This window comes from Malus sylvestris, chromosome 6 (assembly GCF_916048215.2).
Source record: "Malus sylvestris chromosome 6, drMalSylv7.2, whole genome shotgun sequence".
Lineage (NCBI taxonomy): Eukaryota > Viridiplantae > Streptophyta > Magnoliopsida > Rosales > Rosaceae > Malus > Malus sylvestris.
Genome location: NC_062265.1, coordinates 18,212,153 through 18,356,331, shown reverse-complemented (window position 1 = coordinate 18,356,331; position 144,179 = coordinate 18,212,153). Strand labels below are relative to the sequence as shown.

Here is a 144,179-nt window from a genome sequence, read left to right as displayed (position 1 = left end):
TTATAATTATAATAATTTTTGTTTCGTTTATAATTATAGGTATTTGCAAACGTTGAAGCGCTATGTTCGTAATAAGGGTCGTCCTAAAGGTTCTATTGCTGAAGCATATTTGGCGGATGAGTGCTTGTCCTTTTGTTCCATGTATCTTAGAGATGTTGAGTCTCGTCGGACTCGTAGAGGCTGAAATGAAGATGGTATTGGACGTGGAGTGTCTGGTGGGTTATCAATTTTTGACTCCAAAGGATGTTATATGGGTTCAGGAGAAAAGGTGGAGCTCGATCTAAATGTTATTGATCAGTGTCATAGATATATTCTAAATAATTGTGATGAAGTTAACCCATTTAGAAGGTAAGAACGTTTAATCATATGTCTTCATGTTTTATTGGTTTGCTTAACTTTGAAAAATTAATTATCTAAATTTGGACATAAATGCCCAGGCAGCATGAGGAATTCTTGAAAACTAAACATCATCGAGAAAGGTTAACTATGCGACAAATCAAAGAGCTAAGCAAGAAAGAATTTCCAGAATGGTTCAAGCAACATGTGAGTTGATACAATAGTGACATTATTTATTTATATTTTTATAATTTAATTATTACATGTTTATAGTTAGCATGTCAACTTTTATCTTCATTTTTATTACAGATGAATTCAAGATGTCATCCTAATGACACATTGATATCTCAAGACTTGCATTGGCTAGCTAATTATCCTAGTAGGGTTGTGAGTATATATAAAAGTTACATTGTTCATGGGTTCAGATTTCGTATAAAATCTGTGGATGATAAGCATAAGAATCAAAATTGTGGTGTCCTTGTACCTGCAAATGTTCCTGGTGTAATTGGGCAAGTGAATTGTTATGGCAGATTTGTAGATATGTTTGAGGTTAAATATTGTGGTCATGCTGAGGCGGGAGATAGTGGTCGAGCTGTGATGTTATTTAAGTGCGAATGGGTTAATAGTGAAAGTCCCTGAGGAATGAAGACTGATCAATATGGATTTACAATGGTGAACTTCAATCGATTAGGATTTAAAGAGGATCCTTTCATATTAGCATCCCAAGCATTACAAGCATTTTACGTCGAGGACATAATTGAAAAAGATTGGCACGTAGTTGTTCGAACGCAGCCAAGGGATTTGTTTGACGTATTAGAGGATAATGATGCAATTGATGATTATGCCATACCAAATTTGGATGATCAGATACTTGACCATGAAAATTTCCATATAAGGGTTGGCTTAGAAGAGACTCATTTTCATGAATTATTACTGTTGATGCACAAAATCAGTGAGAACTTTGGTACAACAGAAAGTGTCAAGTTTGTGACCTTCACTAGGTTGCTCCGGTCACTAGTGCAGATATGTAAATGGATAGAGACAGGGAAGCAAACACAAGATGTACGTGGTTCAACCAGATTGGCTACGTCCACGGAGTAGAGGAGTTCTCATTAATTGTGAAGGGTTTACACAAGTACATATGTTCAAGCTCTCCTTTAGTGAGTACTAGTGAATAATTTAGTACAAATGACATTAGGAAATATTGTGAGAGAATGATCTCTATTTATAGAAGAGAGTTTCTAGTTTCATTCTGACATTGACACGTGTCGTGTTGTGATTGGCTTCTGATGTTGACACGTGTCGCGCTATGATTGGCTTTTGATGTCGACACGTGTCGCGGTGTGATTGGCCTCCTGGTTGGAGGGAAACTCTTCTGGGTCCTTGACGGTATAACGTTGATCAGTGCTCAGTAGTTTCGGGATTGGTCAAGTATGGTATAAACAATGCTCCCCTAAGTTCCCGAGTGAGGGAAGCTCCTCGGTTAGGGACTTGCAAGATCCAAGCCATTGAGTAATCACGAAACTTCTAAGTACTGAAGTGTGGTATCATTTTCACTTGCCTTATCTATCTCATATGTAGATGTGGCATCTTCTCTGGAAGTACTTTTCCTCCATCCAGGGGGTATCTTTAACCGATGAAGATGCACAAGGTAATGTATCAATTTCACTTGAAGCTTACTTGTAGTTTCGGGCTTGGTCAAGTGCGATACAAACTCTATAGTTGGCGTCCCCAAAGTCGCTGAGCTAGGAGATTTGCCGAAGGAGGTAACAGACAAGGTAAGCAATCAGACTTCCAAGCATGCAACTGGGATCGGAGGTTCGACTTCGGCTTCTGGTTGATTATTCTCCTTCTCATTGTGTCGTAAACAGCAACAAGGATAAGGAGAAGCAAATGAAGAAGAGATGATATGAGATACTTTTGCTTTTGAAAAAGTAACTTTCCACAGGCTTATTCTTGAATTGGGCTGGAGGGTTTTCTGGTTTCCTCCAGAGTATAAGGCCGACTCAAGAATTTTAGGGTCAAAACAAGTCCATCAAATCTATAGTACATTCGACCCTAATGATATGGGATACTTTTGCTGTTGACAAAGTAGTGGATGTATCGGCAGGTGTTCTGTTACGCTTGTCTCCACATACTTCCTTGTATCCTTCTCACTTGCCCTATCTGTTCCTCAGGCAGATGTGGTATCTTCTCTGGAAGCATAAGATGTTGAAGATGAGTACTCGAGAGTAATGCTAGGTAAGTAATCAGGTAAAGGGTTCCAGGCAATCAGTTCCTGACTAGAAGCTTGGTTCCAAGTGCTGATTGATTGCTCTCTTTCTCCTTGTCTTGCAAGTAAGAACAAGGCCAAAGGAAAAGACAGGGAAAAAGCATGATATATGATACTCTTGCTTTTAACCCTGATGATATAAGATACTATTGCTCTGGTGTGGCTTGCTTGCAGAGGTATTATCGGGAGGAAAGGAAGCTGAGTATTTCGAGAAACTCTACTAGGAGTGCCCTCTCGGATGTGAAGAAAAGTTGAGAATTTTTTTCGTTTGCAGGTCTGCCTAGTTGTGGAGGATGGAGGTTAACACATATAGGAGTCTCCATAACAACAAGTAGTAGTACTATTCCTTTACCCTTATTGATCATAGCAATGTAGTGGGAACTGCAAGCTTCACGTGTTTTAACTTTATCAGAGCACTTTGAAAAAGTGGTATGTGGTATCTGGAAAGCTGATGTTGCATGTGAAGATTGCAAACAATCTTTATCCAAGGAAATCTGGCTCTCGAAGTTTGGAGAGCGGTACCTTTTCGATTTTCAAACAAGCAATCTTGTCGGGGATCTGGCTCTCGAGATTCAAAGAACGGTGCCTCTTCGATTTTTGAGAAAGCAATCCTGTTGGGAGTCTGAATCTTGAGATTCGGAGAGCAGTGTCTCTTCGATTTTGAGAAAGTAATCCTGTTGGGAGTCTGGCTCTCGAGATTCGGAGGGCGGTGCCTCTTCGATTTTTGAGCACGTAATCCTGTTGGGAGTCTGCCTCTTGAGATTCGGAAAGCGGTGCCTTTTTTATTTTTGAGAAAGCAATCATGTTGGGAGTCTTACTCTTGAGATTCGGAGAGCAGTGTCTCTTCGATGAAAGTAATCCTGTTGGGAGTCTAGCTCTCGAGATTCGAAGGGCAGTGCCTCTTTGATTTTTGAGCATGTAATCTTGTTAGGAGTCTGGCTCTCGAGATTCAGAGAGCGGTGCCTCTTCAATTTTTGAGCAAGCAATGTTGTTAGGAGTGTTTTCTCGAATGTGAGTAAATGTTGGGCATTTTTGCCAATCTGCCTTGCCACGGAGCACGGAGGTTGACACACATTGGGACTTTCTAGTTATTAAGCAGTGGTGCTGTTCCTTTACCCTTGTGGGTAATAGTAGGGTAGCTGGACCTTTAAATTTATGTGTCTAAACTTTGTCAGAGATCTTGGGCAAAGTTATCTGTTATACCCAAGGAGCTAATGTTGCGTGTGGAAAGTGGTGCCTCTTTGGAATCCGGAGAGTGGTGCCTCTTCGATTTTTGAACCAACGACACTGTTGCCCTTTCTTTTATAAGGGCACCAATTGTGTGCAAGAAATACATTCATAGAGTTATTGCTTGTAGGAATTTTCCCCTTACTTCAGAGATTTATTGCACCTCATTTCTCCTTCATCATTTTTGAGAATGTTTGGCCCATCCGATCGTCGTTTTGACTTGAACTTTGGTGAAGAGGCAGCCATGCCTTCTCAAGATAACAAATGGTGCCCATCCTTCTTATCCCCTACTGGTCATCTTATCGTTGGGGACTCTGTGATAAAGAATGATATGACCGCTGTGGTGGTGGCCAGGAACCTTCTCACTCCCAAAGATAATAGACTACTTTCCAAATAGTCTAATGAGTTGGCTGTTAAGGATTCTCTGGCTCTCAGTGTTCAGTGTGCAGGTTTTGTGTCTAATATGGCCCAACGCCTATTTGCTCGAACCCACCAAGTTGAATCATTGGCGGCTGAAGTGATAAGACTCAAACAGGAGATCAGAGGGCTCAAGTATAAGAATAAATAGTTGCACAGGCTCGCACATGACTATGCTACAAACATGAAGAGAAAGCTCGACCAGCTGCAGGAATCTGATGGTCAGATTTTACTTGATCATTAGAGGTTTGTGGGTTTGTTCCAAAGGCATTTATTGTCTTCGTCTTCTGGGGTTGTACCGCGTAACGAAGCTCTAAATGATCAACCTTCAGTGCCTCCTCCTTCTGGGGTTCTGCCTAGTACTGAGGCTTCGAATAATCATCCTTTGGGGCCTCCTCTTTCTCGGGCTCTGCCGACTGCTGAAATTTCTCCTGAGTAACCTTTGTGAAGGCTCCCTTTTGTTTGTTTATTTTGATTCATGTATATGTACATATTTGTAACTTATCAAAAATATCAATAAACAAGCTTTGCTTCATTTCAACGTATTGTGTTAAATACACCAAGGCCTTCTTCACTAAGTTCTTTGAATTTTTTCTTTTGTTGAAGCTTGTATGTTGAAGTTTTGTGAGTGAAGCATATAGGTTGAGGTAGTACTCCCTTAATTTCCCGAGTGAGGAAAACTTCTCGTTTGGAGACTTGAAAAATCCAAGTCACTAAATGGTCGTGAGACTTTCGAGTATCAAGGTGCAGTAACATATGGTAGGAGTCCCCTAAGTCTCCGGTCGAGAGAGTTGACGAATGAGGCATTTCTTTTCGAAGTGATAGCCCAAAACTCCTTCTTCATATATATTTGTTATGAAAGGTTTTAGGCCCAAAAAAGAGGAGGCCTAGCAATTTTTTTCGAATTTTCAAATTTTCGAAGTTTCAAATTTCAAAATTTATGAATTTTCGAATTTCCGAATTTTTGAATTTTTGAATTTCCGAAATATATATATATATTTTTTAAAGCTTTGTAGGTGAAGCTTTGGTATTGAAACTTTATAGGTGAAGCTTTGAGGTTGAAGCTTTGTTGGGTACCATGAATTGATTTTGCTTCACACTATCTTGATCAAGATAGTGTGAAGCTTTTGTAGGTGAAGCTTTTGTGGTGAGGGAAGCTTTTGTGGGTGAAGCTTTGTGGTAGGGAAGCTTTTGTGGGTGAAACTTTTGTGGTGGGGGAAGCTTTTGTGGGTGAAACTGTTGGAAATATGCCCTGAAAGTCAATCTTTGGAAGAAACCTTTCAGGACAAATGAATCGATGTATGGATGACTCTTATACATCAAATGGCAAAGACACGAATTAGGACTATCTCAATAAACGATATATGTCCTAAATAGTGTATCCATGGACAATGGATCGATTGAAGAAGTAATCTAATGATGTTAGACTAAAGAGACCTTCTTCACATAACCATTATGTCCAAAAGGTTCCTAGTCATTGGATTGTCGGAGGGAAACTGACAATGCTTAGACCGGTACATACTGTGTCCGCTTCAAATGGAAGGATGGAAAGTCTCATCCCATTCGTGTTGTGACACTAAGACAAGTATGTAGGTGCTCATTAAGGGAATGAGTTCACTGAACACAATCGAACGAGAGTACTTGCATGGAGGTCTACTCACATGTCAAGCAAGTAACTCTAATGGTTGGAATAATGTAAGTAGTCCTTTGACCTGAGGCATCGTCGTTGTCTTGTGGCTAAGTACTTAGTCTTTGATTATGTCAAAGTCACCCCATTCGCGGATGTCCACGGCATAATTGAGGTTAAGCCACTTAGTCATGAAGGCAAGTGAATGCGCAACAAGGAATCTCTAATCCTCGACTAGAGAGGAAGAATACTCTAAGATATGATTCGGGAATCTTCGGTCGAAGTATCGAGCATAATAAAGGAAAGCGTTCCTATACGACTCAATATAATCATATAAGAAGGAATAATCACATTAGGGGTTTGACATAATATATCCATACCCTAGTAATGTGATTGAGAGTATTGTTTTAGAGAAGGATCGAATTACATTGTAATTCCAACTGAATAGGTTCTCCGAACAACTTCTACATTAGCTTGGGTAGCTATGACATATGGTTAGATGTCACTCATAGCTTGTGAGTTCTTCTAGATGATTACATGTAGTCATCAAAGAAGAAAGGTGAATTAAAATGAAGTTTTAATTCACTAAGTGATTGGATTAAATATAATCAATTGGATTGATGTCAATCACCTCACTGCCTTGCTAATTAGAACCTAAAATGATTGTACACCGATACACTCTTGTAGTGAGTAATTAATGGATGATGGAAATAATTAATTGGATTAATTAAGTGTTGTGATTAATTTAGAAAGTCTAAAGAAATCATAAAAGCGATAAAAGATCGTTTTGGGCTTAAAGAAACGTTCGGGTTTAATTGGGCCCATTGGGCCTAAACCCATTGGACTTTTATTCAAGCATTGGATGACTAGAAATATATGAAAGCCCAAAGCCCAAACCAACACAAAGGGGCCGGCCCTTGCAAGTGGAGAGGGAGAGATATTTAGTCAAGTTGTTGACTAGGTTTCTTTTTGTCTATATAAGGAACTTTATAGAAATTTAATCCTTAGGGTTTTTGTGTGTTTTTGAACAACAAAGAGGCAAAAGAATATAGCTCTCTAAAACCACAAAGGCCGGCCACCTAGAGGGTGTTTTAGCTAACAATCTTTCACCCTTTTGGTTATTCCTCCATCTATCTCACTACACTAGTGGGTGTGGATATTTAGAGGTCTTCTCCTTTGGAGACTAAAGGAGAACCTTGGAGCACTCTTACTAACAAAGTGGAGGAGGCAAGGAGGGAGGCTAGGCTCAAGGACTTCAAGGAACAAAAGGCTTGGAGGTGGTCCATCCTTGGTCTCAAGTCTAGATCAAGAGGTATAAGACTAAACCTACACTTTGTTCTTTACTAAAATGTTTTGATGCATTATATATAAACCTATGAACCTTGAAGGGGATTTGCATGACTATAGCTTTGATATTATTTGATAAATTGCTTCCGTTGCTCATGTATATAAATTTTGAATTGTATATGCATGCTAGTCATTTAGAAATCCCATGTGTTAAGCTCATAATTTTCCCTTCAGAAACTTTTTTTGGTGAAGCTTTTATGGGTAAAGCTTTTGTGGTGGGTGAAGCTTGTTGTGGTGGGTGAAGCTTTTGTTGGTGAAGCTTTTATGGGTGAAACTTTTGTAGGTGAAGCTTTGGAGGTAAAGCTTTGTAGGTGAAGCTTTGGAGTTGAAGCTTTGTAGGTGAAGCTTTGGAGTTGAAGCTTTGTAGGTGAAGCTTTGGAGTTGAAACTTTTGTTGGGTACCATGAATTGATTTTGCTTCACACTATCTTCATCAAGATAGTGTGAAGCTTTTGAGAATTTGTCGTTGTCCTCCATTGATGAAGCTTTTGTTGGGTACCACGAATTGATTTTGCTTCACACTATCTTGGCAACCACGAAGCTTTGTTGGTGAAGCTTTGAAGTTGAAGCTTTTGTTGGTGAAGCTTTTATGGGTGAGGCTTTTGTTGGGTACCATGAATTGATTTTGCTTCACACTATCTTGATCAAGATAGTGTGAAGCTTTTAAGAATTGTGGTTGAACTCCTTTGATGAAGCTTTTGTTGGCAACATATATTGGTTTTGCTTTACACTGTCTTGATCAAGAGTGTGTGAAGCTTTTCAGAATTGTTGTTGCCTTCCATTGATGAAGCTCTTGTTGGCACCATAAATTGGTTTTGCTTCACACTGTCTTGATCAAGAGTGTGTGAAGCTTTTGAGAATTGTGGTTGAACTCCTTTGATGAAGCTCTTGAGAAATGTGGTTGAACTCCTTTGATGAAGCTCTTGTTGGCACCATAAATTGGTTTTGCTTCACACTGTCTTGATCAAGAGTGTGTGAAGCTTTTGAGAATTGTGGTTGCCCTCCATTGATAAAGCTCTTGTTGGCACCATAAATTGGTTTTGCTTCACACTGTCTTGATCAAGAGTGTGTGAAGCTTTTGAGAATTGTGATTGCCCTCCATTGATGAAGCTCTTATTGGCACCATAAATTGGTTTTGCTTCAGACTGTCTTGATCAAGAGTGTGTGAAACATTTGAGAATTGTGGCTGAACTCCTTTGATGAAGCTTTTGTTGGTACCATAAATTGGTTTTGCTTCACACTGTCTTGATCAAGAGTGTGTGAAGCTTTTGAGAATTGTGGTTGCCCTCCATTGATGAAGCTCTTGTTGGCACCATAAATTGGTTTTGCTTCACACTATCTTGATCAAGAGTGTGTGAAGCTTTTGAGAGTTATGGTTGAACTCCTTTGATGAAGCTTTTGTTGGCACCATAAATTGGTTTTGCTTCACACTGTCTTGATTAAGAGTGCGTGAAGCTTTTGAGAATTATGGTTGCCCTCCATTGATGAAGCTCTTGTTGGCACCATAAATTGGTTTTGCTTTACATTGTCTTGATCAAGAGTGTGTGAAGCTTTCTACGAGTTGTAGTGTTTGCATTGTTACAGAGGGGAAATGTTTGAAGCAGATGCAAGAGGGCTGAAGAGCTTGATCTTAAATATGCCATGCACTGAAGTTGTTGTTGGCTTGCAATAAGACTTTGTTGGTGACTATAACTCTTGTTGGGCATAAGTGCTCCCCTATTTGAGTTGTCAAGCTTGAGGGTTTTTGATTATTTGTGAATGCTAGGAGTTCACATTTACAAGTTGTACCACTCGTCTTCTGGTAAGTGGAATGCATGGTGAGTTGCTTTCATCACTTGGTTGGTGGTACGAAGGTAAGTTCCTTCATCACCTTCCATCACATTTCATCACCTAGTTGGTGGCACGAGGATGAGTTCCTTCTTCCCTTGGTTGGTGGCATGAATGGCAAGTTGCCAAATGATATTAAAGTACGGGTTGTACATTTCATCACCTGGTTGGTGGCATAAAGGAGAGTACGGGTTGTACATTTCATCACCTGGTTGGTGGCATGAATGGCAAGTTGCCAAATGATATTAGAGTACGGGTTGTACATTTCATCACCTGGTTGGTGGCATGAAGGAAAGTACGAGTTGTACATTTCATCACTTGGTGGGTGGCATGAAGATAAGTTCCTTCTTCACCTAGTTGGTGGCATGAGTGGCAAGTTGCCAAATGATATTAGGGTACGGGTTGTACATTTCATCACCTGGTTGGTGGCATGAAGGAGAGTACGGGTTGTACATTTCATCACTTGGTTGGTGGCATGAAGATGAGTTCCTTCTTCACATTTCATCACCTGGTTGGTGAGAATAAGGGCAAGGTGTCTAGGCACATTGTAGCAAGTGTCGAATGACACAAAGTATGCTGAACCCTTTCAAAGCACAATTGGCTTATGTATGAATGTGTTGGAATGTATGATTGAACGAATATACTGTGAAGCTATTCGTTTATTTGTATAGTCTTGTTAACATATACTTAGACTTTGTTTCATGTTAAAAGCATTGAACCCAAGTGTTTCATTGCTAGGAATGTAAGAGGATTAGGACCGAGTTGTCTAAATCGCCTCTTTATTGAATTCATGCCAAATAGTCTTCGTTACATAGGATGCCGAATAGCTGAAGCTTAACATTTGTACAATGTGAGTTTACTTGTAATAGTACTTCAAGTGATCAGCATTCCATGGATGGCCAAGGGTCTTGCCATCGGAACTTCTAAGCTTGTAGGAGCCAGGGCGACTGATGCCAACAATTTCAAACGGTCCATCCCAGTTTGGACTAAGTGTTCCTTCACTTGGGACTCTATCGCAGAGTAATATTTTCTTCAATACCCAGTCCCTCACTTTGAAAGAACGAGGTTTGACCCTTGAGTCATAGTAGTTGGAAATGCGCTGCTTGTAGGCAACATTCCTTAAGTGAGCCTGGTTTCTGTGTTCCTCGACTAGATCTAAGTTGAGGGTAAGTTGTTTGTCATTTTCGCTTTACACGTAGTTCTGGACTCGAAACGTTGCTTGCTTAAGCTCAACTGGGACAACTGCCTCTGTATGAAAGGCAAGTGAGAATGGAGTTTCTCCTGTTGATGTCTGATACGAAGTACGGTATGACCAAAGTACTTGGGGCACAAATTCTGGCCAACAACCTTTAGCCTTGTCTAAGCTGGTTTTCAAAGTTCGCTTGATTATTTTGTTGATGGCTTCAACTTGTCCATTAGACTAGGGATGAGATGGGGAGGCAAAACATAAGTTGATGTTGAACTTAGAGCAGAACATCCTGAACTTATTATTGTCGAACTGTCGCCCGTTGTCAGTGATTATCGCATTGGGTATGCCGAATCTGCGAAGGATGTTCTTCCATACAAAATCTTCTATTTTTGCCTCAGTAATGGTTGCTAAGGGTTCTACTTCGACCCATTTTGTGAAGTAGTCAACTGCAACGATTCCATAGCAGACCTTGCCCTTCTCTACAGGCATTGGGCCGATCAAATCAAGTCCCTATTGGGCCAAGGGCCAAGGGCTGATCATAGGAGTGAACGGCTCAGAAGGGGAGTGAGGAATAGTTGCATAGCGTTGACACTTATCACATGAGCAGGATATTCTGATGGCATCTTGGTGGAGTGTTGGCCAGTAATATTCTTGGCGAAAAGCCTTGTGTGCTAGGGATCGAGATCTAGCATGATCTCCGCAGACTCCTTCATGTATTTCCCGAATGACAGTTTCCACCTCTGCGGGCGTAAGGCATCTTAGGTATGGTAGGTTAAAACCCCGTTTGTAGAGTTGGTCATTAATGGTCAAGTAACGGGTAGCCTTGTATCGAATCTGCTTAGCTTGGACTTTGTCATTTGAAAGGGTGCCATGAGCAAGGAATCTATAAATCAGGGTAATATAACTATTTCCATGTTGTAAGTTGCACACTTCCGCAACCATGGTGCTTGGTGCTGCTAGCAATTCAACCTGAATTTTTCTCCCAATCTTGTCTTCCACCGCTGAGGCGAGGCCAGCCAAAGCATCTGCATGACTGTTTGCCGCTCGAGGAATTTGGGTGATCTGGTAGTGGAAGTGCTGGAGCAACAATTGTGTTTGTGCCAGATATTCTGCCATAGAGCTATCCTTAGCGTAAAAGTTGTTGGTGACTTGGTTAACCACCAATTGGGAGTCACTGAAGAGATATCAATTCGTTTAACCCCAAGGTGTTTGGCCAAACGTAAGCCTACTAGGAGGGCTTCATATTCGCCCTCATTGTTCGACACCTTGAATTTGAAACAAAAAGCATACTTCATCGCCATTTTGTAAGGGGTCGTAAGGACTAGTCTTGCTCCACAACCCGGTTGGTTGGACGAGCCATCAACATATAAACTCCATGCTGGGGCTGTTGGTTCTATTTTTTAAGCTTCTGAGGGTAATGAAACCACTTCTTTAGGCGTATAAACAATGTCAGCAAGATATTTGAAGTCGGCGATGAAGTCTGCCACTGCTTGGCCCTTCTCAGCTGGCTTTGGTTGGTAGGAGATGTCAAACTCACCAAATGCTATCACCCAATTGATCATTCGCCCGGAAGTGTTAGGACTTTGAAGTATCTGTCGAAGAGGATGATTGGTAAGTGATAGGAGCATATTTATACGACTTAGTTAGCTTGTTTTCTTGCTTTTAATTAGCTAAACTATGATAATTATAGTGTTTAAAGTTATTTTCGTGCAATTTCAGGTTTTAGTGTCAAAGTATGCAAAAAGAAGCAATTTGGAACATTCTAGAACATTTTTGGGCCAAGATTGGATTGTGCAAGCATGGAGGCATGAGGATGGACGAATTTGAAGACAAAAGAGGCTATGAACATGCTAAAAATCTGGTGAAACAAATACAAGTTGCAAGAAGGGATAAATTTCTAGAAGGATTGACCAAAACTTCACTCAAAACCAAGAAATTCTTCAATGCCGTGGGCATTGATTTACTTTCACCAGAAATTTGAGTGATGATGCAATGCTTAAATCACCATGACATGTGAGTGGATGATGCAATGCTTAACTCACCATGACATGTGAATGGATGACTCAATACCTAACCCACCAACAATTCCCACTCTTTGCCGTGCTCACCTACTCAATTCCACCAGAATTTTGTGTTAAACAAGTCCATCCTTTTCCTATAAATACCATGGCAGCAACCTCATTCAAATCATCCAGAAATTAACCATTCTCCAAGCCTTCCCTTGCCTCTCCCTACATATCTAAATCTTCCCCATCCATTCCTCCATATAACCAACCATTCAACCACCATAACCACCTTGTGCCGCCACCATTGAAGGAGAGGAGGAGTAGTGCCGTGCTTATGCAATCTGCAACTATTAGAGTGTTTGGAATTCTTTCTTCTTTTAATTCTATGTTCATGTTTAATTTAACTTGTTGTTCAATTATGTTAAACATGTGGAACTAATTTCTTTTTAGTTAGAGGCAAATTTGAAGCCATGGACATATGTTGGTTATGATTTGTTTTACTCCAGTTATGAATTCATGAACTTTAGATGTGGTTTACTTTTCTGTTTTGATTAAGAACTTGTTTATGTATGTGGGTTGAGGGTCGACACTTAATTTGCATGCCTAAACTTGATGCTAGGATATAAGGGAATTTCACCTAATCGTTATGAACTTATATTCATGAGTAGTAAAGATCGCTAGTCACGATTGTGTTTAAGTAAACCCTAGGCTGGATTAACATGCGTATTCTATAGTTATGAATGCCTAGTCAATGTTTATGATTTCCGTTGAACTTAATGATCTTTGTTGAATGTCTCTATCATGCGTATTCCATAGTTAGGGACTTTGATGAGGAATAATTTGGTTGTAATGCGTATTCCATTCAATCCAATGAATCTAGGGAAATCTAAGAGTTAATTTAAGCGGACCTAATTAACTTGGAACATTGTCATTCATCGTTTGTTGAAGTCATAACTGGGAATCAAATTATATGCATATGTTCATGTGTGGATAAGGAACCCTCTAACTAGTTTCTCATCATTCTATTTCATCACAATCTATTTTGTTTTAAGTTTATTTTCAAAGTTTAAAGTTTTAAAGTTCAATTTTCGTCAAAACAAAACCCCTTGCTTTTAAGTCTTGCTTTTAGAGTCAAAACTTGTTTCCTTTAAATCTTTTGAGTCTTTTAAAGTTATATTTTCGTCCAAATCACTTGTTAGGTCTAGAATTGAATCTTTTTTATTGTTATTTTGAGTGTTTTAAGTTAGTTTTGAGTTTATAGAGTCTAGTTTAGTGTTTTTGAGTCTTATATTTGTTGATTAGCATCCCTAGTTAATCCCCGGTCTAAAACGATCCCTACTTACATCATTACTACAATTGTCATCAATAGGGTTTAATTTGTGTGTCAAGTAATTTTCACATCAAATTTTGGCGCCGTTGCCGGGGATTGGCAAAAATTGCTAATCCCTTGTGTTTTTGCCGTGTGTTTTTAAGTGTAATTTACCTAGTTTTCTTATTTTGTTTTGTTTTCTTGGTTTAGGTACTAATGCATGACGCGGAGTTCTCAAACTGTGCATATCTTGGACTTTAACGACGATTTTGAACGTGATTTGAGAATAAAGAGGAGGCATCCCGAACCTAGTGAACCTAGTTCAAGTTCAGAGGCCGAATATGAGTTTGAAGAAGTGAAAGAAGAAGTTATGGCAACAGACAATCGGACCATTAAAGAGCTTTCGGCCTCGGGGTTGACCAATGCCGCACCATTATGCATTCAATACCCCGCGGCTGCCCAAGGCAAGACCGATGAATTCGAGTTGAAGTCAAGCTTGTTGCACCACATTCCGAAATACCATGGGCTTTCCATGGAAGAGCCCAACAAGCATCTCAAGGAATTCGAGGTTGTTTGTTCGAGCATGACACCCATAAATGTCGACGGGAACATTCTGATGATGAAGGCTTTTCCATTCTCACTTTTGGAAAAGGCGAAGGATTGGCTTTACGAGTTAGCACCCGGAACGGTTACATCTTGGGATAGTATGAAAAGAGCTTTCTTGGAGAAGTTTTTCCCAACTTCAAGAGTCATTCTCTTGAGGAAACGGATTAGTGGCATCCAACAAGATGAAGGTGAATCGTTTCCTTCTTATTATGAACGTTTTAAATCACTTGTTGCTTCTTGTCCACAGCATCAAATGAAGGAGGAGCTGCTCATTCAATACTTCTATGAAGGACTCCTTCCCATGGAACACCAAATGCTTGATGCCTCGGCGGGAGGTGCGTTGGTGGAAAAAACTCCGGGGGCTGCAAAAGTTCTAATTGCCAACCGAGCACATAATGCACAACAATACGAATGTGTTGGACAAAGAGACCCCCCACGGCCACAAGTGAATGAGGTAAGTTCTATGCCCGAAATTCAATCCCAATTAGCTAACCTTACTTCTATTGTTTCTCAGTTGGCCGAGGGAATGAAGATTCATGGACCGAGTGTGTGTGGCGTGTGCTCTATGCAAGGACATGCCAATGATCAATGCCCTCAATTGATTGAGAATGGGGGTTGGGAATCTGCCAATGTCGTGGGTTTTGGGAACCAAAATCAACCACGCCATGATCCATACTCTAATACCTACAATCCGGGGTGGAGGGACCATCCAAATTTCAAATGGCGGGATCCTCAACAACCCCAACAACAAGGAGGATTTAGGCAGCAACCACCGGGCTTTTATACAAAGCCATTCGTCCCCAATCAAAACCAAGTGCAATCTGCCCTAACAACCTCAGGTATGTCTTTGGATAATGATCAAGTTGTTAAGTTACTTACTACTTTGACGCAGGAAGTACAAACTCAAAATAAGGAGAGACAAATCCAAGACAAACGGGTGGACAATTTGGAGAAGCAAATGGGTCAAATTGCCGAATTTATGGGGCAAATTAGAGAACAAGGCAGATTGCCTAGTTCAACCGTTATGAACCCGAAGGGAGGATTTGAAACCGCTAAGGCCATCATGTTAAAAAGTGGTAAATAGGTTGGAACGGACTCAAATACATCCAAATCAAGTCAAGACGAGGAGGACAAGTTGCTGCAAGAAGAAGCATAGGGAGCAAAGCCCAAGGCCAAGGATGACCAAACCTTGCCGAATTCATCTAGTCCTCCTAAACCGTCCCAAACCACCAAGGTAAGTCCCAATTCAACTTTTTCTAGTTCTATTCCACTAAATGTGCCCTTTCCTGGCAGGTTTAAGCAATCAAAGAAGGAAGAAGCCGAGAAGGACATTCTAGAGACCTTTCGGAAAGTTCAAGTCAATATCCCGCTCCTTGATGCGATTAAGCAAGTCCCGAGGTATGCTAAGTTTTTAAAAGAACTTTGTACAACAAGGAGAAGGATTTCGAACAAAGAGGTGGTTCAAGTAAGTGAAAATGTCTCTGCTGTGTTACAAAGGAAATTACCCCCTAAATGCAAAGATCCGGGTAGTTTTACAATTCCGTGCGTTATTGGTAATACTAAGTTTGAACAATGCATGTTAGACTTAGGGGCTTCAATTAATGTTATGCCATACTCTATTTATGCATCTATGAACTTAGGTGAGCTTAAAAATTATGGTGTGATAATTCAATTAGCCGATCGTTCTAATGCATATCCAAATGGTGTTTTGGAAGATCTTTTGGTGCAGGTTGGTAACTTGATTTTTCCAGTGGATTTCTACGTGCTTGACACAGAAGATTCACCCCATTCCACCCCATTGCCGATTCTATTAGGGAGGCCCTTCATGAAAACAGCCCGCACCAAGATAGATGTGTTTAAAGGAACCCTAACGATGGAATTTGATGGGGAAGTCATTGATTTCAATCTTTCTGAAAGTATTAAATTTCCTAAGAACGATCATTCTTGCTTTTCTATTGATATAATTGATGATTTGGCGCAGGATTTTCTCGATTGTTTGGAGAGGGATACACTTGAAACAACAATTGCACAAGGAATTGGGCAAAAATCTGGTTTTGCCGTGCCTAGAAGTGTGGAGGAGGCCGAGATAGTGGCTGCCCTTGAGTCACTACCTCAATATCATGGTAAGCCTTCTAACCCAATTTCAATTTCAGTCTCCACTAATAAGTTGTTACCCTCAGTAACTCAGGCACCCGTACTTGAGCTTAAACCGTTGCCCGATAATTTAAAGTACGTCTTTCTGGGAGATAACGAGACATTGCCGGTCATTGTCTCCTCATCACTCACGGCCATAGAGGAGGAGAAGTTGATCCGAGTGTTGAAAGAGCACAAGACGGCCATTGGGTGGACTTTGGCCGATATTAGGGGAATTAGCCCGACTACGTGCATGCATCACATACTTCTAGAGGAGGGGGCTAAACCAACTCGAGAGGCTCAGCGCCGTCTCAACCCTCCAATGATGGAAGTTGTGAAAAAATGAGATTATCAAACTTCTTGATTGTGGAGTGATTTATCCGATCTCTGATAGTCGTTGGGTATCACCGGTGCAATGTGTTCCAAAGAAGTCCGGAGTGACAGTGGTGAAAAATGCCGAGAATGAGCTTGTGCCAACCCGTATCCAAACAGGTTGGAGAGTGTGCATTGATTATAGGAAGCTCAACGCCACCACAAGGAAGGACCACTTCCCTTTGCCGTTCATTGATCAAATGCTTGAAAGGTTAGCCGGTCATTCTTTTTATTGTTTCCTTGATGGTTATTCTGGATATAATCAGATTGTCATAGCGCCGGATGACCAAGAAAAGACAACTTTCACATGCCCCTTTGGTACTTTTGCTTATCGTCGCATGCCTTTTGGTTTATGGAATGCTCCGGCCACGTTTCAAAGGTGTATGGTAAGTATCTTTTCAGATTTTGTGGAAAAAATTATTGAGGTATTTATGGATGATTTCAGTGTGTTTGGTGATTCATTTGATGGTTGTTTGGAAAATCTCACAATAATTTTGAAACGATGTGTAGAAACTAACCTTGTGCTTAATTGGGAAAAATGTCACTTTATGGTTAGACAAGGCATAGTTCTAGGGCATATTGTTTCAGAAAGAGGAATTGAAGTGGATAAATCGAAAATAGATCTTATACGCTACTTACCCTCTCCTACTTCGGTTCGAGAGATTCGTTCATTTCTTGGTCATGCAGGATTTTATAGGCGATTTATCAAGGACTTCTCCAAGATCTCAAACCCTCTTTGCCGTCTCCTCCAGAAAGATGTGGCGTTTGACTTCAACGAGGAGTGTGAGAAGGCGTTCAATCACCTCAAAGAAATGCTAACTTCGGCCCCTATCATAGTTCCACCGGATTGGAGCTTTCCTTTTGAGCTTATGTGTGATGCTTCCGATTATGCATTAGGAGCTGTTTTGGGGCAAAGGAAGGAAAAGAGGCCGCATGTTATCTATTATGCCTCTCGGACTTTAAATGATGCACAATTGAATTATTCTACCACTGAAAAAGAACTTCTTGCTGTTGTATTTGCTTTAGATAAATTCCGTTCTTATTTGCTTGGTACTAAAGTTATTATTTATACTGACCATGCAGCATTGAAGTATTTGTTCACCAAGAAGGAAGCCAAACCACGACTCATTCGTTGGATGCTTCTTCTCCAAGAGTTCGATATCGAAATCCGGGATAAGAAGGGAAGTGAAAACGTGGTGGCTGACCACTTGAGCCGTATGGTGCATGAGGAGGATGCCGTGCCTATCATAGAGACATTCCCAGATGAGCAACTGATGTCCGTCAAGGTAAGTGAACCGTGGTATGCTGATTTGGTGAATTATTTGGTGTCTAAACATATTCCTAGTGAATTACTTAAACACCAATGTGATAAATTAAAGAAAGAGGCACGGTTTTATGTGTGGGATGACCCGTATTTATGGAAATATTGCCCTGACCAAGTTATACGTAGGTGTGTGCACGATTCTGAGTTTAATGTTATTCTAACCTTTTGTCACACTTATGCTTGTGGGGGACACTTTGGCACTCAAAGAACAGCACTTAAGGTGTTAGAATGTGGTTTCTATTGGCCTACCATCTTTAGGGATGCTAGAACATTTTGCATGTCTTGTGATAGATGCCAAAGAACGGGCAATATTGGTCCTAAACAACAAATGCCGCAAACCCCCATTTTTAGTGTTGAAATCTTTGATGTTTGGGGTATTGATTTTATGGGTCCCTTTCCTTCGTCACAAGGGTCTCTTTATATATTGCTTGCTGTGGACTATGTGTCGAAATGGGTGGAAGCAAAAGCCACCCGAACTAATGATTCTCGAGTGGTTGCAGATTTTGTGAAAACTAACATTTTTGCAAGGTTTGGAATGCCACGAGTGCTAATCAGTGATGGAGGTTCCCATTTTTGTAATCGAACCATCGAGGCGTTGCTCAAGAAATACAATGTCACGCATAAGGTGGCCACACCTTATCATCCTCAAACGAGCGGGCAAGCCGAGGTTTCAAATAGGGAAATCAAGCAGATTCTTGAGAAGACCGTGGGGCCTACAAGGAAGGATTGGAATTTGCGCTTAAACGATGCATTGTGGGCGTATCGCACTGCCTACAAAACCCCCATTGGGATGTCACCTTTTCGACTCATCTATGGGAAGCCATGCCATCTTCCTGTCGAGTTAGAGCATCGTGCACATTGGGCCGTCAAAACGTTCAATTTGGACCTTAATGCCACAGGTTTACATAGAAAGCTTCAATTGTGTGAACTTGATGAAATCCGAAATGAAGCATATGAGATGCCCGGATTTACAAGGAGAAAACGAAGGCATTCCATGACAAGATGATTCATGCCAAGACGTTCTCTATTGGGCAGAAAGTGTTGTTGTTCAATTCTCGCCTTCGGTTGTTTCCGGGTAAGTTGCGTTCCAAATGGGTTGGTCCTTTTATTGTCACTAATGTTTTCCCTCATGGTGCAGTGCAAATCAAAAGTTCAAGGACGCAGCAAGAATTCAAAGTGAATGGGCATCGATTGAAGCCCTATTACGAGATGTTTGAGGAGCATGTCGTGGAGGAGGTACCCCTCCATGCCGTGGAACCTAGTCAAGCTTAAACGGAGGTACTGTCCGGCTGAAAGACGTTAAAGCAAGCGCTTCTTGGGAGGCAACCCATGTGTTGAAACACGAGAAGAAGGAACTTTCACTCCAAACCCAGATTTGCGTCCCTAACCTATCTCTTTATTGCTATTACTTTGCCATTTGTGTTATGTTTGCTAGTTGTGTTAGTTGATTGTTTTTGTGTTAATCTATGTTTAAAACATTGAGGACAATGTTTGGTTTAAGTGTGGGGGGGTAAACAAGCTATTTTTGCATGAAATTCGTGGGATTTTATCACCTATCACTTCACATGTTGTTTCTCACTGTTTTAAAGTGTTTTTAGTGTTTTGATGTGTTTTAGTGTTATATAACAGAAAACCCTAGAAAAATTGGAAAAAGTTTGAAAAATACCAAAAAGAGTCGTTTTTGAGTCATTTTTGTGTTTTAGGGTACCTTCCAATGATGAGGATTTGGTTTTTAATTGCATAACTGTTGAAGTAAGTTACAATCATGGATGAAAGTTTGATATGCTCTTTGATTTATGCTTAGTTGTAATTCATGAATTCACATGTAATCAAAAGAAAAATTAGTTTTTGTAACATGCTTGAAGGAAGAAACTCAAACTAACGCTACAACCCTGAGAGACTTGAGCTTTTAACGTTCTTTGGAGAGTTAATAATCTGTGCATTTGTTGTCTTCTAAAGTCGTTGCATGATCTCATTATTCTTTGCTTGGTTACTACTTAGAAGGCGTTTCATCATTTAGTTCCAAATACTAGAACTCATGCCCGTTTCATTCAAAGCATAAAATTGATTCGCATAACACATAACAAGATGAAGTTGTTAGTAAACCAAGAACCAAATAGCCGCACCCCATGTTCATTTGTTTTGTAGGTTTAAGCCCCGTTGAGCCTTGTTTAGCCTATGTTCTTTGTTAACCCACGTTATCCTTACCTAGCCTAGAATAGGACCATCCATGCCTTTGTTCTTAAAGCATAGTGAACATGACTTAGAATGAATTCCTTTTGATTATTCTTGTGCAGAAAAACAAGTGTGGGGGAAGGAATTTATGTGTGGGAATTTGTGCCAAAAGCAAGAATTGGGTACGAAAAAAAAAAATAAATAAATAAATTATGGCAAAGAGGTCAAAATAAGAAAGAACTCACAAGTGTTGGTTGTTGAAGAAAGGGTCCAAAAAGTTAAATTAGACCCTAAATATTGTGTATTTCACCTCCTTGTGTGTCTAAGTGATTTTCTGCACGCAAAAGTGAATTCTAAGTGTCAAATTCATTACTTGTTTGCTATCGCTTTAAGAACTTTTGTTTATCCTTAACCTTTCTTTGTTAGCCAATACCCCTTAGCCCCGTTACAATCCTTAACTTCTATCTTGAGTGTTATGTATTTCAATATGTGGAGTTTGGGATTGGTTTGAGCATATGGTGTCCCTGGTTCTCGCATCTAAGTAGTAGCGTTCCATTCATGAGATCATATCTATAAATGCTTAATCATTCCAGAAAAGTGCTTCTTTTATAACATGTGTGAGTGTTCGTTTCCATGTTTACATCAATCTTCTCACATATACTTAGTATAGGGAGTGTAGTTAGAAAATCTGTGTGAAAATAAGAGTGTATCCAGTAAGGAATTGAGTGGATTCTCTAAGGCATGTTACTACGTCCATAATGTTGTTTTAAACGATTAAATGTGAGCTAGTGAATGGTAACTATGATTAAGTATATGCTCAAGAGTAGGGATGACTAAAATCTGTGGGAATAATGATCTTTGGCATGTTATGTATCGTTGGAAATCCCTGTAGCAAATGTTGGAAGGTTAGGTTATGTTTTGTTTGTTTTATTTTGCTCGAGGACTAGCAAAAGCTAAGTGTGGGGGAAATTGATAGGAGCATATTTATACGACTTAGTTAGCTTGTTTTCTTGCTTTTAATTAACTAAACTATGATAATTATAGTGTTTAAAGTTATTTTCGTGCAATTTCAGGTTTTAGTGTCAAAGTATGCAAAAAGAAGCAATTTGGAACATTCTAGAGCATTTTTGGGCCAAGATTGGATTGTGCACGCATGGAGGCATGAGGATGGACGAATTTGAAGACAAAAGAGGCTATGAACATGCTAAAAATCTGGTGAAACAAATACAAGTTGCAAGAAGGGATAAATTTCTAGAAGGATTGACCAAAACTTCACTCAAAACCAAGAAATTCTTCAATGCCGTGGGCATTGATTCACTTTCACCAGAAATTTGAGTGATGATGCAATGCTTAAATCACCATGACATGTGAGTGGATGATGCAATGCTTAACTCACCATGACATGTGAATGGATGACTCAATACCTAACCCACCAACAATTCCCACTATTTGCCGTGCTCACCTACTCAATTCCACCAGAATTTTGTGTTAAACAAGTCCATCCTTTTCCTATAAATACCATGGCAGCAACCTCATTCAAATCATCCAGAAATTAACCATTCTCCAAGCCTTCCCTTGCCTCTCCCTACATATCTAAACCTTCCCCATCCATTCCTCCATATAACCAACCATTCAACCACCATAACCACCTTGTGCCGCCACCATTGAAGGAGAGGAGGAGGAGAGGAGGAGTAGTGCCGTGCTTATGCAATCTGCAACTATTAGAGTGTTTGGAATTCTTTCTTCTTTTAATTCTATGTTCATGTTTAATTTAACTTGCTGTTCAATTATGTTAAACATGTGGAACTAATTTCTTTTTAGTTAGAGGCAAATTTGAAGCCATGGACATATGTTGGTTATGATTTGTTTTACTCCAGTTATGAATTCATGAACTTTAGATGTGGTTTACTTTTCTGTTTTGATTAAGAACTTGTTTATGTATGTGGGTTGAGGGTCGACACTTAATTTGCATGCCTAAACTTGATGCTAGGATATAAGGGAATTTCACCTAATCGTTATGAACTTATATTCATAAGTAGTAAAGATCGCTAGTCACGATTGTGTTTAAGTAAACCTTAGGCTGGATTAACATGCGTATTCCATAGTTATGAATGCCTAGTCAATGTTTATGATTTCCGTTGAACTTAATGATCTTTGTTGAATGTCTCTATCATGCGTATTCCATTGTTAAGGACTTTGATGAGGAATAATTTGGTTGTAATGCGTATTCCATTCAATCCAATGAATCTAGGGAAATCTAAGAGTTAATTTAAGCGGACCTAATTAACTTGGAACATTGTCATTCATCATTTGTTGAAGTCATAACTGGGAATCAAATTATATGCATATGTTCATGTGTGGATAAGGAACCCTCTAACTAGTTTCTCATCATTCTATTTCATCACAATCTATTTTGTTTTAAGTTTATTTTCAAAGTTTAAAGTTTTAAAGTTCAATTTTCGTCAAAACAAAACCCCTTGCTTTTAAGTCTTGCTTTTAGAGTCAAAACTTGTTTCCTTTAAATCTTTTGAGTCTTTTAAAGTTATATTTTCGTCCAAATCACTTGTTAGGTCTAGAATTGAACCTTTTTTATTGTTATTTTGAGTGTTTTAAGTTAGTTTTGAGTTTATAAAGTCTAGTTTAGTGTTTTTGAGTCTTATATTTGTTGATTAGCATCCCTAGTTAATCCCCTGTCTAGAACGATCCCTACTTACATCATTACTACAATTGTCATCAATAGGGTTTAATTTGTGTGTCAAGTAATTTTCACATCAGTAAGCACGATGATGAAGTGTGCTTGGAAGTAAGGGCGAAGTTTTCGAGCAGACATGACCAATGCTAGAGCCAATTTCTCAATGTTGGAGTATCGTGTCTCTGTATCTTGTAAGGCCTTGCTAGCGTAGTAGACAGGTTGTTCGACATTACCATCATTTCGAATGAGAACGAAACTTATTGCTGAAGCCGATACCGACAGATAGATAATGAGAGTGTCACCAACCTCAAGTTTAGAAAGCAGATGGGCTTTACTTATGTAGTCTTTGAGGTTCTTGAATGCCCCAGCACATTCATTAGTCCATGTAATGTACTTCTTACTTCCCTTAAGTGCTTTGAAGAAAAGAGCACATCTGTCTATGGCCTTAGAGATGAACTAGTTAAGGCTGCCACCTTGCCAGTAAGGCTTTGGATGTCTTTTGAAGTTACCGGTTCCTTCATGTCAAGGATTGCTTTGATCTTCTCGGGATTAGCCTCAATGCCTTGTTAGTTTATCATAAAGCCTAAGAATTTGCTAGAGCCTACGTCGAAGGCACATTTGTTGGGGTTCAACCTCATTCGATACCTCTTCATAATGGTGAAAGTTTCAGATAGGTTGGTGATGTGTTGGTCAGCATGTTTGCTCTTGACTAGCATATCATCAACGTAAACTTCCATGCTTTTCCCAATCTGTTCGGTGAACATTGAATTAACCAGTCTCTGATAAGTTGCTTCTGCATTCTTTAGGCCGAAGGGAATGACTTTATAGCAATATAGTCCCCTGTCAGTAGTGAAGGCCGTGTGTTCTTAGTCTGGAGGGTTCATGAGGTTTTGGTTGTATCCTAAGTAAGCATCCATGAAGTTCAGAAGTTCACACCTTGCCGTAAAATCTATATGTCTGTCTATGAGAGGAAGAGGAAAGCTATCATTCGGGCATCCTTTGTTTAGGTCAGTGTAATTGACACACATTCTCCACAAGACCTTTTGGAGCTGGAGACTTTCCTTGGTCGGATTCTTCTTAACAAGGACAACATTTGCTACCCACGTTGGATAATTGATTTCACGGACGAAGCTTATGCCTTTGAGTTTTTCAACTTCTGCCTTCGTTGCCTCGTACCATTCAGCGTCATAAGATCTTTGCTTCTGTCTCACCGGATTGGTCTTGGGGTCAATATTTAAGCGATGACAGATGATATCGGGAGAGATGCCTGGCATGTCCTTGTATGACCAAGCGAAGACCTTAATGTTCTCTTGCAAAAAAGAGATCAATGTCAATTGAATGGGTGGTGACAAGGTGCTGCCAATCTTCACCATGCGATCCGGATAATCTTTTGAGATAGAGACATTCTCCAAATCTTCAGCGGGTTGTGCTTGCTGGGTGAAAGAGTCATCTCAAGGATCGTCGGGTTAACTGTTGCCACCATGAAGATCCAAGTTAGCTTCGTCTGGGTTGGTCTTTATGACTTGGTCATGTATAGAAAGGGTTTCCTTGGGCACAGGCAGGTGCTGTTGCTTGACCGAAGTGTTGTAACATGATTGTGCACTAAGTTGATTTCCTCTAATGTAACCATTGCCATAGGGGGTTGTAAATTTCATCAACAACATATGTGTGGATACCATGGCCTTGAGATCGTTGATGCCTGTGAGTCTGAATATGACATTGTATGTCGTTGGGCAATCAACCACCAGGAAGTTAGTGGTAATGGTAGCTGTGTAAGGGCCTGTACCAATGGTGAAAGGTAAGTGTATGCTCCCCAAAGGTTGCACGATATCACCGGAGAAGCTTATCAAATGGGAAATCGAGCGATCGAGCAAATGTTTAGCTACATTAAGTGCCCTGAAAGCTTCAGCAAACATGATATTGATCGAGCAAGTGTTTAGCTACATTAAGTGCCCTCATGTCTACCAGGATTCATCGTACTTCAAAGTTGGCTATGTGAGCTTCCACGATCAGTGGGTCGTTGTGAGGGTAGATGATACCCCTTTCTTCCTCAGGGTAGAAACATATTGGATCCCAGTTAGGGTTTTGATACTTAACTCCCCTGATGTCTTTCACGTGAAACACTTGGTGGCCAGACCTTAAAGCTCGTTCGCTATTTTTCATGGCCCTATTGGATGATTTAGATATGGGTGTGCCACCACTTATGGAATATATCACATTCACTTGGCGTTGGTTACGGTTACCCCTTGGAGGGTGAAGGAGGAATTGATCAATTTTTCCTTCCCGTGCCAAAACTTCAATATGATCACGAAGGGTGATACACTTCTTGCCGTCATAGCCGTTATGCTCGTGGTAGCAGCAAAACATTCCCGTGTTCTTCGTGGGCTTGTAATCTGGGTGCCTCAGCTTTGGCTGCGGTATTAGGTGTGCTTGTTGCAAATGTGCCCTAAAGCCAATCATATGATGATACTTTACGGACATTTTACATGTTAAACTAATCTAGTTTAACTATAAAGGGCAAAGATTATTGTTTGAGCCGTCTCATATAAATGTTATATGCTTAAACGATAAAGTCCAAGGAATATGTGATTGGAAGAATGTAATCTAATGAAGTTAGATTCATGAGACCATTCTTTCGTAGACACATCCTAAATGTTCCTGATCATAGGATTGCCAATTGGGCATTGACAGTCCGTCAAGATCGGTACGTGCTATGTCTTCTCTAAGGGAGAGTGACTAGTCTCGAGTCATTGGTGTGTGTGACATCAAGACAAGTACGTAGGTGCTCAGTAGAGAATGAGTTCACTGAACGCGATCAACGAAGAGTTCTCATACTCATGTCACATGAGAACTCATGTTTGGGATAATGCAAATTAGTTCTTTGACCTGAGGCATCACAGTTGTCTTGTGGTTAAGTCCTTGATCTTTGATTATGTCAAAGTCACCCCATCGGGGTGTCCACGGCATCGTTGGGGTTAAGCCACTTAGTCATGGAGGCAAGTGAATGCGCAACAAGGGATCTCTAACCTTCAAACCGTTTGAGGGAGAATACTCTATGATATGATTTAGAATCTCTAGCCAGAGTATGAATGAGATTTAGAAAGTTCGTTCTAAATCACATTCAAGGAAATCATATAAGCACACGAATCACATTGGATAGTAGACATGAATAAATAAACTATCAAACCAAACAATGTGGTCAGGAGTATTAGATTAGAGAAAGACCGTATTGCATTTGTAATCCCAAACTGAATAGGTTTTCTCTACCTCTTCTGATTAGCTTGGGTAACCATGATATGCTGCAAGGTGTCACTCATGGTTTGTGGAAGCCCTAAACGTGTGTAATCACTAAAGGGAGAATTGAAATTAAGTTTCAATTCACAATCGATGTAAAATGGTTTTAATCGTTCACTGCCTCGCTAAAAGGAACCTAATGGATCGCACACCGTGTAAGGAGGAGATTGAAGAAACAATGGAGATGAGTAAGAATGATTAAATGGTTTAATCATTTATTTATGGCAAGGATTAATTAATATGTTAATTAATCAAACGAATAAGTTCGTTAAAGCCCTCGGGATAGTTTTGGACCTTAAGGCCCAATGGGCTTCGAACGTCAAGCCCATTAACTTAAGTTGTATGACAACTTAATGAATAATGATTCACAAAGGCACAATTAGTTCAAAATATCCTAATGGCCGGCCATATTGTTTAGGGTAGTGAACTTGGACTTATTTACAAGTTTGCCACTCAAATGAATAAAGGTATAAATATGACTTTATAGCCAAAATTCATTAAGGGTTTTTCTTTTGGAGAAAATTGGTGAGAACTTGTCTCTCCATTTTCTCTCTAAAGAGGCCGGCCACCTTGGGGGGTGCATCTTGCAATCCCACTACTCCAAGGTCACTCATTTCTTCTCCAATCTCTCCTTGGTGAAGAGACTTAGAGGTTCTCAATTTTGGGAACTTGGAGAAACCTATTCTTCCATCCAAATCCATAGATTTAAGATGCAAGGAATGAAGGCCCTCTCTTTGGGTGATTAGCCTTTGCTTATGCAAAGAGGAATCTACAAAGGTATAAATTTCAACTCACTATGTTTTGAGTTGAGTTTTGGTTCACCAATCTACTAGGCTTTGAATTTCATGGTTAATGTTTTGTTTTTAAGTGCATGCAAGCATGATTCCGCCTTTAATTGTTAATTGCATGCTTATTGATGTTGCTTAAATGAACATGTTTTCACAAAATAATCCTTCAAGTGGTATCAGAGCCTAGGTCTAGTAGTTGGTGAATCCTTTTGGGTTTTGTAGTTCATAGTTTGTGATTTAAAAGTTGTAATATGTTACAAGCTTTATTCTTGTTTCTTTGAATGTAAATTTTGTTAGAAAATTTGCCATCTCAAATTTTGTAAATGTAGTTCATATGAGCATGAATATTTGAGCTAAAATTTGGTGCCATGACTTTGGGGATTTTCGGCCAAATCCAAAGGGTGGATTTTTGGGTTCTTGTTTGACTTGTTAAAACTCCGCCTATGTCTTACATGGCCGGTCCCAAGACCGGATAAAGGAGGAGGGGGAGGGCGTCAGGTAGTCGACAGCCGGCACTCCATGATCACGTCGAATCCTTATGAAAATGAATCCAGAACAAAATCGCGCTAAAGCTAGGGCGTCACCCGTAAGTGGCGCGCTGTGTGGCCCGAGCACAGTGATAAGTGAGCAAGGGTCGCTGTATCTCCATCGGCACCCGGATGCAGTGTTAAATGAGCAAGGGGGCCATAGAAACTTCTTTTCGAACGACTCCACTCAAAGTTGTTTGGGAGCATATGCTCCTATCAACTTTACCCGGGACACACAAAAGAAGTACTTTGATCCTATTAGACGGGGGAGGGTGAAGAAGCTAGGACAGAATGGTAGAGTTCAAGAGAGCAAAATGCGTTTAGGAACGTGGAATATAGGAACTTTAACAGGAAAATCTATGGAAGTAGTGGAAGTTATGGTGAGGAGAAGGATAAATATTATGTGCCTACAAGAAACTAAGTGGGTTGGTAGTAAGGCAAAGGATCTAGAAAACTCAGGGTTTAAACTTTGGTATTCGGGCACAAATAGAACGAGAAACGGTGTTGGCATCATCGTGGACAAGACCTTGGTACAAGATGTTGTAGATGTCAAGAGGGTAGGAGATAGAATCATGGCAATCAAGATTGTAATAGGACAAGAACTTATCAATGTGATTAGTGCGTACGCACCTCAAGTAGGGTTGGATACGAGTTCGAAGGAGAAATTTTGGGAAGATCTTGGAGACTTGGTGCAAGGAATTGCTCAGATGGAGAAGTTATTTATAGGAGGAGATTTAAATGGACACGTGGGCAGGGAGACAGGCAACTATGGAGGTTTTCATGGTGGCCATGGTTTTGGGGAGAGAAACGAGGATGGGGAAGCTATCTTGGATTTTGCAATGGCATATGATCTCTTCTTAGCCAACACCTTCTTTAAGAAGAGAGAAGAACATGTGATCACCTACAAGAGTGGGTCGTCAAAAACACAAATAGATTTTCTTCTAATGAGGAAAGGGGATCGTATAACTTGTAAGGATTGCAAAGTTATACCAGGAGAGAGCGTGGCTAATCAACATCGCTTGTTGGTGATGGATGTACATATCAAAAGAGTAAGACAAAAGAACAAGACTTGGAAGTGCCCAAGGACTAGATGGTGGAATCTAAAAGAAGAAAAACAAGCCATTTTCAAAGAGAAGGTAATCACCCAATGTGTGTGGGATAGAGAGGGGGATGCTAGCCAAATGTGGGATTCCATGGCTAGTTGTATCCGAAAAGTAGCAAAAGAGGTATTAGGAGAGTCCAAGGGCTTTGCCCCACACCAAAAGGAATCTTGGTGGTGGAATGAGGAGGTACAAACAAAGGTGAAGGCTAAGAAGGAATGTTGTAAAGCCTTATACAAGGAGAGGACCGATGAAAATGGTGAAAGGTATAGAAAAGCGAAGCAAGAGGCGAAGAAAGCTGTCAGAGAATCTAAGTTAGCGGCTTACGACGATATGTATAAACGACTAGATACCAAAGAAGGAGAGTTGGATATCTATAAACTATCTAGAGCAAGGGAAAAGAAGACAAGGGAACTAAACCAAGTGAGGTGCATCAAGGATGAGGATGGAAAGGTTCTTGCTACAGAGAACGCGGTTAAAGACAGATGGAGAGGTTATTTTCATAATCTTTTCAATGAAGGACATGAAATGAGTGCTTCTTTAGGGGAGTTGAGTAACTCAGAAGAGTGTAGAAACTACTCTTTTTATCGTCGAATCCGGAAGGAAGAAGTGGTTGTAGCTTTGAAGAAGATGAAGCATAAAAAAGCAATAGGCCCAGACGATATACCAATCGAAGTGTGGAAACTTTTGGGAGAGACAGGTATAACATGGCTCACTGACCTTTTCAATAGGATTTTGAAAACGAAGAAGATGCCAAATGAGTGGCGAACGAGCACTTTGGTGCCTATCTACAAGAATAAGGGCGACGTACAAAATTGCATGAACTATAGGGGTATTAAGCTAATGAGTCATACAATGAAGCTCTGGGAGAGAGTCATTGAGCATAGATTGAGGCAAGAGACACGGGTTTCGGACAACCAATTCGGGTTCATGCCAGGGCGCTCAACCATGGAGGCAATCTATCTCTTACGAAGATTGATGGAAAGATATAGAGATGGGAAAAAGGATTTACACATGGTCTTTATAGATTTGGAAAAAGCGTATGATAGGGTCCCAAGAGACATTCTTTGGAGGATTTTAGAGAAGAAAGGAGTACGAGTAGCATATATCCAAGCTATAAAGGATATGTATGAAGGAGCAAAGACTGCCGTAAGAACTCATGAAGGACAAACCGAAAGCTTTCCCATAACTGTAGGATTACATCAAGGCTCATCCTTAAGTCCTTAACTTTTTGCGTTGGTAATGGATGAGTTAACAGGACATATTCAAGATGATATTCCTTGGTGTATGCTTTTCGCAGACGATATAGTGTTGATAGATGAAACTCAGGAAGGGGTAAATGCAAAGCTTAACCTTTGGAGAGAAGTGTTGGAATCTAAAGGTCTTCGCCTAAGCCGATCAAAGACAGAATATATGGAGTGCAAGTTCAGTGCAAATGGAGGCCAAAACGAGTTAGGGGTGAGGATGGGAGATCAAGAAATACCAAAGAGTGACCGTTTTCGTTACCTAGGATCTATCTTGCAAAAGAACGGAGAATTAGATGGAGATCTCAACCATAGAATACAAGCTGGATGGATGAAGTGGAAGAGTGCATCCGGCGTGTTATGTGACCGCCGTATGCCACTGAAGCTCAAGGGAAAATTTTATAGGACGGCAATAAGGCCGGCGATTCTGTATGGCACAGAATGTTGGGCGGTGAAACATCAACACGTACACAAAATGGGTGTAGCGGAGATGAGGATGCTTCGTTGGATGTGTGGGCACACGAGAAAGGATAAGATTAGGAATGAGGATATCCGGGGTAAAGTAGGAGTAGCCGAAATTGAAGGAAAAATGAGAGAAAATCGGTTACGGTGGTTTGGACATGTGCAAAGAAGGCCTACTTACGCTCCGATTAGAAGATGCGACTATGGGACAGAGGTTCAAGGCCGAAGGGGTAGAGGAAGACCTAGGAAAACTTTGGAAGAGACTCTAAGAAAAGACTTAGAGTACTTGGATCTAACGAAGGACATGACACAGGATCGAGCACAATGGCGTTCTAAGATCCATATAGCCGATCCCACTCAGTGACTTGGATTTTCCAAGTCTCCAACCGAGAAGTTTTCCTCACTCGGAAAATTAAGGGAACACTACCCCAACCTACATGCTCCACTCAGAAAGCTTCAACATACAAGCTTCAACAAAAGAAAATTCAAAGAACTTAGCGAAGAAGGCTTTGGTGTATTTAACACAATACGTTGAAATGAAGGAAAGCTTATTTATTGATATCCCCGATAAGCTACAAATATGTACATATACATGAGTCAAAATAAACACACAAGAGGGAGCCTTCACAAAGGTTGCTTAGGAGAAGTCTCAGCAGTCGGTAGAGCCCTAGAAAGAGAAGGCACCGGAGGGGGATCATTTGGAGCCTCAGTACTGGACAGAACCCTAGAAGGAGGAGGCATCAGAGGTTGATCATTTGGAGCTTCATTACGCGGTACAGTCCCAGAAGACGAAGGCAATAAATGCCTTTGGAACAAACCCACAAATCTCTGATGATCAAGTAAAACTTGACCATCAGTTTCCTTCATCTGGTCAAGCTTCCTCTTCATGTTTGTAGCATAGTCATGTGCGAGCCGGTGCAACTGTTTATTCTCATGCTTGAGCCCTCTAATCTCCTGTTTGAGACTCATCACTTCAGCCGCCAATGATTCAACTTGGCGGGTTCGAGCAAATAGGCGTTGGGCCATATTAGACACAGAACCTGCACACTGAACACTGAGAGCCAGCGAATCCTTAACAGCTAACTCATCAGACCGTTTGGAAAGTAGTCTGTTATCTTTGGGAGTGAGAAGGTTCCTGGCCACCACCGCAGCGGTCATATCATTCTTCATCACGGAATCCCCAACGGTAAGAGGACCAGTAGGGGAGACGAAGGATGGGCGCCATATGTTGTCTGGAGAAGGCGGGGCTGCCTCTTCAACAAGGTTCAAGTCAAAACGACGGTCGGAGGGGCCAGACATTTTCAAAGGTGTTGAAGAGAGAAGAGGTCGGACAAATCAAGATCTTAGAAGTGCAAGAATGAAGCTTCTACTGGTGGAGATTCAAGTGTGCTTTGGAACTTAATGCCAGCCCTTATAAAAATCTGCACTCGACGGAGCCTCAGAAATCGAAGAGGCGCCTGCTCAGAAATCGAAGAGGCGTTTGCTTTCTCAAAAGCTGGGCTGCTTAGAGATCACGAGGGTTGATCTCAGAAATCGAAGAGGCGTTTGCTTTCTCAAAAGTTGGGCTGCTCAAAGACCACGAAGGCTGATCTCAGAAATCGAAGAGGCGCTCGCTTTCTCAAAAGCTGGGCTCCCCAGAGACCACGAGGGCCGATCTCAGAAATCGAAGAGGCACCTACTTTTCCAGCCTTGTCAGCACCTGTCACACGCACACTCAGCTTTGCGGAAATTATGGGCATTTTGTCGAAGACTTCTGGGGAAGTAGAAAACACATGAATCTTACTGTTCAATCACCCACTTCCCACACGCAACAATAGCTCATGGGTACCACAGAAAACTTTGCCAAAGTTCTCTGCCAAAGTTGAGCACGTGAATCTTGCAGCTCCCATTACATCGCTCTGACCAAGAAGGGTAAAAGAATAGCAAAGAAACAACATTAACAAAGTTTAGACCCATAAATTTTGAAGGTCTAGCTACCATATTATTACCCACAAGGGTAAAGGAACAGTACCACTGCTGGATAATTGGAAAGTCCCTGTGTGTCAACCTCTGTGCTTCGTGGCAAGGTAGACTAGCAAACATGCCCAACCTTTACTCACATTCGAGAAAACACTCCCAATAAGATTGCTTGCTCCAAAATCGAAGAGGCACCGTCCTTCGAATCTCGAGAGCCAGACTCCCAACATGACTACTTTCTTAAAAATCGAAGAGAGGGTAAAGGAACAGTACCATTGCTGGATAATTGGAAAGTCCCTGTGTGTCAACTTCTGTGCTTCATGGCAAGGTAGACTAGCAAACATGCCCAACCTTTACTCACACTCGATAAAACACTCCCAACAAGATTGCTTGCTCCAAAATCGAAGAGGCACCGCCCTCCGAATCTTGAGAGCCAAACTCCCAATATGATTACTTTCTCAAAAATCGAAGAGACACTGCTCCCCGAATCTTCGAGAGCCAGACCCCCAGCATGATTGCTTTCTCAAAAATCGATGAGGCATCATTCTCCGAATCAATCGAAGAGGCGCTCGCTTTCTCAAAAGCTGGGCTGCTCAGAGACCACGAGGGCCGATCTCAGAAATCGAAGAGGCACCTACTTTTCTAGCCTTGTCAGCACCTGTCACACGCACACTCAGCTTTGCAGAAATTATGGGCATTCTGTCGAAGACTTCTGGTGAAGTAGAAAGCACATGAATCTTACTGTTCAATCACCCACTTCCCACACGCAACAATAGCTCATGGGTACCACAGATAACTTTGCCAAAGTTCTCTGCCAAAGTTGAGCACGTGAAGCTTGCAGCTCCCACTACATCGCTCTGACCAAGAAAGGTAAAAGAATAGCAAAGAAACAGCACTAACAAAGTTTAGACACATAAATTTTGAAGGTATAGCTACCATATTATTACCCACAAGGGTAAAGGAACAGTACCACTGCTGGATAATTGAAAAGTCCCTGTGTGTCAACCTCTGTGCTTCGTGGCAAGGTAGACTAGCAAACATGCCCAACCTTTACTCACATTCGAGAAAACACTCCCAACAAGATTGCTTGCTCCAAAATCGAAGAGGCACCGTCCTCCGAATCTCGAGAGCCAGACTCCCAACATGACTACTTTCTCAAAATCGAAGAGAGGGTAAAGGAACAGTACCATTGCTGGATAATTGGAAAGTCCCTGTGTGTCAACCTTTGTGCTTCGTGGCAAGGTAGACTAGCAAACATGCCCAACCTTTACTCACATTCGAGACAACACTCCCAACAAGATTGCTTGCTCCAAAATCGAAGAGGCACCGCCCTCCGAATCTCGAGAGCCAGACTCCCAACATGATTACTTCCTCAAAATCGAAGAGACACTGCTCTCTGAATCTCGAGAGCCAGACCCCCAGCATGATTGCTTTCTCAAAAATCGAAGAGGCATCGTTCTCCGAATCTCGAGAGCCAGATACCACAGACCACTTTTTCAAAGTGCTCTGACATAGTTAAAACATGTGAAACTGGCAGCTCCCACTACTGTGCTATGACCAAGCAGGGTAAAGGAATAGCATTACTACTTGTTAGGGAGATTCCTATATATGTCGACCTCCATCCCCAACGGACAGGCAGACCTGCAAAAATGCTCAACCCTTCATCATATCTGAGAGGGCACTCCCAACGAAGCCTTTCGAAATATTCAGCTTTCTTTCCCCCCGATAATACCTCTGCAAACAAGCTATACTAGAGCAAGAATATCTCATATCATCAGGGTTAAAAGCAAGAGTATCCCATATCATGCTTTTTCCCTGTCTTTTCCTTTGGCCTTGTTCTTACCTGCAAGACAAGGAGAAAGAGAGCAATCAGTCAGCACTTGGAATCAAGCTTCCAGCCAGGAACTGACTGCCTGGAACCCCTTACCTGATTACTTACCTGGCATTGCTCTCGAGTACTCATCTTCAACATCTTATGTTTCCAGGGAAGATTCCGCATTTGCTTGAGGAACAGATAGGGCAAGTGCGAAGGATACAAGGAAGCATGTGGAGACAAGCGTAACAGCACACGTGCCGATACATCCATTACTCTGTCAAAAGCAAAGTATCCCATATCAGCAGGGTGGAACGTACTCTAGATTTGATGGACTTGTTTTGACCCTCAAATTCTTCAGTCGGCCTTATACTCTGGAGGAAACCAGAAAACCCTCCAGCTCAGTTCAAGAATAAGCCTGTGGAAAGTTACTTCTTCAAAAGCAAAAGTATCTCATATCATCTCTTCTCATTTTTCTTCTCTTTATCCTTCATGCTGCTGCAAGATGGGGAGAAGGTGAACAATCAGTCGGAGCTCTGATTGCTTACCTTGTCTGTCACCTTTTTCAGCAGACCCCCTAGCTCGGCGACTTGGGGGACTCCTACTACATGGTTTGTATCGCGCTTGACCAAGCCTGAAACTACAAGTAAGCTTTAAGTGAAATTGATACATTACCTTGTGCATCTCCACCAGTTAAAGATACCACCCCTGGATGGAGGAAGAGTACTTCCAGAGAAGATGCCACATCTACCTATGAGACAGATAAGGCAAGTCAAGACGACTCCACACTCCGATACTTAGAAGTTTCGTGATTACGAGATCATTCTCCCACAATATTTCCTAATGTCATTTGTACTAAATCATTCACTTGTACTCACTAAAGGAGAGCTTGAACCTATGTACTTGTGTAAACCCTTCATAATTAATGAGAACTCTTCTATTCCGTGGACGTAGCCAATATGGGTGAACCACGTACATCTTGTGTTTGCTTTCCTATCTCTATCCATTTATATACTTATCCACACTAATGACCGGAGCAATCTAGCGAAGATCACAAAAAGCGACCGTTTTCGCTACCTAGAATCTATCTTGCAAGAGAACGGAGAATTAGATGGAGATCTCAACCATAGAATACGAGTTGGATGGATGAAGTGTAAGAATGCATCCGGCATGTTGTGTGACCGTCGTAGGCCACTGAAGCTCAAGGGAAAATTTTATAGGACGGCAATAAGGCCAGCGATGTTGTATGGCACAGAATGTTGGGCAGTGAAGCATCAACACGTACACAAAATGGGTGTAGCGGAGATGAGGATGCTTCGTGGGATGTGTGGGCACACGAGAAAGGATAAGATTGGGAATGAGGATATCCGAGGTAAAGTAGGAGTAGCCGAAATTGTAGGAAAGATGAGAGAAAATCGGCTCCGGTGATTTGGACATGTGCAAAGAAGGCCGAATGACGCTCCGGTTCGAAGATGTGACTACGGGACAGAGGTTCAGGGCCGAAGGGGTAGAGGAAGACCTAGGAAAACTTTGGAAGAGACTCTAAGAAAAGACTTAGAGTACTTGGATCTAACGGAGGACATGACACAAAACCGAGCGTAATGGCGTTCTAGGATTCATATAGCCGACCCCACTTAGTGGGAAAAGGCTTTGTTGTTGTTGTTGTTGTTTGACTTGTTAAAAGTGTTTTCAAGTGACTTTTGGAACCCCTATGTACCCTAGTTTGGTTAGATGTTATTTCCCTAAAGTTTGAATGGTTTTGGAATGTTTTTGGGTGAAAAATGTTCATGGAAAAATTTTGGGTTTTTCATGAGTGTTCTTCATTGTTCTTGACATTTTAGCCAAGAACAAAAAGGTTTGTGTTTTGATTCAAAGTTTTGATTTATTTCATAAAGTTTATGTTTTATGTTTTTCAAATGATTTATTGCATAAGATATTTATTTGAATGGTGATGGAAATGGTGATGGGTGTGTAAGGATTAATTCCCTTTCACACACACCACTTGCACCACTTGTTGCTTTATGTCTAAAACTCACAAATCAACACACACATCACTCTATCCTCTTCCAAAACCGGCCATCCCCTAGTGGGGGTACTTTTAGGGCCTTTTATGCAATTACATAAAGTTTTGATACTTTTGTGTATTTGCACTTTGGCCCAAAAGTTTACATTTTTACGTTTAGGTCCAAAAACGCTAAAGGACAAATTGTTTTGCTCCTTTAATGAAGTTTTTGCATTGATTAAATTTTGGGTTCTAGTGTAATTACATGAAGTAGTGGACTTTTGTGTCTTTACAAAGTGACCCCAAAAGTTTTGCAATATAGCCCAAAAGTTGAGGTTAATTGCTTTATGGCCCAAAAGTTGTGGTTATTGCATATTGGCCCAAATTAAGTAGAGAACAAAATTGTTTTGTCTCTTTAAATGAGAATTGGATTTTCATTTTGTTTAGCTCCATTTAAATCAATTCTATGGATACAAAAACCAATGAAAATGTTGCATTCAATTTAATTAGTTAAAATGTTAATTAATTAAAGGGTGATTATGAACCTAAGCCTAATATAATTGAGCTATGTGAAATGCTGTTTCAAATTTGTTTGAACCATAGGAATGTGTAGATTAGATTTTGGTTGTAATTTGATTTGATCAAATGTTGTAAAAGGGCTTAAGCTCTTCTTTACTTTAAAGTAATTTGTTTTATGCAAATGTTGTAATGAGCATAAGCTCACCTTTACTTTGAAGTACTTCTTTCTTACTTTGAAGTAGTTGGGTCCAACGCCCCTAAGACAACACGCCTTAATGTGATTAAACGCGTAACTAAAATCAATCACCATCCCTAGACCAAGATTCAACACAAGGCTCGTGTTGAATCTAAACAAAGGTTCATAGTCATCCTAAGGCCCTAAGGCAACTATATAGTCCATCAAATGAATGCAAAGTTTATGTTAGTAGTATCATATACTCTTGCTTTAAAAACCGTTTTATAAGCATAGTGGGAGTATTATATACAACTAAAAACAATCAAATGGACCAATAGTTGTAATAGGACCAAAATTGTTTTAATATAGATTAAAATGTATGTTTATATGTGATGAGACCTAAAACCCTCAACCAAACCATTATTAAGTTGATAAGCGTGAGAGTGCTTAGAACACTCTTTCGTAGGCCTTCCACCGTGGTGGGATCTAATCGTTTATGACTTGTACACCGGCTTCACCCTATCATGGGGGAGTACAAAGTGCATGCTTATACTCAGGAGGAATCCATATACATATAATGAGGTGAGTGTAGGCAACGAGGATGGCCGACATCGTATCATCGTGAGGCTATTCTTGAACCCCTTCACGAACTAAGCATGGTGGGAATGACTTAACTAAGTGCAATGGAGCCAACATCATATCATTGTGAGGTTACATTCTCTAGAGGCCAAATAAGATGGGTACTTGCATTAGTTGCAAATGAGTAAGCGTACTCTCTCATTATTATTAATGCTAGCCAACATCATATCAATGTGAGGTGGACTTGGTAATAGTGAGCCTCCCATAACCTACTAGGAGTTTCATCCAAAACTCTCGAATTCCAATGAGGGATATGGAATTTGCCAAAAATAGTGGGTGGTGCTATTTGATTTAAAGACCCGAATCAAATGGCTTAAAATCAATCAATTTATATTCGTTATGTATTTGTTTACCAATATATTTGCAAACGCTATCCAACACTTGACAAATAAAAGCCGAAAGTTTAGTTTCCGGACTTAGTACTACAAAACCATAGATTGTCTTTAATGGCTTGTAAATGTACCTAAGTAGTCTCATCCTCACAATCTTCCTATTGATAATGTATCATTAGAAGAATATGTTAGAAAAGTCTATCATAAAGAGGACAACAATTTTAAATGTCATAATTCTTCAATTACAAATTGTTGTATGAAGAAATAGGAGTTGCTTTGAACAACTCTTAGTCAATGCAAACACTTAGTGCTTGTTTCTTTGTTACATGAACAAGGAACTTGAGAAGAAAGCACAAAGGCATGGACACTTTATGTGCCATGATTCTTCACTTACAAATTGTTGTATGAAGAAATGAGAGTTGCCTTGTACAACTCTTGAAAGTTTGTAATTATGTTTAGAACATAATGGTTGGTTGACAAAAATAGTCCATTAACATGGACTTATGATGATTTTGAATCATTGAGTGTTGAAGTGATAAACCACTTAGCGAGACGGAAACTAGGCAAGGACTTCACCTTTGTTTCCCTACACTAATGGTTCACTAAGTTTATTGTAAACTATGTAGTGAACAATAACCACATGCTCTCCAAAATGTTTGATGTGTACAACATAATTGAAATAAGTTTCAAGAGAGATAGTGGGAGTTTAGGGACCATGACTAATGTAGTCAAAGGTGAAAGTCAAATGAAGAAGATAAGAATTAACTCCAAGGGAACAAACTTTCTTTATGAAAGGATGGACATTGGAAAGGGTATTTGCAAGAAATGTCTTGCAAGTGTCAAGAACACGCCTTTCGAAGGTGTTCTAAATTGTTCTTGAATAGTTCAAAACAGTTGGTTCTTCTACTTGAATGCTTGATTCCGTATTAGTAACTATGTTTTACAAATCGTTGTAAAAGTGTGACTAATAAGAAGTAGAAGATATATGAGAGAGAGAAAAAGGTGCTTCACATTCGGAACGTGAATAAAATAAAGATCTCTGCGAAAGCAGATAGTACTTACTTCCTCATATGAACTACCAAAGAAATTGGAAAAACATAGATTGTCCTTATATTCCAATTTTAAGGAACTAAATTCCGTCACTATGTGAAATGGATAAATGTTTTGTTTGACAAAACATTGTTCTTTATTAATGAATGATTAGATTATTGTAATCTAATCAATTATCTCTATAGTAGAGATAATATGGTAGTGTTAACTGTTTAGAATATAATGATGCTTAAAACCCAAAAAGGTTGCAAGGTAGTGACTAATCCCAACTAAGTTGTGATTCCTCTAAAAACATAAGTTATGAGTTGGTGAAAGATGGATGCTTTGGATTGTTAGATCCGGATCCAATACCTTCTTGTTAAAATTGTATAGAGGCGAAATGTTCGAATCTTTATTCTTTTGGAAAGAAGAAAGAATCACAAAGTTGTTGAGGTTAATTCACTTAGATGTTAGTGGCACTTATCCACAACATAATACTACTCATGTTGGATGACATTCACCGAAGATCACTCTCGGTTGGACTATAGTTTATTTTGAATAAACACAAGTCCGAATACTTTGCAAAAAGTTTCAAAGAATTCAAGAAATGTAAGTTGATGAGTAAGACATCTAAAGTATTTACCTCCTTAGATTTGATCCAAGGAAAAGTAACACTTTAGATGAGTTTCCTTGAAAGATATCAAGGAAAATAGCATCATAAGATAATGAATTTCTCCTTTAGGAGAAGAACGAACTCGAATAAGATTTAGTTCGTTAGATGTTATCTATTACCCATATATAGGATATATACTTCTAAAACAATATGATTGTAAATTAGAAGATCTTCCAATATTTTCATGACTCCATAAGATGTAGTTGGAAAGAAAGACAAATCTTAAAACATGTTAAGATTTGGGGTTGTGTGCTAATAAGCAATATTTGTTTGATAACAATCTTGTGGGATATCCTTAAATTAACTTTTGGATATCGCTTCTATAAACCAATTAACAAATGTTGTTTTGTTGGGTAGTTCATTGTAATCATACAATGTGATTTGCCTAAAAGCAAATAAACGAGAGATAGAACTCAAAGAATGGGTTCTTTGAGAGACAAGAAAGTAATCAACAAATATAAACAACCTAGTTCCTATACCAAAAGCTCCAAGGTAGTCGATAAGGATTTATAAACCGTCTCAGTTGAATGGTTTGAACTTTATGACTATGTCATAGAGTTGCACCTCTTAATTCGAAAGAAATAAGAATGAAAATCCTTATGACTACATTGAGTGTATATATGATATATACTCAAGGAAATGGTAAAGTACCATTTGACCCGAAATAATGAAACCTTCATAAGCTAATTGGTAGCTTAAGGTAACTACAATCAAAAGGATGGTTGACTTTGAAGAAACCATTTTTGACGTAGTCTTGGTTTCAATTAATTCGAAGATAGCTAGCTACAACTAAATGGTGATTCAATGTTTGGACATAATATGGGTTTCCGAAACCATTATTAAGATAGTCTTAATAATATATGTCTAAAACTATGAATCACAAGACATGTAAGTTGTAGAGATCCATCCATCATGGATCTTAGCAAGCTAGTGGGAGCTATAAGCGTCTTATGAGAGAAAGGTCAAATCGTTTGATTTCTCATAAAGATGTAAATGAATCTTTTGTTTACTAGGTTTACAAAAGATTAGTGGGAGTTAATCATATTCCTAAATTTGTATATATATATATATATATATATATATATATATATATATAAATATATATGTGATATATATATATGAATGTATATATGATATATTAATTTTGGAAATAAAAAGAATACTTCTTCGTTAAAGTTATGACTTTAAACATTCTATGATGATAGAATGTATATGGGAGACATAGTCTATATACATGGGATAGAAATCTATAATGATAGATTTTTTAGGATATAATTGAATTATATCAATTCCTAATAATAGACAAAAGATGCTAGGAAGTTTCTCATATGATGATAAACTTCAAATAGAAGGATGACTCTAGTGTGACTAGCAAGTTGCCCTTCTCAAAGGGAACGTGCCCTTTTAACTCCCAAAGAAATTATGCGTAAATAGAATCCTTTATGCATACGCACAAAGGTGATTTATGTATTTCATATTGTATGAAAAACATTGATATGAGTTGTACCTAGAACGGTACAAGATGATATCAGTGCAAGCCCAGGATCAGAACCATGGCAACTGTCAAGTGAGTCCTTAAGTATTTAAGAAATACTAAAGGATAAATTCCTCAAAGATCGAGGAAGAATTAGAGTAACGTAATGGAAGCGTAAATGTATTAGATTATGAATCTAATCCATCATTGGATGTTTCTTCATTATGAATGAAGAGATAAACAGATATCTCTTTATTATGACTAAAGAGATATTTGGATGGAAACATTAAAGTAATGACTTTAGTGTGTTCCATTATGAATGCAAAATATATTGCCATATAGAAGTTTGCAACAATATTGTTTGGATGGGAAAGTTCATTTAGTGAACTCTCTATTCGGTTCCAACCAGAAAGTGTATCTAGTGTACTGACACTATGACACTAATGGGGCGATAGCTCAAGCCTGGGAATCAAGGTCTCATCAAGATCCGAACTCATATGAGAGACTGAACCACATGATTGAGAATCATGTATAATGGTGACGTCGTTATTCTCAAGGTTGCTTCTATGGATAACATATAGATATCCATTGCCTAGGCCTACTATTCAGCCATTTATGAAATGACTACAGAAGAGGTATCATCACTGATGACTAAGCTGATTGGCTCTAGTGCAAGTGGGAGATTGTTGGAAATGTGCCCTAAAGCCAATCATATGATGATACTTTACGGACATTTTACATGTTAAACTAATCTAGTTTAACTATAAAGGGCAAAGATTATTGTTTGAGCCGTCTCATATAAATGTTATATGCTTAAACGATAAAGTCCAAGGAATATGTGATTGGAAGAATGTAATCTAATGAAGTTAGATTCATGAGACCATTCTTTCGTAGACACATCCTAAATGTTCCTGATCATAGGATTGCCAATTGGGCATTGACAGTCCGTCAAGATCGGTACGTGCTATGTCTTCTCTCAGGGAGAGTGACTAGTCTCGAGTCATTGGTGTGTGTGACATCAAAACAAGTACGTAGGTGCTCAGTAGAGAATGAGTTCACTGAACGCGATCAACGAAGAGTTCTCATACTCATGTCACATGAGAACTCATGTTTGGGATAATGCAAATTGGTCCTTTGACCTGAGGCATCACAGTTGTCTTGTGGTTAAGTCCTTGATCTTTGATTATGTCAAAGTCACCCCATCGGGGTGTCCACGGCATCGTTGGGGTTAAGCCATTTAGTCATAGAGGCAAGTGAATGCGCAACAAGGGATCTCTAACCTTCAAACCATTTGAGGGACTCTATGATATGATTTAGAATCTCTGGCCAGAGTATGAATGAGATTTAGAAAAGTCGTTCTAAATCACATTCAAGGAAATCATATAAGCACATGAATCACATTGGATAGTAGACATGAATAAATAAACTATCAAACCAAACAATGTGGTCAGGAGTATTAGATTAGAGAAAGACCGTATTGCATTTGTAATCCCAAACTGAATAGGTTTTCTCTACCTCTTCTGATTAGCTTGGGTAACCATGATATGCTGCAAGGTGTCACTCATGGTTTGTGGAAGCCCTAAACGTGTGTAATCACTAAAGGGAGAATTGAAATTAAGTTTCAATTCACAATCGATGTAAAATGGTTTTAATCGCCCACTGCCTCGCTAAAAGGAACCTAATGGATCGCACACCGTGTAAGGAGGAGATTGAAGAAACAATGGAGATGAGTAAGAATGATTAAATGGTTTAATCATTTATTTATGGCAAGGATTAATTAATATGTTAATTAATCAAACGAATAAGTTCGTTAAAGCCCTCGGGATAGTTTTGGACCTTAAGGCCCAATGGGCTTCGAACATCAAGCCCATTAACTTAAGTTGTATGACAACTTAATGAATAATGATTCACAAAGGCCCAATTAGTCCAAAATATCCTAATGGCCGGCCATATTGTTTAGGGTAGTGAACTTGGACTTATTTACAAGTTTGCCACTCAAATGAATAAAGGTATAAATATGACTTTATAGCCAAAATTCATTAAGGGTTTTTCTTTTGGAGAAAATTGGTGAGAACTTGTCTCTCCATTTTCTCTCTAAAGAGGCCGGCCACCTTGGGGGGTGCATCTTGCAATCCCACTACTCTAAGGTCACTCATTTCTTCTCCAATCTCTCCTTGGTGAAGAGACTTAGAGGTTCTCAATTTTGGGAACTTGGAGAAACCTATTCTTCCATCCAAATCCATAGATTTAAGATGCAAGGAATGAAGGCCCTCTCTTTGGGTGATTAGCCTTTGCTTATGCAAAGAGGAATCTACAAAGGTATAAATTTCAACTCACTATGTTTTGAGTTGAGTTTTGGTTCACCAATCTACTAGGCTTTGAATTTCATGGTTAATGTTTTGTTTTTAAGTGCATGCAAGCATGATTCCGCCTTTAATTGTTAATTGCATGCTTATTGATGTTGCTTAAATGAACATGTTTTCACAAAATAATCCTTCAGTGCTATGTTGGGGTAAATGGCCACGCATGTGGCATTCAAAGGTGTGTATGCCTCATACCTCGGGGTATGGGTTGTCCTAACACGTGCTTAACCTACTATGTTGATTGCCTGGGGCCGGGAATTATCATGGTGATACCCTTGGTTATCGCGGTAGTGTCCCTTACTCCTTTTACTAAAATGAGACTAGTGAGGATGGAAATCTTTCCTTTTGCCCTGAGATTGATATGTCTGTTGACTTGGCAAAGTATTAAGTAAGGTAGAGGGAGGCACCGCTGCCGTTTGGAAGGTCAAGGTTTTCTCATTTGGTTAGATCTGGCTTCCACTCCTTACTTGCTGATAAGGGGTGGCTGTGGGGGGTTTCCCTTGATATTTCCTTGCCTCAGCGGAGGCATGGTTGTAAGCCTGTGCCATCACCTCAAAGTAAGTCTTCCAAGTGTTGGCATTGATCATGTACTTAAAAAAACAGTCACGTAGCCCTGCCATGAAGGCTTTGAGGGCAGTCTTGTCGTCTGCCTCAACACAATGAGAATACTCATAGCTGAAACGACTGGCATACTCTCGTAGTGACTCGTCCGGCTTCTAGTTAATAGTGTACAAGTCATCTATATAATGCAAGCGATCGGTCTGGAAGATGTGTTGAGAGACAAACAGTTTCCTCAATTCCTCAAATGAGTCTACTGTCTCAGGTGGAAGACGACTATACCATTTTAGAGCTTCGCTAGAGAGGGTGGAGGGGAAGATAAGACATCGCCCTTCGTCAGTGTGTATCTGATATGCCATGGTGGACTCAAAGAGATTAAGGTGTTCAATTGGGTTCTCCCTTCCAGTATAGAGTTGTAAACCAAGCTTTTGTTTTGTCTTCGCTTGAAGAGGGGTGTGGATGATCCTCCTTGTGAGAGGGCTAGGCCTGGGTTGGTTCCAATCAGGTATCCCGGCCTGACGTTCTGCCTTCAACTTGTTTACTTCCTCAAGGAGCTGTAAGATAAGGGGGTCCTGAGTGGAGTCATGTACCACTGGGATTTTCTTTCATAAGTTTCCATCGCCTCTTGGAAGTAGGAAAGTTTGAGCAAGGGCGTGTGATTTTTCCTTAGACTCACCATACTGACTTATAGGGTGAGTCTGTTGAAATACCTCAGAGTCTCATGTACCTTCATGTTCTTCTGGAAGTTGTCGTTCCTTCCCTAGATTGGCAGCTAGCCTGGGTCGTGGAAGGGGACCAAGTCTTTCAGAAACCCTTAGGTCATTGATCTTCGAGCATATGTGGAAGGGATTCTCTCGACGTTGCTTTAGGAAGTCTCGGCAGTCACGATAAACAACTTTCGATCCTTCCAACCCCTTCTGCAAGGAGGTGTCTTCCTCCACTTCTCCTGCTTCGGGTCGAAGCAGCTGGGTTGAGAGAGGTCTCATGTTGATTAATGTTTTGATGATTAGCTCGCTCGTCATCAGGGATACCCATGTCGAAGGAAGGTGACCCTCCGTGTTGGGGGGCACCCAGATGATGGTTAATGTCCATAGGGGCAACGAGCTCGCGTGTTTGAGTACACCTAGTTTCGTTGAGCGTCTCAAAGAGCTTCTCATACTGCTCTTGGAGGGCCTCATTCTTCATTGATATCTTGTTGTTCTAAGCTTCTAGCTCATCAACTTTAGCTTGAAGAGCAACCCTCTTTCCTTCCTTCTTTCGTTGCTTCGCACTAGGTGCAAGAGAGGTGTCATTCTGTGTGTTGTGGCTTCCTTTGTTCCCCATGTTGGAGAGGGATGCCTGGTTAAAAGAGAGTGTACGAATGGTGGAAACCAGCTTGACAAAGCTAAAGAGAGTGAGAATAAGTGTCGTTCCCACAGACGGTGCCAAATGTTGACGCACAAAATCAGTGAGGACTTTGGTACAACAGAAAGTGTCAAGTTTGTGACCTTCGCTAGGTTGCTCCGGTCACTAGTGCAGATAAGTATGTAAATGGATAGACACAGGGAAGCAAACACAAGATGTACGTACTTCACCCAGATTGGCTACGTCCACGGAGTAGAGAAGTTCTCATTAATTGTGAAGGGTTTATGTTGCGAAATTTAAACTAACCGAAATTAGTCCAACTTAGTTCCAAATTTTATGCTCGCAAGTGTACGAATCGTTTGATAGTATAGAAAGCAAGCACTTAATATCGTCCCTTAGAAAATGATTTAATTCTTATCAACTAACTTAAATCCAATTGCAACGAAGTGAAACTAGCAAAGACTGATGAAAGATGGTTTTGAGAAGTGAAACTAATAGTAAAAACAAATAAAAACAAGAAAGTTTGATCACAATGCAAAAAGTGGCAGCCAAGAACACAAATTGTAATTCAGTCGAGCAAAACGCTAGAGCATCCGACTCACCATAACCAATTCAACTTATTTTCTGCAGTGAATTATTAACATAATGCAACTCATTACGATCAATGGAAATTTATATAAAGACTACACAAATCCTAGAGTATGGCATCTACTACTAGGCAATTCATGGTATCTATTTGCAAAAAGCTATCACTCAAGTTGAAAACATGGCATCTGCACAACTTGCATCAAATTTACCAAGTAAAAGTCAAGATGGTAGCTAATCACCAAGACTAAAACCAAGAATATAAACACAACAAACGATACTTAATGAAATTGAAAACTTGAAATAATTCACTTCAGAAATTAAGCATTCATATTCATGGCTACATCGTAGCCCTAGCTAAGGAAAATTAGTTCCGAAACATAACTGGAAATATGATTGAATACATAATAAAATTAAAAGAAAAAAAAAACTAAGTTTAGAAAAGCCTGAAATCCTCGTGCTTTGCCACTGCTTTCTCTTTTTTTTTTTTGTCCCTGCTTCTCCTTTTCTTCTTAATGATCTGCTTAATATTGCCAAATTAATGCCCAACAACCGCTCATTTTTCTTCCTTTCTCTTCCTTTCTCAGATTCATTTACTTCCCGTAACCGACAAATACTTAATCACTGATTTATTACCTTGTGCCTAATCGCTGCAGACATAGCCTTCATATTGCCCTCTTCGATTCCCTGATTGTTTTAAAACGGTAATCGTATTTTCCCAAATGGATATCCTCTAATTCTGAGAGTGATCAAATACCCACACCAACTGGAAAGACTCAGCATCCAAATTCTCATATTTATACTATTGGTGAAGACCCCTGACTCGAAGATGAAATTAAGAGATTGATTATCCATCTTCCTTTCTTTGATCCTTGCTTGATTAAAATCTCTTCCTCTGCTGCTAGAGTGTCGGCGACTGGAGCTCCAGAAAAGTTGGATTGAAGATGGACTTGCATTGCCTTTCTTCTGTCGGTTTGAATGAAAAGTAGATCAGCCCTTGCTTGTGCTAGTCACATGCTGATGAAAAAAATAAGGAAGAATCCTATGTGAGACAAATGATCTACCTTTCTCTTAATTTTTCATACTACATAACATTATTATGATAAAAACATATCACACATGGACAATACGCCAGCCAACATATGTGACAAACAAGAAAGGAAAATAATAGGATCTTTTTCATCTCCTTAATTTGGCCAGCAAAACAAAAAACCATGAAATTTCTTTCATTTAAGTTTAAGCATAACACAAGAAAATGTAGCTTACATACCTTAATACCCGTCAAGGGTACTTCCATCATTTCACGTCCCTGATATAGAATCCTGGAACGGGCTGTGACAATCTCCCCTCATTATAGAATTTCATCCCCGAAATTCATATGACCAACCAATCCGCTTAGTACCCATAAAATAACCTTGGATACATCTCTCTTATTCGATCTTCGGTTTCCCAAGTAGCTTCTTCTACTGAATGGTTCTTCCACAATACTTTCACCAAGCTCACTGTCTTATTCCTTAGAACCTTGTCTTTCCAATCCAAGATAGTCACTGGTTCCTCATCATACGTCAAATCCGGATTAATCTCTAAAGGTTGAGGAGGAATCACATGTGAAGGATCAAAGACATAATGTCGAAGCATCGAGACATGAAACACATTATGTACCTTAGATAACTCCGGAGGCAACTCCAACCTGTAAGCAACTTCATCGACCCTTTCAATGATCTCATAAGGTCCTATGTACCTAGGACTTAATTTTCCTTTCTTTCCAAATCTCACTACACCTCTCCAAGGTGACAATTTCAAGAATACCAAATTACCCACATCATAAACTCGATCAGTAGCATGTCTATCTGCTAAACTCTTTTGTCGATCCTGGGCTGCTTTCAGGTTAGACTTAATCACCTGAATATTTTGAGTAGTCTCATCCACAATCTCTGGGCCTTCTAACACTCTTTCGCCAACCTCTGAAACACAATGGCGTACGACAAGCTCTACCATAAAGCGCCTCAAATGGTGACATACCAATGCTCGAATGAAAACTATTATTGTAGGCAAATTCCATCAGGTCTAGGCAGTCATGCCAAGAATCACCAAACTGTAACACTGAAGATCTCAACATATCCTCCAACGTCTGAATAGTCCTTTCTGATTGTCCATCGGTTTGAGGATGATAAGCAGTGCTGTAAAGCAATTTCGTACCAAGAGCTTCTTGAAAAGCTACCCAAAACTTAGAAGTAAATCTTGGATCTCGATCAGAAATAATATTCACTGGAACTCCATGATACTTCACAATCTTCGTGATGAACAACTTAGCCAATTTATTCAGATGATACTTTGCCCCCACTGGAATGAAGTGCGCTGACTTGGTAAGTCAATCTACAATCACCCAAACACCATCAAATCCATTTCGTGTACGAGGGAGCTTATGTTGGAAGTATGCCCACAAAGCCACTCATTTGATGTAATAGCTTTTGGAATACTTAATGTATGAAACTTTTATATGTTTAATGAAGGGCAAAGCTTATTGTTAATCACTATTTATTGTATCTTGTGTTTAAGCAATAAGGGAATCCAAGGAATGTATTTGATCTAAGAGATAAGTGATTTAAGTAAATTAGATTAACGAGACCTTTCTCTTATGTTCATTCCTAAAATGTTCCTAGCCATAGGATTGCCAATTGGGCATTGACAATCCGCTAAGGTTAGTATGTGTTATGTCGACTCAAGCGCGAGTATGACAAGTCTCAAGTCATTTAGTGTTGGACACTAAGACAAACACATAGGTGCTCGAAAGAGTAATCGAGTACACTGAACAACGATCAAAAGAGAGTTCAAACATACATGTCATGTAAGAACTCGATAGTTGCAATATGCAAAGTAGTCCTTTGACCTGAGGCATTATAGATGTCTAATGGTTAGGTCCTTGATCTTTGATCATGTTAAATGGCATTCCATTGGAGTGTCCACGGCATTGTTGGGATCAAGCTATCTAGTCATGTAGGCATATGAATGTACAACAAGGGATCTCCAACCTTCCATGGTGGAAGGAGAATACTTTAAGATATGATTCGGGAGTCTTTGGCCAAAGCATATGAATATGACTTAGGAAGTTTGTTCCAAATCATGTTCAATTGAATCATATAGAGAAGTATCACATTGGATAGTAGACATGAAACAAACTATCACTTAAACAATGTGATTAAGAGTATTGTATTAGAGAATGACCGTATTGCATTGTAGTTGTAACTGGATAGGTTCTCCAACCAATTCTACTTAGCTTGGGTAACCATGACATACTGCTAGGTGTCACTCATGGTTTATGGAAGCCCTAATGATTAGCAAACACTAATTTTAAGGGAGAATTGAAATGTGGTTTCAATTCACAATCGATCGTTAAGAGTAACAATCGCCCACTACCTCGCTGAATGGAACCTAATGGATCGTACACCGAGTAAGGATGATAGTGAAGAAATAAATAAGATGGATATGCAATTAAATTGTTTAATTGAAAAATGGTCAAGATTAATTAATTAGTTAATTAATTATACGAAATGTTCGTATTAGGCTTTTAAGTTGGTTTTGGGCTTCGGGGCCCAAAAGCGTTTTGGTCCACAAGGCCCATTATGTTTAAGTTGTATGACAACTAAAACAAAATGGGCAAATTAGCCCAATAACAAGGTAAGGCCGAGGGTGAGGGGTTGCAAATTTGGATTAATTACAAGTTTGCCACTCACTTGAAATGAAGTATACAATCAACTTTATAGCTTTATTTCTTATCAGGGTTTTTTTTGGTGAAAATGAGGTGAAACACTTTCTCTCATTTTCTCTAAAGAGGCCGGCCACTTAGAGGGGATTTAGCTAGCAATCTTTTCTTCTCTAAGTCATCCATTTTCATCTTCACACTTCATCCTTGGTGTGGATACTTAGAGACATCAAGCTTTTGATGTTTTGGAGAACTAATCCTCAAATCCTCAAAGAAGAAAAGGAGCACTAAAAGGAGGAAAATCACAAGGAAGATCCAAGGAGCATGGAGGTGACTTGAAGGCCCTCCACTTGGGTGAATCCCTTGTGTAAACAAGGTTGAGCTTCAAGGGTAAAGAATCTCTAAATTCTTAATTCTCTTTAATGTTGTTAAAGAGTCTTTTGGTTCACCATATACTAGGCTTTGAAAGTCATGGGTTTTATGAATTGTTTTTTAATGCATGCCTACTTTAATGTGTTAATAGTTTGCATATGTATTTAAATGTTCTTGCTTGTTCTTAGCTAAGACAAAATTTTTCCTTCAGCTTATACACGAAATCCATAGTTATATTTTCCCATTTCCACTGAGGAACAGGAAGTGGTTGCATTCGCCCAAAAGGCTTCTTTCTTTCAGCTTTAACTTGCTGACAAACAATACACCTACTTACATATTCAGCAATTTCTCTCTTCATACCCGGCTAATAATAAAATAGTCGAATGGTATGGTACATCTTAGTTCCTCCTGGGTGCATCGCATAAGCTGAACAATGTGCTTCGTCCAAAATTTCTTTCTTTAATGCCTCATTATTCGGCACATACATTCTGTTCTCCTGCATAAGCATGCCATCTGATTCTCGAATCCTAAGGTCTTTCTTTTTCCCTTCATTTCTCAATTGAATCATTTCTTGAATTTCTTCATCAACCATCTGAGCTTCAAATACACGATCAACCAAAACTAGCCTGACTTGGAAACTAGCAAGAAAAGCTTATCTTCGATCTTCTAACTCCAACTTTACTCCAGTTTCTTTCAGTTCTGCAAGAAGAGGAACACGGCAAGCATACAAAGCATTGAGGCGACCATGAGATTTTCTACTCAGTGCATCAGCTACCACTTTAGCATGACCCGGATGATACTCAATAGTGCAGTCATAATCACTTAGCAATTCCATCCACCTTCGTTGACGAAGGTTAAGATCATGCTGAGTAAATAGATACTGAAGACTCTTATGATCTATGAAGATCTTACACTTCTCACCATAGAGATAATGCCTCCAAATCCTCAAAGCAAAGACAATGGCTGCCAATTCAAGATCGTGAGTAGGATAATTCCTTTCATGAATCTTCAACTGTCGAGAAGCATAGGCGATCACTCTATTATGCTGCATCAAAACACATCCCAAACCATTCAAAGAGGCATCACTGTAAATCTCAAAGTTACCACTATCATCAGGAAGTACCAATACTGGAGCATGAGTGAGACAATATTTCAGTTGCTGGAAACTTTGCTCACAATTCTCATCCCACTCGAACTTAACATCCTTCCTGGTTAACTTCGTTAATGGCAAAGCAATCATAGAAAAATCTTGAACAAACCGTCGATAATAACCTTCTAGACCAAGAAAACTCGGTACCTCAGTGACGGTTCGCGGTTGTTCCCAATTTTCCACTGCTGCTATCTTTTGAGGATCTACTTGAATTCCTTGTGCCGATACTGCATGCCCCAAAAATGCCACTTCATTCAACCAAAACTGACATTTACTGAACTTGGCATACAACCGATGCTCCCTCAATTTCTTTAATACCAAGTTAAGATGTCGAATATGATCTGCTTTAGACTTAGAGTATACCAGAATATCATCGATTAAAACAATAACAAATTTATCTAGATATTGCTGGAATACCTCATTCATTAACCTCATGAAAGTTGCAGGTGCATTAGTCAATCCAAATGGCATCACCAGAAATTCATAATGTCCATAACGGGTCCTGAAAGCCGTCTTAGGTACATCTTCGTCTTTAATCTTCAACTGATAATAACCAGATCTCAAATCAATCTTAGAGAACACACACGCACCTTTCAGCTGATCAAACAAATCATCGATGTGAGGCAATGGATAACGATTTTTAATCGTTACCCGATTCAATTGCCTATAATCAATACATAATTTCAGAGTTCCATCTTTCTTTCTCACAAATAATACCGGAGCTCCCCAAGGTGAAGTACTAGGTTGAATGAAACCTTTATCAATTAATTCTTGTAACTGAATTTTCAACTCTCTCAATTCAGCTGAAGCCATTCTGTATGGAGTTAAAGATATAGGATATGTACCTGGAAGCAAATCAATAGAAAATTCCACATCTCTGTCTGGCGGAAATCCAGGGAAATTGTCTGGAAATACATCAGGATAGTGCCTGACTACTCCAACTTCCTCTACACTGCTAGGAACAACATCATTTAACACCACATGGGCTATGTATCCTTGACAACCCTTCGATAATAACTTCTTTGCTCTCATGGTAGAAATAACTCCATGTCTCACCCCGCTTCTTTCACCTACAAAAGTAACCTCTGGTAATCCAGAATGATAAAAGGTAACAGATTTCCCGTAACAATCTATATGGGCACGATTATAATGCAACCAATCTGCCCTTAGAATCACATCAAAATCCACAATATCTAACGGGATAAGATTAGCTGGCATAACTACACCTTCTACCATCACTGGACACCCAGGATAAACATTGTCAACATAACATTTGTCCCCCCTAGGCATGGCAAACTCTAAATCAAATCCTAGAGGTGAAGGGTGAGGTTGAGTCATTTAAGCAAACGTATGAGAAATCACAGAGTGTGTCGCACCACAATCAATCAAAACTTTAGCAAAATGACCAAGAATATTTAACATACCCATGATCAAATCTGGATGGTTCTACGCATCTTGCAGTGATATGTGATTAACACGTCCCTGAGCTTGTTGTCGTCCACCACGACCTATGTTGCCTTGGTTACCTCACCCCTATGAAGTACGTCCCTGTCCTGACTGATTAGACTGCCTCAATGATCCTGCACCACTAGCAGCAACCTCTCCCTGTCGGGGTTAACTTCCCTGATGCCACTGAGATCCACTAGCTGGCATGGAAGAATAAAAAGGATAACCCCTAGGGTCTTGGGAATACCCAGTCTGAGAATAAGGATCCTGGGAATACTGATACTGTCCGGAAGCATAGGGAGCAGCATCACCCTGATAGTGGTAAGCACCACCACGACCCGTCTGACCATAACTGCTTGATCCAAAGTTCTGCTGAATCGGCGCTGGAGGTGGCATAGCAGACTGCTGAGATTTCTGTTGACTCTAGGGACACTGAGCAGCCCTATGTCCTATCTGTCCACAAGTGTAGCAAGCACCACCGCTACCACTTCTCCTACACTCCCCATGATGTCTAAAGTTACAACGGCGGCACAACGGAGCACCAGAACCACCAGCACCACCAAAATCTCTCTGTCTCTGAAATCTGGGGCTGCCAGCAAATCTTCCACCTCTCATCGGGCCTGTGACACTAAATCCTCCACTGGAAGAACTCGAACTCACTCCATTTTTCTTGAAATTCTACGTCTTACGGGGTCCCTGAGTGGAGATACCCTTGCCCTTATCATCTTTCTTCTGACTATCATTCTTGTCTCATCATCCTCACTGTCACTAGGAAGGTTGTCGGAATCCTCCATCCGAACTAAAATCTCGAAAAACTCATGATAATCGTTGCAAGGAAGTGCACTAGCAAAAGTCCGCCATTTCCTCTTAGTTCCCAACTTAAAACGGCGAAGCATCTCTACCTGATTACCAGCTGTATCAGGATCATAACGATACAAGTCTGTAAACTTCCTATAATACTCATGCACCGACATATTTTTTTGTTTCAATCGAGTGAACTCCTACTTCTTGCGATGAATGTACTCCGGAGGGACAAATCTTTTCTTAAAATTCTCCTTGAATACTTCCCAATCAGCTGCCATCTCAGGGGACATAAACTGAGTTTGATTTTTCCACCAAGCTGCAAACTCTCGTCCCAAAAACCAAGTAGTGGTCTCAACCCATCTATTAGCAGGAAAATTCCTTGACTCTGCATCACCTGAAAAGTAATCTCAATATGGTCTAGCCACTTTTCTGCCCCTTCATGACCTTCATTACCCATGAAATGATCCAATTTCATATTATACATAGTCTCCAGGGGTGTCCTCTGAAGAGGAGGAGGAGGGCGGATTGCATTTTGAAAGGCCTGGGCCATCGCTTCCCTTAATTGAGTTATATCAGGGAAATTAGGTTCAGAAGCACGGCGTGACTCCCTACGAGGCGGCATAATTCTGACAGAAAACATCAAAAGATCATTAGAGCATCAACAATTATCCAGGATTGCAACCTAGGCTCTGATACCAAACTAACACACCCTGATCCTAGAATCAAGGCGTGCTGGCCGTCACGTGAGTGTGACGTAACCAAAAGTGCGGTGCAGAAGCAAGGGATATGAGAAATACGAAGGAATAAAAACCAACTACTAGCAGTAATATCCAACTAGCATGCTAGAGTGAGTTTAAGTGTGCAGTACACAATTTCAGAGCATAAAAGAAACTAGGTGCAGTCAAGTAGGACTATAATAAAATTACAACACCCGCGGGTGAGTCCTACATGCAGGAAGTCTGTCAGAATGCCGAAGAAAACCTCGTGAGCCACCAACTGCTAACTAGAACCTGGAGGGGCACAAAAACAAAATTGAGTGGGTCAGTAAAACCAAAGTTTTCCAAAACATTTCATTTAAAACATTTCTAACCCCTCACTGTAAAACATGTATACTTTCCCAGAAAATAACGTAATAGCATATAAAACCTCATACGTCACAAGTCACCAATCTATCACAAATCCAGGAATATGCCATGCCATAAATGTCAATAACAAAACATAGATGCATCAAAATAACAGGTGACATAATGAATCAACCGGAGACCCTGCAGTTGGTCCTGTACGGTTAATTTCGTAGCTCAATATCCAACTCAGCCAGAGTCACCACGATGACCTGTACGGCACTACTCTGCACGCAAGTCGGAACTACCTAAAGTAGTCTGTACGACAAGAATGGTGTACTAATACGCTCTAGTGCTTCTCTCATTAATCATCTGCGCGCATAATCTAAGGTCACCTACTATTCGGAACCACCTCCAGTGATCTGTACGACTAGCATGTCGGAACCCTCTCATGGTCTATATGACATGCACCTACTTAGATCCAAGGTGAGCATGTGGTGTGGTGAATAATATAAGCACTAACACCAGAGGTGCATGTTATGAGCTCTCAACACAATTCACATCATCGATGATTCAAATGATTAACATAAAACTCACCTGATACTCACCTGTGCGTCCACAGCACCAATTCACATACATATATGCATCAATAATAATTCATATAATTCATAATATGCATGCATGGCGTTTGAAAACATACTTTCGTATAAATTCAATTTCTGGGAAAATCAATAGTATATAGGTAATACGAAAAACAAAACTGCCCACTCACTGGTAAGTCGATGGGTCGTAACCCCCGTGACGTCCCTGGATGCGCTCGTCCTCGGGATAGGTGTCACTTATATGCGAAACAACTATAAAAACATTAATTTCATGCACATAACCAACAATTCGAAATAACTTCTCATACGGTGCTCAATTTGGGTATATGAATATACCACATCGACCTACTCAACGTCACGGACGTCGAGAAATTTTTAGAAATTTTTTTTTAAGCGGCACGCGCCCCCACGCGCATCTTCTTCCTCGAGCTCGCCGGACTGAGTTTTCCGGTGGCCGGAAAACTGGAGATTTTTCAATCTCCTTGTTCTCCGTCGTTTCTCAACCGTTTTCTTTGTATTTTATATCAAAATGAAGCCCTGAGCATGTAGTTTCACGTTATACTACTTTAAGGCTCTAAAAACTACAAAACCTCACCAGAGAATTTCCAAGAAAACCGGCCAAATTCAAACCCAATGATCCCGACGTCCAAAACCTTCAAACGAAGCACTCCGAGCTTTCTTGGGACCTTACTAAGCTCACTACAAGCTTAGAATTCCCTGAAAATCGACATATTACGATAGCATGAATAGTGACATAAAATGGGGGTTCGGGTTTCACGTGATTTCGAAGGTTTGACGTCCTAAAACTAGTACCAAACGGTTCAAGAGGTCAAAAGGATGAAAAACCATACCTTTTTGGCGTCGATCCGTGAAAGTTCGAGGGTATTAACCCTTGTCCATACAATTTGAGAGGGAGAGAGAGAGAAAGCCGTGAGGGAGGAGAGAGAGGCACGGGGGAGGGAGAGAGAAGGATGGACTGTGTGTATGTGTTGTGTGGTCCACCTCAACCATCACCATCCATTTACTTTTTTTTTTAACTCCCTAACCACAAAATACAATCCAAATTTAATCTAACTTAAATTATTCTCTCCAAAAGTTTAGGAATGTATTTAGTCCAATAATATGCCACACACACATACCTTAATACCCGTCAAGGGTACTTCCGTCATTTCACGTCCCTGATATAGAATCCTAGAACGGGCTGTGACAATTATATTTTACAATTTATGTATCTCAATGTAATTATGTATTTTTTAAGTAAAAGCATGAAATTATATATACGATATATAATAAATTTATTTCAATCCTAAGTGTTAGGCCCCAGCCCACCGCCCAAGTAGCGCCTAGCATCTTTTAGAACCCTGAGTAAAATATATCAATGATGATGTGTTTTGATATGTAAGTAATTGGACAGATACTAGTATTAGACTTATTATGTTTTAAAAAGGCCCAAAGCCAATCCCAGAGAACAATGAAGCTTCATAGGGTCCTTCTGTCCAGTTGCATATCATTACACCTTTAATGCGGGTCGGAACTTACCCAACAAGGAATTTTGCTACCTTAGGACCGTTATTGCTATACCTATCTAGTGTGATGTATGGAATATATGGCAAAGGTGGAGTGTTAGAGTAGTTCTATTGATCAGTCATGTCATATAGGCCCGAGTTGGAGAAAAAAGGGGATCCTATCAACTTGTTCTGACTTAGGATAACAAGCTCATCAGCTTAGTCTTACTTCACTGTCAATAAACGAAAGAAAACTTCCATCTCCAAGTTTAACTCAGACATAATAACCCACTTGTTTTCGGGTGTGAAGCAGTGTAATTAAATATTATGAAGACAAACTAATTGAGCTCATTTTGTAATTAATATAACGTATTAGGCCTCTCTTCTCAGTTAACGTTGTTCAAAATACGCTCGTTCAATTGAGAGCAAGAACTGTTAGGAACTTAGAGAAGAAAAGGCCAAAGTTTGAACTCATTCACGATGAGTTCTTCTGCAGGTATGAATTGATATCAATTAGGGTTCACTTCTAATGAGATTTTTTGACCAGTCGAACGTGGTTTAATGCTTATTGATTTCGATAGTACTCAGTGGTGTGTATACAATGCTTTCATGTGGGTATCAAAGTCAGTCATCAAAGCCTTAAACTCGTTTGCATCTATATCTGCTAACTATATTCATTGATTATTTATCAGTAGCTACTCCACTTAGTTGGACTATTCAAAAATGGTTTTCATTTATTGTTTTGTTTTGTTATCTTTTGGAACTGCACATGTATGAACAAGGAGTTAAAATTATGCACGTTTTTATTTTGGAAATTGTTATTAATACTTCAAAAATCTCATTTGGCACTTCAAATTTTCTATAATTAGAAAGAAAAATAAACTTGTGAGAAGTGTAGAATGTGATTTTTGGAGTGCTAATAACAATTACCTTTATTTTTTGCTGATTTATTTGTATAGGAATCAGGAGCATTATTTTTTATATATGTTGTTTGTTTATTGTTTTGTTTCATTTTTTTAGGCTTATTTTTAGCTATGCTCCCTTAAACTCTATTTTGATCTCAGTTTACTCCTATAATTCAAAAATTACCACTCTTTTCCTGAAACTTAAAATTCGTTTCACTTTTACTTGTGGACTCTCTTTTCTCTCTAAATCTTATATGTCACCTCTTAAAACATATGTGAGACCAACATCCAGTAAGACTATGCCACATGTGCAATTTGATTATAAATCTCCATTATGCGTTATGCAACAATAAAAAATATTAAGTTTAAAAGAAATTGAAGAGATGAAAAAATGAAAAATGAAATTGACTAGTCTGGTGCACCCAAATCAAATTCACATAAGAAATTAGCAGATCTAAGCAACGTGGAGCGAATTTTGAGTTTTTTTTTCTTTTTTTCATATGACTTTTGAGTTTCAGGGGGTAAAATGGGATCAAAATCAAGTTTCAGGGGTAGAGTGAAGTGAACTTTGAGTTTCATAGAGTAAAGTGGTGACTTATGAGTTACAGGGAGCAAAATGAGATTAAAATCAAGTTATAGCGGGTGTAGCTAAAAATAAATCTATTTTTAATTCATACAAGGTGACATAACAATTGATGAAAGAGCTAATGGGATTCTCTCAAAAGTGGGTGTAAAACAAACAACAATTGATAAAATATATACGAAAAGGATTGTTTTTTGCTGGTTTGGTATCTATGTTCGGCAACATATTGACAAATATCCCTTAAATAAAAACAGACATCTTTTTCTTACTTTATAAACTGTGTTGTAGTTTTGTGGATGTGACAAAACGTAAAAAATTAAAAAGAAAATTTAATTGCACAGGCAATGCGTGTGCCAATTTCGAGTAACAAGTGAAATTAAGTCGCACACACCTTTTTTTTCCTAGTGTTAAAATCATCTCTCTTAACTTTTTTGTTTTTTGGTACAACGGTATATGATATATCTAAGGAGACTGCGGAGTTTGGTTAAGTCACAAAGTGGGCAATCTAATTTGACATTGAATTCGTCATTTATAAGATTCGAACGTAAGACATCTACTTTTAACTTTAGAACTTGGTCGAAACAATATAATTAGATTGGGCCGAAACAAAGCCCATAACACTACAAGGGTCCATATCCAAACCAAGAGTTGAGAGCCCACTCAAAACTTCCAACGCAACCAAAGTTGCTCAAAACGCTACACTTTCAAACACAAAACGCTTTCCGGTCGGTTCGATCCTCTGCTTCGTAAAGCTTCCAACGCAAGCTTCTTCTTCTTCTCCAAAACGCTCAAATATATACCACCAACACTCTCACTCACAGAGTCTCTGTAACTCAAAATCTCCCTTTCGAGCAACAACAAACCACAATTCGCTTTCTGTTCCACTGATTCACAGAGTCGCTCACTTGGAATCGAAAAGCTCTCAACTTTCCTGCCAAATTCATGCGCTGCATTCCGACCGACGCTTACTCAGACGAGGTCAGTGATCTATTCTTATTTATTATTCTATTAATCACTATTAATTAATGAAACTCTCTTTGTCAATCAAAAGAGAATGAAAATACTACTTAGTTTTCTATCATACAAAACAAAAAATGGGCAGTAGTATAATTTCACAGGTCAAAATTTTACTGTTTTTTATTGAAGCCTTACCTATAGGTGATATTAAAATACATTCAATATTTAAAAACAAAAAACAAAAACCTTCCACTCCCCAAGGTTCTCTCTCTCCTAATTTTCTAAAAAAATGTGTTCATACTCAGGCAAATACTAGTTATTCTGTTAAGAACACTCATTGTCAAAAAATTTCCCTTTTTTCCCATTTTGCCCTCACTTTTGATACACAGTATTGACAAAATGAGGGGAAAATAGTAATTTTGCATATTTTGACAAAATAACAATCATATCCCTATTTTTCTTATTTTACCCTCTCTTTTTTAGAAAATGACAATCATATACTTATTTTTCCAATTTTACACTCACTTTTGATACACAATATTTATATAAAAATGACAAAACATTAATTATGTAATATTAAAAAAAATATGCACTTATTAAGAGAAATTGTTCACACACACAAAGTGTGTGCTCTCTGCTAGTTATATTTACTTGAAGACAAGTTATTCTTTCCTCAAGCAGCAGCATCTCTTGTCCCCTTAGAAAATTAGCAACAACACATTATCTTCACGCTCCTACGTTGCACTACGGAATCTGAAAGGAATTCACATAATATGATATATTTTGAATATAATGCAAACACAATTTGAGAAGAATCTATAATTTGTAATACGAAAAGATGGATTCATATACTATGGTGAAAGCTCATGCAATCACGACTGAAAAAAATTTCAATAATTAAGACCATGTTTTAGAAGAACTGGATTGAGTGATAGTAATTGTGAACTAGTTTGTAGTAAGGATTGATATTGTAAAGAGAGAGGGAACAACATCAACAACAACAACAACAACAACAACAACAAAAAAAACAAATTAGGGTTTTTTTGAAAAAAAAAAATATATATCCGAGCGAGTCACGATTGGCATCATTTACGCTTGCAAGACTTTAAGTTTGTGAATGTGGAACCAAATTCGCACACCACTGCAAGTGATAGAGATGCACAAATCTAAGTAACCTGTAAAAGAACAAACAATTGTGAGCTAGCCAAAGCCGGGGGGGGGGGGGGGGGGGTGTGCGCGCCAGTTAAAGACTCTAGGATGGTCAAGTTAGTAAGTAATATAAGACTCTAGGACGGTCAAGTTAGTTGATGAGATATTAAGTATGCGATAATTGCGTTACCAGAGATGAACCTAGAAGGTGTATTTATACCGATCGAGAAGGAAAGCTTTTAGGATAGTATAATCCTTATTAAACCTGGAGAATCCTAGAGGATATCTAGGAAGTAGATATTGCATCCTCTTAGGAATGTGATTACTTGAGTCACACACCAATCCTAGATTGTAAGGACTTCAAGATTGTGGGGAACCTTATGATTCCTTATTGGATTAGGTTTTCGTATCTTGCGAAAAAAACATGGTCAATCTCAGCGAAGTCATCGGACTTCATCCACTGATTCTGGAATAGGAAGATTGTGGCATCGTTGGTCCGTTTATTTTTTCAGGTTGTACTAATGCCATTAGGTATTTTAACATTGAACTTTGTTTGAATTTTAATTTTTGTATGATAAACTTACTTTTTTCAATTGGGTTGTACTAAAGTAATGTCAGACCATCTTCAAAGAAGATGTCAAATATGGTAAAGACGATTAAAAGACGTTTAGGTGTTCTCTAATGGAGTTGCCATATATGATGTGGTTAAGTCATTTGACTCCTTGCATTTTAGCTGTCTTTTTTACAACATACAAAGGAGTTAAATATATTTAATTTATTTTTTTAATGCATGGCTCCCATTGACAATCAATAGAATAAAAACTAAAAATCAATTTTATTAGTTTTTAATAACTATGGACCCAATATAATAATAAAATAAATATTTGACACATCTATTGGAAAAGAAGAAGATTTAACATTTGTATTTAATTGGCCACATTAGCCATCAAAATTTTTTTTGACATATTTTATTTGACATCCCCTTTGGAGATGTCCTCTCATAAGGCATTTTGATGTTGAACTTTGATTCAAGTTGAATTTTAGTATGGTGATTATCATGATTTTTTTTCCTCAATTTAGTTATATTAATAGCATATAGCATTTAGTTTGCAAATGACTATATTTTGAACTCTTGAGTTTGTTTAAATGTTGAACACTTATTAATGCCAATTTTTAAACGGGTCTACAAGTGAGGCACAAACCGAAACCAAAACTGTTTGAAACCGAATCAAACCAAAACCAAATGGTTTGGTTTCATTTCGGTTCTTACCCCAAAACCGCACCGAAAATAATGGAAATAAATTTCAATCCCGGTTTTGGATTTATCCTAAAACTGCACCGAATCAAACTTGCTCACCCCTGGTTATGTGGGAGACTAAAAGAGTTTTACCAATTTGTGAGTTAACCAAACCACTGGTTTTGGTATGTCCAGCTTCCAATATTTTGTTAATGGTTTGGGCACTTGATAAGTCAATTGAGACGTGCGAGTAATATTAAAACACTGGGTGGTTTAAATTTAGTCTACACTCGGAATGTGCCTTAGCTTTAAAGCCCTCCTCAAGAATCGAAACTATGTTCTTTACCGTACAAAAAAAATGGAAAAGTTAGAGGTAAACGAATCCCGATCTTCTGTTGGATTTGTCCTTTAATGTCAGCATAGTTTGGCGATCACATCATGTGTGAACCTTTCCTACTCGGAATGTGGGAAGAAAAATGTAGGAAAACTTTTATCAGAGTAGCTTTCTGATGTCTCTTGAAATCTCACAGGCTGTGTTTCTGAAAAAAGAAGAATTAAATATCGTATTCTCACTCAAACCAATACCTTAGTCTTTTATTATAAAATCACACACTTATTTTGTTGTAGGTTAGAAACAATATCGGTGTTGTTGAAAGTATTTTATTGTACTAGAGCAAACTTGTACGTATTTGTGATAGGTGGGTCCTCTTGGCCACGCGTGATAATGATGGGTCCCTTCGCCCTGCATGTTGGGTGAGTCCCCTTAGCTCTATGTGATTGCCGATGTGTGGATATTCCACGTGTGACCCACTAATTAGGTCATGCGTGTTGAAATCCAACATTATCGTGTCTCTAAGAAAAAAAGAGTTTAATATCGATGTTGTTGGAAGTGGACCTTTGACCCGTCTCTTGGATAATTCTACAGTATCTTATTATTTGTGTTTTTGTGCCGACCACTACCTTGTACAATTTGGCATGGACGACCTAGTTTATGAAACTAAGTGGATTAGTTAAAAGACTTGGATCAAATAAATAACACTTACTTGGACCAATTCCAACAATTATTATAACTTTTGAATCTATAACAATTTCTCTATTGATTTTTTCTGCTGAGTGATAACTTTCCCCATGCAATTGCATTGCAAGTTAATTCACATGGAAAAATATTCATATGTGCAGACTAGAGACGGCTAGCTAATCACTAATCACCCATGACAAAACGACTTTCACACCCCGCCGTATGCTGCTTCACAACATTGTGGAAAAAAAAAATCAAAAGAAAAGAAAAGATTATTCTTAATAATAATTCATATATGTATTCGAGTCTGTGAGTCGCGAACTTTGGAGTATTGACTAAGCACCTGACTTTTTGTTCAGTGCGCGAATGCACTAATTAACTGCTGTCAAAGATGTTTATGCTATGCTTGTAGTGATAGTGTGTGTTTGGGATGTTAATTAGACCATCTCCAATCAAGGGCATGTGGTACAATTAGCTGAATAAGGATCCTCTCTGTATCCTTTTGGTGAGGATCTCGGAGATCAGCGTATCTTGTCCATCATTCATACATCATGCGGTCAGAAATTATTTTAAATTTTATTATTTAAAATTGAATACAAACAGGAACTGAGAAAAATTGACCACATGATATACGATTCACGGATCTTCAAAATTCTCACAAAGAGAATCCGAATTTCAATTAGCCCTAGAATTGAACAAAACAATCTCCAACTAAAGAACATTTTACAAATTTACAAATGGGCGTATTTTGGGGCTTAAATCAACTCGCAGAAGGCCTAAAAAGTGCCAATCCTCGGCACTTGGGAATTTTTTCCTCTCGTGAAGCTCGCCACTTGATGGCTTGGTAAAGAGGTACTTGGGCATACTAAAAAGTAGCAAAAACATAGAGGGGCATATTTAGCTCTCTATGGTCGGAGACGGAAAAAATTAGCTCACTACTATTCCTTGAAAAAGGGAGAGGGGGTGGGGAGGGGGAGACAGAAAAAATTAGTTTGCTACTATTCCTGAAAAAAATGGTGTGTGATATTCATACACTCCTTTAATTTTCGATCTTCATATCAAATGAACTGAAGAAGATTGAAGGATAGAAATCATAAGAGATGTGTAAAAAGTAAAAAAATGTGTGTAGATATCACACCTCTAAAAAAATTATATTTTTGAGAGCTAAAATTGTGTCCAGAATATTTGTTAACCCTTCATAGTTAAAGACAGCCTTAATTCAAGTTTTTGTGATTGGAGTGGTAGTGTTTGGTGCTTGGAGTGAAATGTGAGGAGGTTTGTGAAGGCCAGCCAAACAAAGGCCAAGAATAACCTCTTGGGGAAGGAAATAGAGGGAAGGCGAAGACTTGAAAGTTGAGATGATGCTACTTGAAACAGCATTGTACCCTTCCACGACGTCAAGAAGTATTTGCCCCAAATTTGGACACAGTGATAGAAAATAGGGGCACTTGACGCCCATTTCTTCTATCTTTTTTATTCGAATACAACTTAGACACCAATTGGAACTAACAATCAAATCTTCAACGTTGACATTATTTGATTTACAAAATATGGTTTAAAAATTTAGTCTTTCTATTAGGGACGCATCATTTGGTTTGCAAATTTTGTTTAAAATTTTGTTCTCCCTAGCATTACTAGAACGATAAACTTCAAATATTTAATTAAATCTAATGACTGGAAGAAAAAAAAGTGTGTATATGAGGTTATAAGGGGTGTACAAAAATCATTTTCCTTATTGCTAATATGGGGGACCTGCCACATAGTAATATGGTCTAATGATATTCCTCTTCACTTGTAAGTGAGAGATCTTAAGTTTGATTCTTGCCAAAAGTGAATTTAAACCACATTATTACTAATTCATTGTAAGGTTAAGACCTCTTATCTAGTGTAAATAATATCGTTTGTTTAAAAAAATATCGGGACCTATACTCATAGTTCACTAATAAATAAATTCATACGGTATTTTTGTAGGTTTTATATAAACTTCATAGAAACGTTTTGGGTGAGTACTGACACTTCATGCCTATATGTGGCTCTGTCCCTAACATTAAAAGTGGAATTTACGTTTTTGTAACCACTTGAATTAAACTTAAAATCTGTGGGTGGAGTGGCGGATTTAGGAAATATTATTAGGGGGATTAATAAGAATAGATATATATATATATATATATTTTTTTTAACAGAAATAGCATGCAAATCGTTATTTCATTAAGTCTTGGAAGGTCTAAAATTATTTGCAAAAGCATATTGCACATCTGTTAAGGCCTCATTTGCGTGCATGAGTAACTAACACGTTCCAAGGTTGCTCCTACATGAATGCTTAACAAAGGAACACGCTTATCTTGAACACACTAACAAATTGAAAATACATTATATCCCATTAATACTTTTGTTCAAGAATGATGATGCTTTGTTCATTCTCTGAGATTACCATTTCATTTACGTTGCATTTTTTTTTTTAGTCTTTTACTTCGTTTTTTTTTCTTCCTACAATTGTAATCACAACCAACAAGCTAGCCATAGGTAAATAATATTATGACTAGATTGTGAAGGGGCAGCATCTCTCTAACGCATTTTATCAAGCAGTTGGAGAGCATATATGAAGGGCAACTCCAACCTTCGAAATGGCAACACCCAAGTCTTCCATAGAGATTCACCGGAGTTCAGAGGGTTAGCTAACCCTCCTTGCCCCTAAGTCAGTCCGCCCCTGTCTAGGTGTCTCCATCTAGTGAGTATGTCTTAGTTATTATTATTAATACTTTTTAATACAACGATTGGCACACCCCAACCCAGAATGTCCACTAGGACTCCAAATCGAGCTGTGCTGGCCAACATCTGGAAGGTAACGAAGCCATAAAGTGTAGTGATGTAGAAAATGTGTATAAATTTAAACCTAAAAGTGCCTAAATATATAAGGGTGTGTTGTGAGCGGGAATGAACTCATTTCACACGTGAGGTCAAACATTAAGTACAATACAGTAAGATAACGTGAGAATTATACCATCGGGGTAATCGTCTACACCAAGATTTGCCAAGAATCCTCGTTGATATGAAAGCTCAGTTACTAAAACCTAGAGGGATGAAAAACAAGGGTGAGTGGGCCTGAAAATAAAGTTTTAATAAAAGCTTTCTGAAAACATTATAACCCCTCGTCGTAAAACAAGTATAGTTTCCAAAATATACATACTACGTATAGTAAGAAAATGCTTATTGTAACCTACAAAATCTCAAGAATGCCATACGTCGCAATATTGTGTAAATGAACATATAACAACCAATATCACATAATCTTGCATAAGCAAACATATCATATCGGTTGCTCATCGACACATGCTGACACACGAGTTCATGCAGAGGTATTCTGACATGAACAAGATTGGGTGTAACAATAATATACGTTGTAGTACTATAATCACGTGAAGACTGGCGCTATGCGCATCACATACGAGTTGGAGTTGCCTATTACAACCTGTACGACAGGACTAGCACCTACAATGGACCCAAAGTGAGTGTATGGTGCAATGTGCACATACATGTAAAGACTGGCCCTGGCTTAGGCGAGTGTCAACACCAGTGCAGCAAACGATGAGCAAATAACATAATTATATCATGCCACAACCATTCAACAATTCTAGTCAATATCATACTATTCCTGACCATAAATATAATTAAGGCATCCTCTTATAGTAAGCTTACTTGTGCATCCCACAAGATTATTTCATCATTTCCCAACAATAAGGCATTTCTTACAAACGTAAGTTGAATCATGGCAATCACGTAGAGAATTTATTAATAATTGTATATATGGAAACTAACCAATATATATCAAAGAAAAGACCCATTCACAAATCATGTCGTCAAGTCGAACCCGTTCGAACTAGAATAGCCAAAGTCACCAATAATAATTGCACCTAAGCATAATATTAGGACCCATTAATAAAACTCCACTAAAACAATTAAATTTGGAAAAACAAAGTGTGAATTTGGAATCAAGACGTCGAACTACGCTAAGGAGGGTCCTTGGTAAATTTTGTAAACAGTCAACGAGAAGGTCAACGGTCAACCCTAAAAAGTCGATCGAGTCGCCCTAATGGTTAACTATGTTAAAATTTAAGAATTTCACTAAGTAGATGCCAAAAATGGACTCGTGATGTCGAAATTAGCCAAGAAGGCTTATCGAGAAAATTTCGAAAAATCGACATAAAGAATAATCCTAAAATATTCTCAGCCCATTTGGCAATTGGGCTGAGCTGGAGCAGTGGCCCAAAGGTTTGGGTCAAAGATTTTTGGGCCGAGTTTGGGCCCAAGGCCCTTTGTATTCTTTTTTTCTCTTCTTTTCCAGCCGATTGCCACTACAACCGCCGAATTCTGGAAATATATTGGCCGAAAAACTTCAAGGGCTTATAACGGGACCAAGACTCAACCATTTTCAAACATTTAAAAATCAAAATGAAGCTAGGGAGATAAGGATTCGGATTATACTGTTGTGGACTCAGTCATGGTCGAAAAGTGGCCGAAAAAAAGGCCTGCAACATACTGGTCCGCTGGAAATTATGGTTAATTTTCCCACGAAGTGTTTCTCTATGTCAAATGTTATATTGTGGCCAAAAACAACATGAAATTGTGATCTAGGATGACCCACATCGGTTTCAAGGCTTACCTTGCTCATAATCTTGAGAGTTCGTCGAGAACTCATTGAGGAAGACGATGAACAGTGGCGTAGCCACTGTCGGACGTCGAGACTCCATGGTCTTAGCCTGGGTTCGAGACGAGGAAGGTCAGACGGTGGTGGGGGTCTAGGTTAAGAGGTGTAGCTTGTCGAAGACGGCGAGTGGTGGTGGTTCAAGCCGATTGCACCTCTCGGTGCTTGCCATGGAATAAAAGAGGGAAAAAGTGGAGCGTTTGAGAGAGAAGATAGTAGGTGGCAGAAAATGAGTGGTCCAGGAAACTTGAAGGGGAACACGGCAACAAGGGAAGAATGGGGTGTGGGGGCCATAGTCAAAAAATAATGTTTAAATAATTAAAATATCCCAAAAATAATAACATACTAATATAAAAATTTGAATAAAAATTTGAAATATAAAATAATAATTTTTACAAAAGTATTTTCAAATTCGTAACTCCGTAAAATCTTCATCATAACTCCGAATTCAATTCCGCTTGCATCTACGCGTTCATACTGTTGAGTACTTCAAGAATAAAGTGAAATAGTAGCTCGTACGTGTCACAAAGAGACGGTAAATGAAAGTTAACGCCCTTGCCTCTGGGAGTATTTTCGTCAATTCATACATTTAAAATTACTAAAATTGTAAAATTAGGGATGGGTTGTCACAATATACCCACCTTAAAAAAATTTCGTCCCCGAAATTTAAAATCATTTTCTATACTTAAAATACTCTAAAATGTAGGAAGAAAGTATATATAATGAAGAAATCAAGCTAGAACGGTTGCATAAAATAGAATGTCATTCCGTTGCGATCGGAGTGCAATGATTCCTCTTTCATGCCACCAAACTCATACTTTCCTTCTCCTTCAGCACAATAATATAATACTTATTATGAAAACATAAAGTTGAAAACATTTATATATGTATTACATTCCGTCAAAATACATAAATATAATGACGTAAAGTTAAAGTATTTTTCACGTACTTCAAAGGTAAGTATGTAGTATCCTTGGGTCAAGTCCAAACAATAAATAAATAACTAAACGTATAAATAATTAAAATTCCTAACGTAGACGGACCTAAATTTCCACTTGCTTTAACGAGTTCAATAATTAAGTTCTCAATATTACGGTCTGCAGCTTGCAATACCAACAACTTACTATTGTCACTATAAGCAAGCAAATAATTCCAGAGGGCGCAATATTACCATCATGCCCCCCATTAGGAAATACTCATACATCGTTTGATCAAAGCCTCGATCGTGCTCACGCACTACCCTATCGGGCAACATCGTCAATATTATAAAAATTTTCTATATCGTAATCTCAATCATTCAGATACATGTTCATAATACTCTGTTGTCAATCATATACTATGCATGAAAACTTTATAACATGTCTCAAATGGTGTCATACTCAAAAACTGAAAGTGTAACCGCAGTTACACGCAGCCCTAACAAAATAAGTGTGCACTACAATCATGCTAAACTATAGAACAAATAAGCACAACATGTCCACGAAAATCGGGATAATTTGTTTTGACTGGCCATTAGTCTGAAGGTGAAGTGTGGTATTGAACAACAACTTGTATTCATAAGAAGACTTCCCAAGGCTTGGAAGTGAAGCATGCATCACAATGGGGTACAATAGTGACATGCATACCGTGAAATCAAGCAATGTAGTTCACAATGCCTTAATGAGCAGCTTCATATTGAATTTCCCTCAAATTTAGCAAAAACTATGTCAAGAAGGCTAAAAGAACAATCAAGAATTTAAAGGTCAAAACAGTCCACCAAAACCAGAATACAAGGTAATTGGAATTAATGCATGACGCCTTGCTACAACAGTAGCTTCTGGAATATTCAATCACCAACAGTAAAGATTCGTTAGCAGAGTATTTGTTAGCTGAGTGTTGGTGTTTCGAAAATTTGATTTTGATGCTGAAGTTGGTGAGAAAGTCGTCGGTAAGACTACTACAAATTCATCAGGCTATGAAAGAAAACTTAAGTTCCAAAAGTTGGTCGGGTAGACCATTAATTCATCAAGGTATGGATTAACGGTTTTAATCATCACCAAATTGTTTTGCTAAAATCTAGGTATTGTCATAAGGTTCGGCCTTTTGCCCTCGTGGATAGGTTTGAGATTCCCTAGATAAAGTGTTTGGTTGGGTAAATTCCTAATTGGTAAGCCTTAGTAACTAAGTTCTCTCAATAATGTAGGACTTGTTTGAAAAGTCACAAGGAAAACTGATGTAGTGCAAGAAAGTAGATCAATGGTGTATTCAACTTCCCGTTTTAATGGTATCTCAAGTAAACGCCAAAGATATACATCCTCGAAACGTATGATACATGCTAATAGGTCTTCACAGCTTTCTCGATATTCAATTCACTCTAACAGTGAAGTATCAACTCGTACTTTGATTCTACTGTCTACAGGTGGGAGTGATCGAAAAGGTGGCTAGTCGAAAAGGTTTTGTTTATCTAGATGGGTGATAAGGTAAAAACAACTATGAGTTTACTATCCTAATACAAAGCTTGCTCCTAAGTTTCTTCGGCTCAGGTAGTCATTGTTAATTGGTCTATTAGTCGTGCAGCTAATTAATGCATATATGATATTTTGATATGGTTCGCTACCCAAAAGCTGTAAATCGGCGTTCTAGCATAAGGGTATCACTCCCAGAAACAAGTACATATGTCCGGTATCAGAAATCATACCGCATGAATACTGGTTAACAGTTCCTGGATATCGGACATTATTATCAATTAGTAGTGCCACCATAGGTTGATTACAGGTTAGAGCTCGCTCGGGTAAATGGTTTTAGATGATTGGTAAGGAACTGGTCCTGTGAGATGGTTTCATTAATTCTAGGGAAAACACTTACCACTTCGGGGATTTCTACTAACAGTAGGTATAACAATTCGTACACCTATGCCTATGCTCGTCAAAATGACGAGTACATCACCAAAAGAAATTTGAAAAACTAGTATTGGTTGAAACGTCCTAAAGTCGGAAAAGGAAGTTGTTAATAATCTGCTTTAGAACAGACTTAAATGGAAGTCGATCTTCCTCTTAAAGATCCGGAATGATCACTAGTACGTTTGAAAAGATTAGTGCTATCGGGGACTATAATTGATTGTTCCAAGATGTTCTTCCGTCGAGTGCTACCCCTTTAGCACCAGATTGTCACTCAAGACATTTCTGGAATCTCGACGAAAATAAATTTAGTGGGAATTCTAATAGATGGTATACTAATGGGTACTGCCAAGGAATCAAAACCATTTCTGGTTTCCTAACTCAAAAGGGTTGGTACAAATGATTAGATGGCAGTGGAATTAGTAGGTAAATCCCCCGTGATGCACAATTATCGATATAGTAACTCTACTTCAGGACCATTAACTTGTCTTAAATCTACATCTCCTTGATAGGGAAATTCTTCGTTTAAAGTTTACAGGCAGTCGCCAAGGTGTTCTTCTAGAAGGTCGACTAAGTTACTCAAAACTTAGAAAGAATTAACACATTTTTCATGCCCGTCGAGGTGGCAAGATTCGAAAATTAGGCTAAAAAACCAAGAAAACTTATATCACATGTGTGATGAATGCAATATTGCCCAAACTTATGCTCTGATACCAAACTGACACACCCCGACCTGAAATGTTCACTAGGACTCCGAATCGAGTTGTCTTGGTCGACACCTAGAAGGTGACAAAGACATAAAGTGTATTGATGTGGAAAATGTGTATAAATTTAAACCTAAAAGTGCATAAATATAAGAGTGCACTATGAGAGGGAATGAACTCATTTCACACGTGATGTCAGAGCATAAGTACAATATAGTAAGATAGGGTGAGAATTATACCATTGGGGTGATCGTCTACACCAAGATTTGCCAAGAATCCTCGTTGATACAAAAGCTCAGCTACTAAAACCTAGAGGGGCGAAAAACAAAGGTGAGTGGACCTGAAAGTAAAGTTTTAATAAAAGCTTTCTGAAAATATTATAACCTATCGCCGTAAAACAAGTATAATTTATAAAATATACATACTATGTATAATAAGAAAATACTTACCGTAGCCTGCAAAATCTCAAGAATGTCATACGTTGCAATATTGTGTAAATGAACATATAACAACCAATATCACATAATCTTGCATAAGCAAACATATCATATCGGGTGCTCATCGACACATGCTGACACGAGTTCATACAGAGGTATTCTAACATGAACAAGATTGGGTGTAACAATAATATACGCTCTAGTACTACAATCACGTGAAGACTGGTGCTATGTGCAGCACATACAAGTCGGAGTTGCCTATTGCAACCTATACGACATGACTGGTAGCTACGATGGATCCAAAGTGAGCGTACGATGCGATGTGCACATACACGTGAAAGACTGACCCTGGTCCAAGCAAGTACTAACAGTGGTGTAACAAACGATGAGCAAATAACATAATTATAATCATGCCACAGCCATTCAACAATTCTAATCAATATCATACTATTCATGACCATAAATATAATTAAGACATCCCCTTATAGTAAGCTTACATGTGCATCCCGCATGTTATTTCATCATTTCCCAACAATAAGGCATTTCTTATCAACGTAAGTTTAATCATGGCAATCACATAGAGAATTTATTAATAATTGTATATATGGAAACTAACCAATATATATCAAAGAAAAGACCCGCTCACATATCATATCGTCGAGTCGAACCTGTTCGAACTAGAGTAGCCGAAGTCATCGATAATAATCGCACCTAAGCATAATATTAGGACCCATTAGTAAAACTCTACTCAAATAATTAAATTTGGGAAAATGGACAACGAATTTGGAATTTGGGCATCGAAATACACTAAGGAGGGTCTCTGGCAAATTTTGTAAAAAGTCAACGAGAAGGTCGATGGTCAACCCTAAAAAGTCAACCGAGCCGGCCCGTTGGTTAACTATGTTAAAACTTCAGAATTTCACTAAGTGGATGCCAAAATGGACTTGGGGCGTCAAAAATAGCCTAGAAGGCTTATCGAGAAAATTACAAAAAATTAACATAAGGAATATTCCTAGAATATTCTCAGCTCATTTAGAAATTAGGCCGGGCTGGAGCAGTGGCCCAAAGGTTTGGGTCAAAGATTTTTGGGATGGGTTTAGGCCTAAGGCCCTTTTTTTCTCTCTCTCTTCTTCTCTAGCCTGTTGCCATTGCAACTGCTGGATTCTGGAAATATATTGGCCAGAAAACTTCAAGGGCTTATAACAGGACCAAGACTAAACCATTTTCAAACATTTAAAAATCAAAACGAAGCAAGGGAGATAAGGATTCGAATTATACCATTTTGGACTCAATCATGGCTGAAAAAAGGGCCTGCAACACACAGGTTCGCCGAAAATTATGGGGAATTTTCCCACAAAGTGTTTCTCTGTGTCAAACGTTATAATGAGGCCAAAAACAACATGAAATTGTGATCTAGGATGACCCACATCGGTTTCGAGGCTTACCATGCTCGGAATCTTGAGAGTTCGTCGAGAACTTACCGAGGAAGACGATGAACAGTGGCGTAGCCACTGTTGAAAGTTGAGACTCCATGGTCTTGGCCTGGGTTCGAGATGAGTAGGGTTAGACAGTGGTGAGGGTCTAGGTTAGGAGGTGCAACTCGTCGAAGACGGCAAGTGGTGGTGGTTCAAGCCGATTGCACCTCTCGGTGCTTGCTGGGGAATAAGAGAGGGAGAGAATGGAGCATTTGAGGGAGAAGAGAGTAGGTGGCAGAAAATGAGTGGTCCAGGAAACTTGAAGGGGAACACGGTAGCAAGGGAAGGAGAAATTTTTAATTGTGACGAGAACACAAGTGGTACATCATGTGTTTTAATAGGAATGGTGGAAAATTTTATTTTTTAAGTTATTAACTTTTTAGCACATATATCCCACAATTTGTATAATGACAAGTGGTATACCACCTTGTGTACCGGTCACACTGAAAAAATCTATCCAAGGGAAGAATGGGGTGTGGGCCTATAGTAAGAAAATAATGTTTAAATAATTAAAATATCCCAAAAATAATAACATACTAATATAAAAATTTGCATAAAGATGTGAAATATAAAATAATAATTTTTACAAAAGTATTTTTTATGATTCGTAGCTCTGTAAAATCTTCATCGTAGCTTCGAATTCGATTCCGCTTACACCTACTCGTTTGTGTCGTCGAGTACTTCAGGAATACAATGAAATAGTAGCTCATACGCATCACGAAAAGACGATCAACGAAAATCAATGCCCTTGCCTCTAGGAGCATTTTCGCCAATTCACACATTTAAAATTACTAAAATTGTAAACTTAGGGACGGGTTATCACAACGACATATTATAATAATAGGGTGGGGATAAACTAAGTCACGCAATGAGTCATCCATAATAATTTAGTTCAAACTCGTCATCCACATGAGTCTAACCTAAAACCTTTCATTTAAACATGGAGATAAATAACATTAAAAATTGTAATACTAAGTGGCGTCTTATTATCAACATCCACAATAATTAGACCGTTTCAAATTCCATTATTCTTATAGATTAATCAAACAAGAAAATTCATAAATTTTAAAAACTAAAATTACGTCATTTTAAAATTATTTAGTAATCTTAAACTTCCGCATCCAATTATGTATGTTATTATTGAGAAACTTATAAAAATGATGAGGGTCACTTTCTCAAATGAGTTGGCATGGGTATGGGAAGGAGGAAAACATCAAAACTTGTCACCCAAGTTGACTTGGCAAGCGGGAATTAATATATAGCTGCACATATATCCACCCCTTCAATTTCCATATCCATTTCCCCAGTCTATACATATTCCACAGGGAAACTGCACTGTAAGAAGCCTTGAAGCTCCGAGAACTCTCCCTCTCCTATATATAAGACACCCTCAAGCTCCAATATATATTAATAATCTTTATATATATATCCATATACATATATATATATATATATATATATATATATATATAGATAGATATAATATATCACGATGTTGCAGCAGTACAACCACCAGCCACTGATGAAGATGGAGATCGCTGTGCTATCAGCCCAAGGCCTCAAAACCACATCGCCCTTTCTCTTCTCGAACAAAATCAGACCCTTCATCACCCTCACCACTCTCCCACGCACTATTGCTCCTCCATGCACACCCAAAACCAACGGTGATCACACCTTCCACGCGTACAAAACAAGGGTGGATGATCAAGGAGGCGTCAACCCTACATGGGGTGACAAATTTCATGTCCCTATTGATACAACTTTCTTCAACAACAGGTATTCTTGCATACATCTCCAGCTCTTCACCAAGAGGCTCATAATGGGCCGCGCTCAGCTGGGCTGGTGCCAAATCCCCGCCCACGATATTGGGTTCCCGCTGGCCGGTTCAGCTCGGTTCTTGAGTTACCGGCTACGGGCTAGAGACGGCTCCAGAACTAATGGAATTGTGAACCTTTCTGTGAAGTTGGAGAATTTACGTCCGGTCACCGATCACCGGCCTTTAAACTCAACGACTGCACCGGCTTTTGATATGTGTGGCACGGTCATTGGTACGCCGGTGACAACCCTACTGCCACCGGTGGGTGAGTGCTCTGTTAGTTGTCAAGGGCGGAGAGGTCAGATGGGTTTTGGTTGTAAAGAGGCAGATGACTGGGACCATGTGTGATTGAGTTGAGGAGGCAATGAAAAGATTTGGGGACCTTAGACAAATTTCATGTCTTTACTTTGGTGGCGTTTATTTGCAGATTAGGTTCTTTAGGAATGTAACTTTCATGTCTATTAACCGAGGAAGAGAATAAGATCTCATTATTCCTTTGCTTGGAAACGATGTAAAAATGGGATAAAGATTTGAACTTGGATTATGAGCTAGTTGATAGAAAAGATTTTTCTTTTCATATGATTTGTATATGGCTTACTATAGTTAAAGAAATGCATTCCTATTTTAGCAAGTGTAAATTTATTTTTGTATAAATTTAGTATTACTCGAAATGAATTCTGAAAAATTAAAAGGTGCGCCCTATAAAAATTTTGAAGTTATAATTTTGTTATAAGAGCTCCATATAAAACTTCTATTTGAACTCGTATATTTAGTTCAGAGAAAAGATCTTTTTTTTGTGCTAGCGTATAACTCTAAACATGTTACGCTACATTGAGATTCTAAACGTAATAAAGAATTTTGTTTTCGAGAAACAAATATGTTGTCTTTTTCTTGGTTGAGAATTTAGGGGTGCACATCAAATGCCCAATGTTGTGAAAAGATAGATACTTGAATCACATATCGACGAGTGAGGAGAACTTTCTTGTGGTTTCCTTTCTAATAAGTTGTAGTATTTGAGACGTTAGAAAAACAAAAGCCACCGTCTATTGTCTAGTATTTCCAAAAGTAAAGAGTAAAAGCTCATGAAATCCAATCAAGTAACGTTCACTACGTTGGCAATTCATCTTTCCACATTGGATAAGCGTAATGCCGACCTCATAGATTAAGGTAGCAACGGTTTTTCAAATTTAATCTAATTAGAATAATAGTTTTTAACTAAAAATTATGACTAATGGTAATTTAACTCTTCAAAATGTTTAGCTATAATCATTTTTGTTAATTCCGTTAAAATTTCCATCAAAACGAGTGGTGTTGGAATAATTATTGCTATAATTGGATTAAATTTTGAGGGATCATTGCTCTAATTGAATTAAAATTGAGAAACTATTTCTCCAATTGAATTAAAATTGATGAACTATTTCTACAATTTTTTTTCATGTTGTTTTTCATATATTGCCCCTTGATTCTACCTTATGTATATGGCACGTGATTCATTTTGATGAAAATTTTAATGAAATTAATGAGAAAAATCATAACTACACGTATTAATTAATTAAAATATCAATAATTATAAATTTTTAATTAAAAGACCATTATAAAATTAAGGAACTTTTGCTTCAATTTTAAAAGTAGCGTAAAGGCTCATGAAATCCAACCAACTTTCGGTGCGTTGGCAAATCATCTTTACACATTGGATAAGTGTAGATAAATGCCGACTTCAGAGATTAGTGGATCCCACACGTTACTTTATTGCAATCTTCAAGTGCCATCATTTTTTTTTGGTCAAACAATTAATTTAATAAATTAATTGTTAGATTAAAAAATAGACGAAATTCCAACTCACATTATAATATAAAAACAATATTTTTCTCGATTATTGTGATAAAGGGATATTTGCAACCCCATTATTTTGTTTAGTTGATTTGATTGTGATGGGCCATCTAACTGCCAACTATAATCGATAGGGATCCTTGTCTGCCATTCTATTTTTATACTTTTTCCATCCTTTTCTGTTTTGTGTGATCATAATTAAATCACGTCAATATTTTATGTTCTTATTACTTTTTATTTTATTATTTTTATAAAAAAATTAAAATTAAATGTTAACGTGACTTAACCGTGATCACATAAATAGGAGAGAATGGAAAGAGTATGAAAATGGAAGGGCGGACAATCCATCTCTTCCCATATGAGCAAGGAACAAAATGCCGATATTATCGGTTTTTCACGGTACCGATATTTTAATAGTTATCCAACGGGTTTTCGTCAAAATATCGCGATATTATCGATAATATCAATAATATCGCGATATTTCCGAAACTGTCGTGATATTTTGAAACTGTGCTAGTCGGAGAAGAACGCCGGAGCTTCTACAGCTCCGCCCGATTGTAAAAGAGGACCTAGACTCCGGTCTAGGTATCAAAATGAAATAGAAGACGAGATAAATGTTTTTATATATTCCCTTTGCCGTGAAACGGTCGGAGGTGTTAGGAAAGTTCGTCGACACCCACGGCCTCGGCGGAGATGGGTGTGCCTATTCCCGAGCCGATTTCGTCCCAAAACCTTGGAAAAAAGCGAGATAGAACTTAAAATTCACATCTAAGCTTCAATCTAGAACAAAAAGAGGTAAACCCGAAGCTTACCTAACCGGACAAATTCAAGAAACTCGCCGGAGGGTTTCTACGTTCGCCGAGTTGCAGAGACGAGAAGGAGAGGGAGAAAGGCGAGGTTAGATGTCAGTTGAAAGATTTATGGAGACCATTTTCATATTTAGAGAGAGGTGAGCACTATATTGATGTCATGCTGTTATGGAGGATTGGCTCTGGTTCTCTCTTGCAGAGCATGGAGGAAGAAGAGAGATGGATGAGTGAAATGAAGAGTCTTTTGTTTGTTCTAGAGAAATGCGAAGGCTCTCGAATTTCTATACTGCATTCAGAAATGAGAGAGAGATCTAATCTTTCATTTGGAATCCTAAGGAACAAATGCATGGATGCGCGACACGTGTTCTAAGCTGACATTTTTCTATGGGTGTTTCGAAATAATTATTTATTTTTACATAAAGTGAGAAAGCTTTGTCAGAAAATACTAACAAAGAGCTGTTGGCTCCAGCACAAGAAAAAAAAAAAAAGTTAGTGGCTCTTGGCTCAAGGAGATGTGCAGACAAGGAACAAGGAACAAGGAACAAGGAATCCAATCTTCAATATAAATTTTAAATAAAACCCCCCACAATCATATAATTCTTAAATAAAAAAAATAAAGGGTAATAAGTCAGTCATGTATCTTATCATGTAATGTATAAAGTATAAAATATTGTACTAATTCATTATATATAAATGATTATGTTGTGTTTAAACTTCTTTCATTAATTACTATATATTTTCTACACTCATAATGTTTGTCAGCTCGCTGTATAATCAACTTAAATCAGTTAAATCCATCATGCAATGCATTTCCTTCCAATTTTTTGTGATAAACTAATAGATAATTGACTAAATAAACATCCTACAAAATTTCAATAAAAATTTCCAAGTTTTTCTTACAATTTCCGTGGTTTCCATATTATTTTTATCGATATCGAAAATATCCCGATATTTCCATCGATATTTCCGTGTGTTTTGAACTACTGATATTTCCGATATCATCGATATTTTATACCTTGCATATGAGGCCATATTTGTACTTGCGATATCAACGTTGGATCAGGATCCTCTCCTGAGCCGATGGAGATGATTCTCCTGATCAGGTCCATCGGGCCGTTCAATTTTTATCCAACGGCTACAAACATGAAGCTTCTCTAAAAATCATAATAAATATAGCCCTTGGATAAAAAATGAACGACCCAATGGGCCTTATCAGGAGTATCCTCCCCATCTACTCAGGAGAGGATCCTGATCCATCAAAGTTAGCGGCGGGTCTGTATTTGTTAATTATGAGTGCTAATTTTAAAAAGCATATTAAAAAGTGTGATTGTTATCAAATCATGTGGAAAATGGAACACACCAGACACCAGTTGGTGCAAAACAGATAGTGCTGAGTCATTTGGCAGATCCAATTATTGTTCTAAAATCACGTGAGCGGTCCTGTTTTGGGGACGGAATGAAATTGAACTTTAGAGATATAGTTGAACTGGTATGAATGGATTTACATAACTAAGTTACATAACCCCTCATATTTTTTCTTATTTTGAATTTATAGCCAATTCAATCCTTGTTACAATTTTTCTCACTAAACATTGACTAGGTTACAAGTTTAATTTAATTAAAAATAACCGATCTTATCCCACCCACCAAACACGGCCTAAGTGGTTCACAAATACATGATAGCCAAAACAACATAAACATCTTATGTTAACAATTTATCAAGAGAATATTTTCCTTTGATAGTGATACGAATTTAGTTGAAACGAGGTTTTAGGAATGTATTGTACTTGTGTAAACGATTGACAATTGTTTGTTGACACAACTTCTTTAAGGCATTATTAGTCACTGCATACTCAAATTTAGGTTTTTTAAATAAAAGTGACATTCATACACTCATTTTCTCCTCTTGCACAATCATGTGAAAATTATATGCACTAATTAATCTAACATCAGACAATTTTGGTATTTTTATTGTTTTTTTTTTTGTTATAGATCCTTATTTGTAGCTACTTAGTACTACAGTCCAATGGTAATCTTCTTCACCTGTAAATGAGAAGTCTTAGGTTTGATTATCGTCAAAGGCGAATTTGAACCACATTATTGCTACTCTGTGAGATTTAGCCTACTCCCTCACCCCCTTAGTATAGATAACATCATTTATTCAAAAACAAAAAAAAAAAAAAACAAAAAGGAAGTTACTTGTGTGCAAGAATGTCCTAACGCACAAATATGTATCACATTAGAGGTGGTAGTTTGCTAATAATGCTGTACGGATACAAGAAATTGGCTGACTACCCTCAAATTTCAGTGCCTCATTCTTCTGCCTAATGGAAGAGCCTACACTGTGCCCTCCTCTGCGGACATTCTCTTGTTGTGCACTACAATGCTACGTTTCTGATTTCAGATTTTGCTTCTCGAAGTTTCTTCTACCACGCTATGCTCCCGATTTCAGATGTTGCTTGCTTCTTGAAGTTTCTTCTACCACGCTACGTTCCTGATTTCGGATGTTGCTTCTTGAAGTTTCTTCTTAAACGATTTAAAACTAGGTGGGCTGTTGGTATTCCAACGAAATGATGTGCTTCGCTTTGTAAGATCTGATCTGAAAGGTGATCCTGCAGTTTGATCCGTTGATGGAGTGTCTTCGTACTCTGCAAACAAAAGGCAAAAGCTCAAATTAAACGATGATTAGAGAAGAATTTCGGTTGTAGAGCAGTAGGTAGACCAGAGAAGACGGTAAACAGAATAGCTTAAAGTAAAAATTCCAAATACAAATTCAGGAGAATAGTTCCAGGCCCTGTTTCCACTACGATTTTTCTGCTATCTGTGATTCTGAAGATAAAATAGTTTGATTTACATTCCTGAACCAGTTTCTTTTCAAAGAATAGAAAATATTCGTCAAACAGTTGTGTCAAATGAATTGATCTTTTTCAATTCATTCAATCCGACAGCCGAAAATTAAGAGGGGTGTGTGTGAAGTAAAAATGGGCGTGTGGATAGCACTATCCTTCTTATTTTGGCTAAAATCCACTTTCTCATTAGCATACAAATCATTATGTATTATAACTCTAATAATTCAAGAATGATATTTCATGCAATTAAACCGTCATCCACTTGTTCCAACATAATTCCTTTCTTATTTTGGCCAAATCCCACTTTGTTGTGAGCATGCGTATCATTATATATAACCCAAAGCAATTCAAAATGGTATTTCATGCAATCAAACCGGCAGAGAGGGAAAAAAATCACCTGATGACATGGGGAATTGATATTGCCTTTTCAAGAATTTGGAGGCTTCTCTATCTTTCTTGTGGCACAAAACCCGTACCAAAGTGTGTGCGTTATGTAAACGCATATGACTCTGATCATGTGAATCTAAGCCTGATGATATTTGTTCACTTGCAGCCATCAGCATTTGGATAATCGTTTCAGTCTACAGAAACAGAGGTTGCGTCACGCTACCAGTTTCAGTCATTCACTTGAGAGGGTATACAATTCTTATTACAATAGACCAAACCTGAAAAGAATACAAGTTCAGTATCTGCTCAGCCAATTTTGCTTCCTGCTCCACTAGTGATCGAGGAAGGCCTTCTCCATCAGCTACGAAAAATTCCTAGGAAGTTTAGCAGCACAACTCCATTAGAAAGCCAAATATGTTTATATATGATTATATGTTGACAATATGTAATGAATATGTGGGTAAGATGTGTGACATAGACAGGAGGAATTTCCAGCGTTCTGAAGATCATTCTTGTAGTTCGTTGAGTTTGAAATATTAGCGGCAACCCATACCTTTAGTGTGGTCAGGTCATCCTCCATCAGTGCAATATCTGAATCACTAAATGCACGAGAAGGCCCTCCATCGAGCAGCACCCATGCAAAGCCTTCCTAAACCACATATGATGCAAGATTAAAACCACCAGAAACGGGGCCACAAATGATTAGTTTAACGAGATATACCAGTGATGCCCGACAAATGCTTGAAACCACAGCATCTCGAAGAGAGTCATCAATAAACCCACACACATGGCCAAGGACCTACAACAATGCCTCTAAGATGAAGAAAATGCACTTGATAATATTTCATAGGAAGCATATCCACAAACGCCAACAACTAAAGTAATAGGCATGTGAGTCTGCAGAGAGAGAGAGAGAGAGAGAGAGAGAGAGAGAGAGAGAGAGAGAGAGAGAGAGAGAGAGAGAGAGATTAATTCTTACAGCATCAATATGTGAAAGAACACCATCCAAACGAGCACCTTCAACATTACCACAGTACAAACCAAAAAGAAATGCATGTCTGAGATCCCAGAACACGATTCTTGCACCTAGAAAAATGAATTTAATAAACAAGATTAAGCCTAGTTGTCTTCAATCATTTTTCACATCGACACGGTTAAAAGTCATTTTGATTTATTTCCGTGGCAAAAAAATAAGTAGGTCCCTTAATTGCACCAAGCTTAGTTGTCTTCGATGTAAACAAATTAAAGGATACATAATAAAAAATAATTATATATTATATAATATCATTAACAATAATACAGAATGAAAAGCAACAGCAGATTGGGCTAACAGGTTTTATTAAGACAACCTGTATGGCTGTATCACCCCATCCCTTAATGTGTGGAACTTAATATTTGCAGATGCTATTCAAATATTAAGTGTAGGTATGAATGAAAGCCTATTGCCAGATGTGTATAGGACAGCCACCGTAATTGATAATGCCATCACAAACTTCAAAGTAATCAGATAATCATCCGTATTAAGTAAAACCAGCCTGTAGATAAAGCTTCATGGTAAAGTCTCACAAATCCACAGTAGAAAAACAGTTACAAAGAAGGATAGTGACTTTAAAAGTATGCAGACAAATATCATTGTTAAAAATGATACTGCATGGATGAACTAAAACAAAAAAGTTAGCTATCTTTTATTAGCATCTTCAGGGAGTTGATGAAAAAGCTAATTCACAGAGGCATTGTGGATGCAAAATAATATTACGCACCAGTAAAGTCACAAAGTTTGCTGATAGCATTTGCTGCAGTGTCCCTGATAATTTCAAAGGTGTTGACAAAGAGCTCATCGACTTGTTCATTAGATGTTGTTCTTGAAGAATGTTCCTTGTCTGATCAAATAAAAATGATCATAACAATAGTAAGTACGTCATCTGTAATGCAAAAACAAATAACCGAACTGAACAGGTTGAGCAACTGTCAAGGATATCTTTAGATAAAAACCACCCTCTTTAGCTTCTCTAGTTTTTTTCCTGATGTGAAAACTTTACAGTTTATACCTAGCACAAAGCCTACGACTTATCTGATTATAGATTAAAGAGACATCATTGAGTACCAATATACCACAGTACAGTAGTAACTTACCCCATTTTTTATGAACAGGTTGTCTAACAAGTGCCCAAGATTTTCTGATGCCATCTTCTAGTATATCTATTTGTTTCTGTATATACTGCAGAAACAAACACAAACCATTGTTTAAATAATTAATAAAAGTAACATCAAAGTGGAGGTTCTATAATCACAATTGAGGATACGAAGTTACAAATGATCCCGCTAAAGAATAAAGATCTTGACTACAATAAATATCTCACAGGTATTTTAAGTTAGTTTTCATGAATATGGTTTACGGTACATTAGTTCTCCTCTACATCCATCTCATATAATTAGTAGTTATACCCCAACATCTGTGCTCTCAAAATTAGGGTCGGTGACAACACCTTCAAGCTTCATCATTCCTATATATTCCTATTCTTTCACTCTTATGGACTTCAGTTTAATAAAACAACAATAGGGTTCTAATTTGGCTTATATACTATGATGGAGCATTCATCCTTTAAATTCACAAATTACCACACAATGTAAACACATTAATCCCCATTAGTATCTTCTATTTATTTTTGAATGGGTCTTGCATTCTTATTACCAAGCACTACTAAAATTGGGCTTATAAGCTCAAATATCCCAAGTCTCTTAGGTAAAGTTCAAAAGCACTTTCATTTGTACTACATCAACTGGAATTATCTTTTTTTGGCCATAAATTTCATGAAAGTACTTTTGATCCCACCCTTTCTCTAGCTACTGAAATCTTTATTATTTTGATACGAATGAGGAAATAATTACATGGTCCATCACGAAAATTAAAACCATCAGAGAAAAGGATAAATTAGCTAGCGTCAGAGAAAATAATTTAACCATTCCAGCAAAAATCACTTTGAAAAAATGCGAAAAAAGAATGGGTTTACAAAAAATATATTCACTCACTTTTAAAGTGTTCAGTCTGATACAGAGTCTGGGTATCGTCAAACTATTCAACTTGTTGTACACATTGTCATCCAGAGGCATACACTCAAGCAACTTTTTCTTCATTACTGGAATCGTCGTCTCCTTGTAACGAGTCAATGGAGGAGCTGATGGATATAAATGATTCTTCTCAACTGCACAGGAGCCATTATGAATGTTTATACCAGAAACTAGATCTCCTTGTGATAAACTACAGTAATATTTGGAATATCATCAGAAAATATATACAGGCTTTTCTGTAACAGCCAGTAAATCCCAAGAAAGTCAGCTAGCAAGTCTTTCCTATTTCCATTTCTAGATTAAGCAATATTAGTAAAAAAGCCTCATTATTTCATCCATCCTACCCACACAAAAATAATAATTCTCAACATATAACTGTTTACCACCAAATCACAACAAAACAAAAAAGCAAAGAAGTAAATATATTGAAGGTAGTGGACGTCTTTAGCAGAAAGTTTTAGTTCTCAATTTCTCAAAAGTCTCAATTAAATCTGGCGCAAATTCAAAACTTCTGGTGAGTGTCTTTCATTTTTCTTGATCAGGCAAAAGTATCGTCTGACAGTTATTGCTGCACAAACTCTGCACAAACTGCGTCCTTCTGCAAAATCTTTCCTTTTTTCCTTTCTGATAAGTCACGTCCTCAAACTTGATGGATCATTCAGAAATTTTGTTAACGAATTTTTCTAGTATCCTCATTATACTTTAAATGTATTAGTCAACAGTGAGATAATATTACGTTATTAACCATCAAGATCATTTGCTAGTAGCAAGCATCATCCATGCCTTCACACATTGGCCCAACCTCAAAAGAAAATAAGTTAAAACCACTGAAATCAAATTCCACTGTGAAGTCATGCTAAAATTGATTATAAGCTATCACGATCATTATCTCAAGTATGGTAATACGTTCAATACCTAGCTTGTCAAGCAATTTCACCAAATAGTTATCCAGGGTGTGGAAGACAACAGATAACAGAGCTTGCAAATGCGTGATGTCCATAGGGAGATTAAAACCAAAAAATTGATCCACACTCTGCAAGTTGGAGAAAAAAAAAAAAAGCAATGAAATGGCATAAATACCAAAGCTGATTGGACATATTTTTAAAGAAATAATGAGAACAGCTATATGGAGTAATCCTCAAAATCAATTAAAAACAATTAATACAGAGAGTTATCTTTTTTCTTATTAAGTAAATTACAATTAAATTCATTTCTTATAAGAGGAAAATATAATAATCATTCGGCACTTAAGAGAAGATTTCTAAGTGAAAGGAGAAAAGGAACAGAGAAATGCAAAGAGCTCAATTCATATCTCTTGACGGTTCAGTGAATCTCTATCAGAAATATCATGGAAACATGGCAAACAGTCGGGGAAGAAAAAGGAATTCTCAGTTCAATAAAGTGCAACAAACCACGTTCTAGCTCTAATACATACCTCTTCTACAATTCTAAATACTTCAATTATTGATGCTGCCTGTCTTTGCTGAGTCGACAAAGGCTCCCACTCCTGCACATAACAAACATTCAAAAGATAATGTACTCATCATATAGAAGAGAAGACATTCTCTTCTTAAAGCATGTCCAAACTTGAAACTTGTCAAATGGTTACCAATAGTTATGTAAAATACTCAACACATACATCAGAAATCAAACTTATCTAGGACTAAATAGAAGAAAAAGAATAAATACTATCCACGAATTCGAAACCAGTGCAACATTCATTCATTCTTGTGCCGGACACTGTTACATCTTGCTAACACCATAGGGATCAACCCAACTAATCCCTAAATCCCATCCATTTAGAACTATTGATGATACACCTCAAGAAGAACAGAACAGGCCCAAATTATGGAAAGTAAGAGGGGAAGACAGAGAAATTTAACAAATTGTTCCTTGTCCTCATCATATGCTCCCCTTCTCACATACACAAGTACACACGAATGCCAATGCTTCATTGTCTTATAGTTTGATCACCAACATTGCTAATCAAAAGTGGTACATTACCCAATGGTTGCCTAGTATCACACTATCAGTTTGTTTGATCAGCTATTATGCGACAAGAAGATAAATAGATTTAACTTCTTATCAGTTTGTTTGATAAGCTAATAAGCTATTACGTTATCTTTCCCTGTTAATTTAGTGCATTTGTTTACCCAGGCAGGTGGGAGGGAAAATATTAAAGTGCACCATTCAAGTCTACATAGAGCCAACCTCAAGATCAAATGCGCGTCCAGTCCACTCCAAGATACGTTCATGCTGAGCAATCACCCAATCAAGAATGAGAGGTTTAGCAACTTCACCAATCTACCCAAAAACAAAAGCACAAACAGATCATTCTTTGACTTATCATCTAATTAAAGTTGAATTATCAATTACAACAAAGGATGAAAGCTGAAGAACACAAGAACATATTAGCGCTCTATAATGCATGTGTGGTGCAAATCTTTTCAAAACTGAAAGTGTCCAACAAGCACCAGACAAAATGCACAGCTTAAGTTAAATTGAATGCTATCAAGTTCCAGAAATCTCCAGAACAGAGTGACCATCTCCCCATGTAAGGCATTAATGGGGAGAAAAGATCTCAAATGTTTCCTAATCCACAGAACGGAATGATTATATTACCAGCAGTATAATCAAATGCAAGCAGAAAGAAACATAAACATATACAGAAGAATGCAGTAAACTGAAATAATTTTTTCATATAACATTTAGCATTGGCTGCGGTTGAAATTCAGAAACTCGGTTAATAGACCTAAGTGGCAACTTAGGCTAGTAGATTTGCTAATCCAAAATTCCAGATACATAACAGCATAATTACACACAAAAGTAAAAGAATTTCGGTAGAATTATTTACTTTTTCATTTTCCGGGTTGGTATATATGGATGAGATATAACAATAAAATATATAAACCATAAACTAACCGGATAATGGTGCAAATGTTTGCTATTTGCTCCATCAACAAGATTATATAGCTGAGTTAGGCCATGATCCAATAAATCAGCAGCTGGAAGAACTGCTTTAACATCTTCAGAGAGAGATGACACCCCATCAAGAAATGGTTTCTACACATCAACATAACGAATCAATCACAAGTTTCACAGCGTACCAGCTGCAAATAGATTGATAATTCATTTATTAAAAGGTGCAAAAACAAACCAGTCTTCCCCAAAAAATCTGGTGCAATAGCATAGCTACCATCGTCACAGATTTAGGACACCATTTACATATCTCCGGGTAGAAGACATTGAACTCTTTCTCAGATATCAACCTGAGTTCATTTGCAAGTACTTCCAAGGGATGCCTTTTTTCCACTTTGGATAAATGTTCGACGTTACTTGCTGCCTAACAATATAAACAGTTTGTCTTTTTTAACAGATAGAAATCTAAATTTTATACAAACTTAAAATCATAAGCATTTCGTACCCGCCTGTATGCTGCTTCAATGGACCTTTCCACATAAGATTCAAATATTTTAGCAGCGTCCTCATCTGGAATATTCAACCTGCTCAACTGCATATAAGAAAATTTTCATGAGATTATATATCCTTTCAATTACTACCAACTCAAGTCCAACCGCCAAGCTTCTTTACCCCATAAATAAAAACATCAGACATATGGAGAAAACAACCCTACCTACTGCTTTGTGAAGTTAAATACTTAATCAAGCAACAATTGCAACCATATTAGACATATGGAAGTAGTATAATTCGTTTAAAACCACATGTTCACATTACTAGCTAGGAGTGCAGCAAGGCTAACCTTATTATCACCACCATCGCCAAAAGTATAAATGCCAACTACTGACAATAAGCTCATCACCCTCTTTATGTGATAAGGTTGCTGAAATAAAAATCTCATAATTAGAACATAACATTTGGAAATCCAAAAGTGTTGCAATATGTAAATTTTAATAAAACATCGAAGGACATAAAAGAAAATTGATACATGTAAACATTGGCTAACAAAGAATTTACAATGTTCAGACGACTGCCATTTCATTTCACATTTGAGTAACACTGATACGATGATTTAAATGGCATAAAAATAAAAAATAAAAAATAAACACAGTGAAGAAAAAGAAGTAAAGATTGCAGGTACACAATGCTGCATTGAAATGTTTTCTCTTCATAAAACCAAAAACAAAATGGGACATGATATAACCTGACTAAAATGGAGATGATAGTCTTCCAGTTTGCTCTCACACCAGATGCTTATCGAGTAGAAGACAGCGTCAACCAAACTAAGTTTTATCTCGCTGTCATTGCACTGCCTAGAACATAGCAGGCTATTGCTATATAGCCTCAACTTCTTATCATCACCTTTAGCTGATATAAGTTTCAGCAACTCCACTGTTGCATATTCTAATAGCAAAGGCTCGCCTGTTTCAACAAACTTCAACACAGAAACTTGCCTCAGATAACTATTAGAGATGGTATTAAGCATTGAATGGCAAATGAAGGACAAAGGTACTGGTAACCAGAATACTGATGGTGCAAGATTCACTCAACCCACTACTCCAAAATTTTAATAAGTTTTTATTCCGTCGGAATTTAATATAGGCTGTTTAAACAGACTTTTGTTCACCCAGTGTGCTAATAATGCAATAAAAGTAACAACTTTCACAACAAAGCCCACACAAATTTAAAGAAGGAATAATGATTACTATCATTCAATCCAGATTGAAGGATGCATTTATAAAGTTGATTCGCGAAACATGCTACATAAATGTTAAATGTTAAAGATATCATGTTTACCTGTTGGAAAAGGACCCACCCATATATTGCATCATGGATTTTTTGAGTGAGGCCTAAAGTGGACCATGTCAATTTTAAAAGCATCAGGAACTCATCGGCTTCCTAATAGGATGAAAGCAGCAAATTTGAGCTTCACCAGAATTAAACTACAAGGACATAAAAAGAAATTGCTTAACTGAAATTAAGACAATGATATATCTACCGCTATTAGCTGGCCTTCATCAAGAGCATCAAATACACCAAGAAGTAGTTTCTCATAAAGTCTAATATTCAGGTGATACGCAGAAGTCCAATAATAGGTCTCACTTTCGATACCCAAGTGCCCTGGAAGAGATGAGAACTTCAAAGCCACCTGTTTGATAACTGATAGAACCTCAGCCCGTTCAGAAAGAGACATAAAGTCCCATTCCTGCAATATCGAGATAACAAATCAGAGCCATTATTGAATTGTTGGGACAACTAAGATAAACAAAATAAGCATCTCTCAATAAGTATTCAAAATTTCAGATTCACCATTTCTATAATGTTGTAAACTCACAAGGACACACCTTTGCATTTTTTACCATAGCAAGAGCACTCATAATAGCTCGATTATCATGTGCTACAAGGTCAGCAGAAAAACAGAGAAGTTCTTCTAATATACTTGCCTACAAAATGAGTAGAAAATAAATACGTCAATTCAAAGCTTAAAATCCTTAATTACAACAAAAGCATGATGAGAACTACGTAGAGATCTTGTCAATTATCAATTCCTCAACTTCTAAATTAAACAATTAAACAGGCGAACAGATTTTGACACTGCCCATTGTACATTACCTAGAAGTTACAGAAAAAACTACTACAACTACTGCTAAGGTCACTACAGAAATGCCTTATATGTCAACCTTTCAAGTCAGGGCAACTCTAAAATTCTTCACCGGCAGACAACCTAAGGCCCAAACTGAGAACAGTCAAGATAAGGCAAGCATGTTTACACTAAGTTTGGTAATTAGTCTACCCTAAAACTACTGACAGGGCTATTGCTTGAGGTACTAAATTCATGCAATCACAAGCCAACCAGTATTACATTATCCAAAGACAGGTCGCTAAAAGCTTTACAAGTTTACAACATGTCTTTCAAAGTACATGGTTATATGAGTCTCACTCAAACTAATTCCTGGTCAATGAGTTTTTGCCTAACTACTACTACATGTGAAAGGTGTCTGATTAATATGACAATTTACCACGTTCACCTATTTGCTCTAGCCAGTTCTGAAGTTAAAAGGACTCAATTCTAAACTATTCAAAAGTTGACCAAACCTGTCTATTCTTCCACTGCATATAAGACTTTTCATTTGGAAAATCAGACTTAAAAGTTCCATTTACAAGCCCCAACAAGATTTGAGGAACATCGATTTGTGCCCGCGTTCTCCCTGACGCTAACAGCATCAACTTTTGCCTAGTGCTTTCATCCATCGCTTCTGAAATCTACCAAAGAAGAAATAATTGCTTCTGAAATGAAATAGTCAAAGTATTTGAGCAAGAAAGGAAAACTGAGTGAAAAACAGAAATATCCTTCTCTTCAACAGATTGGTGTTTGCAATCAGTAACAGGGGCATGTATGTCATTAAAAGCTATCTATTATGAAAGCTACAAACAGAAGTAAATATATATTTTCATAAGCTTTTTCTTTACCCCTTCTTCTTTCTAGAAGCTCTTTATTTAAGTGGTAGAGCTATGGAAGAATAACTTAAAATTAGACTGGTATAAGCTAGACCTTTGTAATAACTTTCATTCTCTCTCAAAGAAGTTGGAAAATATTTCCGGAATATATCACCCAACTGTACAGTAAGACACACAGCATATATCTTTCCCAGCAGATGATTGTATAAATTCAAAGTACACTGTTTCGAATTCAAAGTCAGAGATAAATGACGATATCAGGTGATGCATATAGTTAAAAAAACATTATATAAATTTGTATTGATGAGTGCATTTGGTTATGAATGTGATATGTATAAATTTGAACAACTTTCCAGACATGGGAATCAGTCAGAGATAAATGACGATATCAGGTGATGCATATAGTTAAAAAAACATTATATAAATTTGTATTGATGAGTGCATTTGGTTATGAATGTGATATGTATAAATTTGAACAACTTTCCAGACATGGGAATCCTTAATATATGCAGAATATACATCAAACTGGAAATCTTTCTGCATCTTTCCATAAAGGACATAAAATTGCAGCTCCGAAGTGAATTTAATAAAGTTTACCTGCATTTGCACACGGATGGTGTGGATGAGCCGTAAATCTCTTTCAAGTGGTTGAGACTGCACATTTGTTGTTTCCCTTCTACTCTTCAATCGTGACAGCAATTTTGAACTCCTTTGCTTCTTTCTATCCTCAACTGAACATATTACAATCCTGTCATGGAAAGGCAAGGAGTAAGACAACAAGAGAGCAATGGAGGGTAAAAGACTGATTCTACATCAAATCAATATCTCGAAATTACATAACTGCATGAAAGAAATATGGGTTTCATCACACACATACACAGAGAATGAGAAAATAGAGTTTACCCAGAAGTTGCCAAAGATGCTAACAATATTTCATAGGCTGACTCCCGCAAGTCATCATCCGACAATCCTTCAAAAATTCTGAAGCTATGTTACAGTTTTACTTAAAACTTAAAATGTCGAAGGAACTTCAGCATACATATACACATCTTAAACAAACAAAAAAAAAGGCAAAATAAATCGTGGAGCGGATAACTTAATCACTAGAAAAGAAGAGACTGCCTATCATTTGAGGAACCTCTGATTTCATAACATTTTCTTCAGAAATGACCATATCAAATTGTAGGACACTAATTTATCATAAATACCATAGGCAAAGTAACCAATACCTGTGTTTAGACGAGGCAATCCCAACGGTAGCACTTTAACCTCTTCAACATGCTTTGGAGGTGCACTTGGCATGGCTCTATATTTGACACCATAGTCATCACCAGCCTTTTCAATGTCCCCAACACTCAAAGAATTCAGCTGTGCGGATGAACTTGATGCATTGTTAGCGGTCCGGTTCACATGTACGGGAGTAGGCACACGCCGAGGAGGTGATCCAGATGATTCTGGATCAGAAACTAGGAAAAAGGAATCCCATAATTCGGATTGAATCTGCCCGAAAAATAAAAAAAGCAAATGATAATGAAAATTAATCCTAACAGAGTGTAATAAAATGTAAACTCATGTCCTCCAAAAAGTTTCTGGATCTGTTAATCTCTCTTAAATAGCTTATGTTGAAACATTTCTCGCTTTTCGCCCAGTTCTCGAACAAAAGCAAACCAACAACTAGAACCGAAACAAGAATCGCAATTTCGAAACTCAAAAACTTAGAAGAGAAACATATTCAGTAGAGAGTCAAGTTTTACCATTAGAGGGTAAGAAGATTCACGAAAGTACTTCTTGGTTGCTTCAGATATATCCACCACTCCACCTGTTTCCAAAACAGTTTTCAAAAACACAAAAAATGAGCTAAAATTAGACCAAAATTCAAGTATTATTATTCAGCTGCATTCGAAGCAAAAAGGTGAAGAAGCAAAAATAAGAGACTTGCCAGATTTGACGCAGTCGAGGACATAATCGGCGCTGATAGTATCGAAATCGATGTGGGAGATGGAGGCGGCGGACGCGGGGGCGGAGTCTGACCCGGACAGCGTTCGGACCAGACCCGACGAAAAGAGGAATTCTAAGAGCTTGCGACGATCACGGCGATATCGCTGCAGCAAAGGTTGGTGGTGCTCCATCATCAGCAGCTAACTCCTACTTGACGGCAATTGGAGGAGGAGCGCGAAAACACTGCCCACAATGCGGCTGCTGTTTCATGCTTTCGGCAGATGCTTATTGCATTTGCTTATTTTTCGGGTTAAATTATACTTTTTGCCACTCGGTTTTGATTATTTCTAAGTTGACCCCTTATTCTGTTTTTTCTTTTACTTTTTCTCCGCAGTTCATTTGAATTTGAAATTGGAATTTTATTTAAAGATGCCAAAAGTTTCTTTAAATTTACCTTTTTGACGAGGGAGCGGATAGTTGAAGAATTTCCCTTTTTCTTTTCATCTAACCGTCCATGAAATTTGAATTCAAATATCTTTCGTTGCATGCATTGTAATATATTCTAGTAATATTACTCTTCACTTTTAAGTTAAAAGTCTTAAGTTCAATCCTCGCGTGAATTGTTAGCACATTTTTGTGAGACTAAAAAGATAAAATTGGCCTCACATATAGCTCCTCATGCTAACAATTAACGGAGAGTTTTAAATTAGCCTAATATGTATGGCTCAGGTGCTAATAATTAACAGAAAGTTAGCATAATTTTCAATTTTTGACCAGAGAGTTGACGAAATTTTTAATTTTGAGCCTAAATCCTAACAACCTTAACCACATGGATTATCTTCCAACTATACTATCACCATGAGTAGTAATAATCCAATTAGGCCAAAGGACATTTTATTCGTTACTCACTAAAAAAAAATATTGGTTTATGTGAAGCCATGTTAACAAGGTTCATGCATAAATAAACTTATTAACATTTTAATAACACATTTCTACACAATCAACTTAACTTTCTTCGAACAAGAAACAGCCGTTCGCATTGTAAATACAACTCGAGACAACCGTCTCTGTGTGATACTAAATAATTACCGCAGAAATGCCCTGGCAACACCCATGTACACAAGGCACCTAAAGAACGCCATAGCAACCACGAATACGATGCGCCATTGTCATCGTCGCTACTACGACACCAACAGATCAATGACAACTGCCATGCCTACTCTAAAACAGCAAACAACATCAACAATGACTATAGAAAACCTGCAGTGTATCGAGGGCGAAGCTTTGCATTGGATTACTCTCCAGCAGGACACGTCTAAAGCCTGCATTTGAGTCCAATGTCGTCCAATGCCAAGCTTTGCATAACATTACACTCAAGTCTCGAGCAAGAATTTTTATGTAATTCCGCCGCATGCCCTGCACAAGTCTCTAATTAGAAGAATTCTACACTTCCCCTTGATCCTGGCTGCTACTCTTCAAGATATTGTACTTGCAGAGAGGACAGGTAGCGTTGATAAAAAGCCACTTGTCAATGCAGGAACAGTGAAAATGGTGGCTACAAGGAAGTTGCCTTAGTTCCACTCCATCGTCATAAGAAGAAAGGCAGATGCAGCACTCCTGTAAGTCACAATGATCATCATTCAAATGTCACAATAATCTTTTTACCAGTCCAAAGATTTCGTTAGTCCACACATTACATAAGAATACAAAACAAATCCAATTATATAACCGGTCCAAGTAGAAAACGTTCCTCCTTAACTACCGGAACTCAAGAGAGTAAAGAAGAGTATGAGCCAAAAGTCAAGAACCACTTACCGCATCCTCCTGAGAAAGAACATGTTCAATCGGTGAATCTGTTCCACATTCAGTCATTACTCCTCCACCTAGTACATTGCCGGCAACTTTCTCATTGGCAACTTTTCTGAATTTGAATTTTGAAAGTTGTTCGATGTCTTCCTTAGATGCTCCATCCTGCTTCAGTAACAGATCAGACAAACATAAAAGGGAACGAGAAAAAAAGCCATCAATATTTAATATAATATTCTTCGAACTACACTCTAGTAAATTTATAAATGATGAGGAGGCAAATTGACAGAGTAAACAACAGTTCCAAGTTTTAGTTACAACGACATAACATCAAGCACTGGCCCATCAAAATTTTTTTTGTCAGGCCCATTAAATTTGATGCAACTAAAAGTGAGCCCGAACAAATTAAATGAAACGAATTAGTATAACAATAATAAATCTTTCATCCCGAAGAGCTCCGAGGGAAACTACTATACATCAATTTTTCCAATAAGATAGTGCAGCCTATTTTACCAACACAGGAACTCGCCCGTTTAATTGAGCTCATGAAGGCCATCAACAAACTTCTATACAAAACATCAGAGCTGGACTTGCCAACCCACCCCAGATAAAGTCATACTAAACCGGAATCAACCCATCTTAGTTGAGTTCCATTTTTAGAGTCCAAATCCTCCTACTGAGAATCTTGATACATTGATATTTCCGTTCAAACTAACAAGAATCGACTAATTTTTGTTATTATCAAATAATTGGAAAATAAAGTTTGCTATCACAGAATCATATATAACTTGTCAATTTCTGGTTTCATTTTTCAACCATCTACTTGAGCACTTATCAACCAGTATTACAGCAATATTCACCTAACCTACAGAATGGTAATGATAGAAGACACTAATAGTTATGAACATGAAAACCAACATACCCCCACACACAAACAAAGAGATTACTGGGGATGAGAGCTACCTGATCTGCGACAGCATATAAAAGTGCAATAATGCACGGAAGACAGCAACAAACTGCGATACCAATGATACATGCCAGTGCAACACAGAAAACGACAAAAAACACATCAAAACCCAGGAAAATTATACATAACCTGCAGACAAAGCCAAATTGCCATAGTTAAGAGTTTATCCCTGATTTTCAAAAAAATGGATGTGAGCAAGAGAGAATACAAACCAGTAAAGCTGAGGGGAGGCGCGCGCTAAAGATTGACCACCTGCCGATACCCAATAAAACCCAATGATCCACCAGATAAACGAAAACATTGTATTTGCAGATTCCAGGTGCTTAGCAACACTGCTGAAAGATACAAGCAAAAACAATGATCAGACATGAAATTACTATAAACAAAACAAATAACAGCATATGTCAGTTAATTTCTCACACATTACTGGCACCAAATATAGCAGCATCCTACAATCCCAGTACAAAACCAGTTGACTCGTCAATAACCGATTCTAACATCCATGCATATAGACAGGTACCATACAAAATTTCAGATTTAGAAAGCTTCAAACGAAATAAAACCGGTGCCATCAGAAATCCGTAAATGCGAAGAAGAATCATAATTTTGCATAAATACGCAATACATTGTATTCATTTCAAAGAGAATGGGGCCAACCTACAAGTAAACTTTACTAAGAATCAAATGCCATCAGCAACAATGTCAAAGACAGAAAAACCTTAAAAACATCACCATTATTGGAGCAAAATTTACGCATTCGAACCACAAAATCATAAATTTCCAGCAACTAACATCAACCCACCAACAAACACCACATAAGAAAGACAAAACATTTAGAATTGCATTGTACAGATAACGCTGTTGTTACCTGGTACCCTCCTCAGTCATATGATCAGACAACGACACGTACTGAGATGACGAATCCCCCTCTCTCAACCCAGAACTCAAATTCCCAACACTCCCCACCCCTTCCTCCCCAGAATTCACCCCCGAAAACCGGCTTCTCTGCCGGCACTGCCGCCTCCGAAACTCGACGCAAACACAAACCATATGCACCACGCACTGCAACGCGTACCCCACGATCCATAGCCTCAGGGGCATATCCGGCAGTTCGTACCGGCTAAGAACCAGGACAGTCGCCGCCACGACGACGAAGGCGAAGTTCCAGATGATGTCGAGAACCACCACCGGCTTGGAGTACGCCCAATCGCTCTGCCTCTCCTCCAATTGCTCCGCCGCGGTCTCCCGGACCAGCATCGACGGCTCGCGCATGAGGCGGCGGCTGCTGGCCTGGCGCAGAAACCTCGCGGCCTGCCGCAGGCTCTGTCGGCGCGCTAATTGCTGGCGCCCCGAGTTCGACTCGTCGGACGACCCGCCCGAGTTGCTAATCAACGGCGTCGTGTCGACGATGTCCTCCGAGGATCGGTTCGGAGAGGCCATTACGGGAATTCGAATCGGAATTTGGGGATTTTAATTTTTTGCGAGCTCGTCGAATGGAACGCCCTGACTCGGGGAGTTAAATCGTCGACTCAGCCCATGCAGATCTCTGAAACGGTGCGTTTGGGGCGGGAGCTCTGATTGTTCTGTGGCGGTGAGAACATGGAATGCTGATGGAGATAAGACAACGCCAACGCTGACGATAATGTCGTTCGAATACGGCCCTGGAATTTTTGTCTTTTTTGTTTTCTGTTCATTTGACCAGGGGCAGGTAAAACTTAATAATTTAATTGACCATACCGTAGACGGTTCGTTTGGTAATTACAGTTTTTTTAGTATAATCATATATTTTACAATAAGAAGGGGCAATATCGGATCAAGCGCACATTAGACAACCTAATTTAATATTAGATTCGTCATTTATGAAATTTAAAATTTCTAAATTACAAGTGAGCAGGAATACAACCAGACCGTAATACTGAGTGGCGGTAATTACAGTTTAACTTGGATAATATTTTGGTAGTGGGCCCAACTAAAAGGGTTAGGGAGTTTCCTTGATTTTTGATTTATCAAAAGGTTTGTGGCTCGTTTTGGATATATTTTTAAAATGATTAAAGGCTCTTTTTAGATAAAATATTTTTAGGTTCCAAAAGCACTTGAAGTGCTTTCTACAAGAAGCATCAGTTATGTGCTTTTTCCAGAAAAAAACTTCAAGTGCTTTTCCAAGATTTACTTACATTTTTATTAAGAATTAGTTCCAAAAATATTTTCACTAAAAACGTTTTCAATCATTTTAAAAGCACATTCAAACGAATTATTGGAATAAACCACCACAGGAAGCATGGGAGGAGAGTTTGGTGGTTGGGATCTGTCTCTTGAATATGTCTACTAAGCTCCAAATTCAGTATTAAAAATGTTCTTGCAAGTTAGATCTCAAAAGTTTTAATAAAACATCAATCACGAAGTAATAAAAAAATCAAACATTTTGTTGAAAATCAAGTTTAATAGGAACCACAAGATTAATTTCTTGTTACATAGAGATAATGTGAAAATAAAATCTCTCAAATCATATTTGCGATAGGGAGTTCAATGTCCAATGGTCTAACCACATCATTGAATAATCGTTATGACCCTTGAACACCAAGCGAAGTACAGCCAACAAATCAAAAAACTCCACACCTTCACACATAGATTTGAAAAGAAAACCCAAACATCTCACAATCCAACAGCTTCCATGCCTTACACCTCCAAGCCCGTGTTAAAGGTGACAACTGTTTTCAAAACTCTGCCAAAAAATGTTCCTGATCTAAGGAAATAAAGTACATTATGGCCTTAGGAATACTCCCATTCACACCGATAAAACTCCCTAAAAAAAACCATATAGGAATTTAGAGAAAATGATTATGCTTTCATTACATACAAATAACTTACATAGAGTATTTATAATATACAATTGTGAAAATTCAACCATTAAAAGGACAAAAAATGAAAATTTACAATGATAGATTTATGAACTAATTGTTCACTTAATATAGGGGTGGAATTTTTTCCCAAAAATCCCAAACTGTTCCGAACCTGTCCCGAAATTTGATTGAAAAATGCCCGAACGGATATTCTCAAAAAATTCGGTACCCGAAACGAAACCGATCCCAAAAGTTTCGGTTTGGAATTCGGGCTCAACTTTGAAATGGTTCAGTAATCCCAAACCAAACCGAATATTTAATATATATATATATATATATTATTTTTTTAAATATTATGATTTTTATTTATTTTAAATTTGTAATTAGAAATTATTTGGACCGTTGGATTGGGTAAGAACTAAATCCAACCGCTCCCCACTCCTTCGTCCAGTTCGAACCCCGCTCCTCCATAAACTCTGATGCAGTTCGCGTAGAAGCTATAGAGAATAGGAAGGGAATAACAATACGCAAGCTAAGAAAAGAGAAGCTATAGGAAGCTAACTCAATAGAGATAAAATTATATTCCAACTTTGTCTCCCCGCATCCAAATTACAACCTATTTATATAATAAAAGGAACTTAATTAGACCAGTACATGAAATAAATAAGGAAGCTCAATAGGTATTGTTGTTCCCAATGTTATTAATCTCCTTGGTCATGGAATTTGATGGGTTTAGTGATCATCCCCCTAGAACATTCCTTGAAAATAGAATATCGCACCTCGGACTTTAATTCTTTCAGCGACTCTTCAAATGGTCCCCCTTCAGACTTCATCCACTTCAACACGACTTCTCCGTCCAGTTTAATGGCACTCCTTTGGCGACACACACAGAGACACATGAGGCCCAAAATACAGGTAAGGTTTATGATTTTCCATTTTTCAGTGGGTTTTTGTTCTTTAGGGTTTATGATCAAATTGGATGTTTATTTTGTCGAATATTGTTTATGGTTTGAGGACAATGGGTTTCGTAGGACAATGGGTTTGGGATTAGGAATCTAGGATGGGTATAGGTATTTAGGAGGGTTTCAGGTTAGGTGTGGGTGCAAAATCTGCAGTGTCACATCCAGACCCGGGCTCCACCACATCCCGGGCTCGACTCCGCAGTAGCACGATATTGTTCGCTTTGGGCCCCGACCACGTCCTCACGGTTTTGTTTCTGGGAACTCACACGAGAACTTCCTAGTGGGTCACCCATCTTGGGATTGCTCTCGCGCAGACTTGCTTAACTTCGGAGTTCCGATGGAACCCAAAGCCAGTAAGTTCCCAAAAGGCCTCGTGCTATAGGGAAGGGAGCATGTACATATAAGGCACATCACCCCCTCTCTGTTGGTCGATGTGGGATGTTACAATCCACCTCCCTTAAGGGCCCGACGTCATGGTCAGCATACTCGCACCGAAGAGCAAAGTGGTTCTGATACCATTATGCCACATCCCAGACCAGCTCCGTCATAGCATGATATTATCTGCTTTGGGCCCCGACCACGCCTTATGGTTTTGTTTCTAGGAACTCACACGAGAACTTCCCAATGGGCCACCAACCTTGGGATTACTCTTACACGAACTCGCTTAACTTCGGAGTTTCGATGGAACCCAAAGCCAGTGAGTTTCCAAAAGGCTTTGTGCTATAGGGAGGGGAGCATGTACATATAAGGCACATCACCCCCTCTCTGTTGGTCGATGTGAGATGTTACATGCAGGTCATTGGGAGGATAGGTGGGTTCATTTTTTTTTTTTTTTTGTGAAAAAAAAGGTGGGCTCACTGTTTAAAGAGCTTAAAATTGCAAAAAGTTTAAAAAGCCCAACATTTAGGCTTCAAGGCCCAATCCCGAAATCCTGAAACAGTTTTGGGTATCCTGAATTTCGGGAATTGCATGTTATCGGTTCAGTTTTGGGATACAAAATCTCATCTGTTTTGGTTTGGGATTCGGGTTGGGGGTTTTGGTTCGGGATCCCGATCCGACTTAATACATTTATTAATGTGATTAGAAACTTCTCCGGTATGATTAGTCTCTTCACACACACCCCTGAAACTGAAAGCTTAGAACGTAGATAGGGAAACCTAGAATGTGGAAGAGACTTGATGTGAATATATGGCAGTATATCCTTGTTGATGTACAAAATCAGTGAGGACTTTGGTACAACAGGTAGTGTTAAGTTTGTGACCTTCGCTAGATTGCTCCGGTCACTAGTGTGGATAAGTATGTAAATGGATAGGGACAGGGAAGCAAACACAAGATGTACGTGGTTCACCCAGATTGGCTACGTCCACGGAGTAGAGGAGTTCTCATTAATTGTGAAGGGTTTACACAAGTACATAGGTTCAAGCTCTCCTTTTGTGAGTACTAGTGAATGATTTAGTACAAATGACATTAGGAAATATTGTGAGAGAATGATCTCTATTTATATAAGAGAGTTTCTAGTTTCATTCTGACATTGACACGTGTCGTGTTGTGATTGGCTTCTGATGTTGACACGTGTCGCGCTATGATTGGCTTCTGATGTCGACACGTGTCGCGTTGTGATTGGCTTCTTGGTTGGAGGGAAACTCTTTTGGGTCCTTGACGGTATAACGTTGACCGGTGCCCAGTAGTTTCAGGATTGGTCAAGTATGGTACAAACAGTGCTCCCCTAAGTTCCTGAGTGAGGGAAGCTCTTCGGTTGGTAACTTGCAAGATCTAAGCCATTAAGTAATCACGAAACTTCTAAGTACTGAAGTGTGGTATCATTTTCACTTGCCTTATCTGTCTCATATGTAGATGTGGCATCTTCTCTGGAAGTACTTTTCCTCTATCCAGGGGTGGAATCTTTAACCGATGAAGATGCACAAGGTAATGTATCAATTTCACTTGAAGCTTACTTGTAATTTCGGGCTTAGTCAAGTGCGATACAAACCCTATAGTAGGAGTCCCCCAAGTCGTCGAGTTAGGATATTTGTCGAATGAGGTAATAGACAAGGTAAGCAATCAGACTTCCAAGCAAGCAACCTAGATCGGAGGTTCGACTTCGGCTTCCGGTTGATTGTTCTACTTCTTCTTGTGTCGTAAACAGCATCAAGGATAAGGAGAAGCAAATGGAGAAGAGATGATATGAGATACTTTTGCTTTTGAAGAAGTAACTTTCGACACGTTTATTCTTGAACTAGGCTGGAGGGTTTTCTGGTTTCCTCCAGAGTATGAGGCTGACTCAAGAATTTGAGGGTCAAAACAAGTCCATCAAATCTAGACTACGTTCGACCCTGATGATATGGGATACTTTTTCTGTTGACAAAGTAGTGGATGTATAGGCACGTGTTCTATTATGCTTGTCTCCACATGCTTCCTTATATCCTTCTCACTTGCCCTATCTGTTCCTCAGGCAGATGTGGTATCTTCTCTGGAAGCATAAGATGTTGAAGATGAGTACTCGAGAGCAATGTCAGGTAAGTAATCAGGTAAGGGGTTCCTTGCAGTTAGTTACTGACTAGAAGCTTGATTCCAAGTGTTGATTGATTGCTCTCTTTCTTCTTGTCTTGCAGGTAAGAACAATGCCAAAGGAAAAGACAGGGAAAAAGCATGATATGGGATACTCTTGCTTTTAATCCTGGTGATATGAGATACTCTTGCTCTGGTGTGGCTTGTTTGCAGAGGTATTATCGGGGGAAAAAGAAGTTGAGTATTTCGAGAGACTCTGCTGAGAGTGCCCTCTCAGATGTGAAGAAAAGTTGAGCATTTTTTTTATTTGTAGGTTTGCCTGGCTGTGGAGGATGAAGGTCGACATATATAGGAATTGTCCCAACAGAAAGTGGTAACGTTGTTCCTTTACCCTTCTCAATCAAACCAATGTAGTGGGAGCTGTAAGATTCATGTGTTTTAACTTTGTCAGAGCACTTTGAAAAAGTGGTCTGTGGTATCTGAAAAGCTGATTTGCGTGTGAAGATTGGAGACAAATTTAATCCAAGGAAATCTAGCTCTCGAAGTTCGAAAAGCAGTGCTTCTTCAATTTTCGAACAAGCAATCATGTTGGGGATCTGGCTCTTGAGGTTCTGAGAGCGTTGCCTCTTCGATTTTTGAACAAGCAATCCTATTGGGGATCTGGCTCTCGAGATTCGGAGAGCGATACCTGTTCGATTTTTGAGAAAGTAATTATGTTGGGAGTGTTTTCTCGATGTGAGTAAAGGTTAGGCATTTTTGCCAATCTGTCTTGCCACGGAGCATAGAGGCTAACATACATAGGAACTTTTCAGTTATCAAGCAGTGGTGTTGTTTCTTTATCCTTGTGGGTAATGGTATGGTAGCTGGACCTTCAATATTTATATGCCTAAACTTTGTCAAAGATCTTTGGCAAAGTTATCTGTGGTACCCGAGGAGCTGATGTTGCGTGTGGGGATTGTCGACATATTTTACTTAGGAAAATCTGCTTTTCGAAATCCGGAAAGTGGTGCCTCTTCGATTTTTGACCCAACAGCCATGTTGCCTTTTCTTTTATAGGGGCACCAATTGTGTGCAAAAAGTACGTTCAAAGAGTTATTGCTTGCAGGAATTTTTCCCTTATTTTTGTACTTAAAAGATTTATAGCACCTCATTTCTCCTTCATCATTTTTGAGAATGTCTGGCCCATCCGACCATCGTTTTGACTTGAACTTTGGTGAAGAGGCAGCCATGCCTTCTCAAGACAACATATGGCGCCCAACCTTCTTATCCCCTACTAGTCCTCTTACTGTTGGGGACTCTGTGATGAAGAATGATATGACCGCTGCGATGGTGGTTAGGAACCTTCTCCCAAAGATAACATACTACTTTCCAAACGGTATAATGAGTTGACTGTTAAGGATTCTCTGGCTCTCAATGTTCAATGTGCAGGTTCTGTGTTTAATATGGCCCAACGCCTATTTGCTCGAACCCGCCAAGTTGAATCATTGGCGACTGAAGTGATAAGTCTCAAACAGCAGATCAGAGAGCTCAAGTATAAGAATAAACAGTTGCACAGGCTCGCACATAACTATGCTACAAACATGAAGAGGAAGCTCGACCAGCTGTAGGAATTTGATGGTCAGATTTTACTTGATCATCAGAGGTTTATGGGTTTGTTCCAAACGCATTTATTGCCTTCGTCTTCTAGGGCTGTACCACATAATGAAGCTCAAAATGATCAACCTTCGGTGCCTTCTCCTTTTGGGGTTCTACCTAGTATTGAGGCTCCGAATAATCACCCTCCGATGCCTCTTCTTTCTGAGACTATGCCGACTGCTGAGACTTCTCCTGAGCAACCTTTGTAAAAGCTCCCTCTTGTTTGTTTATTTTGATTCATGTATATGTACATATTTGTAACTTATCAGAGATATTAATAAACAAGCTTTGCTTCATTTCAACGTATTGTGTTAAATACACCAAGGCCTTCTTCACTAAGTGTTTCAAATTTTTTCTTTTGTTGAAACTTGTATGTTGAAGCTTTGTGAGTGAAGCATGTATGTTGAGGTAGTGCTCCCTTAATTTCTCGAGTAAGGAAAACTTCTCGGTTGGAGACTTGAAAAATCCAAGTCACTAAGTGGTCGTGAGACTTCCGAATATCAAGGTGCAGTAGCATATGGTAAGAGTCATCCAAGTCTCCGGTCGAGGGAGTTGACGAATGAGGCATTTCCTTTCTAAGTGGTAGCCCAAAACTCCTCCTTCATATATATATTTGTTATGAAAGTTGTTAGATCCAAAGAAGATGAGGCCTATGCAATTTTTTTTTTCTTTCTAATTTTCGAATTTTTTAATTTTCAAATTTTCGAATTTTTGAAAAAAAAAAAAAATATATATATATATATATTAAGATTTGTAGGTGAAGCTTTGGTGTTGAAACTTTGTAGGTGAAGCTTTGAGGTTGAAGCTTTGTTGGGTACCATGAATTGATTTTGCTTCGCACTATCTTGATCAAGATAGTGTGAAGCTTTTGTGGGTGAAGCTTTTGTAGGTGAAGCTTTTGTGATGAAGCTTTTGTGGGTGAAACTTTTGTGGTGGGTGAAGCTTTTGTTGGTGAAGCTTTTATGGGGGAAGCTTTTGTAGGTGAAGCTTTTGTGGTGGGTGAAGCTTTTGTGGATGAAGCTTTTGTGGATGAAGCTTTTGTAGGTGAAGCTTTTGTAGGTGAAGCTTTTGTAGGTGAAGCTTTTGTTGGTGAAGCTTTTATGGGTGAAGCTTTTGTAGGTGAAGCTATTGTGGGTGAAGCTTTTGTGTTGAAGCTTTGTAGGTGAAGCTTTAGAGTTGAAGCTTTGCAGGTGAAGCTTTTGTGTTGAAGCTTTTGTAGGTGAAACTTTGGAGTTGAAGCTTTTGTTGGGTACCATGAATTGATTTTGCTTCACAGTATCTTGATCAAGATAGTGTGAAGCTTTTGAGAATTTGTAGTTGTTCTCCATTGATGAAGCTTTGTTGAATTTCCCAATTCTTTTTTTTTTTGGGAAAATTAGAAATTTGAAAATGTGGGAGAGACAACATATACAAATTTTGCTTCCACACTGTTGAGCAAGAGATTGCGATGCAAGCCACACCTTGTAGTAGTCAAAGGTTTGGATGAACCATATAAATTGAATTTGCTTCGAACAATCTTGATCAAGAGTGTGTGAAGCTTTCTACGAGTTGTAGTTGCCCTTCATTGATGAAGCTTTTGTTGGCACCATAAATTGGTTTTGCTTCACACTGTCTTGATCAAGAGTGTGTGAAGCTTTTGAGAATTATGGTTGAACTCATTTGATGAAGCTCTTGTTGGCACCATAAATTGGTTTTGCTTCACACTGTCTTGATTAAGAGTGTGTGAAGCTTTTAAGAATTGTGGTTGCCCTCCATTGATGAAGCTCTTATTAGCACCATAAATTGGTTTTGTTTCACATTGTCTTGATCAAAAGTGTGTGAAGCTTTTGAGAATTGTTGTTGAACTCCTTTGATAAATCTCTTTTTAGCACCATAAATTGGTTTTGCTTCACACTGTCTTGATTAAGAGTGTGTGAAGCTTTCTACGAGTTGTAGTGTTTGCATTGTTATAGAGAAGAAATGTCTAAAGCATATGTAATAGGGCTGAATAGCTTGATCTTCGTATGCCATGCACTGAAGTTGTTGTTGGCTTGTAATAAGACTTTGTTGGTGACTATAACTCTTGTTAGGCATAAGTGCTCCCCTAGTTGAGTTGTCAAGCTTGAGGGTTTTTAATTATTTGTGAATGGTAGGAGTTCACATGTTACAAGTTATACCACTCGTCTTTTGGTAGGTGGAATGAATGGTGAGTTGATTTCATGACTTGGTTGGTGGTACGAAGGTGAGTTCCTTCATCACCTTTCATCACATTTCATCACCTGGTTGGTGGCAAGAGGATGAGTTCCTTCTTCACCTGGTTGGTGGCATGAATAGCAAGTTGCCAAATGATATTAGAGTACGGGTTGTACATTTCATCACCTGGTTGGTGGCATGAATGAGACTATGGGTTGTACATTTCATCACTTGGTTGGTGGCATGAAAATGAGTTCCTTCTTCACTTGGTTGGTGGCATAAGTGACAAGTTGCCAAATGATATTAGAGTACAGGTTGTACATTTCATCACCTAGTTAGTGGCATGAAGGAGAGTACGAGTTGTACATTTCATCACCTGGTTGATGGCATGAATGAGAGTACGAGTTGTACATTTCATCACCTGATTGGTGGCATGAAGATGAGTTCATTCTTCACATTTCATCACCTGGTTGTTGAAAATAAGGGCAAGGTGTCGAGGCACATTGTAGCAAGTGTTGAATGACATAAATTATGTTGAACCCTTTCAAAGCACAATTGGCTTATGTATGAATGTGTTGGAATGTATGATTGAACAAATATACTATGAAGTTGTTCGTTTATTTGTATAGTCTTGTTGGCATATACTTAGACTTTGTTTCATGTTGGAAACATTCATGTTGAAGCTTTGAACCTGAGTGTTTCATTGTTAGGAATGTAAGAGGTTTAGGACCGAGTTGTCTAAATCACCTCTTTATTGAATTCATGCCAAATAGTCTTCGTTACATAGGATGCCGAACCGCTGAAGCTTAACACTTGTGCAATGTGAGTTTACTTGTAATGGTACTTTAAGTGATCAGCGTTTCATGGATGGCCAAAGGTCTTGCCATCAGAGCTTCTAAGCTTGTAGGAGCCAGGGCGACTGATGCCAACAACTTCAAAAGGTCCATCCTAATTTGGACTAAGTGTTCCTTCACTCGGGACTTTGTCGCAGAGTTATCTTTTCTTCAATACCCAGTCCCCCACTTTGAAAGAATGAGGTTTGACCATTGAGTCATAGTAGTTAGAGATGCGCTGCTTGTAGGCGACATTCCTCAAGTGAGCCTGGTTTCTATGTTCCTCGACTAGATCTAAGTTAAGGATAAGTTGTTTGTCATTTTCGCTTTGCACGTAGTTCTGGACTCGGAACGTTGCTTGCTCGAGCTCAACTGGGACAACTGTCTCTGTACCAAAGGTAAGTGAGAATGAAGTTTCTCCTGTTGATGTCCAATATGAAGTGCGGTATGACCAAAGAACTTGGGGTACAAATTCTGGCCAACAACCTTTAGCCTTGTCCAAGCTGGTTTTCAAAGTTCGCTTAATTATTTTGTTGATGGTTTCGACTTGTCCATTAGACTGGGGAAGAGCCTCAATGCCTTGTTGGCTTATCATGAAGTTTAATAATTTGCTAGAGCCTACGCCGAAGGAACATTTGTTGGGGTTCAACATCATTCGATACCTCTTCAAAGTGGTGAAAGTTTCAGATAAGTTGGTGATGTGTTGGTCAGCATGTTTGCTCTTGACTAGCATATCATCAACGTAAACTTCCATGCTTTTTCCAATCTGTTCGGTGAATATTTAATTGACTAGTATCTGATAAGTCGCTCCTGTATTCTTTAGGCCGAATGGCATGACTTTATAGCAATATAATCCCATGTCAGTAGTGAAGGTTGTGTGTTCTTGGTCCGGAGGGTTCATAAGGATTTAGTTATGTCCTAAGTAAGCATCCATGAAGCTCAGGAGTTCACACCCTGCTGTAGAGTCTATAAGTCTGTCAATGAGAGGAAGAGGAAGAGGAAAGCTATCATTCGGGCATCCTTTGTTTAGGTCGATGTAGTCGACACACATTCTCCACAAGACCTTTTGGAGTAGGAGACTTTCTTTGGTCGGATTTTTCTTAACAAAGACCACATTTGCTACCCATGTTAGGTAATTGACTTCGTGGACGAAGCCTATGCCTTTGAGTTTTTCAACTTCTACCTTTATTGCTTCGTATCGTTCAGCGTCATAAGTTTTCTCTTTTGTCTCACTGGCTTGGTCTTGGGGTCAATACTCAAGCGATGACATATGATATCGGAAGAGATGTCTGGCATGTCCTCGTATGACTAGGCGAAGACCTCAATGTTTTTTTGCAAAAAAAGAGGTCAATGCCAACCGAATGGGTGGTGACAAGGTGGTGACAAGGTGGTGCTAATCTTCACCATGCGATCTGGATAATCTTTTGATATAGAAACCTTTTCCAGCTCTTCAACGGGTTGTGCTTACTAGGTGAAAGAGTCATCTCGAGGATCGTCGGGTTGACTGTTGCCACCATGAAGATCTAAGTTGGCTTCGTCCGGGCTGGTATTTATGACTTGGTCATGTATAGAAAAGGTTTCCTTGGGCACAGGCAAATGTTGTTGCTTGACCGAAGTGTTGTAACATGACCATGCACTAAGTTGATATCCTCTGATGTAACCATTGCCATAAGGGGTTGGAAATTTCATCAACAACATATGTGTGGATACCATGGCCTTGAGATCATTGATGCATGTGCGTCCAAAGATGACATTGTATGCCATTAGGCAATCAACTACCAGGAAGTTAGTGGTAATGGTAGCTGTGTAAGGGCATGTACCAATGGTGAAAGGTAAGTATATGCTCCCTATAGGTTGCACGATATCACCGGAGAAGCTTATCAGAGGAGAAATCAAGCGATCGAGCAAGTGTTCAGCTACATTAAGTGCCCTGAAAGCTTCAGCAAACATGATATTGACCGAAGCCTCCATGTCTACCAGGATTCGTCTTACTTCAAAGTTGGCTATGTGAGCCTCCATGATCAGTGGGTCGTTGTGACGGTAGATGATACCTCTTTCTTCCTCAGGGTAGAAACATATTGGATCCCAGTTAAGCTTTTGATACTTGCCTCCCCTAATGTCTTCCACGTGAAACACTTGGTGACCAAGCCTTAAAGCTCGTTTGCTGGTTTTCATGGCCCTATTGTAAGATTTAGATATGGGTATGTCGTCACTTCTGGAATATATCACATTCACTTGGGGTTGGTTACGGTTATCCCTTGAAGGGTGAATGAGGAATCGATCAATTTTTCCTTCACGCGCCAAAGCTTCAATATGATCACGAAGGGTGATACACTTTTAGCCGTCATGGCCATTATGTTCGTGGTAGCAGCAAATGTGCCCGTGTTCTTCATGGGCTTGTAACCCGACTGCCTCGGCATTGGCTTCAGTATCAGGTGTGTTATACTGGGGTAAATGGTCATGCATGTGGCGTTCAAAGAAGTGTATGTCTCATACCTCGACGTAGGGCCTGTCCTGACACGTGCTTGGCCCACTGTGTTGACTGCCTGAGGGCGGGCATTATCGTGGCGATACTCTTGGTTATCGCGATAGTGTCCCTTACTCCTTTTACTAAAATGGGACCGGTGAGGATGAAAATCTTTCCTTTTACCCTAAGATTGATATGTCTGTTAACTTGGCGAAGTATTAAGTAAGGCAGAAGGAGGCACCGCTGCCGTTTGGAAGGTCGAGGTCTTCTCATTTGGTTAGATCTGGCTTCCACTCCTTACTTGCTGATAAGGGGTGGTTGTGGGGGGTTTCCCTTGATATGTCATTGCCTCAGCAGCGGCATGGTTGTAAGCATGTGCCATCACCTCAGAGTAAGTCTTCCAAGTGTTGGCATTGATCATATACTTGAAAAAACAATCACTTAGGCCTGCCGTGAAGGCTTTGAGGGCAGTCTTGTCGTCTACCTCGGCACAACGGGAATACTCATGGCTGAAGCGGCCAACATACATACGTAATGACTCGTCTGGCTTCTAGCGAATAGTGTACAAGTCATCCGCAGAGTGCAAGCAATTGATTTGGAAAATGTGTTAAGAAACAAACAGTTTCCTCAATTCCTCAAATGAGTCTACTGTCTTAGGTGGAAGACGACAATACCAGTTTAGAGCTCCGCTAGAGAGGGTGGAAGGGAAAAGAAGACATCGATCTTCGTCGGTGTGCATCCGATATGCCATGATGGACTCAAAGAGGTTAAGGTGTTCAATCGGGTCCTCATTTCCAGTATAGAGTTGCAAGCTAAGCTTCTGCTTTATCTTTGCTTGAAAGGGGTGTCGAGGATTCTCCTTATAAGAAGGTCAGGCCTAGGTTGGTTCCAATCAGGTATCTCAGCTTGTCGTTCGGCCTTCAACTTGTTTACTTCCTTAAGGAGTTGTAGGACAAGAGGGTCCTGAGTGGAATCATGTACCATTGGAGTTTTTTTTCGTAAATCTCCATCTCCTCTTGGAAGTAGGAAGGTTTGATCAAGAGCATGTGATTTTTCCCTGGACTCGCCGTACCGACTTCGAAGGTATGTATGTCGGAACATCTCTAAGTCCCTTATACCTTCGTGTTTCTCTAGAACTCGTTACCCTTTCCCCAAATTGGTAGCCAGCTTGGGACATGGGAGGAGACCGAGTCTTTCAGAGACCCTTGGGTCATTGATCTTCGAGCTTACATGAATGTGATTGTCTCGACGTTGCTTTAGGAAGTCTCAATAGTCGTGAAAGACGACTTTTGATCCTTCTACTCATTCTGTAAGGAGGTGTCTTCCTCGACTCCTCATGCTTCGGGTCGAAGCAGCTCGCTCCTCAACAGGAATACCCATGTCGAGGGCAAATAACCCTCCATGTTGGGGGGCACCCAGTTGATGGTTGCCTTCCACAGGGGTGATGAGCTCTGTTGATGCACAAAATCAGCGAGAACTTTGGTACAACAGAAAGTGTTAAGTTTGTGACCTTCGCTAGATTGCTCTGGTCACTAGTGTGGATAAGTAAGTAAATGGATAGGGACAGGGAAGCAAACACAAGATGTACGTGGTTTACCCAGATTGGCTACGTCTACGGAGTAGATGAGTTCTCATTAATTGTGAAGGGTTTACACAAGTACATAGGTTCAAGCTCTCATTTAGTGAGTACTAGTGAATGATTTAATATAAATGACATTAGGAAATATTGTGAGAGAATGATCTCTATTTATAGAAGAGAGTTTCTAGTTTCATTCTGACATTAACATGTGTCGTGTTGTGATTGGCTTCTGATGTTAACACGTGTCGCGTTATGATTGGCTTCTGATGTCGACACATGTCGCGCTGTGATTGACCTCCTGGTTGGAGGGAAACTCTTCTGGATCCTTGACGGTATAATGTTGGCTAGTGCTCAATAGTTTCGGGATTGGTCAAGTATGGTACAAACAGTGCTCCCCTAAGTTCTCGAGTGATGGAAGCTCCTCGGTTGGGGACTTGCAAGATTCAAGCTGCTGAGTAATCACGAAACTTCTAAGTACCGAAGTGTGGTATCGTCTTCACTTGCCTTATTTGCCTCATAGGTAGATGTGACATCTTCTCTGGAAGTACTCTTCCTTCATCCAAGGGGTATCTTTAACCGGTGGAGATGCATAAGGTAATGTATCAATTTCACTTGAAGCTTACTTGTAGTTTCAGGCTTAGTCAAGTGAGATACAAACCATGTAGTAGGAGTCCCCCAAGTCGCCGAGCTAGGAGATTTGCCGAATGAGGTAACAGACAATATCAGACTTCCAAGCAAGCAACCTGGATCAGAGGTTTGACTTCAGCTTCCAGTTGATTGTTTTCCTTCTCATTATGTCGTAAACAGCAACAAGGATAAGGAGAAGCATATGGAGAAAAGATGATATGAGATACTTTTGCTTTTGAAGAAGTAACTTTCCACAGGCTTTTTCTTGAACTGGGTTGAAGGGTTTTCTGGTTTATTCCAAAGTGTAAGGTCGACTCAAGAATTTGAGACAAGTCCATCAAATCAAGAGTGCGTTCGACCTTGATGATATGAGATACTTTTGCTATTGACAAAGGGATAGATGAAACGACACGTGTTCTGTTACGCTTGTCTCTACATGCTTCCTTGTATCCTTCTCACTTGCCCTATCTATTCCTCGAACAGATCTTTTCTGGAAGCATAAGATGTTGAAGATGAGTACTCGAGAGCAATGTCAGGTAAGTAATCAGGCAAGGGGTTCCAGGCAGTCAGTTCCTGACTGGAAGCTTGATTTCAAGTGCTAATGATCGCTCCCTTTCTCCTTGTCTTGCAGGTAAGAACAAGGGCAAAGGAAAAGACAGGGAAAAAGCATGATATGGGATACTCTTGCTTTTGACCCTGATGATATGAGATACTCTTGCTCTGGTGTGGCCGGTTTGCATAGGTATTATTGGGGGGAAGAAAGCTGAGTATTTCGAGAGGCTTCGTTGAGAGTGCCCTTTAAGATATGAGGAAGGGTTGAGCATTTTTGTAGGTCTGCCTGTCCGTGGAGGATGGAGGTCGACATACATAGGAGTCTCCCTAACAACAAGTAGTAATGTTATTTCTTTACCCTTCTTGGTCTTAACAATGTAGTGGGAGCTGCAAGCTTCATGTGTTTTAACTTTGTCAAAGCACTTTGAAAAAGTGGTCTGTGGTATCTGGAAAGATGATGTTGCGTGTGAAGATTGCAGACAAGCTTTATCCAAGGAAATATGGCTCTCGAAGTTCGAAAAGCGATGCCTCTTCGGTTTTCGAACAAGTAATCATGTCGGGGATCTGGCTCTCGAGATTCGGAGAACGGTGCCTCTTCCATTTTTGAGAAAGAAATCATGTTGGGAGTCTGGCTCTTGAGATTCGGAGAGCGGTGTCTTTTCGATTTTTGAGAAAGTAATCCTATTGGGAGTCTGACTCTTAAGATTCGGAGGGCGATGCCTCTTCAATTTTTTAGAAAGGCTCTCGAGATTCGGAGGGCGGTGCCTCTTCGATTTTTTAGAAAGTAATCCTGTTGAGAGTCTGGCTTTCAAGATTCGGAGGGCGGTGCCTCTTCGATTTTTGAGCAAGTAATCCTGTTGAGAGTTTGGCTCTCGAGATTCGAAAAGCAGTGCCTCTTCGATTTTTGAGCAAGCAATCTTGTTGGGAGTGTTTTCTTGAATGTGAGTAAAGGTTGGACATTTTTGCCAGTCTGCCTTGCCACGGAGCACGGAGGTTGACACACATAGGGACTTTCCAATTATCAAGCAGTGGTGCTGTTCCTTTATCCTTGTGGGTAATAGTAGGGTAGCTGGATCTTCAAAATTTATGTGTCTAAACTTTGTCAGAGATCTTTGGTAAAGTTATCTGTGGTACTCGAGGAGCTGATGTTGCGTGTGGAAAGTGGTGCCACTTCGGAATCCAAAGAGTGGTGCCTCTTCGATTTTTGAACCAACGGCCCTGTTGCCCTTTCTTTTATAGGGGCACCAATTGTGTGCAAGAAATACATTCAAAGAGTTATTGCTTGTAAGAATTTTCCCCTTACTTCAGAGATTTATTGCACCTCATTTCTCCTTCATCATTTCTGAGAATGTCTGGCCCATCTGACCGTCGTTTTGACTTGAACTTTGGTGAAGAAGCAACCATGCCTTCTCAAGACAACATATGGCGCCCATCCTTCTTATTAGCTACTGGTCCTCTTACCATTGGGGACTTTGTAATAAAGAATGATATGATAGCTGTGGTGGTGGCTTCTTACTCCCAAAGATAACAGACTACTTTTCAAACGGTCTAATGAGTTGGCTGTTAAGGATTCTCTAGCTCTCAGTGTTCAGTGTGCTGGTTCTGTGTCTAATATGGCCCAACGCCTATTTGCTCAAACCCGCCAAGTTGAATCATTGGCGGTTGAAGTGATAAGTCTCAAACAGGAGGTCAGAGGGCTCAAGCATGAGAATAAACAATTGCACGGGCTTGCACAAGACTATGCTACAAATATGAAGAGGAAGCTCAACCAGCTGCAGGAATCTAATGGTCAGATTTTACTTGATCATTAGAGGTTTGTGGGTTTGTTCCAAAGGCATTTATTGCATTCGTCTTCTGAGGCTATACTGCGTAATGAAGCTCCAAATGATCAACCTTCGGTGCCTCCTCCTTCTGGTGTTCTGCCTGGTACTGAGACTCCGAATAATCACCCTCTGGTGCCTCCTCTTTCTGGAGCTCTGCCGACTGCTGAGACTTCTCCTAAGCAACCTTTGTGAAGGCTCCTTCTTGTTTGTTTATTTTGATTCATGTATATGTACATATTTGTAACTTATCGAAGATATCAATAAACAAGCTTTGCTTCATTTCAACGTATTGTGTTAAATACACCAAGGCCTTCTTCACTAAGTTCTTTGAATTTTTCCTTTTGTTGAAATTTGTATGTTGAAGCTTTATGAGTAAAGCTTTGGTAGTGCTCTCTTAATTTCCCGAGTGAGGAAAACTTCTCGGTTGGAGACTTGAAAAAATCCAAGTCACTGAGTGGTCGTGAGATTTCCGAGTATCAAGGTGCAGTAGCATATGGTAGGAGTCCCCCAAGTCTCCAGTCGAGGGAGTTGACGAAAAAGGTGTCTTGCTAGTAGCCAAGTTTCCAAAGTAACAAAACTTCACAATTTTCCTTTCTAAAAAATCCAAGTCATTGAGTGGTCGTGAGACTTCCGAGTATCAAGGTGCAGTAGCATATGGTAGGAGTCCCCCAAGTCTCCGGGCGAGGGAGTTGACAAAGAAGGTGTCTTGCTAGTAGCTGATGCGAAAATTAACTTAACACACAAATTTAACCCTCTTTTGACAATTGTAGTATAAGTATAAGTAGGGATCGTTCTGGACCGAGGATTAGGAGGGCTTGCTAATAACCTCTAAACTAACTCAAAAACATAAAACTAAATTTAAAAACACTTAACAAGACTCACAAGACTCAAAGCAAACTTAAAATACTCAAAACAACTTAAAACAACCAAATAAACTTAAACTAGACACTAGGAATGACTTGGACGAAAATTGATTTTTACTTGAATCAAAACATTTAAAAACACAAATTAAAACAGATTTGAAACACTTTGAAACAAGAAACTAAAAGGGGGGTTTTGATTTGGAGGAAGTTGTAACAAACAAACAAGTATGAAAAACTAGACAGATTGTAAAATAAAATTGAGAAATAAGATGATGGATAGGATAGCTAGAGGCTTTTTCTCCACACATGACATGTATGCAAATAACTTGATTTCCAGTTACTACTTCATTGAATTATGAACGACAATGCTCCAAATTAACTGTGACATCACTAGTTAACTCTTAGATTTTCCTTGTTTTATTGGATTGGATGACATCATTCGACAACCCAAAACATTCTTCTAAAGTTCCCTACATGACATCATAATAGAGATACAATCAAATATCATTACGTTTAATGAAAATCATAAGCATTGACAAAGCACTTGCAACTATGACATCACGTCACTCATGCTAGGAATTGAACTTAACGCGATCGTTTATAAGCTACCTTCACTACATGTGAATATAAGTTTGTAACGATTATGTAAAACTTCCTTATATTCTAACAACGGATTTATGCATGCCAATTAAGTGTCGACCCTTAATTAACAAATACAAATAAGTTATCAATCAAATAGTTAAGCCAATTGCATTCACGATTCAAGAGTTCATAACTGGAATTTATCAAATTATATTGCACACATAATCATGGCTTTGAAATCACCCCTAGCTAAAAGGGGTTTAGCCACTCATATTTACAACAAAACGAAAGGAAATGAATTTAAACATTAGAAACAAAAGAAAGAAAACACCTAAACGCTCCAACGATCCAAGTTGGACAGCAAGCACGTCTAAGCACTTTCCTTCCCTTTCTTTGCTATGGCACAAGGTGTTGGTGAGTGTTTGAAGGTTTGTTTGTATGGAGGAATGGATGTGAAGATGAATGAATGTGTTTGGATGAAGGTTGTGTTGAAATAGGAGTGAATGATATAACAAAGTGTGTACTAAATTTATGTTACACACACTTTCTTTTATAAAGGAAGTGCATGGCAATGGAGGGGAACATGGAGTGGTGTAGCAATTGAGTGTAATGATGCATGAAATCTGAAATGATGGAGGGAACAAGGAATGGTGTAGCAATTGAATGCAATGATTCAATGTAATGATGCATGAAATTTGAAAAGATGGAGGGAATAAGGAATGGTGTAGCAATTGAGTGCAATGATTCAATGTAATGATGCAAGAATCTGAAATGATGGAGGGAACAAGGAATGGTGTAGCAATTGAGTGCAATGAGTGGCGTTTGAAATGATTCAAAGGTGAAAGTGAAGTGATGATGCAAAGTATGGGGGTAAAATGGAGTGGTGTTGCAGCTAGGGAACAAGAATGATTGTGCACATGGTAGAGAAAGGAAAGGGAGGTGGAATGATGCAACAAATGAGTCAATGGAGGGAACATGGATGATGATGCACGGCATAGGAATCCAAAGGGAGTGCAATGGTGGTGCACGATAATGATGGAAAGGAGAATGGTGGAGTGACACCCCTTTGTGGCTGAGCTCTTTGTCCTTTTTACATTAATTCTTCTTTCTTTTTAACACATTCCTAGCGTCTTTAGTCTTCAATTTCGTCCATCCACCTTGCTCCATGCATGTGCTATTCATTCCAAGCCCAAAACTGCTCCAAAATGCATCTTATTGCTTCATAAGGCCTATGGACCTACAAACACACGAAAATAGCTTAAAATACATAATTAACTAAGAAATAACAACATAAATGCATGAGAACAAGCTAACTCAGTCGCATAAATATGCTCCTATCAGTAGCCAAGTTTCCAAAGTAACAAAACTTCACCATTTTCCTTTCTAAGTGGTAGCCGAGAACTCCTCCCTTATATATATTTGTTATGAAAGTTGTTAGGCCCAAAGAAGAGGAGGCCTAGGCAATTTTTTTTTTTTAATTTTGAATTTTCGAATTTTCGAAAAAAAAAAAAAAAATATATATATATATATATATATATATTAAGCTTTATAGGTGAAGCTTTGTAGGTGAAGCTTTGAGGTTGAAGCTTTGTTGAGTACCTTGAATTGATTTTGCTTTACACTATCTTGATCAAGATAGTGTGAAGCTTTTGTAGGTGAAGCTTTTGTGTTGAAGCTTTGTAGGTAAAGCTTTTGTAGCTGAAGCTTTTGTGGGTGAAGCTTTTGTGGGTGAAGCTTTTGTTGGTGGAGCTTTTATGGGTGAAGCTTTTGTAGGTGAAGCTTTTATGGTGGGGAAAGCTTTTGTGGGTGAAGCTTTTGTGGTGGGGGAAGTTTTTGTGAGTGAAGCTTTTGTTGGTGAAGCTTTTATGGGTGAAGCTTATGTAGGTGAAGCTTTTGTGGTGGGTGAAGCTTTTGTTGGTGAAACTTTTATAGGTGAAGCTTTTGTAGGTGAAGCTATTGTGGGTGAAGCTTTTGTAGGTTAAACTATTGTGGGTGAAACTTTTGTAGGTGAAGCTTTGGAGTTAAAGATTTGTAGGTGAAGCTTTGGAGTTGAAGTTTTTGTTGGGTACCATGAATTGATTTTGCTTCACACTATCTTGATCAAGATAGTGTGAAGCTTTTGAGAATTTGTAGTTGTCCTCCATTGATAAAGCTTTGTTGAATTTCCCAATTCTTTTTTTTTTTGGGAAAATTAGAAATTTGAAAATGTGGGACAGACAATATATACAAATTTTGCTTCCACACTGTTGAGCAAGAAATTGTGATGCAAGCCACACCTTGTAGTAGTCGAAGGTTTGGATAAACCATATAAATTGAATTTGCTTCGAACAATCTTGAATTTGCTTCGAAGGTTTGAGAATTGTAGTTGCCCTCCATTGATGAAGCTTTTGTTGGCACCATAAATTGGTGTTGCTTCACAGTGTCTTGATCAAGAGTGTGTGAAACTTTTGAGAATTGTGGTTGCCCTCCATTGATGAAGCTCTTGTTGGCACCATAAATTGGTTTTGCTTCACATTATCTTGATCAAGAGTGTGTAAAGCTTTTGATAATTGTGGTTGCTTTCCATTGATGAAGCTCTTGTTGGCACCATAAATTGGTTTTGCTTTACACTGTTTTGATCAAGAGTGTGTGAAGCTTTTTACGAGTTGTAGTGTTTGCATTGTTACAAAGGAGAAATGTCTGAAGCAAATGCAAGAGGGCTCAATAGCTTGATCTTCGTATGCCATGCACTGAAGTTGTTGTTGACTTGCAATAAGACTTTGTTGGTGACTATAACTCTTGTTGGGCATAAGTGCTCCCCTAGTTGAGTTGTAGAACTTGAGGGTTTTTTATTATTTTTGAATGCTAGGTGTTCACATGTACAAGTTATACCACTTATTTTCTGGTTGGTGGAATGAATAGTGAGTTGCTTTCATCACTTGGTTGGTGGTACGAATGTGAGTTCCTTCATCACCTTTCATCACATTTCATCACCTGGTTGGTGGCACGGAGATAAGTTCCTTCTTCACCTGGTTAGTGGCATGAGTGGCAAGTTGCCAAATGATATTAAAGTATAGGTTGTACATTTCATCATCTAGTTAGTGGCATGAAGGAGAGTACGGGTTGTACATTTCATCACCAGGTTGGTGGCACGAAGATGAGTTCCTTTTTCACCTGGTTGGTGGTATGAGTGGCAAGTTGCCAAATGATATTAGAGTACGGGTTGTACATTTTATCACCTGGTTGTTGGCATGAAAGAGAGTACGGGTTGTACATTTCATCACCTGGTTTGTGGCACGAAGATGAGTTTCTTCTTCACCTGGTTGGTGGCATGATTGGCAAGTTGCCAAATTATATTAGAGTATGGGTTGTACATTTCAACACCTGGTTGATGGCATGAAGGAAAATACGGGTTGTACATTTCATCACATGGTTGGTGGAATGAAGATGAGTTCCTTCTTCACCTGGTTGGTGCCATGAGTGGCAAGTTGACAAATGATATTAGAGTACGGGTTGTACATTTCATCACCTGGTTGGTGGCATGAAGATGAGTTCGTTCTTCACATTTCATCACCTGGTTGGTGAGAATAAGGGCAATGTGTCGAGGCACATTGTAGCAAGTGTCGAAGACACAAAGTATGTTGAACCCTTTCGAAGCACAGTTGGCTTATGTATGGATGTGTTGGAATGTATGATGTTTATGTATGAATGTGTTGGAATGTATGATGTTTATGTTGATTGATATGAGTGATGTTTATGAATGTTTTGCTATGCATGAGGGGATCCATGCTTTTGATATGTGAACCATGTTGGTTGTAACACTTAGTATCACATACTTTGTGTCAAAGTACGCATGTTGAAGCTTTGAGTTGGGGTATAAGGGTAGGTCAGCGTAAACCAAGTGTTCCAGTGCTAGGAACGCAAAAGACTCAGAAGAAGTTGTCTGAATTCCCTCTTCTTTAAATATTTTTCGAATGGCTTGTGTGATAAAAGATCTCAAGCTGTTGAGAGTCAAAACATTTGTAATGTGTATGCCTTCTTATAATAGCATTTCCTTCAGTACCTAGTCCCTCACTTTGAAAGAGTGAGGTTTGGCCCTATAGTCATAATAGTCGACGATACGTTCACCCCTAGTTGTCTTGACACCAACTTTTATCCCTCTTGTAGTAATGGGCTTGCTGAGAGTAAAAATCCTTCCTCTTACCAAGAGACAGATACGTTTGGTGGCTTAGTGAGTAGCTAAATGAGGCAGGAGATAATGCAATGGGTGTTTGAATGGCCAATATCTCCTCACTTGGTAGAACTTGACTTCCACTTCCCACTTGTTGATTGGGGTTAACCATATGAGGGTTCCTTTGGTATGTCCTTGCTTCGGCGGAGGCGTGGTTGTAAGCCTGTGCCATCACATCAGAGTAAGTCTTCCAGGTGTTGGCATTAATCATGTACTTGAAGAAACAATCACGTAGGCCTGCCGTGAAGGCCCTGAGAGCGGTCTTGTCATCTACCTCAGTGCAACGAGAATAGTCATGGCTGAAGCGACCGGCATACTCTTGTAGTGACACGTCTGGCTTCTAGCGAATAGTGTACAAGTCATCTGCAGAATGCAAGCGATCGGTCTGAAAGATGTGTTGAAAGACAAACAGTTTCCTCAGTTCCTCAAATGAGTCTACTGTCTCATGTGGAAGACGGCAATACCAGTTTAGAGCTCCACCAGAGAGGGTGGAGGGGAAGAGAAGACTTCGCTCTTCGTCGGTGTGCATCGATATGCCATGGTGGACTCAAAGAGGTTAAGGTGTTCAATTGGGTCCTCCCTTCCAGTTTAGAGTTGTAAACCAAACTTTTGTTTTGTCTTTACTTGAAGGGGGTGTCGAGGATCCTTCTTGTGAGAGGGCCAGGCCTGGGTTGGTTCCAGTCAAGTATCTTGGCCTGACGTTCGGCCTTCAACTTGTTTACTTCCCCAAGGAGCTGTAGGACAAGGAGGTCTTGAGTGGAGTCATGTACCACTGGAATTTTCTTTCGTAAGTCTTCATCGCCTCATGGAAGTAGGAAAGTTTGAGCAAAGGCGTGTGGTTTTTTCTTGGACTCGCCGTATTGACTTTTAAGGCAAGTCTGTCGGAATACCTCAGAGTCCCGTGTACCTTCATGTTCCTCTAGGACCTATCATTCCTTCCCTAGTTTGGCAGCTGGCCTGGGTCGTGGGAGGAGACCGAGTCTTTCAGAAACCCTTAGGTCATTGATCTTCGAGCATATGTGGAGGGGATTCTCTCGACGTTGCTTTAAGAAGTCTCGACAGTCACGATAAACGGCTTTCGATCCTTCCAACCCTTCTGCAATGAGGTGTCTTCTTCCACTTCTTCTGCTTCGGGTCGAAGCATCTGGGTTGAAAGAAATCTCATGTTGATCAATATTTTGATGATTAGCTCGCTCCTCATCAGGGATACTCATGTCGAAGGGACGTGACCCTCCGTGTTGGGGGGCACCCAGATGATGGTTGATGTCCATAGGGGCAACGACCTAGCGTGAGTACGCCTAGTTTCGTGAAGCGTCTCAAAGAGCTTCTTATACTGATCTTGGAAGACCTCATTCTTCATTGCTATCTTGTTGTTCTGAGCTTCTAGCTCATTGACTTTAGCTTGAAGAACAACCCTCTTTCCTTCCTTCTTTCGTTGCTTCGCACTAGGTGCAAGAGGGGTGTCATTCTGTGTGTTGTGGCTTCCTTCGCTCCCCATGTTGGAGAGGGATGCCTAGTCAAATGAGAGTTACGAATGGTGGAAACCAGTTTGGCAATGCTGAAGAGAGTGGGAATAAGTGTCGTTCTCACAGACGGCGCCAAATGTTGATGCACAAAATCAGCGAGGACTTTGGTACAACAGAAAGTGTTAAGTTTGTGACCTTCGCTAGATTGCTCCGGTCACTAGTGTGGATAAGTAAGTAAATGGATAGGGACATGGAAGCAAACACAAAATGTACGTGGTTCACTCAGATTGGCTACGTCCACGGAGTAGAGGAGTTCTCATTAATTGTGAAGGGTTTACAAAAGTACATAGGTTCAAGCTCTCATTTAGTGAGTACTATTGAATGATTTAATACAAATGACATTAGGAAATATTGTAAGAGAATGATCTCTATTTATAGAAGAGAGTTTCTAGTTTCATTCTGACATTGACACGTGTCGTGTTGTGATTGGCTTCTGATGTTGACACGTGTCGCACTATGATTGGCTTCTGATGTCGACACGTGTCGCGCTGTGATTGGCCTCCTGGTTGGAGGGAAACTCTTCTGGGTCCTTGACAATATAACGTTGACTGGTGCTCAATAGTTTCAGGATTGGTCAAGTATGGTACAAACAAGCTCGTGTGTTTTAGTATATCTAGCCTCGTGGAGCATCTCGAAGACCTTCTCATACTGCTCTTGGAGGATCTCATTCTTCATCGCTATCTTGTTGTTCTGAGCCTCCAGCTCATCGACTTTAGCCTGAAGAGCAAACTTCTTTTGTTGCTTCACACTAGGTGCAAGATGGGTGTCATTCTGTGTGTTGTGGCTTCCTTCGCTCCCTATGTTGGAAATGGATGCCTGGTCAAAAGAGAGTGTACGAATGGTGGAAACCAGCTTAACAAAGCTAAAGAGAGTGGGAATAAATGTCGTTCCCACAGACGGTGCCAAATGTTGATGCACAAAATCAGTGAAGATTTTGGTACAACGTAAAGTGTTAAGTTTGTGACATTCGCTAGATTGCTCCGGTCACTAGTGTGGATAAGTATGTAAATGGATAGGGATAGGGAAGCAAACACAAGATTTACGTGGTTCGCCCAGATTGGTTACATCCACAGAGTAAAAGAGTTCTCATTAATTGTGAAGGGTTTACACAAGTACATAGGTTCAAACTCTCCTTTAGTGAGTACTAGTGAATGATTTAGTACAAATGACATTAGGAAATATTGTGAGAGAATGATCTCTATTTATAGAAGAGAGTTTCTAGTTTCATTCTGACATTGACACGTGTCGTGTTGTGATTGGCTTCTGATGTTGACACGTGTCGCGCTATGATTGGCTTCTGATGTCGACATGTGTCGAGCTTTGATTGGCCTTCTGGTTGGAGGGAAACTCTTCTGGGTCCTTGACAGTATAACATTGACCGGTGCTCAATAGTTTCGGGATTGGTCAAATATGGTACAAACAATCCTAATTGCAGACAAATTGCACAATGAGAAGTTTGGCAAGAACGAGCTCTCTCATATAGTGATAATTTATCTCCACATATTTGGTTGGAAGTGAAAGCAATGGACAAATCTTAGGAAAGATAGGCAACTTGAAACCAAGAGCACCAAATAATTTGCATATCCAAGTGATCTCATTAACAGTGTGACTGTGTGAGCAAGAGAACGATACTCCACCTCTAGATCATCGAGCTACAGTTTGTTACTTGTTGACATTATAACTAATCATAATATCCTCTCTCTGCCTTTGCACTTGCGATTTGCATCATGTCTTCTGTTCCGCGTCCGATTGTAATGGATTGATCACAATCACATTTTTATTTTCTTTATTTTTATTATCTGGATAAGTGTGTGTGTGCTCGGCTGGGCAATGCTGAGGTTAGGGAGCAAGGACATGGGTTCGCGGTGAAGGTGGGTTTGGATTCCGGTATTAAGGCCTGCAATGTGGCCATGGATAAAAAACATTAGGGTTTCAATTATACAGTGTTGGAGAGGTTAATCCCAACTACATGATTTCATTAAAAATAATCCCATGGTTTTGGGTGTGATGCTTTTCAAAATCCTAAAAAATTCACAGAATTTATAATAAAAACCATATAAAATGTTAAAATCCATATGAAATTTTAGAATTTTTAAAATCTTTTAAAATTTATCACATAGAAATAGTCAATTAAAATCCTTTGAAATCCAAATCGACTATACTTAACAGGAAACACGACATTCTCCAGCCCCATCCACATAAACAGCAGAATGACTATTTTCCCTCTCGAAGCGGAAAGGCAAAAAAGGGTTGTTGGACGACCTTTCCTTTTTTCTTCCGGGCGGCCTGTGTCAAATGGCAACGCCAATGGCGTCAACCTACAACATGCCGTGGGTGGAGAAGTACAGGCCCAACCACATCTTAGCCGTTGGTCTCTCTCCCTCACTCATTGCTACATACAATCCAATGTTTTCAAAATTTCAGAGGTTGAAGTACCACATGAAGGTACATATGCACATTAGCTATGCAGCGATTTCTCTCTCATTCTTTCTAAGATGTGTTTTGACAAGTCTTTTACTCGTTTGAGTTTGCAGGAAACTGGATTTACTCACAAGAGAATCTGTGATCGATGGAGTTGGCTCATACCTCCAAATATGTGGTCTTCTGGCTAAGCTGTCTGTAGTTACTAAAACCGCGAACGAAACATAAAAAACCAAACTAGTATTAACTGCAAGTAAAACCTCCGACTTTTTGATGCTAAATATTTTTGTTGTACAGTGGTTTAGATTTAGAGATTGTTTTGTTTTGTCAGGAGAAATGGATTAGGTGCAAGATTTATGGTCTTATAACTACAACCCATGAGGGTTAGTTATAAAATTGTTTAACATATTAGTCATTTTCCTAAGAAAAATACGTGATCCGGATAATTGAGTGCATTTTTTGCTTATGGAGAAGATCGAACCCTTAACGTAGTGTAAACCTAACTCATCTCTTTTACTCGCCTCACCAATTAAGTGGATATTGGCTAATGACAATTCTACGCTCCATATGCAGAGGTGTGCTATGAACAGTTGTCTACATGCGCATGAGTGATTGAACCATCTTTGTATGTTGAACCCTTGATGTAGCCTAAACCTAACTCATCTCTTTTACTCGCCTCATCAATTTAGTGGATATTGGCTAATGACAATTCTACGCTCCATATGCATAAGTATGCTACAACAGTTGTCTACATGTGCGTGAGTGATTGAACCGTCTACGTATGTTGGACTCACAAAATATTGACGGCTGAGTGTCAGTCACAGGGAAAATCCAAGTTAGTAAATTGGGCTGGGTCTTAAGAAAAACGTTGGACCCAGAGAAATAAGCGAAAGGCTGGGCTCAACCCGTTACAAAACAGCCCAAACAGTTGAACGACATCGTATTCAGCGGGGGAAACCGCGAGCGCCTTTGGCGGTTGGAAGTTAAATTGGGAAGCATTAGGGTTCTAGGGTTTCGACAGGTCGAAGATTTAGCAGAGGAGAGCGAGCAGCGGCGGCGGCGGCAGACTTCAGCACAGCAGCAGCGGAGGCGCAGCCATGGTTCTGAAGACGGAACTCTGCCGTTTCAGCGGCGACAAGATTTACCCGGGAAAGGGAATCCGATTCATCCGCTCCGATTCCCAGGTCTTCCTCTTCGCCAATTCCAAATGCAAGAGGTACTTCCACAACCGCCTCAAGCCTTCAAAGCTCACCTGGACCGCCATGTACCGGAAGCAACACAAGAAGGTAGAACCCTAACTTCCATTAAACGCTGTGGTTTGGTTTGAATCGTTCATTTGTTTGATTGGTGAATGAGGGTTTTGTTGTAAGCTCACCTGTCTGTGATGTGATTTTCTGTTTAGGATATTGCTGCCGAATCTGTGAAGAAGAGGCGCCGTTCGACCAAGAAGCCCTATTCGAGGTCCATTGTTGGTGCCACATTGGAAGTTATCCAGAAGCGAAGGACTGAAAAGCCCGAAGTTCGTGACGCTGCCCGTGAGGCGGCTCTTCGGTATGTTTAATTTAATCAATTGATTACGTTGATAAAAATGGATTCTGGGTTTTATGCAACAGGCTTTTTGATTGTTCATTCAAATGCGTTTTTTATTTTATTTTTTTATAAATTGAATCAATTGATTAAGATTTTGAAAATTAGGGTTTAGGGTTTTGTTACTAATGCTAACTATGCGTTGTGAATTGAATCAGTTGATCATAGGGCCGTTTGGAAATGATTCTGCAAACTTCTGCTCATAACCACTTCTGTTAGAAGAACTTTTATTAGAAGCATACAAACATTTAAATTAAAATACCAGGCCTAGAAAAACACCGCATTCAGAATTCAATAGCACTTGTAGTTATTTCTGCCCAAATACTGTTAAGAGGTCTTTTTGGCATCTAGAAGCGCTGTTAGCCTCACTGAAGCATTCCCAAACACTCTTAAGTTGGTCAATCATTTGTTTTGTTCAACATGCCCTGTTGCTCCTTAATATTTATGTGTATTTGTTAAAAATTGAACCAATTGATTAGGACAAGAAGTTCAGTTTTGGGTTTTGTTCGACAGGGACCCTGGTTGGTCATTTATGTCTGTGTGTGAATTTTGCAGTGAAATTAAGGAGAGGATTAAGAAGACCAAGGATGAGAAGAAGGTGAAGAAATCTGAATTGGTGTCCAAGTCAAAGGTTCAGTCCAAGGGAAACATGCCCAAGGCTGCTGCTCCTAAGGCCGCCAAGCTCGGAGGTGGTGGTGGAAAACGATGAGTTTTCTTCCTCCTCCCATCTTAACTGTTTACTCTACTTCTTGTTTTGCTCTGACACTTCCAAGTCTTTTCTGGTTTACAATTTTTGTATGGATCGATATTGGCATTTTTGGCCACTACAATTTTGGATCTTCATGATGGGTTTCGATTGCAATAGTGAAAGTTTTATTGTTTATATTTCAATCCTCTTTAAGTTTTATGTGCGAAGCCTCTGAGTATTACAACAAGTAAAATGAATTTGGTTTCTTAGAACATTGGAAACTGGTGTAGGTTTGGTCCGGATTGGGGGAATCCAACTCTTAATCTGCTACTGCTTGTTGATTTGAGGTCGTAAAGAAAACGGCTGCTTTGCCTGTAGTTTGATTATTGTGCCAATTTTTTTTAATATTTGATATGAGAATATGTGATGGAAGCAAATTAGTTTGATGCATTTAGATGGTTTTTGGAAAGAAGCTTGTAACATTCCACAATCTGCTCTTAGGTCTATGTGATCAAAGAGAGACACACAAGGTGTTTCAGCTCCTGCTCCAAATGGTGGAGGTGTGTGTGTTACATGTGTGTGGAATGCTCACTGTTCTAAAAATCTTCTTCTAGCGCCGTCTAGGCCCCCACATAGGAGTTAGGCGGCTGGTCACCGTCCCGATTAATCTCTAAATGTTTGAAAATAAAAAAAAGGCGCCTCGACCTACCTAAGTGCCCGGATAGACCGCCTAGGCGCTCGTCCAAATCGTCTAGGCACCTGCTTAGGTCGTAATTCTCACTTAGACATGTAATGGATAATTTTCATTTTGTAGTTTGTTTTATTTTTTCAATAAATTGTAAGATACTTATTAAATATTTAGTGAACACGCATTATATGCTTATTCCCATGTTTTTATTATCTTCTAATATTATATAATCTATGTTATTCTACTTTACAGTTTATAAATCCCAATGAAATTATGTATTTTTTGAAGTACAAGCAGACATTTGGTAATACGATATATATAAATTTATCAAAATCCGCTTAGCCCGCCTAGGTGTTAGGCCACATCATGCTGCTCGACTAGCGTCTAACTTCTTTTAGAACCTTGAGAATACTTAATTATTATGGCTTCACATTTTGTGGTTAAATCCAAAATCCTCCTCCCTTAGGTTTCAGGATTGGTGTGTAATGGATTAGATATGAATGAAAGTGATCCTTCTAATCCTAATATTTTGGAGAGAATTGGAACGGATGAATTTCCTTAGTAATTAATCATTCTTCTACCTTCAAAGTTGTACAGAACTTTTTCATTTTCTTGTTGCCACATACCTTGAATATAATAACTAATGATTCCAATCTAGTCGCAGATGTGACGACCCATCCCTAATTTTCCTATGTAATTTCTCCCCGAGTATGTGTATTGACGATTATATCCTTATTGGCAAGAGACGTGGACTTATTCTTATTGCTTTCCTTTTTATTTCTCGCTATCGTATTTAAATTGTACATGCTAGTACGAGTAGACGTAGATTTTAAAGTGTAAAAATATCTACTTTGAATAGATTTTGATTTCCTTTTACTGTAGGAAATCTAAAAACCTATCCATTGGATTCCTTTTTATCTCATCCTGTGCACCTCTCTTCATTATTTCACTCTCACCTATCCCATCTCTTCTTTATTTTCTGTCCCCCTCTATCAGAAAAGGTTCTCTCTCTTTCTCTCCCGTATTCTCTCTTCCTCTGCAGCGCCATGAATGAACATCAAAGCTCATAGTTCGAGCTTGAAACTAACCCCATTTTACTCCTCTCATCCTCACGAACACAACCAAACCAACCAAACCAAGAATGGACGAGTTTTGACTCGCTAACTCGGAAGGTCCGAACTCAGACGAGTTGAGTTCGACGTGTTTTCAACCGAGTCACGATGTTTTAGGACTTGGGAAAGCCTCTACGCAACTCCCTAGGGTCTCTAGTCAAGGTTTGAGGAAGCTTTGACGTGAACAACTCGGTTTCGAGAAGTTCAAGTCTAACCCGTGCCTTTCGAGCCAATTTCCGGCCAAACCACGGCGAGTTGGCCGGCATGCAAGGTATCAATCTCTTCGTCTCGCTGAGTACTATGACTTTCCTTTTTGTTTCATCCAATTTCGTTGAGTATTGAAGAAGTTATACTCATTTGAATCTTACCCAGTTCTGGCGAGTCCGACGGCTTTCGAGGCATTTTACGGCCAAACCATGGAGAGTTAGACGTCGTGCAAGGTACCATTCTCTTCGTCTCCTCGAGAACTACAACTTTTGTTTTTGTTTCACTCGATTTCGTTGCGTAACAAGGAAGTTATTAACGTTTAAAGGTTATTTAGTTTTCTGGCCGAATCCGGCCTTCTCTTCCGTTTAACTCCGGCGAGTAGCAACCCAAACCCAGGCCCTTCGGGCCGTTCCTGCCAAGCCCAAAACCCTGGGCAGCCCAACTTAACCTTTTATTATTTTTTTATTATTATTTGGTTAATTAAAGGCCTTTGGCCATTTTCTTTTGGCTCTAAGCTCAAGCATTTTAAATCTTAAACCCTTTTAGTTTAGGCCTTTAGGCCTAGAATCCTTAAGTCCAACCTATTAATCTAACCCAACCTAATAACCCTTAACCTAGATGAAATATTCCGTTAGGGAATTTTCCATCCGTCAGAGAATATTTTGTCTTTCAAGGAATATTCATCATGTTGACTTTTGTTGACTTTTCGGAAATTTAAGCAGTACCCTTCTTAGGGTAATTCGACGTTTTGAATTCATTTTTGACGTCCGTTTTTTCAAATTCAATTGTTATAGTATAGTTTTATTAATTGTACCTTTATGTGCTTAGGGGCAATTATTAGAGGCATTTCCATCTTCGCTAGATTGCGTGGCTCGTCAGCGGCGAAGTATCTGTGAGTGAGCAATTTTTTTTTTTTTTTTTACCTATACATATTATAGTTTCCATAAATGCGTATTTACTTCACTTTTACGCATATATTGCCAAGTATTCGATATTGTGATATGAAATGTGATAAATGCTGCTATATGGTTGAGATATTATTGTCATGACATTCATACTTGTGTACATGCTCATCTTGCTACACCCGGTGTTAGTACTCGCCCCAGGGCTAGGGCCAGTCCTTCACATGTATGTTCACATTCGCACCGTTCGCTCACCTTGGATCCAAGTTTAGGTGCCAGTCTTGTCGGGTAGATTGCATTAGGCGATCCGACTTGTATGTGATGTGCTTTTGCACCAGTCTTCACGTGATCGTAGTACTAGAGCATATTGATTACACCCAGTCCTGTTCATGTCAGAAACCATTTGTTCGAACTTGTGTGTTAGCTTAGATGATGAGCAACCTGCTTATAATTGATTATCACATAATTATATTACTTTGGCATTTGATATATTATGACTTGGCATATTTCTGGTTATATTGCGGTTATATTTGATTACATACTTACGTAGTATGTTTTGAGGAAACTATACTTGTTTTACGGTGAGGGGTTAGTATATTAAAAAATAAAGGTTTTCATATAAGTATTGTTTTATTGACCCACTCAAATTGTTTTTCGCCCCTCCAGGTTTAGTAGCGGTGTTTACACGTATACGAGGATTCTGGCAAATCTCAGGAGATGGTTACCTTCAATGGTGTAACCCTCAACTTATTACTATACTGTCTTCTACTCTGACATCATGTGTGAATAGGGTTCAAACCCGCTCACCCGCACACCCTCTTGATTAGGCACTTTAGGTTTAAATTTACCCATACCTTCCACATCACTACACCTTATGGCTTCGTCACCCTTCAGGTGTCGGCCAGCACAACTCAATGTGGAGTCTAAGTGGACATTCCGGGTCGGGGTGTGTCAGCAGATGTCAAACAAGGCCTTAGTAAAAATATTGTTGCTTTGTTAAACATGACAATGCATTATTGAATTAGAACAAATGATCAACGTAGCTACGTTTTGATTAAAACAAATTAAAACCTTGATTTACGTCTGAAAACCAAATTTTACTGAAAATAAAGTGGTTATATCGTCATGGAAATAAGTGATCTAATTCAAGAATTTAGATTTTTCATTCTTATGGAGTATTTTTTAGATAAAGTGGGGTTGAAAGATTAAAGGGCGAATCTTTTAATTTAAACCTTCAAACCCCAGTGCGTTGTTAATTACTTTTCTAGTTGTTCACTCGTGCAGACAATTGTCAATTTTTATAGGTAAAAAAAAGTCCTACAAACCTTTAGCTTAGGTGGAAAGAAACCCTAGGCTTAAATTTCCATGGCTTATTATACAAAATAGTTTATGAGATTTGCATGATCAATAGAAATGGTCACTGAGATTGAAAATTAATAGAAATGGTCCTGAGATTGATAGCTTGAAAGGTGACTGGTCCGCGGGAAAATTGAAAAACTCGCCGAAAATTGGGTAAACTTTAAACGTTCATAACTTCTTCAATACTTAACGAAATCGAGTGATTCAAAAACAAAAATCATACTTCTTGATGAGATGAAGAGAATGACATCTTTCTTGACTGCTAACTAGGGGTGGTTTGGCCGGAAAACTGCTCGAAAGTGGCTAACTCGAAAATGGTTAGCCACTTTCGAGCCGTTTTCCAACCAAACCACGGCGAGTTAGCCTTCAAAAAAGGTACCATTCTCTTTGTCTTGTCAAGAAGTATGATTTTTGTTTTTGAATCACTCGATTTTGTTGAGTATTGAAGAAGTTATGAACATTTAAAGTTTACTCAGTTTCCGACAAGTTTTTCTGTTTTCCGACGGACTAGTCACCTTTCAGGCCATCTCCGGCAACAATTGGGCTTCCAAATAGGTATAATATTATTCTACACTCTTCTATCTTCATTTTGATATATTATATGTTGAATTTGGTTAAAAAACGATTGAGTTACAAAGCTTTGAAAGTTGCTTAAAGAGTTTTTAACGGAATGATCAAAATCATGGATGGTGGACAATCTTAGGGATCATTTCTATTGATTTTCAATCTTAGAGACCATTTATATTGATTATGCAAATCTAAGAGACTATTTTGTATAATAAGCCAATTTCCATTTCCATGCAAGCAACAAAAGCTAGGGTTTGTTGAAAAGTAGCAGCGACGAATCGTTCTTAGTTATAGAATATGAGTAATGCTAGAATGACCTTCTTTTTAAATCATATTTTATAAATTTCATAATGTGATTGTTAATGGTTGGTTTTTGTTGTTTAAATTATTTAAATTACAGTATGCTTGTACCATACTTGACCAATTCCCAAACTACTGAGCACCGGTCAACGTTATACCGTCAAGGACCCAGAAGAGTTTCCCTCCAACCAGGAGGCCAATCACAACGCGACACGTATCGACATTAGAAGCCAATCATAGTACGACACGTGTCAACATCAGAAGCCAATCATAACACGACATGTGTCAATATCAGAATGAAACTAGAAACTCTCTTCTATAAATAGAGATCATTCTCTCACAATATTTCCTAATGTCATTTGTACTAAATCATTCACTAATACTCACTAAAGGAGAGCTTGAACCTATGTACTTGTGTAAACCCTTCACAATTAATGAGAACTCCTCTACTCCGTGGACGTAGCCAATCTGGATGAACCACGTACATATTGTGTTTGCTTCCCTGTCTCTATCCATTTACATATTTATCCACACTAGTGACCGGAGCAATCTAGCGAATGTCACAAACTTGACACTTTTTGTTGTACCAAAGTCCACACTGATTTTGTGCATCAACACAGTATTTTACTTTATTGACAGATCATGTAGTTTACAAAATATAATTTTAAAATATGATTTTTCTAGCTTACCCATAAAATATATAGGGTACAAGACTGTTTACTACCCTCAAGTTTCGTGGTTTTTCAACATTTAGTACGTTAAGTTTTTTTCGTCTCAGAGTCATACCTAAAGTGTAAATTTTGGAACAGTCTCATACATCCGTTAGTCAAACTGTTAAGTCTCCAGTTAACTGTGATGTGGCGCCCATGTGGCCAATGACTGGGCGCCACATGTGTCCATGTGTTTTTTTTTTTTTTAAAAAGAGGGGTTTCAGTGAAAAAAAAAAATTCCCACCAAAATTTATTTTCCCACAACCATGCACCTTACACTTTTTTCCCGCCAAAATTTTTTGAAAAAAAAAAATCAAGCTTCCTAGGAAAAATACCACAACTTTCTATTCCAAATCTGCAAATTCAATTCCAAACAAACTTTGAATTCTAAATATGCAAATTCATCATTTAAACTACCAACAAAGTTGAATTCTCAACAACTTTCAATTCACAACAAAGTTTGATATACACCATCCAATTCACACTAATGGGTCAAGGTGTTCTTCCAAAAACACTAAAGATCTGTCCAAAACACTAATGGGTCAACTTAACAACTAATTGAACTCTATCCAAAATGCTAAAGATCAATCGAAAAGTTGTTTCCAAAAAAACTAAGGGCATATTCAACTATAACAAAATGAACCCTTAAACAACCTAAAGCATTAAAGCAGCATCATGGAACATTCCTCCTCCTTTTCTGACCTCTTGCAGTAGACTTTGAAGTGGTTTGAGAGGCTTGAGTTGGCTGAGATGAAGGTTGTGGAGCTTCCTGAGTGCATGGCTGAGATGACTGAGAGGGTTGTGATGCCTTAGATGTTGAGGCCTAAGTAATGAACCCATATAGCATTAGCACTGATAGATAGTACACTTCACAAATAACAAATTCACTTAAGAAATGAAAAATCAACAAAAAATATCAAAATTATACCTCATTTTTCTTGCTTTTTCTTCCTTTTCTAGCAGCTAGAGGAGGATGATTGGTAAGGCATTTGGCCTTGTTGTGTCCCGAGGCCTTGCAAACATTACATTTCACACTTTTTTGCCCTCTCTTGCTTAACTTGAATTCATTTTCATCACTCTCCCTATGTCTCCTATTTTTTGGTCTCCCCGACTGCCTTTTAAAAGTTGGAGGAATAATGCATTTGTTTTCAGATGGCTCCCAATATTTCATGCCTTTGACGGGTTGAATCAAGTTTTCGTAAGCTTCAAAGTACTTCTCCTTCTTGTACCAAGAGGAAACAAATTCCTCAAGCTGTCTCCTTGCATAATAGATGGCCGAGCAACCATGTATGCAAGGAAAGCCTGTCAAATCCCATCTTCTGCATGAGCAAGTGCACCCATTCAAATGCACCACAAATACATTGCCTCTGCCTTCATCCACTTCAAATTTTTCTCCTCCAGACCATGTAGCTACAGTGTGTGAGCTTTTCAGTTTGTACTCCTCCAACTTTTTCTGGATTTTTGGGCAGATAGCTTCTTTATCCTTCCTCATTGCATCTCTTCTCAACCATATCCTCTTCATCAATAAAAATCTTATAGTTTCCAGCATGGTAATAATAGGCTTGTCCCTAGACCTTAGAATAAAAGAATTGAAGCTCTCACAGAGGTTGTTTAACAGAATGTCACACTGAGTGTGTGTCTCAAAGTGTGACCTACTCCAATGCAAGGCTGGTCTCTTCTCCAACCATTTATAAGCCTTTTCATTTAGCCTATTCACCTTAGCCATACTCTCCCTAAAATTAGCGATGGTTGTTGCCTTGGCAGCATTCCACAAGGCATCTTTTAATCGTTTCCCATTAAACCCATCTGCCTTGTAGTTAGTGTATAAGTGCTTAACATAGAATTGATGATTACAATTAGGCAACACCTTCTCAAAAGCTGGTATTAAACCCTTTTGTTTGTCAAAAATGAAAGTCCAAGCACACTGGTTCACAATTCCCAAGTCAGCAGCTAGCAGTTCCAAAAACCAAACCCAACTGTCCTTGTTCTTGAGCTCTACTATAGCATATGCAATAACCCAAGTTTGGTTATTTGCATCCATTCCCAATGTAGACAGTAACTGGCCCTTGAACACTTCCTTCAAGTGACAACCATCCAACCCTACAAGCTGCCTACATCCATTCTTAAATTTTGCAAGCCCCCAAACAAATATAAATCCTCTAAAATATCACATGAACATCATCATAGGGCAACACCTTTATCTGAACTGTACTACCCGGGTTTGTCCTCCTAAGCTCATCACAGTACTCCCACAACTTTGTGTACTGATCCAAGTTACTCCCCTCAAGGATTTTCAAACACTGTGCTCCTACTCTGTAAGTTGTCTTGATGTGGATCTCAACCATTCTTTCCTCTTTCATTGTTTCCATAAATGTAGTGATGGGCATGCTTGGGTTGAGTCTGAACTTGTCCACATACCTCTTCACAAACCATGCCACTTTGCAGTTAGGATTTTCCCTCCAAATTCTCGGACATTCATGTTTCCCAACATAGGTTTTCACTTGGATTGAATCTTCATTGTACATCCTGGAAGCATACAATCTCCATGGACAGTTTTTCTCACACCTTGCACTAATCTTCCATTTCTCATTCCTTTTTAGCTTAATAAAAGGTGCACCGTGCTTAATGGAGTGAGACCACACTACCTCTCTCAACTGTGCAACATCTCTGAACTTTAATCCCTTTTCAAACTTTAGAACATCCCTTCTCATCACATTCTGAACCTGAATCGTCAACACTGTGCAGGCCATCTGAGTCTTATCTCTCATCATCAAGGGGAACGTCTTCTACATCCCTTGCATCAATAACGTCTTCTGGATGTTGGTTCCCAACCCCTTCACCCCTTTCAGCAACCCCTTCACCCCTTTCAACATCTCCAACGACACTTTCTACAGCCGTATCATCTACTACACGACGATCATCATCTTCCAAACTGTAGTCACTGTCCACAAACTCACTATCTATATTGTCATCCTCTGCATTAACTACCACAAACAATGCATATTTGTTAAAAACCTAAACTTTGCAAAAATAATTGAATACTGAAATTAAAATTGAAAAAAAAATGTTTCAAAAATTTTACCTTCATTAGCTTCTACTTCGGTCCCTTCATTAACTTCTTCAGCTTCGTGACCTTCTTCAGTTTCATCACCTTCATCATTAGCATTGAGCGGACCATCTTCAGCCTCATCTCCACTTCCTTGTCCTCCCTCAGTTGCTTCAGCCTCATGTTCATCATCACCATTGTAGGCTATGTCATTCAAAAGACATAGCCGTTTTTCTAAGTCATCCACACCCCTTTTTGCTCTACCCTTCTTCAGTTTTGATCCACTTCCCTTTGTAATCGAAATTGCCACCCTCGATTCCTCAATATCTTCTATAATGACACATTTTTTTAATATGGCACTCTTATCTAGATTCATCAAAAGCTTATGTTTCAACGTAGCTTTTTTCAGACTTAGATGTTCTAGGTACATTTCTATTTCCCTAACCCCTTGAACATACTTGCACATTTCACCCACATCTTGGTCCCGTTCAATAAGCCTTAATCCTTCACAATAAGACATCCCAGGAATCTTATAGTGATACAACATAAACCCATCATATCCTAACTCCTTAACCATTTCATCAATCTCGAAAAAAGACATGAAGTCTTTGTCTACGTAATCAAACCAAGCCTCAAACCCTCCCGTATATGCACTTTCAAACCACTTCCCACCGTGGTTAATTTTAAGGCTAAATAATTCGGGCATGCCTGCAAAGTCAAGGAGAAAGGTGAAAACAACATAAAATCCTGGAGGCACACGGGGAAAAATGTGAAAACACTAGTAGGACCATGAGGAAAAAAGGTGAAAACAAAACCATGGGGACCATGAATACAGTTCCACCTTTTTTCCTGAAACCATAGAAAAAAAGGTGGAAACAAAACCAATGGGGACCACGATTGAAGACAAACAATTGAAAAATTGAAAGCAAAACCACAAGGACCACGATTAAAACCAATGGAACTCATAGATCCCTAATCCCTAAAATTCAAAATTGAAAAATCGAAAAAGGTAGGTTACTTATGATAAAGTGGTGTTTCACCCACTTCGATCCTCCTTTTATCCCACCCCATCGGTAGCGATGGCTTCACGACAATCTTTCCTAGAAATGTGTGCGCAACGTACGATGGCGTGCGAGGTCGAGCGACGGCGACGTGGAGTGACGGCGAGGTCGAGTGACGGCCCGTGGGTAGGGTTTTGGACTGAGATGAGGGGTCGCGATTTTCTAGGGAGTGAAGAGTGGTTTCACTTTTCACTTTTTCTGGGTAAGATGGGGGGTCGCGATTTTTGAATTTTGAGGTGGAGTGACAGCGTGCGAGGTCGAGCAGCCGACGAGGTGGAGCGACGGCGAGGTCGAGTGACGGCCCGTGGGTAGGGTTTCGGACGGAGATTAGGGGTTGCGATTTTCTGGAGATTAGTGGTTTCACTTTTCACTTTTTCACTTTTTCACTTTTCTGGGTAAGATGGGGGTCACGATTTTTTAGTTTTTAATTTTGAATTTTTTTTTCACTGAAACCCCTCTCTTTAAAAAAAACACGTGGACACACGTGACGCCCAGTCATTGGCCACATGGGTGCCACGTCACAGTTAACTGGAAACTTAACAGTTTGACTAACAGATGTATGAGACTGTCCTAAAATTTACACTTTAGGTATGACTCTGAGACAAAAAAACTTGATGTACTAAATGTTGAAAACCACGAAAATTGAGGGTAGTAAACAGTCTTTTACCCAAATATATACTATAATCTAATTCCATTAAACAAAGTGAGAGAGGATCTTCGCCGGATCTTCTTTGTGAGGATTTCGAGGATTCTCTAATCACATCCGTTCATCGTATATCGTATGATCAGTTTTTGTCAAATACGATTTATATTTAATTTTAAATAAAAATTTTTATAATGATTTATGACGGCACAATATACGATGAAAATCACACCACGAAACCTCGAAACACAAACTTCATCCTTCTTGACAATGCAAACCTCATGCATCCATGTTGTTCCACCCTGATGGATGGGGAACGCAGTCCATATCATCCTTGATTGCCACAAAAATCCCGTCTAAGATAGATAAGGGATTTCCTTCCTCAAACCTCTTTGTCGAAGTTGCAGCTTGGCTTTAATGGTGTATCACCCTACAGTGGTCCGATGATGCATGCAAGGACATATTCAGGTTCCTTGAGTCTCAGGATTCCAAATATGAGGTTCCACATCATCATCGTCTGGGTTCTACCACAATTTCCATCTTATGATAACATGGATCAACACCACCTATATACACAACATTATAAAATATTCTTTCATTTTAAAAAAAAATTATTTTTCACGGGGAAAAGTAATTGCACTAGTATAGAAGATGACTGCAAAAGTAATTGTAGTGTCTGCAAGAAAGAGCAAAAACTATTACTTGGTGGAGAGAGGTGATGACGGCTGAAAATGGGGAAAATGGAGAGTGTGAGGGCTACGTGAGAGAGTTGAGAGATGAGAGCAAGTGAGTGGGAAGAGAGAGAGTGTCGTGTGAGAAAAGACTCAGGAGAGGGTTTGGCTGAGATGAGGGAAAAAAGAGAGGGAGTGAGGCGTAAGAGAGAGGGAGAGAGGAACTAGTTGTGTAATATGGTTGATTTGATGGGTGAAGTGTGAGAGTAACAGGGAGGTAGATTGTCTGTCCTCTTAGTTGTGGTGCCCTTCTATGCCTTCCTATTTTGTACGGTCACGGTTGAGCCACGTAAATATTTTATATTAATTTTTTAATAGAGATAATAAGACAAAAAACAATAAAAATGGAGGCAGATTGTCTGCCCTCCTAGTTGTGGTACCCTTCCATGCCCTCCTATTTTGTGCGGTCACGGTTAAGCCACGTAAACATTTCATATTAATTTTTAATAGAGATAATAAGATAAAAAAAAATAAAAATATAAAATGTTAACGTGGCTTAACCGTGACCGCATAAATAGGAGGGCATGGAAAGGCACCACAACTAGGAGGGCAGACAATCTGCCTCCGAGTAACGGTGGTGCACGAGAAAGAGAAAATATAGGGTAGAGGAAATGGAAAGAAAATATAATTAAAAATAAAGAAAGAATACAATGGGTGATTAAAACAAGAAAAAATCTGCTACAATTCATAGGGAATCACGGATGGGATTTCAAATTTCAAATTAAAAATTAAATGTGGGTCCTCCAGCTCATTTATAGAAATATGGTAGGAAATGTAAGGCTATCTCCAACCAATCTGGTTAGAAAGTTGAAAATAGTATGAAATGATATGAAAACTGTCTTCAATCAAGTGTTAGGTCAAATGACTCATGAGTCCCATTGGACCAAAAAAGAAGAAAATGGCCAAATGGTTGGCCCAACCCTTGTCAGCCAGCCTCTGGCCAGGCCAAATTTTTTAAACCAATGACTAGCTGATGTCAACTAGATGTTATATTTGATTTTTTTTACAGTTTTTTTTAACAGTTTTTTTTAACAATTTTTTTTAAAAAAATTAAAAATTATATATATTTTTTTCTATAACTTCCTAAGCCATTAAACAACATAAAAAAAACATTTAAAAACATGAAATTTAAGCAACATTTTTAAAAACATTTAACAACATAAAACTTAAACGCTTACTCCAAGCTTCTTTTGGCCCAAAAATGTGCAACAAGATCCTGTTGTAGATACTTGTTTGTGGCATGAGAACGTATCATCCTATGGCGCATCATGTACTCATTTAAAGAGATATTATCAATTATTAAATTGAAAGGCAAACTAGGCCCATCATATATTTTTTGCACGAGCCCTTCTTGACATATTTGGATCATCTTGGTCATCATCAGACTCTCCATCAATATACCCATCTCGCTCATCCTCCACAATCATGTTGTGTAATATGATGCAAGACATCATGATGGAGTCCAAATTTTCTCGACTCCACCCTCTTGGCGATTCCTTAATGATCTTCCACCGTGCTTGTAGAATACCAAAAGCTATCTTAACATCTTTCCAGTATGCCTTTTGGTGTAAGGTAAACCACTTTTCGGTGTCATTCGCAGGGTTTACAATTGCTTGGACAAGTGTCGCCCACTTTGGGTAGATGTCATCTGCCAAGTAATACCCCATGTTGTATTGATGGACGTTTACGTAGTAGTCAAGTTGAGGTGATTTACCCTCCGCCAGATTATTGAAAAGGGGTGAACGACCAAGAACTGTAGTATCATTTTGGGATCTTGGGACTCTAAAGAAAGCTTGCCATATCTATATGTCAAATGATGCAACCGCCTCTAACACAATTTGTAGCTTTCTCGATCTTCCGCTAAAACCTCATTGTCATCCGGTGGGACAGTTCTTCCACTGCCAATGCATGCAATCTAATGACCCTATCATGCCCGAAAAGCTAAGATCTTTAGCTTTGCGAAGGAGACGCTCTAGATCTGCTTGATTTGGTTGATGGAGGTATTCCTCTTTGTAAAGCTGAACAATTGTTTGACAGAATTCAGCAAGAGTATCAAGCCATGTAGACTCAGACATACCACATGTATCATTCATCGCATCAGTTGAGGAGGCATAAGCCAACATTTCGAGTGCAATAGTAACCTTTTGATGAGGTGAGAAACTAGGGCGACCTCCTCTATCCAGTTTCTATTGAAAGTATGGACTGACATGTTGGACATCATGAAGTATATGCTCGAAGACATAACGCCTTATCCAGAAGCGACTTCTGAAATCCTCTTCATTGTACACTGAGTTGGGGTTGAAGTAGTTGTTCATCAGATTCTGATGCGCCATCTCTCTATTTCATGGCTTGTAACTGTGACCAACAATAGAGTCACCCCATTGAGGTTGTTCTTCAGTTGCCTGACAAGCCATAACCCTAGCCATAGCTGCCATATATGATGTATTGCGCCATGCTTTATCTTCTTCATCAGACTCCTCATCTTCTAGCCTCATCTGCGCCCATTTATCTTCCAATTCAGAATTGGAAGAGGACCCCTAGTTGTAACTTGAAGAGGATCCAAAGTTGTAATTCATTGCAAACTTGAATTGAAAGAGATATTGGATAGGGCAAAGCTGAAGGTGTGTGAATTATAGGCCAATATCCACCCTATATTATGGATATTGGAAGCTGAAGATAAGAAGTGCCACGTAGATAAAAATCGTATAAAAAAAAATTCCCACAACCAATTACATCTCGACACGTGGCACTCTAAAACCTATCAGAAAAATTATTGAGATTATATATTGACAAGAAATTTGGAGAGTTACTCAAAGATCGACATGTGACACTTGAAATATGAGACGTAAAATTATTGAGTTCCTTATCGAAAAGAAATCTGTAAAGTTACTCACACATCGACACGTGGCACTCGAAATCCGAGACGTAAAATTATTAAGATTTCTTATAGACAAGAAATCTGCAAAGTTACTCACACATCGACACGTGACACTTGAAAACCAAGATGTAAAATTATTGAGATTCCTTATCAACAAGAAATATGCAAAGTTACTCACACATCGACACGTTACACTCGAAATTCGAGACATAAAATTATTGAGATTCCATCTCAAAAAATTATTGACAATCCATAACATAAAATTATTGAGGTAGTTTAATTTAAGTAACCATATTAATTCAATTAAAATAATAAATTATGTTTGGACCTATGACCCTTTGACTCCCTCGGTTGGAGATGTTTTTTTGTCACAGGGCTATGTTTGGCATATGGCCCTTTGGCTCCTTAGTTGGAGATGGTAAGAAAAAAGGTCTGACATTGTTCATTAAAATATTAATTTCTTGGAGGGCTATAGGGCCAAAGAGAGCCCTTTAGCCCTCCTTTAGTTGGAGATAGCCTAAAAGTTTGAATTTATTTCTTATAAATAGGAAATGTAACTAAATCATACATACTCCGAATTCAAGTCCGCTTGCATCCACGTGTTCCAAAAAATGAGTACTATTCAAAAATAGTAAAATAAAAGTGTAAAAATGAAGGGAAAACTAAGGTCCACGTGAAAGGCCTACGTGGCATCTTAGGGGCATTTTAGGAATTTCATTGCTATTGTTAGTAAAATACAATAAATCTTGGGACAAGATGTCACATAGTTCGCCTAGGCGCTAGGCCCCAACTCGTCACCCGACTAGAGTCTAGCGTTTTTTAAAACCTTGTGCACTAGTTTAATTTTTATTGGATTAATTATAAACAAAAAACAAATTTAGGTTAAATCAAATGGAATGAGGAAAATAAATTATTCTAAAAAGTCCCATCAATTTATTGTCTGTATATAGAATTATGCTACATGTTTGTGCTTCATTACCCTTTTTTTTATTTATTTATTTTTTTTCTTCGGACAAACGATATTATCTACACTAAAGAGGCCGCCTCACAATGGGCTAGCAATAATGTGGTTCAAATTCGCCTTTGGTGAGAATCAAACCTAAGACCTTTCACTATAAGTGAAGAGAAATACTTCTATACCATAATACTAAGTGGTGGCTTCATGTTGTAAACTTTCCTAGTAAGTGTGATTGTGTAAATCCTAGATTAGATTTGATTCTAGTTATCATTTTTCTATTACAACTTGTATTCATTGGGGATGAAGGAATTTCTTCTCTCCTTTACTACTATAAATAAAGGCACTATGTAAGAGGGATAACAACTGTGACGACCCGTCCCTAATTTTCCTATGTAATTTCTCTCCGAGTATGTGTGTTGACGATTATGCCTTATTGGCAAGTGACGTGGACTTATTCTTATCGCTTTCCATTTTATTTCTCGCTATCGCATTTAAATTGTAAACACTAGTACGGGTATGCGTAAAATTTTAAAGTGTAAAAATATCTACTTCGGATAGATTTCGATTTCCTTTTACTGTAGGAAATCTGAAAAGCTATCCCTTGGATTCATTTTAAACTTATCATGTGCACTCTCTGCATCACTCCACTTTCAGCTATCCTATTCCATCTTTTCCTTATATTTTGTCCCCCTCTATCAGAAAAAGCAAAGCAAATTTCAAAACCTCACTCTCTCTCTCTTCTCCCTCTCCCATGCCACATTCTTCTTCTTCTTCCTCTCTGCAACAACCACAAAACACACCAAAACTCACAAACGTGAAAAACAAATTACACCATTGTGATCATCTCAGTCCCACGATCACAACGATGTCCTTGAAATCTAGTGCGGACGAGTTTTAACTCACCAACTCGGAAGGTCCGACTCGGCGCGTTCGATACTACGGTTTTCAAGCCATGCATGGCTAAGGTAAGCCTTCAGAAACCCTTAGAACCTTTATTTCACTTATATGGGTTGTTATTGATCCTTTGTTTATGTTTTGAACGTGTGGTTTTACCCAGAAACGCAAGAAGAAGGAGAACCTGAAGTTTTTCGTTCAAGAACCGTGGCCATTTAGTCACTTTCAAACCATTTTTCTGGTCAACCTCAACCACAACTGGATTTCTTCTAGGTACAAACTTGTTCTCTACATTCCTAACTTCAAAATGGCTTTTGAATCACTGAGTTTGGTTAAGTAACGAGTTAGAAATGAACTCTAGAAGTTAGGAAGAAAATTTTAGTTTTCTGGAAAATTTCAGCCGTGGTCGTTTGGCCACTTTTAGACCAAATTTCTGAACAACACAGACTATATTCGAACTTTCTGTAAATTGGGGTTGGTAGATCACATTTCTAGATTTAATTTCGCTTTTGTAGAAGTGAATTTGGTTGAGAATTGAGCTCGTTATGGGCTCTGGAAGTTGGCCAAAAAATCTGTAAAATTGCAGATTTTCCCGAAGAAGGCGAGTACAGTGTACTCGCGGGGCCGTGTGGGCGTGCATGGACTGAACCTTTAGGTGGCACGTGGGGGCGCGTCCGGCCTCCGGCCAGCGCGTGGTTGGTACGTGCGTGTTCGTGTCGTCGAGTAGATCGATTTCATATATTTACACCCTAGGTTTGAGCAAACTATGAGCGTTTTATTTAGGTTTCCGTTATGTGCTTTAATTAATGTTATTTAGTTATTTCACATATAGGGGAAACTTATTTCGAGGATTTTCGAGGCCAAGCTTGGCTCAGGGGCTACGACCTAGCGACGTACTTGTGAATGGGCAGTTGTTTTATACCTATATATATTTATAGTTTCCATAAATGCATATTTATGTTACTTTTACGCCTATTTTGCCTAGTATCATTATTGTGATATAAATTGTGATAAATGCTGCTATATGGTTGTGATATTACTGTCATGGCATTCATACGTGCTTGTGTACATGCTCATCTTGCTGCACCCGGTGTTAGTACTCGCCCCAGGGCCAGGGCTATTCCTTCACGTGTATGTTCACATCTGCACCGTTCGCTCACCTTGGATCCAAGTTTAGGTGCCAGTCTTGTCGGGTAGATTGCATTGGGCGATTCGACTTGTATGTGATGTGCTTTTGCACCAGTTTCACGTGATCGTAGTACTAGAGCATATTGATTACACCCAGTCATGTTCGTGTCAGAAACCATATGTTCAAACTTGTGTGTCATCTTAGATGGATGAGCACTTAGTTATATTGATTATCACATGATTATTATTGTGGCATATGATATATCATTTACTTGGCATATTTCTGGTTATATGGCTGATATACTGGATTTCATACTTACGTAGTATGTTTTGAGGAAACTATACTTGTTTTACGGCGAGGGGTTAGTATATTCAAAGATAAAGGTTTTCATATAAGCATTGTTTTGCTGACCCACTCAACTTTGTTTTTCACCCCTCCAGGACCTAGATAGTTGTACTCACTGTGGCACTCGAGGAATCGCGGCAGTTCTGACATTTCCTTCTGTTTAGACGTATGAACTTATCACTATTATGTAATAAGTGTACTTTGGTTGCCTTGACTACTCTTTCGTAGTCTCACTGTCTATTACGCTCTAAATAATTGTAGTGGGTTCAACCCACGAATTGCGCACTTTTTCACTATTTAGTTCTAATTAGTTTTAATTTTATTCACTTTTTGCATCACTTACCCTTATGGTTACGTCACCTGACGGTGACGGCCAGCATGCTTCGACCTTTCCAGGTCGGGGTGTGTCAGGTTGGTATTAGAGCATAGGTTTAGACAGTCCTACACTTCCTAGTGTGTTTTAACGCTTGTTTTCTTATGTCAGAACCATGCCACCTCGTAGAGAGCCACGTTCTCCAGTGGAGAATAACTTTCCAGACTTTGGGCAATTTGGTGAGGCTGTCGCCGTTGCTATTCAGTCTTCACTCAGTCCTAGCCCGAGGAATACTTTGGATATTGTATCCCGCCTGAAAATTAACGATTTCTATGGTAATGAGGGACCGGAGAAGTCAGCGATATGGTTCGATCATGTGGAGAAGACTTTTCGAGTTATGCACAGGCAGGGTAATCTTTCCCTAGAGAGATGGGTCGAGACCGCGACCTGGTTCTTTCGATTGGGAGCAGAATCTTGGTGGGATCTTCAGAAGAAATCCTTATCTGATGCGGATGTTGCAGATTGGGATGTTTTCAAACAGTTATTTAAGGCAAGATTTATTCTTCCTGAGTATGTGGATAGTAAGAAGAATGAGTTCATAGACCTGAGGTAGAGCGATATGTCAGCCACTGAGTATCATCGAAGGTTTATTGACTTATCCCGTTATTGCCTCGAGACTGCTGCTAATCCCCGGGAGATGCTTCGTTTGTTTAAGAGGGGAACTTGCAAGAAATGGCGTAATATAGCAACTGCTATTCCTTGTGCTACTTACCAGGAGTTCTTCGAGGTCTTGCTTCGGATTGAAGATTCGGATAATGCTCTTGATGATGAGAATGAGGGTGTTGGCAGGAATGTCCAGAGGTACAATAACAGGGAGCGATCATCTCTTGGCCCGAGAAGGGCTCAGAATTTTAAAAAGAGTGGAAATAGCTCTGGATCCTAGAGCGGGGGTTCTAACTCCGATACACCTTAGAGAGGAGGCAGGTCCACTGGTAGTTCTCGTTTTCAGAATCAAGGAAACTCCAGTAGTTCAGGTGTTCAGTTTTGTCGCAGGTGTAACACTCGTCACTATGGCGAGTGTAAAAAGGGAAGCAGATGATGTTTCACTTGCAGACAAACAGGGCATATGGCTTATAATTGTCCTCAGAATCAGAAGAATCAGCTTGTTCTACCACCGGCAGTTCCCTTACAGTAGCTTCCAGCACCTGGTAACCGTCATCAGTTAGGCCACGGTGGAGCCTTCCACTACCAGGGCGGCGTAGTTCCGAATCAGGGAGAACCATACCAGTATACACATGAGGTTCCCTACTACCAGGGAGGCTATCAGCAGACTCAAGGAGGTTATCCACAGTTTCAGGGAGATTATACGCCGTATCAAGGCGGCGGAGCATAGATGTATACTGGAGGGTAGTATCAGAACCTAGACGTAGCGTCTAGCAGTAGAGGTTTAGGCAGACAGGCAATTCCACCCCAGCAGGGCCGAGGCAATCAGGTTTAAGCAAACAGGGGTCGTGGAGGCAGACAACAAGTTCAGGGAAGAGTTAACAACATCACCCTTTAGGATGCTCAGGCTAATCCGGACTTGATCATGGGTACGTTGAATGTTCTAGGCTATTTTGCTAAAGTTTTAATTGATTCTGGTGCTACACATTCAGTTATTTCCCATAAGTTTGCTCAAACGACTCAACCACATCCTACTTCACTTGACTACGAGTTGGAGTTCTCGATGCCTAGGGGTGAAATATGTTATGTTAGTTAGGAGTATCAAGGATGTCCCATCCTTGTCGAAGATATAGTCATGCCGACTAATCTTGTTCCTTTGGATATCGTTGATTTTGACGTTATCTTAGGCATGAATTGGTTACACTGCAATCATGCCAGGTTGGACTGTTATGAGAAAGTTGTTACTTTTCACCGACCAGGCATGTCTATTGTCATGTTTATCGTTAAACGTGGCGGTTTAAAGCATGGGGTTATCACTGCCATAAGGGCGAGATGACTATTGAGTAAAGGTTATCAAGGTTACTTAGCTCATGTTGTGCTAGCGAATGAGACTGTTGCATCTGTGGAAGACGTCAGAATAGTTAGACACTTTCCCGATGTTTTTCCCGAGGAATTACCTGGCTTACCCCCAGATCGTGAAGTGGAGTTC

At 39.0% G+C, this 144,179-nt stretch overlaps 5 protein-coding genes, 1 long non-coding RNA gene and 1 pseudogene across 12 annotated transcripts; 4 read left to right on the top strand and 3 right to left on the bottom strand.

Annotated features, from left to right (window-relative positions):
* The first annotated feature begins 24,535 nt into the window (after nt 1-24,535).
* Nucleotides 24,536-30,833, top strand: LOC126625489 (uncharacterized). The gene is made up of 2 exons (XM_050294571.1): nt 24,536-24,579; nt 30,040-30,833. The coding sequence occupies exons 1-2, from the start codon at nt 24,536-24,538 to the stop codon at nt 30,635-30,637; spliced, it is 642 nt and encodes a 213-aa protein (XP_050150528.1). The 3' UTR covers nt 30,638-30,833.
* Nucleotides 30,834-73,701: 42,868 nt separating this feature from the next.
* Nucleotides 73,702-74,875, top strand: LOC126625029 (BON1-associated protein 2-like; annotated as a pseudogene).
* A 4,218-nt stretch (nt 74,876-79,093) lies between these two features.
* LOC126625026 (protein unc-13 homolog) lies at nt 79,094-91,923 on the bottom strand. 4 transcript variants are annotated; one of them, XM_050294103.1, is made up of 26 exons: nt 91,538-91,904; nt 91,353-91,417; nt 90,828-91,098; nt 90,502-90,568; nt 90,196-90,346; nt 89,236-89,403; nt 88,485-88,583; nt 88,139-88,345; nt 87,937-88,038; nt 87,344-87,574; nt 86,942-87,022; nt 86,606-86,692; nt 86,339-86,524; nt 86,104-86,244; nt 85,393-85,485; nt 84,617-84,688; nt 84,097-84,214; nt 83,143-83,315; nt 82,246-82,330; nt 81,873-81,992; nt 81,092-81,198; nt 80,834-80,911; nt 80,666-80,761; nt 80,391-80,486; nt 80,123-80,306; nt 79,094-79,524 (listed from the first exon to the last, which is right to left on the bottom strand). In XM_050294103.1, the coding sequence occupies exons 1-26, from the start codon at nt 91,728-91,730 to the stop codon at nt 79,355-79,357; spliced, it is 3,441 nt and encodes a 1,146-aa protein (XP_050150060.1). In that variant the 5' UTR covers nt 91,731-91,904; the 3' UTR covers nt 79,094-79,354. The 4 variants fall into 4 exon arrangements, 3 of the variants coding, with proteins under 3 accessions (XP_050150060.1, XP_050150062.1, XP_050150061.1); XM_050294105.1 differs by lacking the exon at nt 91,538-91,904 and having other exon boundaries at nt 90,502-90,579; nt 90,828-91,064; nt 91,353-91,423; XM_050294104.1 differs by lacking the exon at nt 91,538-91,904 and having other exon boundaries at nt 90,828-91,064; nt 91,353-91,423.
* A 602-nt stretch (nt 91,924-92,525) lies between these two features.
* On the bottom strand, nt 92,526-95,951 carry LOC126625027 (E3 ubiquitin-protein ligase At1g12760-like). 4 transcript variants are annotated; one of them, XM_050294106.1, is made up of 5 exons: nt 95,178-95,951; nt 94,522-94,644; nt 94,306-94,438; nt 93,352-93,510; nt 92,526-93,153 (listed from the first exon to the last, which is right to left on the bottom strand). In XM_050294106.1, the coding sequence occupies exons 1-5, from the start codon at nt 95,747-95,749 to the stop codon at nt 92,980-92,982; spliced, it is 1,161 nt and encodes a 386-aa protein (XP_050150063.1). In that variant the 5' UTR covers nt 95,750-95,951; the 3' UTR covers nt 92,526-92,979. The 4 variants fall into 4 exon arrangements, with proteins under 4 accessions (XP_050150063.1, XP_050150065.1, XP_050150066.1 ...); XM_050294108.1 differs by having other exon boundaries at nt 94,522-94,641; XM_050294109.1 differs by having other exon boundaries at nt 93,352-93,507; nt 94,522-94,641; nt 95,178-95,949.
* A 26,933-nt stretch (nt 95,952-122,884) lies between these two features.
* Nucleotides 122,885-124,379, top strand: LOC126626342 (60S ribosomal protein L24-1-like). Its single transcript, XM_050295648.1, has 3 exons — nt 122,885-123,195; nt 123,312-123,460; nt 124,052-124,379. Exons 1-3 carry the CDS (start codon nt 123,007-123,009, stop codon nt 124,203-124,205), a joined length of 492 nt encoding a protein of 163 aa, XP_050151605.1. The 5' UTR covers nt 122,885-123,006; the 3' UTR covers nt 124,206-124,379.
* Nucleotides 124,380-125,837: 1,458 nt separating this feature from the next.
* LOC126626344 (uncharacterized) lies at nt 125,838-128,188 on the top strand. The gene is made up of 4 exons (XR_007624659.1): nt 125,838-126,255; nt 126,357-126,424; nt 127,020-127,083; nt 127,760-128,188. It is a non-coding gene; the product is annotated as an uncharacterized LOC126626344 (long non-coding RNA).
* A 2,514-nt stretch (nt 128,189-130,702) lies between these two features.
* On the bottom strand, nt 130,703-132,070 carry LOC126625488 (uncharacterized). The gene is made up of 2 exons (XM_050294570.1): nt 131,051-132,070; nt 130,703-130,852 (listed from the first exon to the last, which is right to left on the bottom strand). The coding sequence occupies exons 1-2, from the start codon at nt 132,068-132,070 to the stop codon at nt 130,703-130,705; spliced, it is 1,170 nt and encodes a 389-aa protein (XP_050150527.1).
* Between the last annotated feature and the right edge of the window lie 12,109 nt (nt 132,071-144,179).

What these genes read in the sequence shown, in the direction of transcription:
- LOC126626342 (XM_050295648.1), top strand. Translation starts at nt 123,007, where the DNA reads ATGGTTCTGAAGACGGAACTCTGCCGTTTCAGCGGCGACAAGATTTAC. An exon ending in ACCGGAAGCAACACAAGAAG is followed by an intron (nt 123,196 to 123,311) that starts GTAGAACCCTAA and finishes TTTTCTGTTTAG; the next exon opens with GATATTGCTGCCGAATCTGT. An exon ending in GCCCGTGAGGCGGCTCTTCG is followed by an intron (nt 123,461 to 124,051) that starts GTATGTTTAATT and finishes TGAATTTTGCAG; the next exon opens with TGAAATTAAGGAGAGGATTA.
- LOC126625489 (XM_050294571.1), top strand. Translation starts at nt 24,536, where the DNA reads ATGGCCTTGAGATCGTTGATGCCTGTGAGTCTGAATATGACATT. An exon ending in GTGAGTCTGAATATGACATT is followed by an intron (nt 24,580 to 30,039) that starts GTATGTCGTTGG and finishes GAGGATGGGAGA; the next exon opens with TCAAGAAATACCAAAGAGTG.
- LOC126625026 (XM_050294103.1), bottom strand. Translation starts at nt 91,730, where the DNA reads ATGATGGAGCACCACCAACCTTTGCTGCAGCGATATCGCCGTGATCGT. An exon ending in ATCATCTCCATTTTAGTCAG is followed by an intron (nt 87,023 to 87,343) that starts GTTATATCATGT and finishes TTTTTATTTCAG; the next exon opens with CAACCTTATCACATAAAGAG. An exon ending in TTGAAGCAGCATACAGGCGG is followed by an intron (nt 86,525 to 86,605) that starts GTACGAAATGCT and finishes TTATATTGTTAG; the next exon opens with GCAGCAAGTAACGTCGAACA.
- LOC126625027 (XM_050294106.1), bottom strand. Translation starts at nt 95,749, where the DNA reads ATGGCCTCTCCGAACCGATCCTCGGAGGACATCGTCGACACGACGCCG. An exon ending in TATATGCTGTCGCAGATCAG is followed by an intron (nt 93,511 to 94,305) that starts GTAGCTCTCATC and finishes CTGTTACTGAAG; the next exon opens with CAGGATGGAGCATCTAAGGA. An exon ending in TTCTTTCTCAGGAGGATGCG is followed by an intron (nt 93,154 to 93,351) that starts GTAAGTGGTTCT and finishes TGTGACTTACAG; the next exon opens with GAGTGCTGCATCTGCCTTTC.
- LOC126625488 (XM_050294570.1), bottom strand. Translation starts at nt 132,070, where the DNA reads ATGGATGCAAATAACCAAACTTGGGTTATTGCATATGCTATAGTAGAG. An exon ending in AAAAAAGTGTGAAATGTAAT is followed by an intron (nt 130,853 to 131,050) that starts GTTTGCAAGGCC and finishes TTCATTACTTAG; the next exon opens with GCCTCAACATCTAAGGCATC.